The sequence below is a fragment of the Sminthopsis crassicaudata genome, chromosome 2, assembly GCF_048593235.1.
Source record: "Sminthopsis crassicaudata isolate SCR6 chromosome 2, ASM4859323v1, whole genome shotgun sequence".
Taxonomy (NCBI): Eukaryota; Metazoa; Chordata; class Mammalia; order Dasyuromorphia; family Dasyuridae; genus Sminthopsis; species Sminthopsis crassicaudata.
Genome location: NC_133618.1, coordinates 74726354 through 74870532, shown reverse-complemented (window position 1 = coordinate 74870532; position 144179 = coordinate 74726354). Strand labels below are relative to the sequence as shown.

The 144179-nt window shown below is 34.9% G+C and overlaps 3 protein-coding genes across 3 annotated transcripts; 2 read left to right on the top strand and 1 right to left on the bottom strand.

Moving 5' to 3' along the window:
* The first annotated feature begins 13146 nt into the window (after positions 1–13146).
* LOC141554571 (uncharacterized) lies at positions 13147–36870 on the top strand. The gene is made up of 2 exons (XM_074286585.1): positions 13147–14010; positions 33779–36870. Exons 1-2 carry the CDS (start codon positions 13920–13922, stop codon positions 34384–34386), a joined length of 699 nt encoding a protein of 232 aa, XP_074142686.1. The 5' UTR covers positions 13147–13919; the 3' UTR covers positions 34387–36870.
* Positions 36871–61363: 24493 nt separating this feature from the next.
* Positions 61364–88704, bottom strand: LOC141554567 (uncharacterized). Its single transcript, XM_074286578.1, has 7 exons — positions 88600–88704; positions 78688–78773; positions 77039–77541; positions 75737–75813; positions 64868–64994; positions 64243–64338; positions 61364–62731 (listed from the first exon to the last, which is right to left on the bottom strand). The coding sequence occupies exons 3-7, from the start codon at positions 77418–77420 to the stop codon at positions 61485–61487; spliced, it is 1929 nt and encodes a 642-aa protein (XP_074142679.1). The 5' UTR covers positions 77421–77541; positions 78688–78773; positions 88600–88704; the 3' UTR covers positions 61364–61484.
* On the top strand, positions 88690–127709 carry LOC141554572 (zinc finger protein 69 homolog). Its single transcript, XM_074286586.1, has 6 exons — positions 88690–88835; positions 97625–97714; positions 99509–99594; positions 113702–113828; positions 116946–117035; positions 126493–127709. Exons 2-6 carry the CDS (start codon positions 97681–97683, stop codon positions 126585–126587), a joined length of 432 nt encoding a protein of 143 aa, XP_074142687.1. The 5' UTR covers positions 88690–88835; positions 97625–97680; the 3' UTR covers positions 126588–127709.
* Positions 127710–144179: the final 16470 nt, after the last annotated feature.

Sequence of the window (144179 nt, the reverse complement as noted above, 5' to 3'; positions counted from 1 at the left end):
CATTCTGGGCAGTGCTGTGCCAATGTTTTCTATGTCATACAATCAATTCTAAAGTTCTTAAGAAATACCTTGAGAGTGTCCTTATATTGCTTTTATGACCATCTTGTGAGCCCTTGTCCTCTGTGAGTTCTCCATTATTTTTTTTTTCTTTTTACAAGCATACATTTGGCATTCTAACAATGTGGCCAGCCCAATGGAATTGTGCTCTGTGCAGTAAAATTGGAATGCTTGGCAGTTTAGTTCGAGAAAAGACCTGGTATCTTATCCTGTCAGGTGATCTTAGAATCTTCCTAAGACAATTCAAATGGAAGCAATTCAGTTTCCTGATGTGGTGTATGCTGTCCAGCTCTTGTAAGCTTACAATAACTGTAGACCTTCAGTTTGGTAGTCAGTCTAATACCTCTCCTACCTCACTACTGTCCAGGGATGTTCACATTGATAATGAGATTGAAACACACATTGCCAGAGCTAGCTCAGTGTTTGGGAGTCTCCAAAGGAAAGTGAATTTATCCACAGCATTCAAAACTTCACCATTTGCTGTAACCAATGGTTCTACATATTGATGGTGTGATGTTTTCTGGATGGAGGACCTCTATTTTCTTAGTTTTGTTAAGCTAAAAGTAGCACAAGCAGCAGAAAATTGACCCATACTTTGTTGCATTTTAGCTTTGGAGACTGCATTGAGTGCACAATTTATTTGCAAACAATAGCAAGAGTAACAAAAGTCTCTTACCTGTGGCTCCAAGGAGCTATAGTGTGCACAGCAGCTTGTAGCACAATAGACAACAGTCAGAAAGACCTGAATTCAAATATTACCTCAAGACAGTTCCTAGCTGTATTATCACCATGATGTTAACTCAAGCTTGGATACTATGTCCCTAAATCTATTCTCACCCTCTGATTGGATGGCTGGAAAGTGGAGTATTAAACTCCTTCCAAAGTCTTCCTTTTCTTTTCCAGTTTTATTATATTTTATTCCCTTCTTGTACCCAAGTATGTAGCCAAATAGGGCTTCTTGTTGTACATACATAACACAATTCTCTTGCTTTTTGTGTCTAAGAGAGCAAGAAGTACTGAAAAAATTACTTCCTGAGGCAAGCAGGGAAGGGTATTGATGGGGATCAATTTAACTTTATAGTCCCACCCTCTGGGGAGGTCATGGGTAGGCCCACTTTGCTTGCTGTGTCCAGCCAGAAATCCAAATTATGTCAGACCCCTGAGGTTAAATTTCCCCTATAAAATCTGTCCATGGTTCATGCCAACTTCGCTGAATTTCTTTCTGGGATTATAGCCCATCACAGTGTGGGTTTCTTTTCTCTCTCTCTCTCTCTCTTCCCCTATGCCACATGGTGTTTTTCCTCTCATCTCCTCCACCATGCCTAATGATGTCTTTCTCCTTGTAATAATTAACTCTTTTAGGGTGCTAGACTCCTCTATGGATTTAGCCTGTCACTTAAGGGGATATTCCCACCTTATGGAGTATACTTTTCTTTCTCCTGGTTAATTGTGAATTCCAGTAGGGAATTTGTCCTTTCCATTGTTAATTGTTAAAACCTCTTTTTTACTACTATATGCTCTTCCAATTCTATTTTATTTTTACCACTCCTGGTATCTATTGTATCTCTTCATTTTGTCTGTAACTTTTTCTCCTAAATAAACCTATTTTTGGCCAAAGAGACAAAGAGAATATCCAATGTGAATTCTTTACATATCTAAACCAATATCTGGTGCTTAACCTCAAATACTATATTTAGAAGTAGGTATTGCTACCATGAAAACATCATTTGGTGGTGACATTGCTTTCCTAAAACATATCACCTTCTTACAATGTACTCTCTTCTCACCTTCACCTCTTGTTCAGTTTAAAATTCAATTCAAATGCTTCCTTCTACATAACACTTTCCTAGTCTTCCAACTGTGCTGCCTCCCCATCCTCACAAAAATCCTTTTATTTAGTATATTCTCACTTATGTGCACATCTCAATCAAATGAGGTTAGGACAACACCTCAAATTATAGCATTGTGACAGGTTAAGCAGCTAGGTAGACTCTGCCAAAGCCCTTCCACTCACATCCCTGATCCACTGATTATAGTCAGGAAATAGGAATACTTCTTGCTCCCTGGTGCTACTTCAAAACTCTTCTCTAACCATCATCACTAAGCAACCTCTCCTTTGAGTTTGAGCCAGTATCATATTTATCACATAGTCCCAGTTATAGTAATTTATTTATTAATCTCAAGGACATTTTGTCTTTTTTCTCAGTGAATTTAGTATCTGGTCCACCCCAACTCTTCCTTCATTCATCAAAAAGACTTCAATATACATTTTAATGTTCATTCAAATACTCAAAGTTCCCAGTTCCTCAATTTGCTCATTTCCTATGCCCTAAACTACTATACCACAACGATACATAAGAATTAATATATGCTCCCTTTCGTTATCACCCCTATATGTTCACCTTCTATGTTAATGACTTTTAATTTCTTTCAATCCTCACTTTTTTAGAAAAAAATATCTCCCTATGCCTCATTCTTTGTCCTAATCATGATTTCTAATCCTTCCATCCCTCAGTAGTACAATCCATCGCTCAACCTTCTTTGTCTACACTTTCCTTCATTTCCAACCTTGATCTCTTGGTGAGTCAATTAAACTCTATAGGATCCTCTATTCTTCCCACCCCCACCCCCACCCCCCGTGCCAGTGCCAATCATAGCATATCCCACAATAATCCATGATTACTCCTTCGTTCCTAATCATGTGCTCCTGAATGGAAGTAGAGGAAATCATATAAACACTGCTGATTGGGCTTATTATAATTTTATGCTAACTCATCAAAATTGGCAGAAAGGCAATCCTACATTTTCTTCTTATTACTTTTATCATTCATCAAAGCAATTATTCCAAACCTTTTCTTCTCTCCCCATGCTTCCTTCCCTAACTCTCTTTGCTGAGGACTTCAATTCATACTTCATAAATAAATTAAGACCATTTGTTGAGAACTTTCTTTTCTCTCCTTCTCACATGCTTCTGACATCAAGCCATATTACTGTCTCCATTACTTCGACCTCTGATCATATGCTGGCTTTACTTCTGGCAAAGCTAAGCCCTCTACACAGATTTTGATCCTTCTTGTCTTCTGTAGTAGATTTCCCTAACCTTTCTCTAAGCTTCAATCCTTCAGACCACATATCCTGATCCTTTCTCTGCCACCTACAAACATATACATCTCCCTCATGCTTAAATAACAATAGCAATGACACTCACTAGATTTTACCAAGTCTATCAATTATCTTCCTCTCAGCTAGACTCCTTGATAAAGCATGAACTTCCTTTGTTCTTCTTCTCTTCTGAATCCAATACATCTAGCCTCTGATTTTATCATTTAAATACAATTATTTCCCCAAAGTCATAATTGATTTTTTGTCACATCCAGTGGCTTGTTCTTAATCTTGATCTTTCATCTCTCTGAAGCATGTGATATTGCTGGCCATCTCCTTCTGAATACTTACCTGTGTGACTAGTGCTCAGCCTCTTTTTTTGGATTGTCATCTAACTCATGGTCATTGATCATAGGTGTCTCTCAAGACAATGTCCTGGGCTCATTTTTATTTACCCTTTATACTACTTTGCTTGGTTATTTCAACAACTCCCATGACTGCAATTATCATGTCTATGCAGATAATTCTTAGGTCATTATATCATAGTAGCACTTATTATATATCATACTGACAGCTAGGAAGTTCATTGGATTGAGCACTAAGCCTGGAATTAGGAAAATGAGTTCAAATACAGCCTCAGAAAATGTGATTCTGGCCAAGTCACTTAATTCTGTTTGTCTCAGTTTCTTCATCTGTAAAATGAACTGGAGAAGCAAATGGCAAACCACTCTAGTATTTTTGGCAAGAAAATCCTAAATCATGTCACAAAGAATCAGACATGATTGAAATAACTCAAAACCCACAAATATGTCTACACTTAGTGCTTTGCAATTATCTCATCCCTAGTTGATATGGGAGCTGATCTAATCACTTCTTACATGAAAATGTATTTAGCATATCTTTCCTTCTTGTCATTCTTTTCTGTTTTTATCTAGTCCCAGAAAGAAAGGAGGAAGTAAAAAAAAAAAAAAGTATTTATTAAGTACTCACTATGTGCCAGGCACTTTGCTAAGGACTTCACAATATTCTGTATCTGAAAAATGCTTAAAAAAAGTAAGACACTTTGAGCCAGAATGGTTATAATCATGGAATCATGGGGTCAGATTTCTTTTGTACATCTCCAAAGGCCACTTTATTACCCTCATTTGCAGCTGATAACAGTTTTGCCATCATCAAAAGATTGGCTTGGCAGCTTCCAGTAGAGGATTGGACTGGGGAAAGATTTGAGGCAGGGACAACCAATCAGAAGACTTTTACCTTAGTTCAGGGCAAGAGGTGATGGGGGCCTAAACTACGCTATGAATGTGTAAGTGAATGTGTAAGTAAGTAAAGAAGTTGACATACAAGAGATATTGTGGAGATAAAATTGACAAAATTTGACATTGAATTGGATATATGAGTAATCAAGAATGAGGAATTTGAAATTGCAGGACTAGCTTGAAAAGTTTAGTATTTAGGGTACTCCTTATGGTCAACCAAGCCTAACCTTCTTTCCACTCCATAAACAATAAAACCAATGACAACCGTGCTGCTGCTGCTGTTAACATTTATGCAGTAATTATATGTGCCAGCTACTGTGCTAGGTATAGTAAATATTGTCAGTCATGTTGCTACCTGTTTGAGGATAACCTCCGATATACTGATAATTTCTAGAGAGTTGCTTTTGTGGAGAAGAATGAGTAAGAATCATTCAGAATTAGAAAACAAAAATGGATTATAATCTTCATTGGTATAGGGAATATCCACATTGGAAGATCAGGAATTCATGGAAATACCCAAATGTGAAATACTTTATTATTTAAATTCTGATTGCCCTACTATATGAGAAGCAGAGAATGATCATCCTAGGATGACCAATGGTAATTAGTCCTAAGAGGGAGGAAAGCAGAAATAGGAAGAATAAGAGCAATAATGATGCCCTCAGGTACCCAATTCTAGGCTGTCATTCTAGATCCCTTTTCTTATCCTATAAGGACAAAGTGCAAAGGAGTTAGAGGTAGCCAGATGATTATTCATGTTCCTCTTAATAAATCTTTAGAGAGTATTTTTCCTAATATCATCAAAGCATTTTCTAAGAGTTCTGATACATTTAAGATAGATGAGGGAATAAGGGCACAGAAAATAGTTCCTCTATCCAACCTAAGCAACCTGGGAGTCCACACATATAGGAACAGACACAGGGCCCTGGCATTCTGTTTCCCGACTTGGATCAGAGGTATATAACCTTGGTTGCCATATCCCATTTCAGACAAGGAAAACTCTTGGGACTCTGAGCAGCGCTGTTATGAATGGGAAATGGGAAAAGTGGCTTCAGAAATAATATTTGCGATCAACATATACTTATCAGGAAAAACACCCTAAATGAACTCTCTCTCTCTCTCTCTCTCTCTCTCTCTCTCTACATACACACTCCTTCCTATTACCTATTTAGGGTTTGATCTGATATTCTCAAGCATTCTTTAGTTATCTTCTATGTAGTTTCAAATATGACTTTTAATCTTCTCCCGATATGTCCTATCAATGATAGTTAATTCAATATTTTGAATTCTAGATATTGATATTCTAGACTTCCTCCTATAGAATGTAAGATCTTGGAAGTGGGGTATGTTGGGTGAAAAGGGGAGACAGGATGTGTATAATTTCATTCCCCAGGCTGTTAAATCAGTCTAGGGATGTTTTAATGATGTATCTATGAGGCATCAATTAGATTAAAGCTGTAGCCCACAACATTTCAGAGTGAGTCCTGAAGATTTAAATGTAATTGGGTTTTATTTAACAAAATAAAAATGCAACAAAGTTAACATTTCTAAGTTATCTACAATCCTAACTAATGGTCTTTGTGCTTTTTCAGTTCCCTCATTTGTAAAACATTAAGATCAAAATATAACCTCCCTTCCAATACCATATGATAAATTCTATATTCTTATGAGTTATTCTGAGAACACAACTCAGTCCTTGCTTGAAGGTACTATTTTATTAAACACTGAGAATAAAATCAGCATGTTGCCTTTTTTCTATTAGCAGAATATCATCAGCACTTAGAAGACAAATTCCCACCTTGAATAAATATATCTAATGAGTACCAACGAGTTTCCAGGAGTGTTTGCAGAGTTGAGTTCTAGATCCCACATTTAACATACTTTTTCAGACTTACATAAGCTCTGCATCCTTAATTATTTCTATTCCCTCAATCTACATTTCAAGGTTTTCTAAATGATTCAAATGTATTTGAGGTTGTCTGTAGTTGTCTTTATGTGGAAGGATTGCTGGAATAGAATCTTTTAAGGAAAGGAAGGTGAGTTTCCTGTTTATCCTCAGCAATGATTTTTAAAATCAGATTTTTATTTTAATACTACTGTGCAGAGTCATGATTGATATTCCATAGTTTTTTTTTCGATTGGATTTGTGATTTCACTGAAAACTCCCAAGAAATTCTTTCATTAACAGATGGTGCAGGTGTTGATACACCTGCTCTATAATTTATAGTCAGCTTCTGGAGGCACTAGGAAATTACTTCAGGGCCTTACAGCTTATGAGAGAAGTGGAATGTAAACCCAAGTTGACTCCAAGATCAGCCTATTTTACCTACCATAGCTGTGGTAGATAGGGTAGAATATAACATGGTATATTCACTCTCATCAATTTGGGAGTTCCCACCAATTATGCAGACCACCATCTAACCATGCTTACCCATCCTGTGAAAGACTCAACCTAGTCCTCCCAAAAGCTTACCATTGAGGTCCACTCAATATGCTAAGAGTCCTTTCATTTCTCTGGTTATAATACTTGGAGTCCATATCAAAAATACACTCCGGCCATTTACCTTTCATCATCTACTCTCATCATATGCCTACTACTTTCTCTTATATGATCCTTTGATGTCATCCTTATGAGTAGTCTTTCCATTGCTCTCTGCATCATGTTCAGATTTTCCAAAGGTAAAAATGTTCCAAATTTCACTGTATAGTAATACTGATAAAATATCTTGAAAAGATGGAAGAGAGGGAGAGAAAATATAGGCCCCTTTCATTGGAAGGTTGGTTTAGTAAAAAGTGCTTTGCAGTTTCCCTATATCAAGATATTAAATGACTTTATTCTTCTGAAGAGAGCTCATGGATAGAACTGCAAATAGTTAAAAATCAAGTATTAGTTATTTGGTAGTAAGGCATAAATAAAAGTTTATGTAAATGACTATAATTCACAGTTCTCTTCTGCAGTTTTTACATGTAGCTCATTTAAATTTTAAAATATTTTCCCATGAATATGTCTTTCCTTCTCTCTAGTTTTACCCAGGAAGCCATCTCTTATAAAAAAAGAAATTAAGCTAGAACACAATATATACAATGTTCCATGCCTATAGTCCCCATTTCTGCAAAGAATGGTAGTTTATCTGCATTAATTTCATAAAGAATTCTGTCCTTATCAATTTTGGCACCTTTCTAATAACCTTAAGAGTAAACTCTAGACAATCTCCTTTCAAAATATTGCAATGTTAACCAAAAGCTTGTGGTACCAAATTGTGCCCTTTCAATTTCTCTGAAATGTGATAATCTGCTGGAGGTATATATTTACTAAATAAGCATGTCAATACATAAAGGAAAATTTAACTGAATTACAAAAAACACAAAGTGATTGTAGTAAAGTTTAATGTTCTATTCATAGAACTGGACATACCTAACAGAATTTAAAAGGAGCAATTATCTGTATACTCCCAAGGAATGGATAAAAATCTCAATTCATCTGAATACTGTTAACACACATGTCCTTTTTTCAGTGTAGCCCATATTTGGCTCATGAAATTTACATTTAAAAGGTTCTATCTTCATTCTGTTCCAAAGTCAAGTTTACCATTAGATAGGCTGACTTTCAAACCAAGCTTCCTATATAATATGGATCTATGTTGGAATTAACTCAACATCTGTTTTTAAGTCTTCAAATCTAAGGACATCAGCATTCCTCTTATGGAGGTTTAGGAGTTGTGAGCCTTTTTTTAGCCTTACAATAAATGTTGACTATTAGAATAATTTTTGTATGTTTTTATTTTTCCAAATACATGCAAAAGTAGTTTTCAACATTCACCTTGCATAGCCTTGTTTTCCAAATTGTTTTCTCCCTCCCTCTTCCCCACTCTCCCACAGAAAGCAATATAATGCAAGTTAAACATTCAATTCTTCTAAACATTTCCATATTTGTCATGTAGCACAAGAAAAATCAAAGGGTGAAAACAATATATAGTATGCTTTGATCCACATTCAGTCTCCATAGTCTCTCTGGGGATGGATTTCTCTTTCCTTCACAAGTCTATTGGAATTGCCTTCAATCATGGTTGGAGAGCCAGTTCCATCACAGTTTATTATATAATGTTGCTGCATACAATGTTCTCTTGGTTCTACTTACTTCACTTAGTAACAGTTCATGTCTTTCCAGACCTTCCTAAAATCAGCCTGCTGATCATTTAGTATAATATTCCATTATATTCACATACCATAACTTATTCAGACATTCCCCAGCTGATGGGCATCCACTCAATTTCCTGTTCCTTGATACTAAGAAAGGGATTCTATGAACCCATATGGATCCTTTTCCCTTTTTTATAATCTCTTTGGGATACAAATCCAGTAGACACACTGCTGGATCAAAGGATATGCAGTTTGATAGGCCTTTGAACATATAAGAATGAGCCTTCCAAAAATTGATTTGTGCCATCCAAAGCAAAGGGCTCATTTATAGGCCTTGGGGTTTGAATTATGAGAATACTAGGAGAATGAGGACAACAATGTGATACCAAAAATTATGTTTGCTAAAGGCAATAAAAATCAAAGATTAAATTGGAAGGAAATTTCCAACAGTAGGAAGAAGCCATTTGAGTACCTTGCAAAACATCTTTTAGTATTTAAGTCCAGGAGATTTCAAAAAGTCTAATTAGGATAGTCCCTTTTATTTGCAACCTAGAGAATCTTCAAGGTATCTGAAGCCCTATTAATCCATTTGTCTTACTAGGTTCAAGCCTTGCTCACTACATGACTTGAGCAAATGTTAATTCCACTGAGAGGGGAGAGGATTCAACAATGGTCACTATTATAATAGGAAACCAGGAGGAAGACCCTTTGTTTACTTTATCATTCCATATAAAGTCTTTGGCAAATTCTCTACCTTTAACAAATAAAGTGAACAACATATAAGTATAAAGTCAACTGGGAAGTTATTTTCTTTTAAGCATGGAAATTAACAAACATGCTAAATACTTCCAGTAAAGAATTCTGCTTGGGAAGATACAGTTCAGAAGGTGCTTGTTATAATATTGGAACATGGTAAAGGAATGTTCTTAATGGATTTGATCATGAAATTATGGTAGAAAAAAATAACATGGCTCTAAATTAGGGCAGATTCTTCCGGTTAAGAGAGCTGATGTGAAAAATCCTGGAGAAGGCCCACAAACAGCCAAGCAACAATCTAAAAGAACATTATACGGAACTATGATCAAGAAAACCAAAAACACCAGTTAAGTTCATATAATCTGCAAACCTGTAAAAGAGTTTGGACAGAAACATTCGAAGAACTCTCGAGCTACAGCACTAGAGGAAGCAAAAGCCAGTATTAAACTCCTGTAATGGAATCTGAAGCCAGTGGCATCTAGTCCTGGCATTTAAATCAATAGCAAGGGGCAGACCCAATTCCCTAAGTCACTGCATAGTGAGAAAGGATCAGGCAGGGTACATAGGCCTCAGGGCAGTTCAAGAGGCTTGAAACTGACTCTTAGATTGAAAAATTAGAAGAAAATGTAAGGTATCTAATATTTAAAAAAAGAATTCACCTGGAAAAACAGGTCAAGAAGATATTTAATAATCAGCAGACTCCTTGAAATCATAACCACCCCCCTTGCCACTTTTATCCACCTGGATACCATATTTCAGGCATCTTCCATTTAGAAAAAGGACTTCAAATGCTTTTCTAATCCTTTGTTTATTGTCTGCTATAGTGGAAAGAGGAGTTAGTTGGGTTCAGATTCTGACTCAATTACTACCTCTGTGGACTTTGTGAAATCATTTAATTTCTCCAGAATTTAATTTTCCCTTCCATAACTTTGGGGAATTGGAATATATTTTCTACAGAACTCCTCCCACTTCTTCAATCTTTGATGCCACTATCTTATGATTTGTTAAACATCAAATCTGAGAAACATTAAGAAACTTACATGTTCAGAGTACCATAGTAGGTGCCCTGTTTTATTGTAGTTTTATCATCCAATTAGAGGGATATGATACAGTATATACACAGTTAGAATCCCATGTAGAATTGAAGGCTTAGATGATTAATTGAATGGGGGTTAGAGGGAAAAGTCAAAAGATAACAGTGATGTTTCAAGCCATGGTGACTGAGACTGGTGGTACCATGAATAGAAACAGAAAGTTGATAAAAGAAGTTGAGAAAATGAATTCATTTTTGGATGCATTGAGTTTGAGATTGAGCTAGAAGGATTTTTAGTATGCATTTAGACCAAAGGTGTCAAACATAAGGCTGGTGGCAACACTCTAAGGTGTAGTATGAATGAGATTAAAATGTAATTGGGAAATATTTAACAAAAATTTAAAATGCAGTAAAATATATGGCTTTTGAAGTTAATGTGTAGTCTGAAGAGTTAGATACAGTTTAGTGGAATTCTTATTTCTATTTGAGTTTGACACCATTGATCTAGACAAATCCCTTAATTTTACAGATGAAGAAACTGAAAGCCCAAAGGAGTTAAGTAAATTGTTCAACATCACAGAGGTAAAAACAGCTAAGATATTAGTAGGATATACCAATGATGAATCCAATAGACAAAGATATATGACTGGAATCCAGGAGTGAAGTCTGAATATATAGATTTGTGTCCTTTGTGAACAATTTATATCAAGATAATAAGTGAACCCAAGGAAGCAGATGGGATTATCAAGAGGTAAACTACAAGGAGAAGATAAAAGGACTTTGGACAGAGCCTTGAGGGATGAGGGAAATCTACACTTGAGAAATAGAGAAACGCGACCTCCCTCCCTCCAATTTCAACAGTTTTAACATTACAGACTAGTCAAGGAAAAAAAAAAATATTGGGTTAAAGACCATCATCAGATTTAGCAATTGGGAGGTCTTTGGTGAAATTTAAAAGTACTGTTCAATAACAGAATGGCAATTGGGATAACAGCTGCAAGGGGTTTAGAAGAGAATGGTTAGAGAGAAAATAGACACGGCAATGTAAGTGTGCTTTTTTGTAGTATAGAAATGAAAGGGAAATAACATATAAGACCAATATGGTAACAACAGTTTGAGGAAATAGCGGGTTCAAAGATATGCGTTTTAGGAAAGCAAATTTGTGAGCATATTTATATAGTGGTGATTATTAAAATACAGTAGATAAGAGAAAGATTAAGGATAAAAGAATGACTAACCGCAAATCTCTCAAAGAAAATATGAACAGATTCAATCAAAGATACAATTAAACAACTTAATATCTTGTTGAAATTGCTGAGACCTAACTAGTTTGGCTCCCAAACTGTTTTTTTCCTAGTGTGTTATATAATTTAAAGACTTATTTTCCTTAAGTTTTTTTGCTTTATGATTCCTTATGTGTCAAAAACATAAGACAAGGAAATCAAACTGCTATCTGAGTTTTTCCTTCATAGACTTTTCCAATGATCAGAACACTAGTGTCTCTTCTTTGGGAAATTCCTGAATTGTCTTTGAATTGTCTCTGAAGTTTGTCTTCAGATGGCCATATACATTTTCTTAGACCAATACCAGCAAAGGAAAGATAGGCTATCTTACAACATAACTTTGAAGATGCTACATAATATGTACACTCAGCATCACACCATCTGCTACAGATGGCATTTGATCTTTATGTGGCCATCTATTGTCCATTCCACTATAACATAGGCATGAACCCTAGGCCCTATGACTTGCTAGTGGCTGAAGCTTAGTTATGACTTAGTCATGACTAGCATCCATGTTTTCATACACACCATCCTCATGTTAAAAACTATCTTTTTGTGTGCATTCAGAAAACTCATCCTTTTTTGGTACATTATTCACCTATTGAAGCTGTCTTGCTTGGATATTTATGGCAACAAATTGATGATCTTTGTTATGGGTGGCCCAATTTTGGTGTTTCCTTTGCAGTGCAGTATGGTTTCCTAAATCCAAATTGTTTCAGCCAGCCATTCCCTCAGGCAATGGAGGGAAATGAAGGCCTTTTTCCACTGTTGGTTCTCATCTCTGATGTCTGTTTTCTATGGCACCACTTCCTGTGTTTATCTCGTCCTTTATCTTCCTTTTTCACAAAAGACTTTGTGATCTCTGTGGTATACACAATGGTCATGCCCAAGCTGAATCCTTTCCTTCGCAGCTTGAGGGAAATGAAAACAGTTCTGAAAATCTTATCAAAGGCAAAGTCACAGTAACCCAAGACCATCAAACCTATCTCTATTACAATATATACAATACATACGTATTAAGCCCTTAGTTTTTGTTAGATATTGTGCTAAATGATGGGGATACAAATAAGAGAACTCCTGCCTTCATGAAACTTATATTCTATTGGGGGAAGATACGCAAAAAAGGAAGCTGAAAATTAGGAGAAGAAAATACCTCTAAACCAACACAGGCTTATTGATTTTCTGAAAATTGTTTCATTAGTGGACAGATTCCAAATTGGATGAATGCCTTTGTGTGCCTCAGAGAATTTGTCTGTGGCCCTGTGATTGTCAGCCTATCCAAAAATATTTTCATACTAGTCACAAATTAAGAATCCCCAATTAAACAGCAAACTGGAAATCTTGAAAATCAAAGTTAAAGAAACAAAATAAAACACTGACCAACCATCAATAAAACAAAGCATTGGTTAATTCAATTTAGGAAAAAAAAAACCAAAAACACACAAATTACTAGTACTAAAAATGTACTAGCATCGAAAATGGAAAGTAGGACTACTTTTTGCTCAATTATATGCCATTAAACGTTTGTTACATTGTTGTTTGCAGATTACTATTAGATTGTGAGCTACCTGAGAGGCAGCAACTTTTTTTGCCCATCTTTGTATCCCCATCAACTTGCACAGCTCTTGGCTCATAGCAGATGTTATATAAAGCTTATTTGAAATACTAGCTGTTTCTGTCATCTATTCCTGTCCACGTGGTCCATGTAGGTATTGTTCTTTGCCAAATTGGCTTTTCAAGAACGGATTCCCTGGTAATTCGTTAATTCGTTGCTGAGCTCTTGGTGGGTCACTGGCTATAGGCTTCAGATTGACTTTACTTTAACCGCTTCTCCATTTCTTTTCATGTAGAAAAAGCTGGTGCTATGGCTGGAGCATTAGTTCTTTCAGGACCGGGCCAGAATTGTAATGTCCCCAGGCTATTTCAAATCACCTAATACTAATATTTTTATGCCCAACTTTCCTTAACTCAGGCTCTGAGTCTTAATCAATGCAATCTTGAATTCCCCAAAAGGAGCAAGCTGCAGTAGAAGGCAGAAAGTTTAAAAAAAAGGAGACTCGAGAGGCTCTTAGCATGGGAGATCAGGAGAAAATAGGAGGGAAGAAGTCATTCTCTGTTCGGTGGAGGCTCCAGGGCAGAGTGAATTGAGCCTAAGAAACAAGTAGAGTACCAAAGTAGGAAAATGAGTCCCTTGAAAATGGAAAGTAGGGAATACATGCATCCTGGGAGTTGTAGTCTCGGAGGATCTCCTCTGCACAGGCGCACTCCCTCGCCGGGTTTAGAGACCAGATGCGCATCGTTTTGCAGATCCCAAGGACGCTTTCAAATGATCCCAGCTCTGAGAGTGTCTGTCAGGCTGGCTTACAGACCCAGGCTGCAGGTACGTACTGCTCGGGAGTCCGACCCTGGTTCCCAGCGAGTCTCAGCGATCTGGCCAGGTTGACGATCAAGAACGGGCCAGAGTCCGGGCAGGGGATTCTGGATTCGTGGACAACGTGACTGTTAGCTTGGGCAGGGCAGTCGTTATCCGGCGAGAGGAACAGTTAGTTTGGGCAAGGGCGGCCGTTAGCCCGGGCAGGGAGATCTGGGCTCGAGGACTGGGCACCAGTTATCCCGAGCAGAACGAGCTGGGCTAGCGGGCACTTACCCAGGGCAGGGCACCAGTTATCCCAAGTGCATGAGGGTACTGAAAAATTATAGATGCTGCGTTCAAGCTGGAGCTAGATTTTCCAAGTGTTGTGGAATGGACTTTGGAGTCAGGAAATCTGGGCATTAGCTCACACACACTAGCCATATAGTCATGGACATTAGTCAATTTCTCTGAGCCTTAGTTGGCTCATTTATCAAATGAAAAATATGTCTCATCGTGTTTAAGGAAAGTACTTATAATTCATGCCATTTATATGTACTCATGCTTTTGTTTCGTTTTTTATTTCTCCATTCTGTGGCATCATCCTGGAGGTCTTTGTATTTATATAGAAGGCTGCTTTTACAATATGACTTTTCAATCTTTTCAACTACAATACTGATCTCTCCACTTGATGTCATCCACATAATAAAACACTTAGTAATTAGATTTCATGATCAGATCCCATGATCAGATCCAAGATCTGGAATTTTGAATTATTCTATCCTTTTCTGTAATGTTCAGGCTAGCTTTCTGGAGGTCCTCCCAATGGGCCTTGGTCTCAGCAGGATAATCATCAGGAGGTTGGACAGGAATAGAGTGCAAAGTCTTTATTTTCCTCCTCAGTCTGTTTCCACAGTCTGACCCAGTCTCAGAATGGCAATCTCCTCCAGCAGCTTGACTCTGTCATAGTCTGACTCAGTCTGACTCTGTCCCCAGTTCTCTCAGCCCTTAAATACCTTATTATAATTACAACAATTGTAGAACTATTACATGCTAAGTATTAAGTATATGTAAACTAGAGAACCATTATCTCATCAATTCCACTGAGTAAACACCTTGTAAGTATTCTTGTTTCAGGTATACTTCTCCAGAGTTCCAGGTCTCCACACTTTTCTACCTTAATAACTACTCTCTGACTTATGATAATTTACTATGATTTTCAACTCATTGCCCATTCAATCTCTTTGCCTAATCTCTCTTTCAATATGACTTCGAGACTCACCTGCCTCTGTATGCCAGGTCTCACCCATTATTAAAAACAAAACAAAAAACTTGCACAAAAACCAAAAACCCCTCATTTGACTTTGCCATCCTGAAGCTTTTTATTCTTTTCAAAAACAAAAATCTTAGAAAAAATAATGTATGTTATCTGTATTTTCTCTCCTCAGTTCTCAGCCCTTTGTGATCTTGCTTTCAACACCATCATTCTACTGAAATTGTTCTTTAAAGTTCCCACTGATCTCTTAATTGCTAAATCCAATGGCTTTTTCTCAGTATTTCTTTGACCTTACTGCAATTTTAGATGACTTTGACTAACCCCTTCTCATTATTATGGTCTCCTTCCTTGGGTTTTTGTTATACTACTTTTAGTTCTCCTGCCTGACTGCTTTGTTGGTGGATCATAATCTGCCTGACAAAGATGTTCCCTGTTGTGACTGCATTAGTTCCCTGGATATCTTAGAATCAGCCAGAGTCAGGATAAGCAAAAGTCTTGATTCTTGGTCTTCTGGGGTCCACAATCAGGGGATTAGATCTAGGAATCTATATACCTCCTTTCTCTCTCTCCACTGCCAAAGAATGATCCTGCTTGTCCTACTCCACCCTCTGATCTCTCTTCCCCTTCTTTGTCAACACCCACAGATGGAGCCAGAACAGAGTTGAGTAGGGTCATCCTCTCCCTATGTTAATAGGATGTGTGTGGGAAGAGTTCATAGTAGCTTGGTTTGTAAATGGCAAGGAAGTGACATCTAGACTAGATAAGGCAAAAATTCAGCCATCAGAGAAGCAGAGACAGAGTTTGTGATCCAGTGAAGAAGGAAGAAGAAAATGGTAAGATCAAGGCAGTATGCTTTGGAAATGACTGGGAAGTGATATGGAGGCTTATTTCTAGATAAAATAGGCCAAAAGCTCATCTCACAAAGCCAGAATCCAAGTTTATAGAGTCTAATAAACTAATGGCTTCCTATTTACTTTAGGCCCAAATATAAATTCCTGTTTGATTCTTGAAGCTCTGGACACTCTGGCATCAGTCTATCATTCCAACCTCATTCCCTGTCCTACCTTTTGCAATCTATCTAAATTGGCCTTCGTTCTGTTCCTTATATACAATTTTCTACCATCTCTATTCCTTTATAAATGGCCAACCCTCATGCCTAGAATACACTCACAAAGAATTCCTGTCTTCCCTAAAACAAAATTTAGATAGAATCTTTGCATGTAGTCATTCCTGTGCCCTTGTACCTTCTAACCCTGTTTCTGCTAACCCCTAAACTACATTGCATATAAGTACTTTGTATTTATTTTTAACTGCTCTCTTTATATTCTGTATGTACTAATATATATACTTATATTCTATATGTACAACTATAAGTACATATATTTATATTTTTAAATATATATTTTATATGCATTTATTTAAATGTTATAATTTTTAAAATTATATTTAAAATTTACATTTTAAAATGTAAGCTCCATGAGAATAAAGATTAGTTTATTTGTTTTGTCTCCTTAATCACTAGAAGGCATTTATTAATAAATATTTATGGCCTGGTTAAATCTAAAGAAGCTGCTGTCACAAATATATCTCATGTAGTTGATTATTTGGATTGTTTTCAATTTTTCATATTAAATAGTTCTATGTTTTAGGTTTTATTGTAATTTTAAATTCATTTAAAATTATTCTAAATAGTAATCATCAGTTTAAGAAAGCATCATGTAAAGTAGAATAAAAATTATGTTGTAAAGCTAATACATCTATATGTATGTATTTTATATGCATACATTTTTTATACTTTAATTAAATTAATGAAAATATCCTTTTGGTATTTTTACCATCCAAATTTTTTCTTCTCTATATTTTTCCATATTTTGTTGCTCCATAACTACTTAAATAATTGTAACTCATGGTATTTATTATTGCTGTCATAGTGCTATTTTTTATCCAACATAATTTCATATAACTTTTCAAGTTTATTTATGCTCTAGATATGTCTCTGTGTTCTTCACATTTATAATTTCCTCAGACAATTCCATTATGTCTGTATTGCCACAGCCTGTTTTAACCATTCTTTAGTTGTTGGACACATATACTTTTTCTAGTTCTTGACCATCAGAGAGAGTGTTGCTTTGTTACTTTTGTATATAGAGTGCTTTCCCCACTTCAATCTGCTTAGTCTAAAGTGTTTAAAATGAAAAAAAAAAATATATATATATATATACATACATACATATATATATGTAACTGTAATTATATCACCTATATTTCTCATTATAGTTTTTCATTAGCTCCCCCAAAACCATTTCTTATGAAAAAGAAGAAAAAATAACTGACCTATATATTTTTAAAATGATATTTTATGCTATATTTCATAGTACCACAAAAAAGGGAGTATTTACTTACATTTGTTCTTTGGAGCCAAGTTTAGTTATTATAATTTTGCAACATTCAATTTCAATTTTAATTCCTTTTTTATTTACATTGTTTTCACCATATAAATTATATAGTCATCATTTCATATGTAACATAGTAATAGTATTGCACAACTTGTTTAGCCATTTTCTAGTCCAAAGTTTCTTAAACTGTAGGTTGTGACACAATATGGGATCATATAACTGAATGAAATTATGATTTATTATGAGTAAATGCTTGATTTATATACTTATTTTATATATCAGTATACTAGGGGTCATATAAAGATTTCTTGGGCAAAAAGGGGTGGTAAATGGAAAAAGTTTAAGAAGTCCTGCTCTAGTCAATGAATATTTACTTTATTGTCAGTTCTTTGCTATTACATAATTGTTATAAATATTTGTATTTGTTTGAAATAGAGTTGTCTATAAAGATGTCAATATGGATATGCAGGTATGTGCATTATCTAAAGATATCAAGGTACAGACATCAGCTAAATTAGGTTTTTAAAAAGAAAAATGCAGCAGGTACAAACAAGATGGGAGAGGCCAAGGAAGAAGTTTAGTTAACTCTATTTCTCTTCCCTCCCGACTTCTTAAAAGAGATCTAGACAATGCAAAGGATCAAATGCTGATCAGGACTTTTTGGTGAGGTTTTTTTATTTTATTTTTTTTTTATTTTTAAATTACAGTAAGTCATTTTTCCAGCTCAGTAAGTTAGAGAGGTCTGTGGATTATGGTCTCTCCATGCATATATTTGCAAATGCTACTTTTAAGTCCACATGAAATTTTTGAATTTCACATGAACACTTGAGAATCAAAGTGATTAGTTTCTTCTCTAAAAGTAGATAAACATAGAACAAATTCCTAGTTTTCTTCATTTTCATGAATAATATTAGATAACACAATCACTATAATTCTATTTTTCTTGGATTTACACTTGGGTAAATGGCTTGACATGTACCTAATGCAATGCTAGTACATTCCAAGCATGACTATTACAGTTATTAAAATAATTTGTTTTCTCTTCTACTTAATGGATTTACTTTGAGTCAAGAGAAAGGAAGAAAGTTGTTACTTATTAAACTAGAATGGTTTATTTTTGCATAAGTGTTTTGACTTTCTTATCTCTTATTTTCTCTTAATCTGTGTGGTAAATTTGTTTCTAAGCATAATCTAAGATGTTTTTGGTTGAAAGGAAGGTTAAGGACTAAGTCTCATTGTTATTGTTTCTAAGCAAAATCTAAGATCTTTTTAGCTGAAGGGAAGGTTAAGGTCTAAGTCTCTTTGTTAAAGTCCTAAGTATGTATTATGTATCAGTATATTTTAAGTGTGTGTTTATGATAGCTACTGAATGACATAGAGTGAGATCCCTCAGGACAGTTGTGAAAATTGAGTAAGGTTTCATCTACTTCAGAGTTGGAGTAGGCCTGAAGGTCCTTGAGCATTGACTCAGGGGCATACTTAAATCCTGCTGGAACTTTGTCTTCCCAGTCAGCCAGAGTCAGGATCACTAAACGTCTTTATTCTTGATCTTTTACGGCTAAGGTCAGGGAATTAGGTCTAGCAATCTCACACACACCTTCCTCCCTCAAAGGCCAGGAGAGACTGACTCAGCCTCAGTGTCTCAATTCCTCTTCCTACTCCTACTCCTTCCACACATGCCACTTCCCCCTCTTTGTCCCACCAATCAAGTCAGCACAGAATAGCTGGGGAGGGTCACCCTTCAAACAAGTTAATAGGGAACCTTCCCATTGGCAGTTAGTCTCACATGCTCCATTATCCAAATGCATTTGTTCAGTTCTAGCCCTTTACAAAATCCCCTTCCTACTATCCTCCCATGACATCATTTTCTCCCTACTTTGATCAAATATGGGCAACCATGTACTTATGGGCCAAAGTTCAATTTCCTGTGTAGTTCCTGAGTTTAGAATGTAAGATCCTCAGCCAATGAGGATGATAGTCAGTGGAGTGTTTGCATTAGGGATTATTTAAAGTGTAAAACCTGTCCCAAAAGGTACCTCCTCCTTTTGATTGCTTGTCTGACTACTAGAGGGACACCTTCTTCTCGAAAGAATGTACAGTAAACTTTTAGTTTGCTCCTAGAGATCTCTCCAGCTTTTTGTTAAGTGGTGACCACTCACCATTCTGAGCCACACAGCTACTAGAGGGTTTTTTTTTTTAATGCTGTTTAAAAATAGGACAGTGACTTTCATTTTTTGTGATATGGCTAAAATGAAAATAGATCTTGCATGATTTCACATGTATAATGTCATTTTGTTTGCCTTCTCAATAGGTTGAAGGTTGTAGAGAGGAAGAGAATTTGGAATTCAATTTAAATTTAAAAGAAAATAATGTTAAAAATATTTTTTTTAAAAAAAGGAAAAAAAAAAAAAAAGATGGGACCATGCTGTTATTAGAGGATTGTGAGCCATTTGTGTATATGGTATCTCTTGAAAATTTATGCATTGGCTTTGAGTTCAGATTTATGTAACTAAGACTTGTCTTCCTCTTATTGACTATAATCTATCCACAATGCCTCTTAGAAGAACTTGTGAGACTGATGAAGAGAACTGCTGGCCTGTTAAGAATACAGATTTGAAACCAATATGAACCACCTCCAATTTTGATCTTCAAACAAAGTGATGGTCTCTCTCTTGAGGTCATCTCCACATGAAGGTGTTTTAAGTCTCCAAAACTGGTATCTCTTGGGTACAAGATATGATTGAAGAAAAATCAGATCTTGAAATTGCTTGCCAGAGTTTTAGGTGAGATGGATACCTGGAAGTGGCTGGGCCCGAGAAAGCCCTCATCCAACTCTGGAAACTTTGTTGTAAATGGTTAAGGCCCAAGATTCATACAAAGGAACAGATTCTGGAGTTGCTGGTACTAGAGCAATTTGTAATCTCCTACCTGGGGATCTAAGGATTTGGGAAAATTCCAACATCCTACTAATAGTAAAAAGGTAGTAAGCCTGGTAGAAGACTTGACTCAAACAATTGAGAAGAAAGGTGAGAATTATAGAAAGTTGATGGGACTAGAAAGTAACAGGGTAAAACTTAACACCTGAAGTAAGGGGTTCATGGAGTAAATAGGAAAAAAAATTCCTGGGAATTTAGAACTCTAATAATGGGACTCATAGATAACATCAACCATTTGTCTCTTTGAAGCTCCACTGTAGGTAGCATGTGCTACATAAATCAGAGTATTTTCAATTGAGACCATCTTTTTTTGTTTTGTTTTGGTTTTGGGTGTGTAATGTAGTGGGAACAAATACTGGGTTATAATGGGGAAAAGAGTGGATGATAATCACAAGTTTGGGTCTTGAGTCTTGGTTTTGACACTTATGAATTGTGTGATCTTGGGTAAGTGACTTCATTTTTTGACCTTATCTTCATTTGCTTCAGTATTAAACGGCTTCAGTTCTAAAGCTCTGATATTTCCTTCAGTTTATTTAAAGACAAATTAGGATTAGAACTCATATTTTAATTCCTCCATCTTTTTTTTCTCTGACAATGCATTGGTAGTTGTAAATATTGTTTTCTCGATGAAATTCAGAAAATGTCTTCTTCATATTATGTGTATTTCCAGAAAAGTTACTACAGAAGTCACCTATATCATATTAGCTGAACAGGGATCCTGTGTATAACAGTCATTTATTTGAATGACCTTTTACTTTATTCCAATGAGAGAATACTTTCTGGGATATAACCATTTTGATCTCTGATAGGTTTCTAATTGTTAGAAAATTTTCCCTTAGATCTAGCCTAAATCTGCTTTTATTTTATTTCTACCTCTTCTTGGGACAAAGTGAAATGTAGGGTAGCCCTCACTTTAATAATCCATTCTAGAGTTTAGCCAGAGAAAAGAAGTCAAACTCACTGAAATAGAAATGTTAGAAATTTTGGAAGGAAGTACATTAGGAGAAAGTAAAGTATAACGGGTAAAATAGATTTTGAAAAATTACTTCTCAAAGAAATTCAGAGAGGATAGATAGTATTTTAGGACTTAACATTTCATAGAATAAGTTGGCTCCAAAGAAAGTTTCAAGGATAAAATTATTATAATACTAACACAAGTTATTCTGATGAAAAAAGAGAGAGCTTTCTGTAGAGACTCTGGATGCAGAGGGAACTCATTAATGAATTTAGAGTATTGACATAAAGTATAAAATACAGGCTGAATTGATAAATATAAAATAGTTAAAAGAAAAGTGGTTTGACTGATACAGCATTTGGTCAGGCTTAGGCAAAGATTCTTGCAGAAAGACATTGACTTAGTTTCATCTTAAATGAGGGACTCAGTGAAGCAGAGGTAAGGAAGAAATACATTCCAGGTATGGAAGATGGTCAGTGCAAAGGCAGAGAGATGAGATAATGTCATGTGTAAGGAACAGACAGAAGGCCATTTGGTTAAATTAGGATATGATATGCAGGAAAGAGTAATAGCCAATGAGTCTGGAAATAAGTTGGGGTCACGTGTAGGAATTTAATAGATAAATTAAGAATTTTTTTTCCTTCTAGAGGCAGTTGTAAGCCACTGGAAATATTTGAGAAGTTGGTTACCTAGTTAGATTTGTACTTAAGGAAAATTATATTGGTAGGAGTATGTAAAATAGACTGGAATGGAGAAATATATGAGCTTTGTTAATAGTCTTTGAGCCAATTAGGAGACTATTGCAATATTCTAATGATGGTAAATATCTGAAGGTAGTAACTATGTGAAAGTGAGAGAAAGATTTGGATGAAAAAGATGTGAAAGTAGAAACAGCAAGATTTGCCAATTGATTAGATATATGAGATGAGGGAAAGTGAGGAGAATGCTAACATTACAAAGCTTGAGATAATGGAAGAACTGTGGCATTGTAGAAATAGGGAAATTTGGAAGAGGGGAATGTTTAGGGGGGAAGATATTGAGTTCAGTTTTAGATATGTTGTATGTAAGGTGTCTTTTAGGATATCCCCTTAGAAATATCTGACAGGCTCTTATTGATGGAAGATTGAAGATGAAGAGATTGGAATAGATGTATTGAATATATGAATTTGTTTAGTTATGATCATTAATAAGCCCATCAGATATGATGACATTATCAATAGAGAGAAGAGAGAGGAGAAACCAGAGCAGAATTTTAGGGAACACTCACAGTAAAGGGGGGCACTATGTAAATGATGAACCAGCAAAGGAGACCAACCATCACAGAGTAATTTCATGAAAATTCAGAAAGAAGAGAGTATAGAGGAAGTGAATGAGAGTGGTCAATAGTGTCACATGATCAGATCAGGAAGGTTTAGGACTGAGAAAAGATTATCAGTTTTATCAGAGATTATTGGTAGCTTAAAAGAGAAGTTTCAGTTGAGTGGTGAGGTAAAAAGTTGATGAAAAAGGGTTGAGGAGTAAGAGGATAGGAAGTAACAAATGGAGACAAATTTTTCAAGGAGTTTGACTAAGGAGACAAAAGATATAGGATGATAACTTGAAGAGATTGTAGGGACCTACAAACATTTTTTAAGGTTAAGGGAGACAGGCATATATAAAAGTAACAGAGAAAGGAATCAGCTAATAGGTAGAAATGGAAGAAAGAAGAGAGAAGAAATAGTTAAAGATGAAATCTGCTGGAGAAAATGGGAAAGATAGAATAAAATGCATGTGTAAGAGGGGTTGGTTTTTTAACAAAGAAAAGAGAAAGAAAAAAAAAGAAACTCATCAGCAAGTAGGAGAAAGGAGAGATAACCTTTGAGCATTCTGGAAGAGAATTTACATGATTTTATCTGGATGAGGTCTTTCCAGACTAACTTCATTTTCTTTTCCTTTAAAGGGGTTATTATTCTGGTAGACGATAATGTGATAGACATAGTATTCCTAAATTTCAGCAAAACATTTGACAGTCTTTCATGAATTCCTTTAGATAAGATAACAATTTGAGGAGTTGATGATAGTAGAGTTACATAGATCTGGAATTGCTTGAATGACAGGATTCACAAATTGTTATTGATAAATCAATACTAGTTTGGAAGGAAATCTCAAGTAATGTTCCCCGAGAATATGTCTTTGATCCTGTAATATTTAACATATTTGTGACTTTTATGAAGTCCAGATTTTAATCTGAGAAGAATGGTGACCACCCTCATCTGAAAACTGGGAAGGATAAGTAACTTATTTAATTACATTTTTAGCTTTTGAATATATATCTTTAGATGGTACATGAATCTAAAAAGAAGAAATTTAATAGCAATAAATGTAAAGTTCAATACTTGGGTTCAGAAAGCAACTTTAAATATTTGGAACCAGAGAGAAATAAATCCCTAGATATTAATTATCAGGATTCTAGTCTACTCCAAGAGGAGTACAAGAAGAAAAAATGGTTCCTGAATGCCTAATTTCTGGGTCCTAGGTGTGTTTAAATTTCTTCTTTCCTGAAATAATACTTTAAGTTCCAGGGTACAGACTAATTTCCTTCTGCCATTCTATAACTAAAAAATCTGGCTGGATACATAATATACTTCAAAGTTATTGAAAATTGTCCCACTTCTCTCCAGATAGCACACACTTATTCATTAAGTCATCCAAATCTGTTATATGCTGAGTATTGGAAGTGAATGCTAGAAAGGTATGAGAGAAAGTTTTTAGTCAAGGAAGTTTCATTGTTAGTAGGAAGACAAACATGGTGGAAATTCTATACCAGTATTTCTCTCAGGAGAGAGTAGAGGGGAAGGCAGAGACAATGCACCATTGGAAAGTAGTGAAACCAGTGCTGAAAGGAAGGAAAGGCAGGGAAGGGAGGGAATGGAAGGAAGTGGAAATGGAAAGGAAAGAGAAAGTTGAAAGAGAAAGGAGAGAAGAAAGATAGTTTTAATTGCCTACTATATAGCAAGATACTAGGCTAAGAATTTTATAAATACTATCTCATTTGTTATCTACAGCTCCTCTTCCTTCCTTCCTTCCTTCCTTCCTTCCTTCCTTCCTTCCTTCCTTCCTTCCTTCCTTCCTTCCTTCCTTCCTTCCTGGCTTCCTGACTGCCTGCTTGTCTGCCTTCCTTCCTGGCTTTCTTCCTGCCTTCCTTCCTGGCTTTCTTCCTGCCTTCCTACCTTCCTGCTTCCCTTCCTCTTCTCCTTCTTTCAGAGAAGTGAGTGGCATCTGCCTCCTTTGACCAAAGAGTACAGCTGCTAAGGACTTGATATGGATTAATGGCTTTGGTCTTAGACATTATTTGCTTACCTCTACTTTAATTCTCCATCCTGCTTTAGGTGTTATTTATTTAACAAATGGATGGGTTTTGTAGTTTTTTGCAGAACAAATCAACTCTATTAAAAAACATATTCATTAGCTTGCAATCTCTCTTGTGTAACAGAAAATATACTTTTCAATAAAGACTTAGGAATTTTTGAAAAAAATATAATCTAAATTAAAATCACTTATTTATTGTGAGCAACATTCTTTACATCCAGTCAAAATAATGATCAAGAAATCTAATGAGAAGAGTAGAATAAAAATGGAAAGAAGGCAAGGACTTACCTGAGTTCCCCCTAATATCCTCCAAACTTTAAATATGCCTCAGAACAAATTCTGTCATGGCAGAACCCACAAAAGGACAAGGAGAAACAATTTTTTAGCTCAAGAAAGGCAATTTAGAAAGTTGGCAGGAAAGGTCTGTTAGAAGAAAGGTCTAACACAGTCCAGCTCAGATTGTACCAGCAAAGGCTATACTTAAGCAAACCATCAGCAGATCTTGGATAGGAGAGAGGAGGGTAATTGAATCAACAATCCACAGATAGTAAGAGAGTCAAAACAACTGCTCAGAAGGAGATTACATGGGACCCTTTGCTGGAACTGTTTGTTACAGGACTGTGTTGCAATTGCCTATAAAAGAATTTGTGTTATAGCTCTAGGTAGCAGCCCCAGGGCCAGGAGGAATAGACCAGATCATAGGCAGGAAAGAAGTAGCAAGTTTTTCTTTAGATCATACAACATTGGAAGAACCAAAAACTTACAGATCTCTCAGAACTAGCTCTAAAAAAAATGCCCAAAACTAGGGTCAATGCCCCCCCCAATACCTGGAGCAGAGCCCAAATTTATTAAGAAGCTAAAAGTCAAGAAATAGGCTGAAAAGAATTCAGAAGACGAGGAAGGATAAGAAGGAGGGCTGTTAGAAGGAAAGATAATTTAGGAGTAGTACTTATTAGTCAGAAGGAAAACATTTGAGAATGGGCATGTTGAAAAGGATAGGATAAACATAGAAATATTGAGGAAATATAGTAATTATAAATGCAAAAAATGGATAGCAAATTTCTCAAAGGCCTTATTTCTCAAATAGATGGAGAACTGAATCAAATTTCTAAAAATAACCGTTTTCTAATTGATAAATGGTCAAAAGATAAACAGGTAGTTTTCAGATAAAATAATCAAAGCTATCTCTATAAAATATAAAAAACATTCTTATGTTGATTAAAGAGAAGCAAATGAAACCTCTGAAGTGCCACCCCACATATATCAGAGGTATATGACAAAAGAAAAATGGTAAAGTTGGATGGGATATGGGAAAATTTGCACACTGGAATTGTGAACCAATTGAGATATGTGGTAAAGCAATTTCGAACTATGCCCAAAGGATTAAAAAAAAGTCTTTGATTCAGCAAAGGGTCTGTATTCCAAAGAGATTTTAAAAAAGGAAAAGAACCTAGAGAAAGACAAAATAGCAGCTCTCTTACTGGTATTTAAAAAAATGGAAATTAGTAGATGCTTTATTTATTGGGGAATGGATGAACAAGTTGTGGTATGTGATTATGATAGAACACTTTTGAGATATAAGAAATGCCGTGGTACACTAAGAATTCTTTCAGAAAAATCTGGAAAGACTTACATGCACTGATGCAAATTGAAATAAACAGAACCAAGATAACAGTCCACACAATAACAGCAATATTGTTTGATGATTAATTGTGAATGACTTATTCAGCCATATAATCATTAAGAGCAATTTTGAAGGGCTTATGATGAAAAAATGCTATTCATTTCATAGAAAAAGGTAGTAGATTCTAAATGCAGTTAGAAGCAAAATTTATAAACAACTTTTTGTTTTATTTTCTTTTACAATGTAATTCACTCAGAAATAAGTTTTGCATGATAGCATATTTATAACCTATATGAAATTGGTTTCTCAATGAGGGAGAACAAAAGAGAGAGGAAGAGAAGGAGAAAATTTGGAACTGAGATTAAAGAATATTAAAATTATTTTTATTAATTTGGAAAAATATTAAATTTTAGGAAATAAATCCAGTGAGAAACGGCAATAAGTGATTTGTTTTTACTTTATGACGGTGCCTAAAAATTGGCCATCAAATTTAGCAAGAGAAAGAATGGTGAACCTTGCAAAATCATTGGCATTCAGGTAAATAAGCACATACTTAGCACTCTCAATCTCAAACATAGAAGAGGGTCCTAGTCTTTGTTCTTTACAGTGAAAGTAAGAAATCGTGCCAATGAAAGTATAGTTCCAACAGTCCTAAAGTTTGTCAGTGATTCATGGATCTAAAGAAAAGGAATTTTCTGTTTCCGAAGCATGAACTTTAGTGATGTGACCCTTGTTTGCTCTGGAGAAGAGCAAAGCTACCTATTTCAGTCCAAATAAATATAGCTACTAGATCACTTCTGTTTTGTTCAATGGTTCATGAACTAAGGGGATGTTCCCATGGCCCAGGCTCAGTTTATTTATTATCCACCTGATTTGGTTAAATTCTGACAGGCAGGGATGATTCTGAGAATTATTACAGACTTTATATGCATTGATACTTTGCACTACTAGACAATGAATATAAACAAGTTCCATAAGATATCAGGGCCAACAGAAATCTATAGGAAGAAATTGGGAAGGTAGCAAATAAGGAGTACTTTGGAGAGGGAGGATCCCATTCAATAAATTAGATAATCCCTGTGGTATATTGTTCTTCAATGATATTCCCTACTCCCTTTACATATTGGGAATATCTCCCAAATGCAGGATAAGCAAAGGCATACCCATTGTACTGACCTTAATGATGATGGACTTATGCTAAGAAATAGGGTAGAATATGGTCACATAAGGTCACACAGGAAAGGTCAAGTCATGTGTGTAATGGGGTGGGAATGGGGGCACAGGGAAATATCAGAAAATCAGCTAGTTTCCACAGTAAATTAAAATGTCTAAAGTTGGAGCAGCTAGATGGCACAGTAGATAGAGCACTGGCCCTGAAGTCAGGAAGACCTGAGTTCAAATTCAGCCTTACCACTTAACACTTAACTAGTTATATGACCTTAGGCTAGTACCTTAACCCCAGTTGCCTTGCCAAAAAACAAATCAACAAAAATCTAAAGTCAGAGTTATAAGATAGACCCAGGTCATAAAATAGATTATAAAAATGTCAAAGGATCATACCAGCCATATATGTCTATTATTAGGACATGGGTAAAAAGATAGACGGGATGAATGGTGATCTGTTAATAAATGGAACATCCAAACCAATGGAATCACGTGCATTTTGAGTATTTCAGTAACATTTGGCATCTATTTAATGCCTTGTATGTCACTTGATCCTTACGATAACCGTATATAACAGATTGTCTGGCATTATTCTAATTTTACAAATGTGGAGATTTGGGGTTGGAGAAGGCTGTGAGAGATTTTATAGTAGGAGAATTCAAGAACGCAGGAGATCATTTTCATGAGACAGTCTGCAAGGGTAATCTTGAGCAGCCAAGGAGAACTATCCAGGTATAAATTCCTGTTAGGTTCTTACTAAGTGCTAAGTCTGTACTTAACAATTCTCTAGTTCCGGCCTTTCCTGGTAGTTTGACTTGTGAATTCCTAAGGAAGAGTTTGGGTGCTTGGGAGGAGCAAGCTCATTGGTTGAAGTGGTTCTTCCCAGAAGCCCTTGCATTATCCCACACCCATTCTCTGGGAGGAGGTTTCTTTTCTGTATAATATTTTCCTCTATGAGCAGGTTTCTTGGGAGGTTTCTGGAGCCTCCAGCCAGCCTCTTCTTCCTGAATCCTGGCTCTGAATCTCCTCCAGCTCTTGTCCTTCCCCAGTCCAGACTGCTTGTCCAGGCCCAATGTTGCCTCTTTTATATCCTCCCAGAGAATGGGTGTGGGATAATGCAAGGGCTTCTGGGAAGAACCACTTCAACCAATGAGCTTGCTCCTCCCAAGCACCCAAGCTCTTCCTTAGGAATTTACAAGTCAAACTACCAAGAAAGGCCGGAACTAGAGAATTGTTAAGTACCGACTTAGCACTTAGTAAGAACCTAACAAATCCCCATGAAAATGACTGCTATACCAAGTAGAATCAGTTTGAAAGAGAGCAGTTTCCCCCAGACAGAGAGATGCAAAACTTTTCCAACAAAAATATACACACACTATGCCCCAAAGTCAGACATGTTAGGTGTTTAATATATCTTTGTTGGTACTAAGAAATTTGAAAACTCTCTGAATCACTTATATATTCCATTCAAATTTCCTAGCACTGCCACCTGTATCCCTTTCTTCAGAATCGTGTATTGGAAACGTATGAATATGAATGGGTTTGATATTTCAGGAATCAGTGACATTCAAGGATATAGCTGTGGACTTTACTCAAGAGGAATGGGGGAAACTGGATTCAACTCAGAGGGATCTATATCAAGTTGTGATGTTGGAAAACTACAGGAATTTGGTTTATTTGAGTAAGAGTAGCTTTGAAATATGACTCAGAATCTTCCCAGTACAGATTATTTTTTGTACTTCCTCTTTTCTTAAAATATCGGAAGTGATTAACTGGTATTTAGATTGACATCTAGGGCAAAAAAAAAGATTTCTAATCCCTTTGAGGCTAAGAAAAAACCTATGTTTTCTCCCTGTGCCCTGATGAAAAGCCTTTTAAAAAAAATTGAACTGAAAGGGGGCAGACTCATTATATTGTCACTCAAACTTTCTTTTTCCCATCATCTGCTCACCTAAGTCAAGGATTCTTTCTACCCCAAACAAGTAGCAGCATAAATATATGCCAGAGCAGTTTCTATTATCATAGGAAAAGGGGGAATAAATGCTCTTCCTGTTTTTCTTTGAAACATCATATCGAACATGCTTCAGGAGTGTTTGTATTTCCCTCTAGAATTTCCTTTTGAATTCTCTTTTATCTGGATTTTGTACCTAGAATTGAGAACTGAGATAGTTCTTTGTCCTTATCTCAAATTTTCCATTTATGCCTATGATCAGGGTTTCCAGTTTCCAATTCAGAGATCATGTCCCATATAAATCAAGGGATAGAATCATGGATATTAAAAAAAAGAAGTCTCAAAAGTTAGCTATCCAGGTGAGTGAAAATCAGATGGAAGTTATAGTAAACAAAAGGACAGATAATCTAGTTCCTAAAGAGTCTTAATGTGATCCTAACATTTTACATACTTCACAATTATCCTCTTGCATTCTTTCAAGCAGAGATATTTTCTTTCTTTCTAAATTTTAATACTGCTTCCTGTCATCTCTTTGGGAACATTGTTCCCATGATTCACACTCTCTTCCTTTCTAGATCCAGTGTCTTTTTTGATAGATTCCCTAAAGGAAGGAAATCATAGTCTTGACAAATAAAATCTTGCACTTGTTTTTCACTGTTATGTCCCTGTAGTAGGCTTTTAACGTGTTTTTTACATATCATTACCTTTTTTTTTCTGTTCAGTGATATGTAGTATACTTTAGTAACACAATTGGTTGGTTTTCTCCATCTTGACCTTCGCTCAATTCTTTCTATTATACTCAGTCTACTCTATTTCCTAGATTTTTTCACACAAATATATCTTTTTAACCATACAGTACCTACTTAATACAGCTGGGTGATGCTACATACAGTAAAGTAGACTTGGAATCAAAGTAGACTCATCTTCCTGAATTCAAATCTTATCTCAGACATTTACTAGTTATGTGACTCTGGACAAGTCCCTTAATCCTGTTTGACTCAGTTTCTCATCTTCATAATGATATGGAGAAATAAATGACAAACCATCACAATATCTCTCCCAAGAAACTCCTCCCAAAAGAACCACAGAGTCAGAGAGTATTGAAATAGCTGAACAACAGCAATAGACCTTATTTAGAACCACATTCTTTTTCACAGTGTTATGTCATATAAGCTCAAATTTGCCTCCTTCTAATAGGACTTCTGTTTTTTTTCATTTGTTGTCAAGAATCTAGGCAATTCAGAAATTAGATATGGATCCACACTTAACACCATATACCAAAATAAGATCAAAATGGGTCCATGATTTAAGCATAAAGAATGAGATCATAAATAGATTAGAGGAACAGAGGATAGTCTACCTCTCAGACCTGTGGAGGAGGAAGGAATTTATGACTAGAGAAGAACTAGAGATCATTATTGATCACAAAATAGAAGATTTTGATTACATCAAACTAAAAAAGTTTCTGTACAAACAATACTAATGCAAACAAGATTAGAAGGGAAGTAACAAATTGGGAAAATATTTTTACAGTTAAAGGTTCTGATAAAGGTCTCATTTCCAAAATGTATAGAGAATTGATCATAATTTATAAGAAATCAAACCATTCTCCAATTGATAAATGGTCAAAGGATATGAACAGACAATTCTCAGATAATGAAATTGAAACTATATCCACTCATATGAAAGAGTGTTCCAAATCACTACTGAACAGAGAAATGCAAATTAAGACAACTCTGAGATACCACTACATACCTGTCAGATTGGCTAAGATGACAGGAACAAATAATGATGAATGTTGGAGGGGATGTGGGAAAACTGGGACACTAATACATTGTTGGTGGAGTTGTGAAAGAATCCGGCCATTCTGGAGAGCAATCTGGAACTATGCCCAAAAAGTTATCAAACTGTGCATACCCTTTGATCCAGCAGTGCTACTACTGGGCTTATATCCCAAAGAAATACTAAAGAGGGGAAAGGGACCAGTGTGTGCCAAAATGTTTGTGGCAGCTCTTTTTTGTAGTGGCTAGAAACTGGAAGATGAATGGATGTCCATCAATTGGAGAATGGTTGGGTAAATTATGGTATATGAAGGTTATGGAATATTATTGCTCTGTAAGAAATGACCAGCAAGATGAATTCAGAAAGGCTTGGAGAGATCTGCATGAACTGATGCTGAGTGAAATGAGCAGAACCAGAAGATCACTATACACTTTAACAACAATACTGTATGAAGATGTATTCTGATGGAAGTGGATATCTTCAACATTAAGAAGATCCAACTCACTTCCAGCTGATCAATGATGGACAGAAACAACTACATCCAGAGAAGAAACACTGGGAATTGAATGTAAAATATTAGCACTACTGTCTATCTACCCAGGGTACTTTTACCTTTGGAATCCAATACTTAATGTGCAACAAGAAAATTGGATTTACACACATATATTATATCTAGGTTATACTGTAACACATGTAAAATGTATGAGATTGCCTGTCATTTAGGGGAGGGAGTAGAGGGAGAGAGGGGAAAATCTGAAAAAAATGAATACAAGGGATAATGTTATAAAAATTACTCATGCATATATACTGTCAAAAATGTATAATTATAAAATTTTTAAAAAAAGAATCTAGGCAATTGGGTAGAGACATAAGAGGCCATAGGTTTTGATTTTACTCTTCTTTCCATGAATTTTGCTTCCTGTGAACTTCTAGATATCTCAAATGCTTTTCTTTTTCCTTCATTATAACTACTTTATTTTTATATGATTTATATATATATATATATATATATATATATATATATATATATATATATATATATATATATATATACATATATATAGTTGTGGGGATTTCTTTCTGCTATGAGTTGGTCTAAATAGTTACTGAGTTTTCTTCCAATTCTCCAATTCTCTGAGTATACTTCTCCAAAAACTAAGGTGAATATCAGATTATATGTGATTTTATTCACTATCAGAAACTGTAAAAGGAAGGACTTATTGTACCCTAGGCTGCACAGAATTTTCCAACCCTGAAATAGTTTTTTTCCCTGTTAGTAAGAATATAATCATAAAAGGTGGAAGATGTAAGGAACGAACTATGGTGAATTTCCCTTTTATGTAATTCACAGAGAATGTTCTTAATGGCACTGGTTAATTCCATTCCTATATTGTCATTTGGAATAGGATCTTTTTTTTTTTTTTTTTAAGATACACTTCACTGTCCCTGAAAACCTGAAGAGTGGAGAGCTCTTCACTTTTACTTTTACGTGCTTATGGGTATTTACTCCTTACCCTAATCTGCATTCCTTTAGATCTTTAAAGAGTTAAACTTACCTTTATCACTTTTTACCTAGACAAATATACTCAATTTCCTTTTCTTTCTTTCATTACCCTTCCCCACAACACATTTAATAGTTTGTTTCCTTATCTTTTTTTCACTTATTTAGTTTGTCATTTCTTTTCTCTTTAATTTCTTTTTAAACCTTCCTCTTCATTCCCATTCCTTGTTCATTTTAAGTCTTCCTTCAAATTGACTCCTTTTTCTTACACTAATTTGTTTTTTCCTTCAGTTCCATTTTTTTCTCATTCATTTCCACAATCTACTTTTCTTTTCCCTATCTGTCTTTTCAATATCTATCTTTCACAAGTTTAGCCTTTACATTAACTTTCATATGCTCTCTCTCCTTATTCAGTTCAAGGATTTCTTTCTTCTTCTATGATTTCACTTGGTACCTTCTTCCATAGAAGGTAAAAGTTGAAAATAGAAAAAAATATAACATATGTGGTAATATAGTAGAAAGAACACTGGATGTGGAACAATAAAATCCAAGATCTATATGTGGTTTTACCACTGGCTAGAGTGATGCAAGTCAACTTGTCTCTCCAAAACTCGTTTTTTATTCATGCTTAAAGTTCCCTAGCTCTTAGTATTGTTGTAAGGATAAAATGAAATAAAAGGTGCTAAAGTTGAATAAACTATAATTCATCTAAATACAAAGGATTATTATTATTTTTACCCTTTCTAATTTGAAGGCATTTTCTTTTAATAGAAGAGATAGGACTCACTATGTAATGTGGATTTTTCCTCAACACAAAGAATACAAGATTTTTCAAATTTAATTTCTTTCTTTTTTTTTTTTTTAGAGACTTGGTCTGAAAGCAAAGAAACAATATCAAAACATGGCATCTCAAATGAAGAATTTTTCCTGGAAAGATTTATATTGGATGATCCTAAGAATTCCCAAAGACAAGACTGGGAATGTAATGTCAAGTCAGAGAAACAGCAGGGCAATCAGAAGAGCCATTCTGGGCAGATAGTTGTCCACACAAAAACTTCTGATATGGCAAGAAACCATGATTTTAATAAATTTCAAGAAAGCTTCAGTCTAGAGTCAATCTTTTCTACCCAAGAAATAGATATTATAGGAAAGAAGTTCCATAAATCTGACAAACATAAAGTGATCCTCAATGAGTATTCAGACATTCTGAAACAAATGCCTTCAAGGAAGGCACCTCAAAATAATGGCTCTGAAGAAGCCCTCTGTCAAACCTCAAATTTTATCCCATGTAATAACATGGAGACTGAGAAAAAACCTTATAATTATAATGAGTGTGGGAAGGCCTTCAGCCAAAACACATACTATATTCAATATCAGAGAAATCATACTAGTGAAAAACTCAATAAATGTATTGAATGTGATAAAGCCTTCAGTCGAACATCAGAAAATTCATCCTGTAGAGAAACACTATAAGTGTAATGAATGTGGCAAAGCCTTTACTCAGAGAACACACCTGGTTCAGCATCAGAGAATCCACACTGGGGAGAAACCTTATGAATGTAATGACTATCAAATCTTAACTCAGCATCAGAGAACCTATACTGGAAAAAAACCCTAAAAATGTAATGAATGTGGAAAAATTTTCAGTGAGAGCTCATCTCTTATTCGACATCAGATTATCCGTACTGGAGAAAAAAGCATATGAATGCAATAAATGTGGGAAAACCTTTATTCAACACCATAGGATCCATACTGGAGAGAAACCCTTTGAGTGTAATGAATGTGGGAAAGCATTTAATAGTAGTTTAAACTTTATTAAACATAAGAGAATTCATACAGGAGAGGAACGCTATAAATGCAGTGAATGCGGGAAAGCTTTTAGCCAGAGCACACATGTTATTCAACATCAAAGAATTCATGCTCAAAAGAAATCAAACTTTGAGTATAATGAATATGGAATAACTTTCAATAATAGTTCATCTTTCATTAAAAATCAGAGAGTTTATATTGGAGAGAAACAGTATAAATATAATGAATGTGGAAAAACCTTCAGTCAGCACACACATGCTATTCAGCATCAAAGAATCCACACTGGAGAAAAACCTTTTGAATGTAATGATTGTGGGAAATCCTTCAGTAATAGCTCATCCTTTATTAAACATCAAAGAATTCATACTGGAGACAAATGATATAAGTGTAATGAATGTGGAAAAGCTTTTACCCAAAGCACACATGCTATTCGACATCAAAGAATCCATACTAGAAATAAACCCTTTGAGTGCAATGAATGTGGCAAAGCCTTTAGTCAGAAGACCCATCTTGTTCAGCATCAGCGAATCCACACTGGGGAGAGACCCTTTGAATGTAATGCATGTAGAAAAACCTTTAGGCATCGCTCATCCCTTACTGAGCATCAGAGAATCCACACTGGAGAAAAACCCTATGAATGTAATACATGTATAAAAGCCTTCAGAACCAGATCATCACTTACTAAACATCAAAGAATTCATGCTGAGAGAAGTAATACGAATGAAATGCATGTGAGAAAGCCTTCAAAAAACTTGTCTTTTATGAACATGAAAGAAAATCAAAATTAAGTTCTATAATTATTGGCCAGTAATGTTGGCCATGTTGTTTACTTATGATATATTTTAAAAAGGTATTTAATGAGCCATGATTTCATCAGTGTGGATATTCCTTTCACTTCCTCAGCACTCTTTTTCATCTTAGTAAATTGTTTGTTTCTAGCCTATTTGTGTTTCAAGGTCTGATAGAGCAAGTTTCTATTTAAGAACTTTTTCCTATACAAATTATTGCATATTTTTGCCAATTTTTTCATATAAATTTCATTGTTACTTTGTCTAGTCTTATGAAACAATCCTTTTTGTATATAGATGTATTAAATTTGTAAATTAAATTTATTTGTAAATAACTAAATGGTAAAATATGAAGATTTTTAACTTGATATTTATTCAACCCACTCATGTGCAAAGGAGTTTATTCTTAATTATTTAATCCCTTTTATTATATCTTAAATTTTTTATATAATTATTTTTACAAAGGTTTATTATGAGTTTTAATAAATTAATAACCACATCTTTTATTTTTGTCATTATTACAGATGACATTTCTTTGTTGTTAGTTTATCTTTATTTGCACTGTGCCAGTTTTATCATATATTCTGCTACCATATGGGAGCTCTTTGTCTCAATTTTTTTAAGTCCTTAGATTTTCTGTTTATATAATATTCCATCTTCATTACCAATGCTTATTCATTTAATTTATTTTTATTATTGTTAATTTAAACATTTTTTGAAATAATATCAAATAGAAGTGGTATTGTAGATGTCATTTTTAATTGGCTATACTGGGAACACTACTAATTTTTTTGTTATATATATAATATTACCTTTTAGTTTCACTTGTGTTATTTTATTGCACTGAATGAATAAAACCCTTCCCTCTGCACCCTATTTTTTGTAAAATGGCTAGGTCCTGTATTTTGTCAGAAGCCTTTTTTGTGTCAACTGATATTGGTCAAAAACTTAGGGGCGTGGAATGCTTATGTGCAAACATTGACAAGGCATGAATATCTAAGAATGCAAATCGAAGAAGGGAAAGCACTCTTAAAGTTGTAATTGTCAAGCAATAGTCACCTATATAAAAAATTAAGAATTCTACTTTCAGTAGCATCAAAGAAAGTAGAAATTGAGAAGTATGTAACAGGGAAGAAAAGGTCAGTTATATCTCCTCATTGAATTAAAAAAGATGATGTCCCTTTGTAGACCAGAGTAATAAATGGAATTGATACACCTCCCTGATACTACCACCTAAACTTATAACTTTCATCATAGGGTTTTTGGGAAAAGCAAATGAGTACATTATGTAAAATATTCAACAAGTGGTAAAGTGTTATATAAACATGTTAAATTCTAAATAAAAATGATTATTTAAAAAGTTGAGATTTTAAAAAACTATGCTATTTGGAATCATTAATAATATGTTTTTGTTTTTATGTCATTTAAGCCCTCCCCTTAAGTTTCATCTTTTATGAAGGGTTCTGTTCTCATAAAGAATTTGAGAATCAGTTATGTAGACCATCTTGAATTCTGTTATCTTTCCATATAAAATCTTTGTGCCTCTTCACATTATGACTATGAGACAAGAAAATCCTTTAGTGGCTGAAGTGGCCTTTGATTCCATTCTCTTATATCCATTTTATAGTTCCAGACTAATCTATATTCTCTCATTTTCTACCCCTTTGATCTTCCATAGGACACTCTATCATCTATAAGGGATGATTTTTAGGGATGATGAGTCTTTTCTATTGGAATCCAATTCTTCCCCAGACTTTGGCAGTTTGATAACCAAATTAATTGCTTTCATTTCTGGTGTCATTTATGCCTATGCTTCTTTCTTCTCCACCTACTTATTCTCTTATTTAGTCCCTTTGCCTCTAACAGTCAATGTCTTCAGGTTTGTTAATAAGGAAAACAATTTACTTTATTTTCCCTCTTAGCTCCCTTAAACTATTCCTCTTAATAGCGCAGATGCTGAAAAAAATTGTAAACATTAGTTGCTTGCAATGTTACTCAGTACCTTGATGATGATGATAATGTATAATTTTCCTAGTCCAATTCTATAAGTGAAAATTTCTTTAAGATAACAGAAACATTACTAGACAGAGACCATGTTTGCAATTTTTTATGTATCCCTCATGGTACCAAAGTATTGGGTATGCAGATATTAAATAAACAAAAATGAGAACAGGGTCCTTACATAGACACTCAATCCGGGCACCACTTTTAGTGAATAAAAGAAAGATATCTTAAGATCAAAGGTTTTAAGGGACCTTTTGGAAGACTCTTGCCGCCTTTCCTCATTCTCATTTCTCAGTACATGTTGCAATTGTTTTATAGTTAGTAATAACTATCAAATAGTACTTATTACATGCTTGACACTATACTAAGCATTTTAACAACTCTGCAACCAGAATATCAGACAGAGGCAGAATTGTATATCTCTAATTTAATCCTTTGAATGTGCCTATCCGGATTTAGAAGGAGCAATTAGCATTTGGGGACAAAGGTATACCAGAGTAGCTGAGTATTGGAAATTAAGATGAAGCTTAGCATAATGACTATGCCCTTCCCTTTTATGCTATAAATGAGGATAAGGAAGCAAGAGAACTTGGATATCATTTAAAAGATGTGAGGAACATAGTGTGGAAAGGAATTCTGCTGCTGTACTGTGCCATTGGGCAGATCCAACAGGGGAACATTGCTCTGTACCCAGGTTACCTTTATCTCATCTATTCTGCTCTACCTTATAGCTTCAGAATTCGCGCATTTTGACTTGTCTGCTCTCAATACATTGTCCTTTGTCCCTTAACCTTTTATCTTCTTTATCAGGAAAGCTACTCATCCCTTTATCCACAGGAGATATTTTCAAAGTATTAGCTATGTGGAGAATATAGTAAAGGAAACAGCCACTATGTAGTTAAAAAAAAAAAAAAAAAAAAGTTCTATATTTTGTAATCTGGAAACCTGGATTCAAATTCTGACTAAGTCAGTTGTATGTGACCAAATCACTCAATCTCTATGAGTCTCAGCTTCATCTGTAAAAATTAAATTAATAGTATTTATAATATTTACCTCAGGCTTATTGTAAGGATATATATTTTATCAACTTTAAACTGATATACATACATATATGTATATATATATATAAACACATGTATATATATATGCACACATATATATGAGCTATGATGAGATGCTTGAGGATATGACCTGTGTTTTCATATAGCTTACAGTCTAGTTGTGAGATAACCCATACACATACTTCAGAATTAGCTGATTCTTGATCACTAACATAGCTAGTATTCCTGCTGATGCAGATTTGCAACTTTATTAGGCCTTATTAGGCCAATCTGTAGAGGAACTTGTCATTTCCACATTTTAAGATACAGTCCAAAAATCTAAATTCCAAATGTTTTTATTACTTTTTTAAAGTTAATTTTATAATTATAACTTTTAGACAGTAAATACACATGGGTAATTTTTTACATTATCCCTTGCACTCAACTTCTGTTCTGAATTTTCCCCTCCTTTCTGCAGCCCATCCCCTAGATGGCAGGCAGTCCCATACATGTTAAATATGTTATAGTGTATCCTTGATAAAATATATGTGTGCAGAAATGAATTTCTTGTTGCACCAGAAGAATTGGATTCAGAAGGTAAAAATAACCTGGGAAGAAAAAACAAACAGTTTACACTCATTTCCCAGTGTTCCTTCTCTTGGTGTAGCTGATTCTGTCCATCAATTGGAAGTGAATTAGATCTTCTCTTTGTTGAAGATATCCACTTCCATCAGAATACATCCACATAGAGTATTGTTGTTGAATTATATAATGATCTCTTGGTTCTGCTCATTTCACTAAGCATCAGTTCATGTATGTCTCTCCAAGCCTCACTGTATTCATCCTGCTAGTCATTTCTTACAGAACAATAATGTTCCATAACATTCATATACCATAATTTACCCAACCATTCTCCAATTGATGGGCATCCATTCATTTTACAGTTTCTAGCCCTTACAAAAAGGGCTGCCACAAACATTTTGGCACATACAGATCCCTTTCCCTTCTTTTGTATTTCTTTGGGATATAAGCCCAGTATTAGCACTGCTGGATCAAAGGGTATGCACAGTTTGATAACTTTTTGGGCATAATTCCAGATTGCTCTCCAGAATGGTTGGATTCTTTCACAGCTCCACCAACAATGTATCAGTGTCCCAGTTTTCCCACATCCCCTCCAACATTCATCATTATTTGTTCCTGTCATCTTAGCCAATCTGACAAGAATGTAGTGGTATCTCAGAGTCATCTTAATTTGCATTTCTCTGACCAATAGTGATTTGGAACACTTTCATATGAGTGGAAATAGTTTTAATTTCATCATCTGAAAATTGTCTGTTCATATCCTTTGACCATTTATCAATTGGAGAATGGCTTGATTTCTTATAAATTAGTGTCAGTTCTCTATATATTTTGGAAATAAAGCCTTTTTCAGAACCTTTAACTATAAAAATATTTTCCCTGTTTGTTCCTTCCCTTCTAATCTTATTTGCATTAGTTTTGTTTGTACAAAAGCTTTTTAATTTGATGCAATCAAAAATTTCTATTTTGTGATCAATAATGATCTCTAGTTCTCTTTTGGTCACAAATTCCTTCCTCCTCCACAAGTCTGAGAGGTAAACTATCCTATGTTCCTCTAATTTATTTTTTTTTTCATTCTTTATGCCTAAATCATGGACCCATTTTGATTATATCTTGGTATGTGGTGTTAAGTGTAGGTCCATGCCTGATTTCTCCCATACTAATTTTCAGTTTTTCTAGCAGTTTTTGTCAAATAATTTTTATCCAAAAAGTTGGGATCTTTGGGTTTGTCAAACACTAAATTGCTATAGTTGTTCATTATTTTGTCTTGTAAACCTAACCTATTCCACTGATCAACTAGTCTTTTTCTTAGCCAGTACCAAATGGTTTTGGTGATTGCTGCTTTATAATATAGTTTTAGATTAGGTACAGCTAGGTCATTTTCATTTGATTTTTTTTTTCATTAATTCCCTTGAAATTCTTGACCTTTTTTTCTTCCATATGAGGTTTGTTGTTATTTTGTCTAAGTCATTAAAATAGTTTCTTGGGAGCCTGATTGGTATAGCACTAAATAAATAGATTAGTTTGGGGAGTATTGTCATCTTTATTATATTCGCTCAGCCTATCCAAGAGCACTTAATGTCTTTCCAATTATTTTAATCTGACTTTATTTTTGTGGTAAGTGTTTTGTAATTTGGCTCATATAATTCCTGACTTTTCTTTGGTAGATGGACTCCCAAATATTTTATACTCTCAACATTTCTTTGGAATGGAATTTCTCTTTGTATCTCTTGCTGTTCATTTTGTTGGTGATGTATAAAAATGCTGAGGATTTATGTGGATTTATTTTGTATCCAGCAACTTTGCTAAAGTTGTGAATTATTTCTAATAATTTTTTATTAGAATCTCTGGGGTTCTCTAAGTATACCATCATATCAACTGCAAAGAATGATCTTTTGGTTTCCTCATTACATACTCTAATTCCTTTAATCTCTTTCTCTACTCTTATTGCCAAGGCTAGCATTTCTAATACAATATTAAATAATAATGGTGATAGTGGGCAACCTTGTTTCACTCCTGATCTTAGTGGGAAAAGTTCCAGTTTATCCCCATTACATATGATGCTTATTGACAGTTTTAAATATATGTTCCTGACTATTTTAAGGAATAGTCCATTTATTCCTATATTCTCAAGTGTTTTTAGTAGGAATAAGTGTTGGATTTTATCAAATGCTTTTTTTTTGCATCTATTGAGATGATCATATAGTTTTTGTTAATTTGATTATTAATATGGTCAATTATATTAATAGTTTTCCTAATATTAAACCAGCCCTGAATTCCTGGTATAAATCCTACTTGATCATGGTGTATTATTCTGGGAATGATTTTCTGTAGTCTTTTTGCTAAAATCTAATTTAAGATTTTAGCTTCAATATTCATTAAGGAGATTGGTCTATAGTTTTCTTTCTCAGTTTTCAACCTACCTGGTTTAGGTATCAGTACCATGATTGTGTCATAAAAGGAATTTGGTAGGACTCCTTCATTCCCTATTTTTTCAAATAGCTTATATAACATTGTGGATAAATGTTCTTTAAATGTTTGGTAGAATTCACATGTAAATCTATCTGTCCTGGGGATTTTTTTCTTAGGGAGTTGATTAATCAGCTTGTTTTATTTCTTTTTCTGAAATGGAAATATTTAAGCAATTTTACTTCCTCCTCTGTTAATCTGGGAAGCCTATATTTTTGGAGGTAGTCATACATTTCACTTAGGTTATCAAATTTATTGGTATAAATTTGAGCAAAGTAACTCATTTTTGCTCTAATTTCATCTTCACTGGTGGAAAGTTCCCCCTTTTCATTTTTAAGACTAACAATTTGATTTTCCTCTTTCCTTTTTCTGATCAGATTTAACAAAGGTTTATCTATTTTATTGTTTTTTTCATAAAACCAACTCTTAGTTTCATTTATTAATTCAATATTTTTTTTTTACTTTCAATATTATTAATTTCTCCTTTTAATTCTAGAATTTCAAGTTTAGTACTTGATTGAGGGTTTTTAATTTGTTTTTTTTCTAGCTTTTTAAGTTGCAAGCCCAATTCATTGTTCTTCTCTTTCTCTATTTTATTCAAGTAAGCCTCTAAAAATATAAAATTTCCCCTTATTACTGCTTTAGCTGCGTCTCACAAATTTTGGTATGATGTCTCATCATTGTAATTATCTTGAGTGAAATTATTGAGTCTATAATTTGCTGTTTCACCCAGTCATTCTTTAAGATGAGGTTATTTAGTTTCCAATTACTTTTTTGTCTATTTCCCCCTAACTTTTTTGTTGAATGTAGTTTTTATTGTATTGTGATCTGAAAAGAAAGTATTTACTATTTCTGCCTTCCTGCATTTAATTTTGAGATCTTTATGTCCTAATATATGGTCATTTTTGTATAGGTTTCATGAACTGCAATTCTGAGAGTGCAAGGTTGAGGTCTCCCACAATTATAGTTTTGCTGTCTATTTCTTCTTGCAACTCTCTTAACTTCTTTAGGAAGTTAGATGCTATACCACTTGGTGCATATATATTTAGTATTGATATGGATTTATTGTCTATGATACCCTTTAGCAGGATATAGTTTCCTCTCTTATCTCTTTTAATTAGATCAGTTTTTGATTTTGCTTCATCTGAGCTAAGGATGGCTACCCCTGCTTTTTTGACTTCACCTAAAGCATAATCGATTCTGTTCCAGCCTATTACCTTTACTCTGTATGTATCTGCCTTCTTTAAGTGTGCTTAATGTAAACAACATATTGTAGGGTTCTGATTTTTGATCCAGTCTGCTATCCACCTCTGTTTAATGGGAGAGTTCAGCCCATTCACATTTACAGTTAAAATTACTAATTCTGTATTTCCTGCCATCATATTTATCCCCTGATTATGCTTTTTTCCCTTGTCCCCCCAAATCCCTTCCCTAGCATTAAACTTATGGGCCCCACTTGCATTATGCATCCTTCCTTCTTTAATATCCTCCCTCCTCCTTTTAAATGCCTTCCCCATTTTTTGCACCCTTCCCTTATTACTTTTTTTCCTTTTCCCTTTTTCTTCCCCACTTTTTAATGAGGTGAGAGAGAATTCTCTGGAAAACAAATATGTCAGTTATTTTCTCTTTGAGCCAACACTGATGAGAGTAAGATTCACACAATGTTTCTCCCCCTCTCTAAATTCCCTCATATATGATAGGTTTTCTTTGCCTCTTTCTTTATAGGATGTAGTTTCCCTCTTTTTATCTCCCCTTTTCCCTTTTTCTAATACTATCCTCTTTCCATTTCTACTTCCCTTTTTTATATCAGTAAAATCAAATTATACATGTGGACTTCATGTATATCCACAAAAGAAATACAGTTCTCAAGAGTTCCTTTTACCTTTTTCTGCTTCTCAAGTCCTATGGTTAGAGATCAAATTTTTTTTTTTTGTTTAGATCTGGTTTTTTCCTTAGATACAAATGTAATTCATCTCTTTCATTAAATGTCTATCTTCTTCCATGGGAGAAAATGCTCAGCTTTTCTGGGTAGTTTATTTTTTGTTGCATTCCAAGTTCTTTTGCCTTTTGGAATATGAGATTCCGGGCCCTTCAATCCTTTAATGTGGATGCAGCCAGATCTTGAGTGACCCTTATTGTAGCACCTCAGTATTTGAATTGTTTTTTCCTGGCTGCTTTTAATATTTTTCCTTAGTCTGATAGTTCTGAAATTTGGCCACAGTATTCCATGGCAGTTTTTTTTTTTTGGGGGGGGGGGGCGTTTCAAAAGGTGTTCGATGAATTCTTTCAATGCCTATTTTCCTTTCTGGTTCTGTTACCTCTGGGCAGTTCTCTTTGATGATTTCCTGTAAAATAGTATTTAGGCTCTTTTTTTCATCATAATTTTCTGGAAGTCCAATAATCCTCAGATTACCTCTCCTAGATCTATTTTCCAGGTCTGTTGTTTTTCCAAGTAGATATGAAATATTTCTATTTTTTTTTTTTGTTTTTTTGTTTTGCTTGACTGATTCTTGATGTCTCATGGAATCATTCCTTTCTATTTGTTCAGTTCTGATTTTTAATGAGTATTTTCTTCATTTACTTTTTTTTTTTTTACTTCTTTTTGTAGATGTCCAATTTTTTAAAATGAGTTGTTTGGCTCTATGGGATTTTTTTTCCCCATTTCACTAATTTTTTTTTCTTAATGAGTTATTTTCTTTTTCTAATACACAAATCCTACTTTATATTTTCCAATTCACAAATTCTATTTCTCTGCACTTCCTGGGAGCTTTTTACCTTTTCCAATTCACATTTCAGGAAGTTGTTACTCTCTTGCATAGTTTCTCTTTCCTTTCCCCATTTTTCTTCTCTCAAGATTTTTAATAGTCTCTTCTAGGAGAGCCTTTTGTGATGGGGACCAAAAATTGCTGGACATTTTCTGCTATTAGTCTCCTTGGGGTTGAAAACCTGCTCTCTTTCTGTATAGAAGTTATCAATTATTCTTTTAATTTTTTTACTCATTTTTTAAAGCCTGTAGGGTCTGTCTTCAGGGCCAGGAGGTTACCAGCTTCCTCTGTAGAACAGGGATAGGTATATGGATAGCCTGGCAACCAGCTACAAAGAGTGACCACTTGTGTGAGTGCTCAGGGAAATAGTTCCCCAATGGAAGTGATTCTGACCTGCAAGGCTGAGCAGCCAAAGTACCCTGCTAAGAACCCCACTGTGCAGATTAACAACTGCCCTGAATCAAGAGGCTTGAGCAGTGAAAGTGTTATTACCCCAATCCAAAGCCTCCTGTGGGGCTGTGGGTATTAGCACCTGACCAGTGTATAGCCCTGCACTGACACCGGTGTATAGCACTGACAGGAAGTGTCTCTGCCCAGAAGCACAGTTGTGCTACAGAAGTTCTGTTGCCCCAGGCTGAGCCCCCTAATGTGCAGATTAGAGGCTGCCCAGGCTACAACCCCCCCCCCCCCCCGCCTTTGTAGATTTGCAGCTGCCCTGGCTGTGCTTCAGTGTATAGTTGCACAGTTACTTCCGGTTTGGGGAGGGGGTACAATCAGATCCTATTTGTTTCTGGCATTTTTAAGAGTACCATGTACCTCTGACTCTAATCTCTCTTCTGGTCCACTGCTTTACAATCAAGGCAAAGCAGTCAGTCTATAGCAGAGTTGTTCCACTACTCTTCTAGCCGCAGAGGCTACCCCCATCCCTGGTCCACTCAGGACACCAGTCTTTCCTGCCTCTGTCTGCTGCTGGTCTGTTCCCACCCCCCAGGACAAACATACTCTGGCAGTCCTCCAGATCGTCTTTGGGTGATAAGTTGTTGTATCTTTGATCTTTGTGAATTTCACCAATCAAGTGCTATTTTTGAGGCTGAATTCAAAGATTGGTAGTGAGGGCATGAGAGGAGCTTACAGAGTCTCTTGTGCCTTCTCTGCCATCTTGGCTACTCTAAATTCCAAATTTCTTAAAACAGTTCTTCATTCGAAATCTGCTTATCTCTTCTGGATCCCTTGCCTTTGGTAGGCAGTAGAAATGAAAAAAAAAACTAACAATATCTTTAAGCTGACTAGCTTTAATGAGTTTTCCCTTAAAAAATGTGCAGAATAAAACTGTCTACTTTCACCATTACTGTATCTTTTTAGAAATGCTAACTATAGCAACAAAGAAAAATAACATTGTCTTTTAAAAAAAGAGATTTAATATTCATATTTATAAAATATTTATACTATTCATATCATGGCTTAACAAATGAAAAAACTCAACAGATACATTTATTGACATAAACATTATTCTTTATATTTGCTGGTGCTTAGGGGGCACTTCTGACTCTAATGTCTAATGTCCTAAATTTCAATTCCCTTTAATTAATTGAAGTTACTTGATGTTTGGGGGTCTTCTTTATTTCAGGTTTTATAACTGGTGACAGCAATAGCATTTGAAGGCTCTTATTTAACTGGTCTAGCCTAGAACCTTTTGTGTCCAGTTCATATTTGATTTGGTTGTCCAATTAGGGAACATGATCTTTCAAATTTTTGAGCTCCCATCTCTTTTGGTTGTTTCTGATTCTTTGACTGAGGGTTTGTTAAAAGATTTGTGGGCAATTTTGGGTTCATTCTGATAAGTCCCCCTAAAATGACTTTTAAATTTGTAATTATGAACAAAGAACTTGCAATTATTAAGCTTATGAGATCACTCTGTTAGGTCCCTTTACAATGGCTGTTGAGTATATGTTTTGTCTGAATTTTGTCCATGATATTTTAAATTTTAAATGTGTTATACTATGTGTATGCGAGTGCATGTGTGATAAAGATTGGCCTCTGGAGACTACTAAGGACCACACAGACTGACTCCATGTTTATGTAAAAGGCTGGTAAATGAAATGCCTCACTAGTCAGAAAATATTAGGGCCACTGTCTCACAGTCTCACAAAGCTACTATTATGAACACAGAGCTAAGGAAGAAAATAAAAAAACAAAACATTGCTGCCAAATCTGTTTCTTTGGGTTTTGCAATTTGTTTTTAGTTCTTTAAATCTTCAGACCAAGTTTATTTTTTTTTATATTCCTAAAATATGAAGAAACTTTGAGAAATGTAGAAGCAGAAAAAGATAAGTAATTCCATCATAGATTTAGTTAGAAAATAAGTTTATGACTAAAATGGAAGTTCTCTATTGCAAATGTTAATTCTTTCCTGGTTTATGGGAAAGAGAAAAGTTTATGTAATTTAAAGTTTTATTTAAAAATCTAACTGGATACTTGAAACTTTTATAAATTAAAACAAATACAATAATTTTCAATTAGTGTATGTTTTGAAATTAGTTTCTTGTACTCCTATTGATTTTTATAATGGATTTTTGAGAACTGTTTTAGTTATTGCCCACAAAAAGCTTATTTAAGAAAGCAACTTTAACTATATATAAATATATGTGCATGTATATTTATTTAGAAAAAAATCTTTGTTTTACTTCTGGGAATAATATATTAGATCTTAACTGATATTTGAAGAAAACAAATTTTTGTAAAATAATTGTTGAAAGTTTCTTAAAGGATTTTTGATGTTTTCATCTTTTAGGAAATGGCAGATTTGGCACAAAATAAAATTAAGTTTAAGATAAGGAAAAAAAGATAAGTGTGTTGATAAAAAAGTTCAAAGAAAGCTTTGGATTTATTTAAATGGGAAGATAATGTGAAATTGCATGTGCCTATTATATTGGGTAAAAAGTAATAAATACTATACCTTGATTTAGAGGTATATAGGAAAAAAGTTATAGAAAGCTAGGAGGGAAATTGAAAAGAATGGGAAAGTTTCACTTAATTTTATTTAAATTTATTTAGCTGTATTAAAATAGTATCTTAACTTAGTAGCAAAGACCATAAGCTTATAGAACCCAATGCTTTTCTGGAAATTTGAAGTGCAACAATTACAAAAATTTTAAAAATGCCTTATGTTGTAAGGCTGGCCCATACTGGCTTTAGTAAATCTTATATTAAGAAAAGAGGCTGGGGCAGCTAGGTGGTGCAGTGGATAGAGCACCAGCCTTGAATTCAGGAGGACCAGAGTTCAAATCTGGTCTCAGACACTTAACACTTCCTAGCTGTGTGACTCTGGGCAAGTCTCTTAACCTCAGCCTCAGAAAAAAAAAAAAAAAAAAAAAAAAAAAAAAAGGTGGTCTCAAGCAATTTGACCTACCTCTTTATTTCCTCCACCCATGGATTTGCTCTCCTGCTGCAAGGTTTTCTTTCCCATATTTGGTAAAACTGCAGACTATGGTTGCTGAGAAAATTAGATCATTCCTTTACAGTTTATAGTTTAGTAGTAGTTTATAGGATGATTTATGATAATGAAAATTATGAAATTATATTAGAAATATCTGTACTGAAATTACATATTGAACTAACATAGTATTAAAACACTCCAGTCTTGAATATTTTGGTTTTAAAGAAGTTAGTAAGCTATCATATTCATATCTATGTGAATTTACAGAATTGTATCTATGTGAACTTACAGAATATGATTATTAACCTCTAATAGCTACCTTTTTGCATCAGGATTAATTTTAAGCTATATTTGAGGAGAAATACTAGTAGAAAAGAATGTCAAATGAAATTTTTTGTGATTTTTGAAGGTATGATGAATTTTTATCTGCTAGTTAATTTAGTGTAACAACTTTAGTGTTGATAGCAATTGTGTCCAATTTTACTGTGATTAGCTAAACATTGCTATTTGAGGTGAAACCTTTTGGGACTAAATTTTCTTTTTGAGCTTTATTTTGAGGTACATTGTGTCTTTGAGCCAATATTCATTGCTTCAAGAAAAATGTCAGCAGATCAGTATGAGTGAGGTCTGAGATCTAAGGCCTCCCTTTTCATTCATATTTAGGTAGACATTTTGTTTCTTCTCTTTGATACAATTTCATAAATATGCAAACTTTTTGGATTATAAACATTTTGTACTTGCATAAGGTTCCATATGCATGTTTATTTCTCTTATAATAAAATTAAATTTTCACGTAAGTTTGAGGTTGTGATTGCCTGTTGACATTGACAATGAAAAGAAACTCAGGGCACCCAGGAGTGCCATGTATAGGGCTTTGTTATCAGCTTGGGTCTCTTAAGGATAGTCAAGCAGGTCCAAACCATTTGAAAAAAACAAACAAACTGGTTACCACTTCCTAGACTTTGGCTATTTTATAAAACAACTTAACTCTTTTTTGTTCCTGCTTCTTGAATGCATTCCTTCCTGGTGCTCAGGAGGACTATTGGCATTTCTGTATTATGTGGTATCCAGAATTGAAATATCCTTACTTCAATTAAAGACTCTTGTTATTGTTACTTTGGTAGCCCTCTTTATTTCAAGTTGACAACAGCATACAGCTTGGAAGATATATCTCATACAATTGGAAAACACACAGAAGAAATATAGAACTATATTTTTAAAAAGATAATTGGCATGGGGAAAATGACCTATTATTATTTTTTAAATTGTAGCATCATATTTAAAATAATAAAAGCCTTTGGAAATAACCTAAAATACAACAGTTAGATAAACTCTTAGTTTATGACTGTAACCAATTATTACTTCACAGTAATATATTTCTCTATATATGTTATATATGTGTATATATATATATATATATATATATATATATATATATATATATATGCACACACTCTTATATGGGAAGAATATGAAGAAATAAAGGATAAGTTCTAAAAGTGATACAGATTAAGTCAAAAGGAAAAGGCACCCTAACTATGACTATTCATAGAACACAACAACAGTAAAAATGTCTATAAAACTATATACAGAAGCCCAAGAAAAGTTTAGAAAAGAACATGGAAACAATCAGGATGATTTTGTTACTATCTTGCTAAATCTGAATATTCAAACAAAATTTAAATTAAACTATATGTCTTCATGTGCACTTTTTTATTCTTATTTGCTTAATTGAATTTTAGGTTGCTTGGTGATATTAAAATTCATAATATTTAAAAAATTGAATTCATCTATACTAGAACAGTGACTAGATATTAATAACCTTAGAGCCTGTAATACCATTATTGGCCAAGAGAATATGAGACAGTGAGAAAGGTCCCAGATAGTCTAAAATTATCATAGTATCTTTTTTGTGGTACAAAAAATAGACATGAAAAGAATGTGTGTATTCATAAATTAAGGAATAACTGAACATATTATGATTATGAATGTAAAAGAATATCATTGTCCTATAAAGAATATAAGAATTTGCAGGAATTTGGAATTACTTATTTAAGCTGAAGTAAATGTGAAGCAAAATAAACAGTAGCAACAGAGGGATGACCACAAACATGGAAAAGAACATGCCTAAATATCTCAGAATCTAGATCAAGTCAATGGTCAATTTGACTCTTATGCACTTATGGAAAAAAAAATGTTCATAGAAGAGAGATGATGAAAAGGAAGAGGAATAAGTTATGAGACACAGTGATGATTTTAGGTTTTTGCTTAACTTGTTATTAATAAATGAGAGTTTTACTGGGAAAGCATTGGGAAGTAATATATTTTTAAAGCATCAATAAAATATTAAATATTTAAAAAATTCAACTTAAGCAACATTTAGTAAGGACCTACTATGTGGAAGGCACTGTACTACTAGAATTTGTTGTTTTAAAAAACCCATACATAAGCTTACCTTCTTATTAACAGTATATAAACCATTAAAAAAAAAACCATATACAAAAAGGACTTTACTGTAATTCTGGGTTTTTGTGTTATTATGATCCTAAGAATTAAAGCTGTGTATATAATTGCAACCCAGGAAATTAGTCCTGCTTAGACTTTTAGGATGAAGTATAATGGCCGTAGTTAGTTAGGATTAATGTCAGCTTTATACTTAAAAACACAGAGGTAGATGGAACCTTTTTGTATATGTACCAATATAGGAAAAGCAAATCCCAAACACCTTTGAATATAATCATGACAACATAAAGATAAACCCAGGGTTAGATAAGGAGAGCTCCTCTGACATCAAGGGGTTTATAAAGTCATTCTTGCTGTTTCTCTCTTGTGTGTCACTTCTTCCCTCTGATGACAACCAGCCTGTATCAAAGTATAAAAAAGAAACCAACATCATAACTTAAATCAGATATCATATCATCAGGGCAATTACATTTGAAAAGTAGGGAAAGACATGCATTTAAACATTTTTGATATAAAGGACTATGATATTATTATGGAGAATCTAGAAGTACTATGAGGAATATGAAGAGGGAGTAAGGAACTTCAATTGTATGTAGACAAAAGAGGGCTTAGTAGAGGAGTTGTCATCTGAGCAGGCCTTTGAAGAGAAAAACTTACATAGCATGAAATAGGAGTTGGAGGAAGACCATTTTAGTATGAAGATAAAAACATAGATGTGTAGACAGGAAAGGTATCATAAAAGTAGAGACAGTAAGAAATCCAATTCAATTGAAATGTAGAAAATGTGAAAAATAAAACTGTCAAGGGAGATTGGAATCATTTTTTAAAAAATTTCCAGTTGGGAAGGACAAAAGTTCTGGGGAACAAAGATGTATGTATTCAAGAGTGGAAAAAAACATTATTTAAATAGGCATAGGATTACAAATGGATAGGAAGGAAAAGGAGTCCAGAACAAAGTCAATAAGGAGAATAAAAAAGAGCTGAGGCATGTTGAAGCTAAGTAATGGGTATGGTAAAAATAAGAAATAAAAAGAAAATAGATTGTGATCAAATTAGAGGCATTTGAGTTTGGAATCCTGAAGATAAGGGTAGTTTGTTTTATAGTAAGGGATAAAATAGAAGTGGATGGAGGTCATGAGTGTTTGACACTCAAAAGTACTGTGAAAGCAGGTTTTAAGAGTAATGGTTGATTTTGAAAATAGTCTCTAAGGATAATGGCACAGGCATAACAATGAATAAAATCATGAATATAGGTAGGACCTATCCTAAAGGATGGTAGATAACAAGAATATAGACTGAGCCTGGTATGGTCATATAACAGGACCTTCAAAAGAGTGACTTAGTGATATTAGAACTAGAGTTATTAAATTTCAGTGAGAATACACACCTACCAGATTGGCTAAGATGAAGGAAAAAATAATGACAAATGTTGGAGGGAATGTAGGAAAAGTGGGACACTGATACATTGTTGGTGGAACTGTGAATGGATTCAACCATTCTGGAGAACAATTTGAAACCTATGCTCAAAAAGTTATCAAACTGTGCATGCATACCCTTTGATGCAGCAGTATTACTACTGGGCTTTTATTCTAAAGATATCTTAAAGGAGGGAAAGAAACCCACATGTGCAAAAATGTTTGTGGCAGCCCTCTTTGTTGTGGCAAGGAACTGAAAACTGGATGCCCATCCATTGGAAAATGGCTGAATAAAATATGGTATATGAATGTTATGGAAAATATTATTGTTCTATAAGAAACGACCAACAGGATGATTTCTGAAAGGCCTGGGGAGACTTACATGAACTAATGCTAAGTGAAATAAGCAGAATCAGAAGATCATCATACACGGCAACAACAAGGCTATACCATAATTAATTCTGATGGACGAGACTCTCCAACAATGAGATGATTCAGATCAGTTCTACTTTTCAGTGATGAAAAGAACCATTTACACTCAGAGAGATGACTGTGGGAATTAAGTGTGGTTCACAACATAGAATTTTCACTATTTTTGTTGTTTATTTGCATTTTACTTGTCATTTTTTTTCTTGTGTGACACGATAATTTGTATAAATATGCATACATATATTGGACTTAACATATATTTCTACCATGTTTAACATATATTGGACTACTTGCCATCTAGGGGAGGGCATGGAGGTGGGAGGGAATTGGAACATAAGATTTTGCAAGGATTGAAGAATTGTCTATACATATGTTTTGAAAAATAAAAAACTTTAATAATAAAAATAATAATAAAAAGGATTAAGTGAGCTTATCACCAAAAAAAAAATTTCAGTGGGAAATAAGTTCAGTGAGAATTTCACTTCTAGGACCTATGAGACAGGGTAAGTGGAAAAAGCAGTCAGTAGTAGAAAGGGTAGCTAAAGATTTAGAGTTTCCAGGGGCTAACCTAGTTTACTTTGTGAAAGGAGGCAGGTATATTAAGAGACTGAAGATGAAGGGTAATTAACAATGGAATGGTGATTCTAGGAACATACAGTGGAAGAGTATTGTAGAGATGACAAGTATATTTTGAGTTGGAATGTAATGCTGGGATGAAAAGGATTAGATGTATGTAGGGAAGATTATGGTCCCAGATTTCAATATACCAAGATATGAGTGAGCTAAAAATTTTATTGCAAACCCTAGGGGCTTCCTGGTATCAGGAAAGTGACCCTGGACTCTTGAAGTATATGCTTGTCATGTTCCATAAGATAAGTTTCTGTGAGTAATGGTACTGCAATATACCGTATGTCCTCTGAGGACTAGCTTAACTAAAATCAGAGTTTCATCATGGCAATAGTTAACAGGTAATTAATTCTTTTGACCTACATAGTTCTTGAAAACCATCAATGAAGTCAGGGAGGGTTAACAATCTGCACTAGCAAAAGACATACTCATATAGAGGAAATCTTGCTTTTATGGAGGAATTCATGGTTAGAATATAGAAGTAACATGAAATAAGACAGAAGTGGCAGAGTAGTATTTTGTATTAAGATGATACACAATTGAGTGGGAATCCTCAAGATGAAATGATATTTTTATGTGAGTATATGTGTGAGTTCAAGCACCTAGTCAACTATGTCTAGAAATCTACTGAAGATCTCTTGTTTCTCCGCCTTAATGTCTGTTTCGGTCTCTGTCTCTCATTCTTATTTATCTATCTCTCTGTCTCTGTCTTTATCCCTCACTCTTCAGAGCACATGAGAAACTTTTTTTGATGAAAAAGAGATGAAGAAAATATCTTTTAGGACCTAATTCTGACCCCCATGGATAATTGAGAAATAATAGCAATTTTGAGGTAAAATGACCATGCCATTTTAGAATTTGTAGTAGGTACTTCATAATTTTTTTGTTGAAAAGAAATGAAGCACCTTCTACAAACTCTAAAATTAAAAAGATGAAATGACTGTGGAAACAAAAGTTTCAGCTTCTGAGAATTTTGATTAAGCAATGCATGCCAATTGCTCAACAAAATGGGACAAACACGCCCTCACCTTGGTCTGAATTCTGAATACAAGGGGAGATAGATGTTTATGCATTAAAAACAATTGGGGAGAAGCTAGATGGCACAGTGGATAGAGCACTCGTCCAGAAGTCATGAGAACCTAAGTTCAAATTTGACTTCAGACATTTAACACTTCCTAGCTGAGTGACCCTGGGCTACTTAAACCAAATTGCCTCAGCAAAAAACCTAAAACTCATAACAAACCACCCTCCCAAAAAATCAAGTAAAACCAATTAATTAAAAGGAAACAATTGACTATAATACAAAATTAGGTAATCTGATTTCTAACTGGAGGAATTATTAGTAACTTTCTAAATTGGGAGGGAGAGAGCACACAGGGGCAATTCTCTGAAATCAGAAAAAGACACTTTGCTTGTGTCTGTAAACAATCAAAGGAACATGGAAACAATAACTAATTGATCAATATGTGACCAAACTTCAAAAAAGACATAAGAGTTACTTGAAATACACAATTGTGAGAAACTTTTTGTACCAATGTTTAGATATGAGTAGGTTTTTAGTTAAGGGTCTCTAAACATCAGGCAGAGGTGGTTTAACTTCCCAGCCATGCAGGGTGATGTTCAAAGAATACAATAAGGTTTTCTCTCAATTCCTAAAAGACCAAAGTTGAATTAAATCCATAATTGAACAGAAAAGGTACTGAGCTAGTTCCAGCACTAAATCATAAGATAGAGTCAGCGTGGTTCATTCAACTCCTTCCATTACTTGCTAATCTAATCTTTTCAATTCTCTCAGTAAGAGATATCTAAAGAGACAAGATATTGCCACAGAAGTTGCTTCTGGAGTTCAAATTTTAAAAGAACATTCTCAAAACACTGATGGAGCAGTAACCAAAGGCAATTATAAATACTTATAAGACCACCAAAAAGATTAAAGCCTGCAATGCACTAAGACCTGTAAAAATACAGTAATTAGTTTCTTTGTTGTTCTTTTGAGGAATTACTTCCAAAGCAACAGATATAACAAGGGGTAGGCCTATTGTTAATAAAAAATATGGGGGAATATTAATGGGTTAGAAAAAAGGAATACTAGTTTGTTTTCCTTCTTTTCTGAGTTGAACTATTAGACTGAAATGGATAAAAGGTTAACTGAAACTGAAGAGAATAGAGAGCACTTAACTTCTCTATATGAATTCAAGCCAACTGACTTAAATAGGTAACATCTCAGAAAGAACTTGCTCATATGATTTCTGAACTGAATGATGATTTTGAGGAAGCATGGAAAATACCCAGTACCATCTCTATCCATTTTATTCAGGATTCTTCCTTGATTTTTTTAAGGGGTAAAAACAGGACTGGTTTATAAACTATAGACAACTAATTTTGATGCTAGCCTCCTACAAAATTCTAGAATGGATTTTTTTCTAGGCAATTTGATGATGACCACTAGGAATTCATGGTTTTACTAAGAACAAGACTAATATAATTTCTGTCAATGAAAATGTGTACCAGTCCATTCCAATTAGTTTAAGACTTGGAGGTTTTTACCAAAGAATCAGACAGTAACATATAAAATAATACCTTTTATTATGATAAAAATTTCAATTCATACAAGGGAACATTCAAAAACTAACACAAAGTATTCAGAGGCAGGATGGTAAGTGTTGAGAGCAGAAGAAAAGGATTTAAAGTAAATGATAATATATTTCAGTTATCAGAGATGGAAGAATAAACCAGGTCTCAATAGCTGGAGGGAGATGGCTAGGTCTTGGATGTGATGTAGCCTCAGGCCACATTTGGAGAAGAAATGGATCAAAGATGGTTTTATGAAAACTGTTCTTGGATTTGGCAAATCTAAGTTATATCAAATTCTCATCATCCTTCTTTATTTATGGGTATTTTTTTCCCCTTCCTACTATAATGGTTATGTTTTTTGTAGATATGGGAAATTATTTTTGTGTCAGGCATCAGAGGTGAACATTAGCCCTGGGCCAATAAATATCATCACACCCCACTCCAATCTCTGACTTCATAAGTAGAGAATAGGTCCCAAAAGGTTAAAAAAAAAAAAAAACAACTAATGAGGATGATGAGAGAAGTGTAACTTGCAAGAACATTAGGGTCAAGGAAATGGATAGGAAAATCAGGAAGTTTTTAATGATTTGCACATTTACTTATCAGAAAATTTATGGCTGTTACAGTTATGACTATAAAGTTATAAGATAGTTATAAAAGTGATTTTGTGGATGGTATCTGAATTTCAGAAAAATATTTAACAAGTGTGGACAAGATTGTGGGCAGTGTCATAATATAGTTCATGAGTCTGGAACATTTTGAATTAATAGAATGTTTATTCATAAATGAATGTTAATCTGGAAAGAGGTGTCTTGAGAGCTGTCACAGGACTTTGTCCTAGAACCTGAGATCAATATTTTAACAAAGATCAAGACCAAAAAGTGGTGTACTTTTCAAATTTGCAGTTGACAGGAAGCTAAGAGATATATGAATGTTATCTAACAGAAATATGATACAAATATCTCAATGCTGACATAGGTCATATTTAACAATATGAAATCCATTATGAATAAATGTGAAGTCCTACATTTAGTTTCAAAAACAGAAAACAAACAACCTTTTCCCTCTCCAACTTTACAATTATAAGATATGAAACACAGTTTGACAGTAATTAATGTAAAACAAAACAAAACAAAACAAAACAAAAAAAAACCCCTAAACCTGAATTCTAAAAGACAAAGTTAATACAAAGACATGTGGCTGTGAAAAAAATGTAATTTTAGAGCACATTAACAAAAATAGGAGTAGCCAGAATGGAGCTTTGTTGTAGTCTGCATTAGTCATAGCATATCAAGGTGGTGTGCTGTTTTAAGTTATATATTTTAAAAAGTATAACAAAAAAGATGTAGTAAATCTAGAGAAGGGTGACCAGGATACTGAGGCAACTAAGCATAACGATAATTGTTTGAAGGCACCAAGAATGTTTAATCTAGAAGGGAGAATATTTATTAAGTGCCTAGTATGTGCCAAGGAATTTCCTATTCTCTTTACAAATATCTCATTTGATCCTCACAACAACCCTAGGAGGTAGGTGCTATTATAAACCCCATTTTCGAATTGAGGAAATAGAGGCAAATTTTCTTGGCTAGTGCTACAGAGCTAGGAAGTGTCTAAGTCTGGATTTGAACCCAGATTTTTATAACTCCAGGCTCAGTACTATATCTATCAGTACCTAGCTGCCTAAGATTTAGAGGATTCAAAATGATTACTTGCAAAATTTTGAAGCACTATCATATGGAAAAGATTAGAATTGCTCTTCATGGAAGAAAAGAGGGTTAAGATAGGAGAAAACTAGGGTCAATGGGTAGAAGTTATAGAGTGATAATTTCAACTTCTAACAGTTCTAAAGCTATCTGAATGCTCTGCCTCACATCCTGGGGCTGTGCATTTACCAGTAGGGTAATTTTTTGGAGATATACTAAGAGAGTTATGCATCAGATATAGAGCTGAAATAGATAACTTTAAAAAATTCTTCCAACTGAGATTCTATATTATTAGGAAGTGACCTGGTTGGATTAACCCACATAAAAGAATGCTATTTTTGATTAGGGGAAAAAGATAAAAATTTCAGCTACGAAGTACTCTAGGGGAATACTAAGTGTCAAAGATACCTATACTTTGGGACTTTAGGAAGAAGACGTAAGAATACCCAAGCATACATGTGGCTTAAATTTGCTAGACCTTTTTAATTCATTATCATTGCCTTGAGAAGAGGATGTGGAAAAAACGACCACATTGCCATCCTTATTAAAAAATTAGCTATATATGATCCAATTCCAAGATCTACTGTCAGACCTATATTTGAGGCAAAGTTCTGGGAAAATACAAAAAGACAATTTAAGATGCTGAAGAGTTCCAGAACTAGATTGTTTCCATCAAATGGAAGATGGAACATGAATAATTTCTATGTTTATGTCCATACCACTGAAAAATCTTGCCCTGGACTTTTTGGGTCTCAGTGAACCAAGTTGAATTCCTTTGAATTCATTCTTAGAGGAGTTCTTATTAATCCAAGTTTTAAATCCAAGAATCTTTGCTTTTGCCCTCAGAGTTTTGAGCCTTAGCTTTATTTTAAAGGTTCCCAATTGCTGAATTCTGGACCAAACTGCTGAATTTCTTAGATTTCTATGGTCCCTAGATTCAGAAGTAATTCTCAATTACTAATTTCTTCTTGTCTCTTTTTCTATTCCAAACATAACCAATGAATGGCTGGTTCTGGCATATATTAATTTTCCCTTGTTGTCACACACCTCAGATCATGTTATTCTTTTTGGGCTTATCTATTAGGGGAAAAAAAAAAAGCTATAATACACTAGAATAATGGCTGAACCTGAGATTTCCTTAGTGTAAGGAACTTTGGTGAAACAAAAATCCTCTACCAATGGAGGTTGACATTTTTTTCTGTAACCTATGGGGTTACAAAGTTGCCTCAAGATATCGAAAGGTTAAGTAACTTGTTGGAGTCATATAGACAATATATATCAGAGTTAGGACTTGATCGATCTAAAATATTCCTGTCTTCAAACCTGTTCTCTCTCCAGTGCAGCATACTACCTTTTCATGTAAATAAAATTATAATTGTTAAGAAAACTGCCTAGGTTTCAGAATAAATGGTCTAATTAAAAGTGCATTGAGTATAGTTTAACTGATTAAGCTTCTCTTTTGACCTGGAGCTCCCCTTCCACATCTCTAAATAAGCACTAGATATCTTGTCCCAGAATACCTCATGTTAATTAGTGATTGGCCTACTATATGTTCTGGCTCTGGCCTTGCTCCTCTCAACTACCCCAAATTCACTCAATTCATCCTTAATGTAGGCATTCTTCAAGACTCTGACTTATTTCCTCTTTCCTTCTTTCTCTATCCATTCTCATTTATTAACTGTCAACTCCTATGGATTTATTGTCTTTATGCAAGGAAGACTTAGAAAAATTTTTATCTAAATTTAGTCTTTGCTGATCTCTGATCATCAACTTTCTGTTGGATATTTCAAATTGGTCATCATCTCATAGACTTCCTTAAAAATAGTCCTTTATTATAGGCATTTTAATTTATAAATAGAAGGCTCAAGGCATAAAATAAAAGTCTAGACAATGAGCACAGGGGTACAAGGACAATACAACTAGGAGCTGCCAGAATCCCAGTTGGGCTGCTCTTTGGGTCACAGCAGAGGGAAGGAGAGGAACTACATTCTTTAGGAATCAAGGATACTATAACCAAATGGTGCCATCATGAGATATGTATAGTTCCCATGATTCTACTTTCCCTATCATGCAAGTGTCATTTTATGTTTAAGTAGAGATATTTATTAATAGGGAAAAAGTATAACTTCAGAAATGTCAAGAAGAAAGTTCAGGCAATTAAAAGTGCATATAAATGAACACTACGCAGTACTGAAAAAATTCTCAATCTATTCTAACCTAAAAATTCATAGCTGAGTTCTTAGTCCCCATGATTCCACTAGGTCATCCTTTTCCCTATCTCATATAAAATGAAAATGCTTCTTAATGATATATCTTAACCATATCTAGAACCTCAGCCCTTACTGACCTGGTTCCTCAAATATTAACTCCTTCTTTTGGCAATTAATATAGTGGAGTTTTCTTTAGTTCTTAAGTATTTCATTTTTTATTAAACTTCTCTGATCACTGAAATTCTAAAAAAGTATTCAATTTTTAAGGCTTTCCTAAGTCCCTGATATGGCTTAGTGCTTTGAATTCACAGATCTGTTCCAATTACTTACTTATTCTACTTCCTTAACCACTATTACTATTTCCAAGTGCTTTGGTCTAAAAATGATTGCTCTTTCTCCCCTCTCCCCTTCTGCCCCCTTTATTTCTTGTCTTCATACATTCTAGACTTTAGTAACAAAGGAAAAAGCAACGTGAAATTCAAAATATACAAAGGTATGGCAATTAGAAGTGCAAATGAAAACTACCCAGTCTTGACAAACTGTTACCTAAATTTTCCAATCTAATCCTTAACTCCACAAGTTCAAATCTGGCATTATACATGTACTAGTTATGTGACCCTGTGCAAGTCACTTTACTCTGTTTGCCTCAGTTTCCTCATCTGTAAAATGAGCTGGAGAAGGAAATGGCAAACCATTCCAGTATGTTTGCTAAGAAAAGCCCAAATGGGGTCACAAAGAGTTGGACACAACTGAAATGACTAAACAACAATCCTTAATTAAAATTAACCAAGAGTACTTTGACTTGCTCTGAGTCTTCTTAAGCTGAATGCTTACAACTTTATGTCCTAAGAAAAAAAATGATACCTTTTCTTTCAGAAACACACAAGTTGATTTTAAGATTCATCCATCTGGGCTATTTTGATTGAGTTTATTATTTCACTCTTCCAATTTCAATTTCAATCAACCAGGAATCTTTTAAAATAATATTAATGATATTGTGGATTTATTTCCCTCATTATTTCCTAATACTTCTAAAGAAGCTAATGTTTAGCTTCTTTAGAATTATAGAATTGTACACAGATTATATATATGTATGTGTATATATGTATATACACGTACATACACATAGGTATACACATACATATGTGTGTATATAATAAATATAAAATATATTATATAAAACAATTTGGAAGGACCCTTAGAGATTATTATATTTAATTTCCTAATTTTACAAACAAAGAAACTGAGGCCCAGAGATACTTTGTGACTTACCCAAAATCACACATGCAGTAATTAGCAGAACCAAAACTTGAATTCTGGTCTTCTGATTTCAAGTCTGATATTCTTTCCACTATACCACTGCCATGCCATTAGTTATCTGTTAAAATAACTTAGGGCCAAGGAATCAGTTCCTTTTGGAAAGTTTTAGAGCTAGAAAGATTTGTCTTGCTAGTAGAGTTTTCTGATCCCTTCAAATATACTTAAAAACATAGAAAATAGAAAATATAATGTTCTTATTGTTAAAAAAAAATCATAATTAAGTCTATAAAAACAAATGGCCCCAAATTTTATGGAAGGTAACTCCTTTTAAAAAATAAGTCAATAGAAGATATGATATCCCCTTTTTGTTATCCTTTGCATGTAGAAATGTTCATGTTCATGTTCCTTGATGTTAAGTTCATAATGAAAGCAGAAAAAGCCATTAAAAAAATAAGCTAACTTGTCAAGTAGGCTGGTTCTCCCACTTTTCTTCAAGGATTCCAGAATCCAATATTCCCTCACACTAAAAAACACAATGTATCTACTGTGTCATTAGCATTTTCTACTTTCAATTCATTAGGATTACTTGAATGTAAGGTTTTTCAGACAAGCTAATCTAATTTGGGAAACCATGTTTTAACTATTCATTAAGTAATCATGTTCTTCATTCATTTATGAAAAAGACAAGAGAACATGATTGTTCTCTTGGAACAATCAAAGGAAAAAAAAAAAAGTTAAGGACAATTTTCCATGACTTCAAAAATCTTAGAAAAATCCCCAAATTGCACAAACACTCTCTTTCACCTCTTATTCTTCACAAAGTATATTTCCAAAATAGATGAGAAAACTTTAAAAAAGATTCAAATGCTGAACTGAGCCTTAACTGTCAAGTATTAAGTGCCGAATCTGACTAGAGCTTTACCTACATTATTATATTTCCATGGTTCTCTGATAGATGAAGAAAAACTGAACTACACTTGAAAGATTTTCCATGTTAATTTCATTTATGGGGTTTCTCCCCAGAATGAACTTTCTGATGCTTAATAAGAGATGAACTGACACTGAAGGCTTTCCCACATTCATTACACTGATAGGGTTTCTCTCCAGTATGAATCCTCTGATGTTGAGTGAGGTGACCCTTCTGTCTAAAGGCTTTTCCACATTCATTGCATGCATAGGGCTTCTCTCCAGTATGGATTCTCTGATGTTGAGTAAGATATGTGTTCCACCTGAAGGCCTTCCCACATTCACTACACTCATAGGGTTTCTCTCCAGTATGAATTCTCTGATGCTGAGTAAGGTCTGCACTCCAACTGAAGGATTTTCCACATTCACCACATGTGTAAGGTTTTTCTCCAGTGTGAATTCTATGATGTTTAGTAAGATGTCCCATCTGGCTGAAGGATTTTCCACATTCATTACATTCATAGGGTTTCTCTCCAGTATGAATTCTCTGATGCTCAGTAAGTGATGAGCTGTGGTTAAAAGCTTTCCCACATACATTACATGAATAGGGTTTTGTTCCCGTATGAATTCTTTGATGTTCAAAAAATGATGAGCTATAGTTAAAAGCTTTCCCACATTCATTACATTTATAGGGTTTTTCTCCAGTGTGAATTCTTTGATGGGCAGGAAGAGATGAGCTGTGCCTAAATGTTTTCCCACATTCAGTACATTCATAGGTTTTTATTCCAGTATGAATTTTTTGATGTTGAACAAGATGTCTCTTCCAGTGGAAGAGTTTTCCACATCTGTCACATTTATATGGTAGGTCTCCAGAGGTTCTTTTATGATATTCATTAAGGTTTGAGTGGGGAATAAACATTTTCTTGCATTCATTAAATTTACAAAGTTTTTTCCCAGATGTAGGGACTTGATTACATTTAGTTGGTTTGAGCACAGAATATTCTTTGTAGTTTCTTAAGTGTGTATCACATTTATGGAGATTTTTTCCTGAAGAAATTCTCTCTTGGGGAGCAGGGATTTGTCCCATACTTAAGTTTTTCCCAATTTTTTTACATTCATGACTGTTCACCTTTTTAAAAGTTTTTTTGTGGCTAACTGTTATTTGCTGGCAATGTTTCTTTGGGTTGTCTTGTTGCTTCTTTAATTTGATTTCACATTTTTTAGGTGTTTCTGAATTACTGACGTGGGAATTATCCATTGTGACTTGTTCTTGAGTGTGCTCTTTTAAAGTACTGTCTTGGTTTGGATTTAACCCCAGGATTTCTGAAGTAGTCTCCCTATCTGAAAGAGAAAAAAAAATGTAAATGTCCACTTTTCCTAATTTCAGTTTTCTGTGATAGGAGCAAGTCTTTGAGTCTCTGGACTTTAGTTTCTTTCTCAACATGGGGATACTTATACTCGTACTATTTATCTTAGAGATTGTATTGATAAAAGTGCTCTATAAATTATAGAGTTCTTGTAATGAAAATATAGTAATATTAATAATGTATTCAAAAAACAAAATCCTTCTTATTAGACTCATATGAGTTTTTTATGCTTCTAGACAATAAGAAGAGTTCTTAGATAAACCTACCTTGGAAAATATATGAGATGAACCTCATCAGAGATTACTAGCCAAGGCTAAATATTTGTACTAATCTAAGACTACCTTTTCAGACGTCTCATAGAAATTTATACTTAGGTCAGTTGGGTCCCACAGTAGAATCTGGGAACATAGTCAAATAACACTTTACTCAGTCTTCACTTTGGAAAGGGGACACAGAATTTGCACAGGAAAAATAGGGATCAGTGAATCTAAACTCCAAAGGGATTATCAGGACCATTCCACAGTCATGGTGCAAGTGCAAAGTGCCACAGGAATCCAGTTTTAGTGCTACCACACTGAAAAGCTACAGGGAACTGAAAAATAGGCAGGTAGGTGGTGCATATATAAAGTATTAGGCCAGGATTCAAGAAAACTTGAATTTGGCAGCATTTAACACTAGCTATGTGACCCTTGGCAAGTCATTAACCTCTCAACCATAAAATGGGAATTATAATAGCAACTACCTCCTAGGGTTTTTGTGAGGATCAAATGAGAGCATATTTTTAAAGTGCTGAGCATAGTGCCTGTACAGAGTGCTATTAAATACCACCATCATCAATTAAATTTATTTATCTAATTATCACTAAATAAATTCAAATTATTTATTTGCTAATAAATAAAATAATAATAATAGCAATAATAAATACAAATGGTATAACCAGCAAGGATGGAACCTATTTGTTGATCTTGCTGGACAGCATGTCTTTCTACATTATAACATTTCTTAGTGTTGCTATAAGAGTCATCATCTTTATCTGCATCTTCCTTTGTGTTTTTCAGATAATGGAGAAATTAGACGATGGGCAAGCATAGATAGCAAGGTCAAACACAAACTGTGCATACTTTCAAAAAAAAAAGAATATAAGGCAGAGCCATGCATATCTGAAAGCAGAAAAAAAAAGGAAGAGATAAAGATTTCAGAAGGAAGAGAAATGAAAGATAGGAATAGAAATGGATAAAATTCAAAATATAGGTGTAAGGACTACCTTTGAAAATAGGGGGGATAATTTTCTGTAACTAAAGAGAAGTATGAAAGATATTATCAGAAAGGTAATTTGTTAAAAAATATATTGGAGGCCTATAAGATGTAATTCACATTATCAATTTTTTTCTCCAGCAAATGACAGACTTTGAGAATTCCCCAATCCACTTTTCAATGGTATATTCTCCTAATTAATGAGGCAAACTATTGCTTCCAGTGACTCACCTGGAGATTTACATCTTGACACTTCTTTGTTCATCGTTACAGGTGCTTGCAACTGTTCCAACTGAGTGATGACATCTGGTCTGGAAACTGACAACCCTACTCATGAGGAAAGAAATGGGAAAATGCAAGAGAGGAAGAGTTATCATAAAATTCAATCTTACCCTCTTCCTCATTTGGGAAGAAAGGAAATGTTTGGATGTTAGGTTCTTACTAAGTGCTAAGGGCACATTACATTTGGAAGGTCCAGATGATGAGATAAAGGACTTTTGCAGGACACTTTATATTGATATTCTCAGGAAAAGACTGATTGATATACTTCATGTCTTCAAACATCTGTGGAAGGACCTTGGGGAGTCTCTGATCTAAAGGGGGACAGCCCAGCCTAAGGAATATGTGAAGGTACTGATTTCCAATTCTACAAAGATTTTTCTGAGCACAGGGAGCCAAAGCATCCCATCTCTTGATTTAAAAGAGATTAGAAAAAAATCATATTTTGAATGACAAACCAAAACTCAGCTAAGTATTTCAGACATCTTATAGCACTTAGCAAGTGTTGGAAGCAAAGATATCTTAAAGAGGAGGTTCTGAGTTATTTTATGGGTGGAGAAGGATAAAAGATTCTTACCCAGGAAGACCAGGTTCTTATAGTTCTCCAGCATGACATCCCTATACAGCTCTTTCTGATCAAATTGTAGTTCGTCCCATTCCTCCAAAGTGAAATCCACAGCTACATCCTTGAAAGCCATTGATTTCTGGAATGCAAAATACATTTCTCTTCAATCTATAACTATCTACCCACATAGACACAGGAAAAATTGGAATCATAGGAGATGAGAAACTTTTAAACAAAATGGTTCAGACAATGTTCAAGATTCTAATATAATACAGGATTTGTTTTACTGTAAAACATTTGCCGATTCCCTATTGTGTATCTAGCACTGTGCTAGATTTTGAAAGAAGTACAAGATAGTAGACATAGTTCCTATATATGTTTATATGCAAAACAGAGAACAATACAAAATAATATATAAACAAGCATTAAGTAAGGTCATGAGGATTGAAAAAGGAATGATCAGAGAGGGCTCAGGTACTTAAGGAAGATTTACCTTTTTTTTCCACTGTTTACAAACAATTTTTTAAAGCAATCAATTTAAATAAAAAATAGGGAAAAAATGTCCATGTGCACAGCAGAACATAAGAGTATTCTAAATATAAAGTAATAGATTTCCATGTCAAGAAAACCTACATAATAAATACCATACCATACCTTGTATTCAGAGCTGTGCATCTTTTTTTTTTTTTCTTTCTTAATGTTTTCTTTGGTTCTTTGTTTTATACTTTTTACTTTATTCTTTTTCCCCCCTTTTTTCCTTCCCTCCCCCAAGAAGGCTACAATTGACTATACATATATGTATGTATGCAATCATATATATATATGTATATACACACACACATATGCACATATATACATGTACATACACATAGATATCTATAACCATATCTTCACATCTATCTATCTATATAAGATTGTACTAAGCTTGTCTGTACTGTTTCTCTGAAGGTGGAAAACATTTTCCTTCTAAGTCTAACTCTTTCTATATATTTCTGACTATCAAGTCATCATTTCCTATACCATAGCAATATTCCAATTTTAGACTGGTCTAATTATTTTAAATAGTCTAAAATAATATTGATTGATATGGCTGACATCCAGTGTAGTTTCCCCCTATTTTTTCTTTTGATTGAATCTGTTTTAGTTTTGACTTTGAGATCATGATTAGTACCCTTGCTTTTTTTACATAATAAACTTGACTACTGATCTTTATTTTATGTTTGTGTGCATGTGTGTGTATATCTTATTTCCTATCCCTACTGATTCCTTTAATTCTACCTATCTTGTCCTTCTATTACTACATTACCCTCTCCAAGAATCCCTCTCTTAACCACTCTCACTGCTCTTTCCCTTGTCCTCTTTTTTATGTCTGAGTCAGAACTTTCCTAGCCTTCCAAATAGTTTTTTCCTTTTCTATACCATTCACATTAACCTACATAATACCTTTTTATACCCCCATTCTATCTCTTTATCCTTTTATTTCTTTATAAAAATTTAGTTAATCTCTTCTCAATGTATATATTGTTCTCTCTAACCCAGACTGGATATGGGTAGGGTTTCCTTTAAAAATCCCTCCCTTTTCTTCTTCTTCTTCTTCTTCTTCTTCTTCTTCTTCTTCTTCTTCTTCTTCTTCTTCTTCTTCTCTCTCTCTCTCTCTCTCTCTCTCTCTCTCTCTCTCTCTCTCTCTCTCTCTCTCTCTCTCTCTCTCTCTCTCTCTCTCCATATGTTTTTGTTCCCTCTTTAACTCATCCTGATGAGAGTAGGGTTCCAAAATTACTAGGTCTTCTCTCTCATCTAATTTCTCTGTTTCAGATTTTTTGTCTTTTGCCTCATTTGTATAATTATTCTTACCTTTTTTTACAAGGTTTTGCTTCACTTCCTACTCAACTATACCCCAGTCTTTCTTTTGAACTAACCAATTACTAAGGAAAATCTTCAATATGCAATTTACATTTCTATATATAAAGAATAAGTAGTTTGTCCTTATTTAGGAGAATCATGTAATTAGTCTTTGATATTTACCTTATATTTCTCTTGGATCTTGTATGTCAAATTTTCTATTAAGTTCATATCTTTTGGCCAAAAAATCTTGAAAGTCTGGCAATTCATCAAATATCCATTATTTCTTTTTTCCATTCAGTATTACGATTAACTTTGTTGGGTATGATTTTTTGGCCACAACACGAGTTCTTTTGCTCTTTGATACAAAGTATTCCAAGACCTGTGGAATGTTAATGTAGTCACTGCTAGGTCTTCTTTGATTGTCACTGTAGTCCCACATTATTTGAATTGTTTTTTTATCTTGTTGCACATAATATTTTTCCTTGACCTGAGGATTTCAGAATTGGGTTATGGTATTCCTGTTCCTGTAGATTTTTCTTTGTGAATTTCTCTGAGGTGATGATCAGTTGATTTTTTGTTTTTTCTATTTCTACTTTCTCCTCTTGTTCTAACTTCAGGATAATTGTCTCATTTCTTGCATTATGGTATCAAAGTTCTGTTTTTGATCATAGCTTCCAGAAAGTCCAATAATTCTTATATTTTCTCTCTTCATCTGTTCTCCAGATAAGTTGTTTTTCTTTTGAGATATCATATTCTATTTTATTTTTTTTCATTTTTTATGTTTTCTTATTTCTTAATCTTTTATAATTTTGCTGGCTTCTCATTGGTCAATTCTAGCTTTCAAGGAGTTATTTTCTTCCTTAATATTCTGAATCTCCTTTTCTAGTTGGCTGATTTTTTTTAAAATAAACTTGTTTTTCCTGGATTATTTTTATTTTACTTAGTTTTTCCTCAATCTCTCTCATTTGATTTTTAAAATCTTTTTATGAATTCTTCTATGAGTCTTTTGGGATATGTGACCATTTAATGTTACTCTGTGGGATCACAAAGGCTTTTTTTTTTTTTTTTTTTTTTTTTTTTTTGCTTTAGCATCTTCCTCTGAAGATGAAGCCTTGTCTTCTCTATTTCTATAATAACTTTCTATGGTTGGGCTCTTTCTCTTTTGACTGATCATTTTTAAAAATAGGAACTTGTTAGTATAATCACCTTTAGTCCTGGGGTGGGAGGCAATGATGTCTCTGATCTTAGTTCCTCTTTCACTTCCGCACTCTAGCCTGGAACTGAAACTAAAAGCTCTACTCTGCTATAAGTGAACACAGCTTGCAGAGTCCCTTCTCCACTCTTCTGCACTCACCTAACCTGTACTTGTTTCTTCTTGCTCACATGGGCCTGTTGTGCCTTATCAGTAATAGTTGTCTCAATCTTCCCCTGCTCAGATACCCAGATATATTTCTGGGAGATAAAAATGACTGTGACTGGAGCTGAGGCTGACTAGCTAACTTCAGGGCTTGCCACTTGTTTCAGTGGGCCTAACCTAGGACTGTTTACACTTTACACTGGTCAAACTTTCAGATCTGGTATCTTTCTTTGCATCTTTTTTGGTTGCTTCAAGAAGACCACCGTTCTGCCCTAACTCTTGTTTGTTTTTACTGCTCTGAGGTACTAATTTGTCTTGTTTGTGGGGGAAATCTAGAGAGCTTGGAATTTCCTGACTTTGCCATTTTCCCACAATCTTCCCTAAGGGAAGATTTCAAAGAGGCTCATCAACTTAATCAAGCTACTCAATATAAGTGGGAGGTGGTTTTATGGGAAAAAAAAATAAGATAAATAAACCATTGTTTAAATTGATTTTTTTTTTTACAAGAAGAAAATTAAATTACCAGTTTCAAAAAGGAAAAGGGTGGATTAGCCACCAAGGAAAAGGAAATTAAAGAAATTATTAGGCATCATTTTCACCCAATTATATGCCAGTAACATTAACAATCTAAGTGGAATGGATAAGTTTACAAAAATACAAATTGCCCAAATTAATAGATGAGGGTAACTAAATAAGCCTATTTTAGAAAAATAAATAGAACAAGTCATAAATGCACTCCCAGAGAAACAATCTCTAAGACCATATTGATTTAGAAATAAATTCTAAAACACTTAAGGAATATTTAATTCTAATATTATATAAATTAATTGAAAAAATAAAGAGTTCCATCAAATTTCTTTTATGACACAAATATTTTTAAATATTTAAACCAGAGAGTGTAAAAAATAGAGAAAGAAAAGAATGTCAATTTTTCTTATGAATACTGGTGCAAAGAATTTAAATAAATAAAATGATAGCAAAACGATAATAACAATATATCACAAAGATCATACACTATGATCAGGTGGGATTTAAATCAGGAATGCAGGACTGGTTCAATATTAGGAAAACCATAATCATAGTTGACCATATTGATGATGAAATCAGAAGAAATCATATAACTTAGTAGATGCAGGAAATTTTTTTGACAAAATATAAAACACATTTCTACTAAAAAGATTAGAAGACATAGGAATAAATGGAACCTTTCTTAAAATGATAAGAATTGTCTATTTAAAGCTGAGAGCAGGCATTATCTATAATGGGAATGTTAGAAGCCTTCCCAATAAGATCAGTGATGAGGCAATGATTTCCATAATTATCATCACTATAAATCCAATACTGTAATAGAAATTCTAAACTATATCAATAAGATAAGAAAAAGAAATTGAAGGAATAAGAACAGACAAAATAACTGTCTTTGCAGATGATATGATGGTATACTTAGGGAACCCTAGAGAATCAACTTGGAAATTACTTGAAACAATTAACAACTTCAGAATATTGCAGAATATAAAATAAACCCATAAAAAACACAAGTATTTTTATATGTTACCAACAAAACTCATGAAAAATAGATAGAAAGAGAAGTTTCATTTAAATAGCTACAGACATTACAAAATACTTAGAGGAGTCTGCCAAGAAAAACCCAGGGACTATATATACAACAACTTAGAACAGTAGAACATTTTTCTTAAAAAATAAAATAAAATATAGACAGAACTAGACAATTGGAGAAGTATTTATTGCTTGTGGGTAAGATGAATCAATATGCTAAAAATTCTATCAAAATTAGTTTAATTATTCAGTGTCATACCAAAATAATTATATTTGTAGAGCTAGAAAAAATAATACCAAATTCGCCTAGAAGAACAAAAAGTAAAGAATATCAAGGAAATCAATGAAAAAAAATTGAAGGAAAGTGACTTAGCAGTGACAGGTTTTAAACTACATTACAAAGCAGTAATCATTGATGTAATCTGGTATTGTGAAAGAAATCGAGAAGTAGATGAATGGAATAGATTAATTATACAATATACAGTAATAAGTGACCATAATAATCTTGTGTTTGCTTTTGCAACAAGAACTCGTCATTTGACAAAAACTGCTAGGGAAAATTAGAAAGTAATTGAGCAGACCATATGCCAAGATAAGATCAAAATATTTTCATGATTTAGACATAAAGTGAGATGTCATAAGCAAATTAGAGGAGCATGGAAAAATGTACTTGTCAGATTTATGAATAAAGGAAGAGTTTATGACTAAATAAGAGACAAAGGATCATAGAAAAAAAGGTATAATTCTGATTATATGAATTTAAAAAAGGTTTTGTAAACAAAGTCAATGCAGCCAAAATGCAGAAGGAAATCAGCAAAATGGGGGAAAATATAGCAAGTTCTTCTCGTAAAAACCTCACTTATCAAATATGCAGGGAAATGAGCAAAATTATAAAAAATAAGAATCATTCTCTAATAGTCAAAGGATATGAACAGTTAGTTTCCAAAAAAAAAAAAAAAAAAAGAAATCAAAACTCACATAAAAATGCTCTAAACCACTATTGAAGAGAAAGATGTAAACTAAATCAATTTTGAGGTTCTATCTTATACTTATCAAAATTGACTAACACCACAGAAAAGGAATATGATAAATGCTGGATGGCATATGGGAAAATTGGGATACTAATGAATTGCTGCTGAAGTTGTGAACTGGTTCAACCATTCAGGCAAACAATTTGGAACTACGCCCACAAAGGGCAGTAAAATTATGCACATTCTTTGACCTAGCAAAACAATTACAAATCTGTATCCTAAAAAGATCAAAGGAAAAGTAAAAGGACATATATGTACAAAACTTATTTATAGTAGCTCTTTTTGTGGTGACATAGAATTAGAAATTGAGGAAAATCATCAATTGGGAAATAGCTGAACAAGTTATGGTAATTGATGCTGATGGTTTCAGAAAAACTTGGAAAGACCTATATGAACTGCTGCAAAGTAAAGTAAGCAGAACCAGGAAAGCATTGTACCATAGTAACAGCAAAATTATAATGATGATCCACTGTGAAAGACTTAGCTACTCTCAGCAAGAAAAGATAAAAAAAAAATAACAAAGGCCCCACAATTAAAAAAAAAAATAAATAAGTTATCTATCTCCAGAGAGACAGAATAGAGGACCTCTTGAGTGCAGATTGAACATATTTTTTTTGCATTCTTTATATTTCTTGTTTTTTATTGTTGTTTTAATGCAAAATGGCTAATAAAGAAATGTGTTTTGCAAGACTTCACATGAATAAATGATATTATATTGCTTGTCTTCCCAGTGATAGGAGGGAGGTTTGAAAGGCAGATAGAGAATTTGGAAATCAACATGAAAAAAAAAGGGAAAAATAAAATAAATGAAATGATTGTATCCTATAGCTACTACTGAAAAGAAAACAAAAAATAAAATCTTAGGAAGTAAGGTAATAAAAGTAAAATATACTAGAAGAAAAAATCACTTAGTTGGCTAAAGAGCCAACTAAATAAAAGTCACATTACAAGACAAAATTTGGAGAAAAACAATTTTTTTAAATCTGCAAAGATTTATTATAACAGACTATTTCACACTAAAGGCCATAAGACCATATAGATTCTCTTTACAATCTAATGTTTCTAAAAGAAGTAAAAATGGCAGTGTACAAAGTGAAGACAAGAAAAGAAGATAGGATAGATCAAAAGTACACAGAGGATAGTCTGTGGTAAAGACAACAATTTTGAGAACACTGAGCTATTAATTGTTCAGGAGAAACGAATAAGAAAACAAATGAAGGAGAAAAAGACACATCTTATTTTAAAAAGTGAAGAGAAAATTAGTATCAACTCATAGGCTTATTTTCTCCTTTTAATAAAAATTTTATAATTCATAGAATCATTTACCTAGGCTACCCTTAGATGATTGTATGAAAAGGTAAGGGGCAAGTTTTCTCAAGAAACATTTCACAGTAAACTACATCTTTATTGTACACAATCTTTCTGACAGATTAGGAAATAGATCTCATTGTGTTTATTGTCCAGTCTGTGTGGTAGGATTATCTGACACGATGTAGGCTGGACTATTTCTTTTCTTTAAAGAATACTGAAATTGTCCTCAAGACTTCATTGGTTCAAGGGACTGAACAAAACTGGTTGTCTTCTGAAAAATTTGCAACATATCGAGTTAAGTCCTAAACTGTGGAACTGAACATAATATTCCAGATATGTTCTCATTTAGGCAGGGAGACTATCATCTCCTTATTCCAAGAAGTTCTACTTCTCTTAATTCAGTCTAAGATCAAATCAGATTTTTTTAAGCTGCAAAACCATACTGTTGATACTTGTTAAACATCATTGTTCAATTATTTTCCAATTACTTGTCTATGGTCATATAACTAGTTAAGAGTGTGAGGCTACATTTGAATAATTCCAGGCCCCAAGCCCTATCTCTCTATAAGATATATGTTGATGGATGAGTTCTATTGTCCATCCAGTTACATATCATAGTATAGTAGGCATCCTTCATTTTTTTTTCCTATGTGTACACCTTAGCCAAACTCTTTTGAATAATTATGAATCTTATTTATTGATCTATGGCCTGAAATAGCACAATGTCATCCACAAATAGGCATATAAGGAGAACTTCCCTTCTATTGGGGTATTACTCTTCAATATGAACTCTGTGTTGGATAGGACATAATTGAGCTTTTATCTCCTTGTTCTGTTTCCCAAGATAAAAATGATCACAAGGTCTAGGTTACTTCTGTTATATCTCTCATAGACTATAAGGTAGTTACATAAGGTATACATGTGTGGTAGCACTTTTTTGGAAGATATTATTTGAGGCAGCATTTTATTCTATTGAATCAAATGCTATTTTATACTTTAACCACAAATACAATGGAATCTTAATTTCTGTCCATTTTTTCATTATATGATGGCAAATACGTGATCCATTGTGGTAGATAACTTTGAAGGACCTAAATGTCCTACAAATACTATCAATAATGACTTCAGTGTTTATGAAGATCATTCTTAAATCATTTTTTAAAGATGGGAAAGTAAGCATATGGTTCAGTTATCTTTTTTTTTTTTAATTATAATTGAGAGTTTTTGAACACTTTTGGTACCTTCTCTCTTTCAGATGCTCCCAAAATTGATTTCTCAATAACCTAAAAATTTTGTCACCTCCAGAATGAACTAACTTGGTGCATACTGCTCTAGTTCAGCTTCTTTCCTCTACTTTTGCTCTCTTCAATTTCACTTTTTTTCTTCTTCTAGAAACATGGCTAGGAATGTGATGATAGAACTCAAATGTGGCAATTTCATTATCTTGGATGGTAAAACTTTTTTTTATAAAAATTGGCTCTGCGATTTTATTCATGGCGATATCTTCAGTGAGAAAGTTCCTTCTACTAATATAGAACTGCAACTTTTCTGTAAAGTATTATTTTATAGAATTGCTTTGGGGAGAAAGGGATTAAATGACAGCCTCAAAGACATATAGTCAATGTAGGTCAGAAGCAAGCCCTCAACTTGGGTCACTCCAAGCTTCCTCTCACTTTTATTGTTTTTGCAGCCTTCCAGTTTCTCTCAACGTGATTCTGCTTAATTGTGTCTTTCACTATTACTCTCTTCAGTTTCCAGTTAGTTTAGAAGGAAATATGACTTATAATATTCCAAGAGCCTGCAAGACTTAACGAATTAGTTTGTAGTCTAAATTGACTCTATTATCAACTGTTATATGTCTCTGCTGAGCAAATCAATAAAATGTTTGGTGAATAAGGAAGTTTTAGGCTTCTTTGGTTTTCCTGCAATACCAATAGATTTTCATCATTGAAACTGGTGTATGAAATTCTTATAATAAGGTCAATATCCTTTCTGTATATGATTCCCATCTTTTTTGTTTAACTAGATCATACTGAAGTTTAATTGTATGCCATATCTTTTTTCTCATTTTTCTTTTTTATATTAATTTTTATCTTTGCTCAAAATAGACAACTGATTTCAAAATGATTCCCAAATCCATGGGTCATTTCTTGTTAAAAATAATTAATTTCATTTTGGTGATATTTTCTAGGGCTTATAATGGCCAATCTCAATTCTTTTTTTCAGAAGAAGCTTTATTATGTATAGATATAATGTTTCTATATACTCTATAAACTATTGGCCTCTTTTAGTCCTTATTCCAGAACCATATTTTCCAAGATGTTTTTCAACAGTTTCATTTTGGCTCATATTTGTCTTGAAGTCATCAAATATAAAAGCATATATGTCGATTTACCTTACAGTGTATTATCAAAATCTTCAAAGAATTAATTAATCACTTCATTCTTTGGAACAATATTCATGCATAAAGCAACTTATTTTCATGGTGATTTTTTTCAAATACTTTTCATGTTCACTATATTATTAGATGACCAAATGATTCAAGAAGTGATGGTCCTTATTGTGTTTGGTTGTAATATAACACTAACTCTGCCAAGTCCTTTGATTGTTTCTCTAAGGAGAATCTGTGAACCATCCTCCTACTTAGTCATAACTTTCTGTTTTCTATTTTTATTTACAGTGATAATGTCAAGATTAATATGTCAGTTTCTCTAGTATGTCTAATCATTGGTTACTAGACAATCAAGTTAATAAGTGCCTTAAATACTGCATGGTTCTTATCACTTTTTACATTGTCATTGTAAATGCCAGGAGGAACGCCATACAGTCCTTAAAGCCCTTCTGTGTTCTTCTTTGTCCCTGGGTTGCCATGGCTAAAGCCTTCATTACTATGTAATGAAATAAATTGATACTGAGATTCTATATTTAGCTAGGAGAGTCATCAGAAAACTGTCTGATGCAGTGATCAAGAAAGCTTTCTGGTTCTTGTTCTAGTAGAACCAGAGTTTGTGTTCTGATGGCATAAACCTTAAAAATTCAGGGTCGTCTTCATATAATGATTGGATAAGTAAGACTTTGGGAATCATTTAATGTTGTTCAAAAAACCCCCTTCATTTACTTTATTACTAGCTTTACTCATTCTGTCATTTAGAGTTTCTGAGGCTATGATTTTTGGTTTTCAGGATTCTCTTTTATAATCATCCTCTCCTATTTGTCCTTGCTTCCATCTTTTCTACATTTTTTAACAAACCTAAGTTTGTAATGTTTATTCACATTGGTATCTTTAGAAAGATGACTATTTTCTTTCTCATTAGATTTTTTTCTGTTTATGTTTGGTGTTTTCAGACTTTTTTTTTAGGATGACTTGTCCTGTAGGATTTTGGCCATGTAGCATGTACCTCAGACTATTCCTGAAATGTCTCTCTTGCACCATCACAAATTTTATCATGATCAGTTGTCTCTAAGTTCTCATCATTCCTACTTCAATAACTAATTCTTTACCTTATTGGTAAGAATGAAGCCCAGAAGGTTCCTTTGTTGTATATTCTCCTTTTTGAACTATAAGACTATCATCAAGGAAAATAAAGAATTTTGCCAATTTCTCTTTCTCATTCTTGAATAAATGAATGCTGGGTAGATGAGTGAGGAACCCTGAAGGAAAGTACTAGACAAGTAGAAATCATTTTCTATGGAATCTTTTGTTGACCAAACTTCCTTGGTTGTGGAACAATGAAGGAAAAATATCCACTTAAACTCTAAGAAAAAGAGGAAACTCCCACTCACCTGGGAATTGACTGTCATGAATTCAGGGCCTATTCTTTCCTCTTCTTGGGGAAGGACAGAGTCCTGAGGTGGCAGAACTAGGAAAGGAAAATGAAGAAATGAGAGACTCTAGTCCTGTGTGTCAAATTTCACACTAGAAGTATCCATACACCATTAGACTTTCTTTCAGGACAAAAAGATAACAAAAGCCCCAAGATTGACTTGATTTTGCTAAGATCAGAACAAAGGACCCTGGACAGAAATAACTACAGCTCCAAATTCATCTTTGAGATTATGGAAGACTCTAGAGGATAAAGTTCTGGTTTATGCATAAGGAAACATTGATTGTACAAGTTCCTATGTGATATAAAGAATGTAACTCAAACTCTCTCCAACATAATAGTTTCCTTAATTACTGAAGGAATATATTCCAAGTTCCTATCTTACTTTGCAGAATATGACAGATCAATTAGTCATCTTCTTTGCAGAATGCAGCTCTAAAGAAACAAAACATTGACTTCAATATCAGAGTTAAGTGATTTGATGCAATTTACTGAACCCAGACAATACTGTAGATTTATAAAATATCTAAAATTTTTGCCAAGGACCATTCTGCTCTGTGCAGTTTCAATATGATAGATCAGGTGGAAAGGGCAAGGCAGGCACCAAGCACTGGGAGGAAAATAAAATGAAGCAGGTATAAAAGGAGAACAGTATAGGAAGAGAAGAATAAAGAGCTGAGTTTTTATGTTTTAAGAAATAAGTTGTAAAAGTTTTTTGAACTGAATAAGTTTGCCATACACAGATGGGTAGTTGAGTAACACTAATCTAATGAAAAAGACAAAGATGAAAGTCAAGAGGATTTATATGGTCCTTTTAATGTGGACACAAGCAAGACATAAAAAAGATTTGTACAATCGAATGATCATTTTGTTTTGTTTTTATTTATAAGCTGAATGGCATTAACCTTTGGAGGGCAAACACTCTCTGTGGAAGGTTTTCATTATAGTAGGTTATGGATCTCTGTCCCCCATTACTAAAACCCAAATAGGAATATCAAGTGGAAAATGTTTTCCTCTGTGGTTTCATATACATTGTTGCTCTAGAGGACCAAGAAGATATCTGAATTGCATTTGAAGGTTCAAATATTCTTATTGATCTGTGCATGTAGAATCTCTTGTGTCTTTTAATCTACCCTTCAGGTATTTTCCTTTCGACTATTTTTTTTCCAAGTACTTGCCACCCTAACCCATCCACCTTCATGTGAATACTTGCCATTGTTACATCCTTGAGTCCTTTCCCAGTCCTTTATAAAAGTCTTACCTTCCTCCTTAAGTATTTGGGTCAAATCCTCTATCAGGTTCACCACCTCTTCCCCAGTCTGTGGATGATGTGAATTTACCCAAGTCCTGATTTCTCCAGGCAAGATTGCCCAAAACTGTTCTAATACCAGCATCTCCAGGATCTGCTCCTTGGTGTGAACATCTGGTCTCAGCCACTGATGGCAGAGCTTTCGAAGTTGGCTTAAGGCCTTATGGGGCCCATCTGCTGCTGCATATTGAAAGTGCCTGAAGTTACGATGAGAGACTGAAGCATCAAATGTATTTCCTTTTAGATGGGTTTCATTTTCCTCAGAAAAAGTCATTCTCAGAACCTCATCTTGTTCTTGTAAATGTGGACCACAGGTACTCCTAGAAGCGGCCATCTCCTTGTTCAGGGACAATGTCTCCTCATCTGGGATTTCTCTTTTAGGGTTCAAATCTGCCTCCTTAGGAAGCCAAATCCATTCAAATTCAAGCAGAATATCTACAGTCTACTGAATAGTGCTGTGGGGAGAGAGAGATCAGAATTAACGGGAAGATTCCATAGGTTTCAATGACACAAATAGTACTTAAGGCCTTACAGATTGTCAAGAAATTTTAAAGACTTTTAAGATTTTAAAGGTGAGAAAATACAGTTCAGGAAGTACTATGAAGGTGTGCTCTAAAGTTATATATATGGTGCTTTCAGATTTGGTTTAATCCTTACATATAAACAGTAGATAAAAAGGCTCCTCAAGTGGATCCCTATTATTTTCTTTTTAGAAATAGAAAGTACAACAGCTTTGACAGTGAATTAAAGCCAGAAAAGGCATGGGATAGGAGGGAAGGTGTGGTGTGAACATAGCAGGGAAGACAGAGGAACTTCAAACTATAGACTAAAATTCTTGTGAACTGATTGCCTTGTGAATTCTAAAGATCTCTAAAAATGTAAGGTAATAAGCAAAAAAAACTAATGATCAACTATGAAATTAATACACACTTGAATAAAAGCTTTTAGAAGTCAAGGATAAAGGTGAACCACAGTTTCTGAGGATCTAGCAGATATTGATTCCTTTTCCCCCTTATCTTAAAGATGAAAGTCAGTGAAATATAGCTATCAGTGATCATCCAACCAAAGCAAAAGTTGGCTGTTTCTGGGTCTGCTGGAATGTTTACTCAATTTCTAATTCAAAAGATATAAGTTTGCACTGTGGAAATCTGTTTTGCTGTACTATGCATATTTGTTACAAGAAATTTTTCCTCTTCTAAGAGGAGAAGAGATAGGGAAGTTGACAACAAAACTGTCCACAAAGAAAGAAAAGATGGTTACTTTAGTATTTTAATGCACACAAAAGAAAAGAAGGCCAGAAGAAAACACATAAGCAGCATAACTTTTAAAGTTACATATGGAATTATCATTTATAGATAAAAAGAAAAACAAGCTGCATATATTTATATATGCATAAATATATATATATATATATTTATAGTTTCATGAACAATCTTTTTTTTTTTTAATTTGGTATATAAACATCCATTTTATTTGGTGTCTGCTAAGTTTGAAATTAAAATAAAGAAATACAAAACTTCCTTCTCCTCTCCTGACACTGTTCTTTAAGAGTTTCAGCTTCCTTCCTCTTTCCTCCCCATCCTCCCCTTAACTTTACTCACCTTAGGCTGGACTGCAACCAATGAAAAAATATTAAGGCCAACAAACTCTGACCTCTCTGCACCTCCAGAAATCCAACACGTAGTACCTGTGGTAAACACAGAGGAAGTTGAAGAGAAAAAATATGAATAAATATTGTCCCACTCATCTGGGACATTCCCAGTACAATCTTTATTTCATAAACAAAATAGAAAAAATAGGGATTCTAAGCATAGAGGTTGTAACCACACCAATTCCCATCTTCCAATGTTCTCAATTCAATAGGTTGGCTTCAGAGAATTTTTGTTTTCCATTGGTAAAATACCTAGTGACTCTGCAGAAATTATTCCCCTCCAGCTAGCTGTTGGGCCTAGCATGAGCTTTGGAATTTAGCCCTAGAGATTACAGGTAATAAATGTGACATGTTACAGTTCACTCAGTCCAGGTAGGTCTTTATGGACCCTGAGATTTCCATCTTTATACATTATGAACCTAAGGTACCTATGTTCTCATTTCTTCTGGGCCACAAGAATTCTAGGCTCAAAGACATTAAGCAGAAAATCATTTCAAGGGTTCAGGTGCGAGGCAAAGAGAGCCTACTTTAGAATAGTAGATTTGTAAGTGGAAAGAAGGACACACACACACACACACACACACACACACACACACACACACACACACAAAATATACTGCAAGGACCAGGAGATCATTATATACTTCAACAACAATACTATATGATGATCAATTCTGATGGACGTGGCCCTCTTCAACAATGAAATGAACCAAATCAGTTCCAATAGAGCAGTAATGAACTGAACCAGCTACACCCAGGGAAAGAACTCTGGGAGATGACTATGAACTACTACATAGAATTCCCAATACCCCTATGCTTGTCCTCCTGCATTTTGGATTTCCTTCACAGGTTAATTGTACACTATTTCAAAGTCTGATTCTTTTTGAACAGCAAAATAACTGTTTGGACATCTATACTAACATTGTATTTAACTTATACTTTAACATATTTAATATGTATTGGTCAACCTGCCATCAGGGAAAAGGATGGGGGGAAGGAGGAGAAAAATTGGAACAAAAGGTTTGGCAATTGTCAATGCTGTAAAATTACTCATGCATATAACTTGTAAATAAAAAGCTATTAAAAATATACTGCAAAAACTGAAACAAGAAGATTTGGCAATGGATGGGACACATTGGCTAAGTATAAATGATGGGATGATGCTATACTGATTTTGAAATTTGATAATCTGCTTATGATAAAATATGTAGAAATCTGATATTTTTACTGGGAAAACAAACCATCCCAGGAATAAGAAAAGGAGAACATCCAAAATGCAGATTTGGAGACATGTGAAAACCATCCTTATCTAATGAGACCAGGTTCCTACAATTCCTCAGCATTATTTCCTTTTATAGTCCTTTCTAAGATACTCCAGTTGGGGGGGTGGAGCCAAATGATGGAGAGGACACACACTTCTTTCTGAGCTCTCCTGCTACCCTCAAACTATTTACGAAATTCAACCTCTGAATCTGTGCTGGACTTCAGAACCCACAAATATTGGGAGTGTAACACATTACCAACAGAAGATAATCTCGAAGATTGCCACAAAAAAGTTTGTTTTGGTCAAGTGTAGGCACAGGAGGAGGACAGGCCAACACAGGCACAGCAGGCAGAGCACAGAGGACAGCACAATCTGAGCAGACTAGGGGCGGGGTGTAGTCTCTTCAGGCAGAGGGAGGATTCTACTGCATTGTTGGCTTCTCTGCTCTGCTTACAAGCCAGTAGGTCAGCAGAGAAGTTATACAACTTCCAGTACAAAGATAAAAGGTAAAGAGTGAATCCCAAAGTGATGGAGTTTCATAGGACCTGGCTACACCCACTCAGTATCGGGAGTGACTCAGTGTGATTCCAGCTCAGCTGCTGCAGCTTTACTACCATTCCTGATGCCTGTTGAGGAAGCTTGGAAAGCCCTCATTACCGAAAAGCAAACCCCAAATTTTTTTTTTTTTTTTAATGAGTAAAAAGGCAAAGCAAACTCTAACTATAGACAGCTTCTATAGTGAAAAAGAACAGATTTCAAACCCTGAGGAGACTAAAAGCAGAATGTATGAATCTCAAAGGGGAATATAACTTGGTCCCCACCACATAAGGTTCTCCTGGAAAAAATTTAAAAGGATCTTAAAAGAGAGCCAGAAGAATGGGGAAAGGAAAACTCTGCAAGAGTGTTTGGAAAAGGAATATAACTTATTAAAAAAATCAGAACTGAACAAATGGAAATGAATAACTCAAGGAGACATCAGGAATCAGTCAAGCAAAATCAAAAAAAAATGAAAAAAAGAAAAAAGAAAAAATGTTTAAAAATACTTTCTTAGGAAAACAACAGACCTGGAAAATAGATCTAGGAAGGATAATCTAAGAATTATTGGACTCCCATGATGAAAAAAAGAGCCTAGACACTGTTTTTCAGGAAATCATCAAAGAGAACTGCCCAGATGTCATAGAATCAGCAGAATTTATCAAACACCTGAAAGAGACCACAAAATTAAAACTCCAAGGAATATTGTGGCTAAATTCCAGAACTATCAGACCAAGGAAAAAATATTACAAGCAGCCAGAAAAAAACAACTAAAATATTGAGGAATAAATTAGAGTACATATATAATTTGATTTTACTATTATACTATAAAAAGGAACTAGAGGTGGAAAGAATATTGTACCAGAAAAAAGGGAAAAGTGGAGGTAAAAAGAGGGAAACTACATCTCACAAAGAGTCAAAGGAAATCTATTATATCTGAGGGAAAGAAGGGAGGGAGATGAACATTGTGTGAGTCTAACTCTCATCAGATTTGGCTCAAAGAAAAAAATATTAGACATATTTGATTTACAGAGAAACTTCTCCTACCACAATGAAAAGTGTGAGGGGAAGAACGAAAAGGGAAGGGGTAGGCTAAATAGAAGGGAATACAGAAATAGTAGGGGAAGGGTTTAAGAAAGGGGGAGAGACTCTAAGGGGAAGGGAGGGATTCTAAAGAGGGAGGGCTGTATGAGACAAGTGGTGCCCATAAGTTTAATACTGTGGAGGGGGTAAGGGGGAAAGGAAAGAGAATATGGGGATAATAAGATGGCACAAAATACAGAATTAGTAGTTTTAACCATAAATATAAATAGAGTGAACTCTCCCACAAAGTGGGAGGTGGATAGCAGATTGAATTAAAAGCCAGAATCGTACAATATATTGTTTACATGAAACACATTTAAGGTAGGATGATACAGATTCTGCAGCAGAATCTACTATGCTTCAGATGAAGTTAAAAAAAAAAAAAACAAAAAAAAAAACAGGAGTAGCTATCCTCATCTCAGATCAAGAAAAAGCAAAGATTGATCTAATTAAAAAATATAAGGAAGGAAACTATATCTTGCTAAAGGGTAGCATAGATAATGAAGCAATATAAATAAATAAAAATATAAAATAAAACTGCAAGAAGAAACAGACAGCAAAACTATAATAGTGAAAGATCTCAACCTTATACTCTCAGAACTAGATAAATCAAACCACAAAATAAATAAGAAAGACGTTAAAGAGGTAAATAGAATACTAGAAAAGTTAGGTATGATAGATCTTTGGAGAAAACTGAATGGAGACAGAAAGAAGTACACTTTCTTTTTGGCAGTTCATGGAACATGGAACTTTTACAAAAACTGACCATATAGTAGGACATAAAGATCTCAAAATTAAATGCAGGAAGGCAGAAATAGTAAATGTATCCTTTTCAGATCATGATGCAATAAAAACTACATTTAATAAAAAGCCAGGGGAAAATAGACCACAAAGTAATTGGAAACTAAATAATCTCATCCTAAAGAATGATAGGTGAAACAACAAATCATAGACTCAATTAATAATTTCACCTAAAAGAATGACAATAATGAGATGACATACCAAAATTTGTGGGATGCAGCCAAAGTGGTAATAAGGGGAAATTTTATATCTCTAGAGACTTAATTGCATAAAATAGAGAAAGAGAAGATCAATAAATTAGGCTTGCAATTAAAAAAGCTAGAAAAAGAGCAAATTAAAACCTCCCAATCAAACACTAAACTTGAAATTCTAAAAATAAAAGGAGAGATTAATAAAATTGAAAGTAAAAACATATATAGGCTGCCCAGATTAATGGAGGAGGAAGTAAAATGCTTAAACAGTCCCATTATATATATATATATATATATATATATATATTTTTTTTTTTTTTTTTTGCTGAGGAGATTGAGGTTAAGTGACTTACCCAGGGTCATATAGCTAGGAAGTGTTAAGTGTCTGAGACCACTTTTGAACTCAGGTCCTCCTGACTGCTGAGCAGAACCACCAAGTGGTGAGACCATCACATATGATCTCTGCTGCAACTATTTAACTTTGCTGTTGTAGCACAAAAACAGCCATAGATAATAAATAAATGAATGTGTATGTTATAATACACCTTAAGCCAGTCTTAGCTTGTGGGCTGTACAAAAACGAGGGGTGGGCTGGTTTTGGCCTATGGTCCATAATATGCCTACTTGTGTTCTAATGTGATAGGCACCTATTTGTCTTCCAATATATAAAGTAGAACTGGATATAAGGTGTCATAGTGAGAAAACATGAAGAAGCAAATTCATTACATTTGTAATTTCTTACAATGCAGTAATAATCTATTTCTGCAATATATTCAGCCATACCCCAATTAATGGATAACCAATTCATTTCCATTATTTTTCTTTGATATTAACATTGCTGCTATGAATATTTGGGCATTTAAAAAAAAAAAAAGCCTCCTTGGTGTATCTGCCTGGAAATGAGGTCATTGGGAGCAAAGGAAATTAATAGGTTGATAAAATTTCTTGCACAATTCCAAGGCATTTTCCATAACAGATGAATAAATTCACAATTCTAAGAAAAACTTACTACCTGTAGTCCCTTCAATGTTGCTTTAATTGCCCAGATTATTTCCCCTCACTTTTATCTTCCTTTTAGGCTTATTATTAATTTTAATCTTTTCTCTGCCAAGTCAAATAGACTGAGTTCCTATCTCCATTTCCACCTAAAGCCTTTCCATCATGACAGAATGTGATAAAGCTTGTGTTCTACTTACAGAGTATTTGAGAATCCAAGAGTATTACTTCTATACTACAATGAAACATCAGAGTAGAATAAATCCACCTATTAAGGAATAGCATTTTTGTCTGGCCATTATACCAGTTCCAAATCCACTTATTGGTACTACCTTCCAGGCCTTATTTCTCCACTTTTCCACAAAGAATATACAAAACTTAAATTATTTTCTTAATTCTAGATATAGTTCATCTTTCTTTCACCATTATCTAGTTATCTTGTGGGGAAAAAGAAATAACTCTTATTCTGAATATGACTCTTTCTTAAAGAAGCTATGTTATTATCAATTCTTCCAGGCATAAAAGGTGGTACTCCTGGCTCCACAATCATTCCCTGATTTAGGTGATTTAGGGATACTAACATGGGAATGGGATTCTAGTAGAAGCTCAACCAGGAAAAGCCAAACAGGTTTGATGTCAAAGGTCAAGAGGCATTGTTACAAATGTTACAAAAATTTTAAGATAGAAGGTTGTAGACATAGATGATTTCAGAAAAGGAAGGATGTCAGGAATAGACAATAGTGTCTAGAGCAAAGATAATGAAATGCTAGAAAGACTAAGCCTGAAGAATTTCAGATGACCACATCTCCAATTGAGGAAAATTTAAATCATTTGTTTCTTACTGGCAACTTTCATGGGTAAATTTGTAGCTAACTGCCATAGCAAGCTATTCATTTGCTATGTACCTGTCATATGCAGTATATAGGCTATTCAGGAGGACAAGTTCCTCTGATATGAAGGCTTGCCATTCCCTTTTCAGGATTGTACATCCACCTTTGATCTCTAACTGATTCACCCAGTTTTTACTTGTAGCTACATATAACTATAGAATGCACAGTAGTCATACCTCAGTAAACAGTGTCGATGGATAGGCTAACCTAGGTGGAAGGTAACTGACAGACCTCAAAACTATTGGTGAATTAGGGGGATGTCTATTCTAAGCATGAGAAGATTTTCCCTGGTGGAATGGGCAGACGTGAACAAATTCCAATGATAACAAAGGTAACTGAAGTAAGCACTATGGAGTGCTCAGAGCTTGGTCAAGCATTAAAGACACCAAGGTCATCCATTGCATCCCAGAACATTGCTAGGAGTCTGGAGTTTTATCTTGCCACTGGATGACTCAGGATGAGAAAATAAGTCTGAGGACTTTGTGTAACTCTACATCATTTAAACCCAATTCACAAACAAGAAGTCACCGATGAAGTCACTGGTCCTCTTTGAGAAAGAAGTATGAACAACAGGTCAAAGAACTAAGGGATCTGTGAGGGAGGTTTAATTTGTTTATGAAAAAATTAAATTAAATTATCCATGGTATATTTGGAGGGCAGCTAAGTGACACTGTGGATAGGGTGCTGGGCCTTGAGTAAACAACATTCAATCTTCATGAGTTCAAATATGATCTCAGATGCTTAATATCTGTGTGATCTTGCACAGTCACTTAACCCTGTTTACCTCAGTTCCTCATCTGTAAAATTATCTGAAGAAGGAAACTGCAAACCACTTCATTATCTTTGCCAAGAAAATCCCAAATGAAGTCATAAAGAGCTGGAATAACTGAATAACTATAATATATTTAGAAGATTTAAAAAAAATCATATTGTGATATGATATGCTTAGTTGTATTCCACTATTAAATAGTACAATCTTATTATTCAGAGTTGCTTTGCCTTTGTGAGACTCAAAAAAAATTCAAACACTATTCAGAGTCCATATAATAATATATAGTTATTCATTTTTTCTCTTTTATTTCAAAACTCCAGGTAATTTTTAATACTTGGCTAGCTTCTTCATTCACTATGCTTAAATCTATCTTTATACTCTTTCGCCTATTTGTCCCCACCTTTCCAACCCTAGTGTTACCATCCTCACAGACTTTTCATTCCAACTTGCCTGGACACTTGCAAGTCTCCTAAGTGACCTTTCCCTCTCTATTCTTAGGTCCCTTTTGCTCCCTACTAATTATCACGGCAAAAAAAATGACCTTATCTACTTCTGTCCCTGTTTACATTAAACTCCAGAAAAACTGGACTACTGCCAACCCCTATATATACCCTGCATTCTTACCTTTGGATCTTTACTCAAATTACTTACTATACCTGTAATGCTCACTGAATTCTTACATAACCTTCAAAGCTCAACTAAGCTGCCACTTGGCTCAGGAAGCCTTCCCCATTCCCTCCAGTTGAAAATCCATTTTATACACCTTATTTAAACTTTAAAAACAAACATGTATCACATTTAGTGGTATATATCTCAAACTATTCCTAGACTATAAATTCAATGAAAGCATGGACTTTTTAAAAGAGAAAATTACTTGGATACAAGTTTTTTGCTACTGCAACACTAAACTCTCCTTTGTAACAAAGAAAATATTTGTGCAACAACAATTGATAGTGATTGAGTGTTATATTGATATAATATATGCATCATTCTTTCTTAGGCAATCATTTTTTTTAAAGCATAAAGCTCACCTAGGTCTGCAACTTGTCTTTTTAGAGTTTCATGAACTCTTTAAACCTTTAATGCTATTCTCACATTCTATTATTTTCTTGTTTTGTTAAAACTTTCTCTGGAGTCCTTTTCTTATCTTTACAATGAGATGAAGGTCCCTCCAGGATAGGACCTAGAACTTTTTTTTTTCTTCTTAATTTCCCAAATAGCCCCTATAACAGTACTAAGAAAAGAGCAGACCATAGATGACCTACTGCCTAAATGACTGTTTTAGGGAAAAGAAAAAGAAATGTAGTCACAGCCTTATGAAAGTCATTTATACGAATGTGTTCATCCTTCCAGAGGAGAGCAGTAGGGACAAAAGCATTACATGAAATCAGAAAGAAAGAAGTCTACACCAAGAACCATGGGATGTGATTTCATTAAATAGAGAGGAGACCCCAACTTACTTGGCATCTGGCTGTCAAAGGCCTATTGGCCATTCTTTCCTCTGTTCTTTGCTTTGGGGGAAAAGTTGAGTCCTGAGAATATGAAGCTGAGAAAAAGACAAAAAAAGCAGAGCAGCAGCCAATGGAGGGTGGGTACAGGTGCGAGAAATCCCTTCTTGTTGTTTCAGAACAGGGCTTTTTGAACTTTTCCCACTTGTGACTCCTTTTTGTCTGAGAAATTTTTATATGACCCTGAGTATACAGATATATAAAATAGCTACGCAAATCAAATACTACTGATAATAAATCATAAATTTGCCACTCCCACATTATTACTTGGCTCCTTTTGGGGTTGTGAAGCTGAGTTCTGTGCAGCAACTTAAAAGCCAGAAAGCTAGTGCTCAAGATACAACAATGATCAGTAGGAGAATGGGATTCTGTGGTCCCAACAATCTAAAGAGAGCTCCTGGTTTGCTCCCAGATACATAAATGACAAAGGTGCCTGTGAACAACGTTTTTCAATAATATAAGGCAAAGAAGCAACGTGAGTGGTCAAAGGAAACTCTAAACTCCCTTTGGAGGTACCTGGTGGAGTTTGAAGGAGCACATCATCAGAGGATCTAGGGATCACTCCTGAGCCTGTCAGGATGGGACTTTCTCTAAGTCTTATCTCAGAGGATCCTCAAAAGTTGTTCCATTACCAAAATCTGTCTTTTCCTGACTAATCTTTGCTGATAAACAGGAGTTTGAGGTCTCAGGGCAGAGACCAGGCCAGGTGCGCTTCTCAGGCGGGACACTTGCTTCCTAAGACCTCTCTCTACCTCAGTCTCCTAGCGACGATCCCGCAATCTGACAGATACAAGTCCCTCCCTTTCTCTAGGAGTGACTCCTTTGCCTCACCTGTAAAATAAAGGGGTTACACACTCGATAATCTGTCATTCCACGACTCCTCGGGGAACAGGTGGGCACGGAGCTCTTTATCAAGCGCACACTTCCCATTTTCCCACCACCCACTACGTATTGGGAATCAGGAAACACAGCGAGCCCTTCTTTTCCCCGGAGCGCTCCGCTCCCACGGAGGCTGTGGTCGGAACAGTGCGGACATTATCGGAGCTGGTCATTCACGTGTCAAAGAGAAGGGCCGTGCAATGAAAGTCAATAAAGGACCGTCTCCTGAAGGTTAGACCCACACCGGGGTGATGCACACTGTCATCTAACCACGTCCCGCGCCTCCCCAGACAAACATGCACCGACACAGTAACGTACAAGTAACGATCCTCGTACCCGGCCTCATGTTAGGTACACACGTGTGGGCGCGGGGCGACCGAAGTGACACTTACACACACATGACCACAAATAGCCCCACGAAAGGCCGTGAGAGGTGACGCCCCCCTCCCTCTCCCAGCACGGACCCGAGAGCTCACACACAGAGGAGAGCCGCGGTGACACACAGCGGGCCGCCGGCCACTGTCCGGGAGAACGGCACCGCGGGGGTGGTCACTCACAGCGGCAACGCACACCGAAGCAGCATGGGGCAGCGGTTGGGTTCCGATCGGAGTTCTGACGTTTACCGCCCGGGAAAGCCCCTCGCGTCTCTTCCCGGCTCCGCAGTTTCCTCCCGGTTAGGGAGAGGCTTGGACGAGAGGACCGCTGGGAGCCCGTCCGAGGGTCTCGGATCCTGCAAAGGCTCCCGCTGGACGGGCCGTCCGGTCCTCGGATCAGGCGCAGCCCGAGCGGCTCCAGTCGGAGCGCGCGTGGACGGGAGGTCCGGCCAGTCCCGGGCATGTGCTGCCGCAGCCTCGCAGAACGCTCTCCCAGCGGCCAGCCAGTCCCGCCCCGCGCGCGGGAGCAGAGGCAGGAACGGGGGGAAAGGGAGGCTGAGCGGGACTCACCTTGAACTCAGAGCTGACCTGACGGACAATGCACCAAACCCGCAGGAAACGAAACTGCGCAGAAGCCTGAGCAGCGCCGAGCCGCTGACAACTACCGTTCCCAGAATGCCCCTGGGCGCGCCTCTCCCGCCTCCCGGCATCCCGCGCGCCTGGAGAGCCGCATTTTTCCGCACTTACTTCAGAGCCGGAGCTTCGGCCGCGGGCGACGGGGTTCTCCTCCGTGTGTGGCCTTCTGAGTACGGATCCGCTTTTAAATTTTGGGGGGAGTGGGGTGCGGGCCGGAGGAGAGGCCGCCTGTGTCAGAGGACGTGTCGCGGACGTCGTGGTCTCTCCTGCAGCTGGAGAGAGTGGAAGAGGAGGGGGGAGGGAGAGAGAGAAGAAGAGGAGGGGAAGGAGAGAGAGGGAGAGGAGAAGAGGGAGAAACAAGATTGGAGCATCTTCGCTGTTGGGTGCCATAAAGTGCTTTTTTATTTGTTGTTGTTTACGTCCCGGCCCCGTCAGTTTCAGGAAGAAGTGTGTGTGCAGACCGGATGTAGGGATGGAGGTGCGGCCTGCGGAAGGCCTGGGAAAGCTGGATGAGGCGTTATTCTCCCTGATGCACTTCCCCACAAGTAGGATCTGAGGGGAACCATTTCTCAGGGCATTAACTTTGCTTTCTGCATTACTAAATCCACTTGTCACAAGAAAGACTATTGAGGCAGCAAACTTAGGGATAAAATAGCAAGTCACCACACACAGCTGACGTTTCCACATAGAGAGTGGCAGGGACGGCATCACTCTCCAATGAGGCGTCCCTTAGGATTCTGGATGACTCATGTTTCCTTACATTGGAATTGTTTCACGTTCCCAAGCAGCTGATGCTTGTGGAGAAGACGGTCTAGATAAATTCTGCGGCTGGACAGGATTTGGGGAATATAGGAGCACAGCATCCAGATAAATGACAAGTGTAAATAAAGGAGATATGGCGAGGCAGCCTTGGGTGGGGAAAAAGAGCCAGCGGTCTTAGTGGACTGCACTTTCAGTATGAACCAGAAGTATCAGTCAGTAAGCATTTGTTAAGAAGTCTTCTATGTGTCAGCTGCTTGACTAATCTTGAGGATACAAAGTTGTTAAGGAGATCACAATATAAAGGGAAAGACCTATGCAGATACCTATATTCAGGAAATATAGGAGGAAGCTCAACTAAGGGAAGACACTACTATTAAGAATCAGGAGAGATGAGATCTTAACTGGGGCTGGAAAGAGACTAGGGAAACTAGTCGGTAGAAATGAAGAACATTCCAGGCATGGGGAACAGCCAGAGAAAAAGGTCCAGAGTCAAAAGATGGAATGTCTTGTTCAAATAACTGGAAGGAGTCTTTTTGGAAACAACAACGTGATCTGAAGCTATGTTAACATGGTCCAACAGCAAGTAGTTCACCAGACCCACTTGTTCTCTGCTCTGGTGAGACCAGATCTGTCATTTCATATTTCTGGGAACTACATTTTAGTAGAGATATTGATCAACCAGAGAATGTCTGCAGGAGGGAAGGTCCTCATGAAGAATTAATGAAGAAACTGGGAGCACTTCTACTGGAAAAGACAAGACAATTTGGATATGAGGGCTATCTTTGTGCACTGTTACAGGGAAGAGGAATTAAACTTATTTTCCTTTATTTTGTTATGCCATTCTTCTACTCAAGAAACTTCATTGCCTCCTTGTTATTTATAGGATAAAATGGAAACCTCCTAGTATGGCATTTAAAACTCTGTACAATTTTGCTCCAGCCTCCTCTTCTAGATCTATCTTCTAGTCAAATCAATTACAAAATTAGGAATGCAGGCCAAACCACTCATTTTGCAGAAGAGGAAATTTTAGATGCAGGGAAATTAGGTGCCTTGCCTAAGATCACACAGGTAGGTAGTGGCAGAGGTGAGATTTAAACCCAGGCTCTTTGCACTTTTCCCTGTACCATACTGCTTTATGGACTGTTCAGTTATGTTTGACTTTTCATTACTCCATTTGGGTTTTCTTGGCAAAGATATTGGAGTGATTTACCATTTCTTTCTGCATTTTTTTTTTAAGAGATGAGGAAATTGAAGCGAACAGGTTGAAATGACTTTCCCAGCGTCACACAGCTTATTAGCGGAGGCCAGATTTGGACTCAGATCTTTATTCCAGAGCTAGCTCACTTCATCACCTAGTAGCCCTTACCTAGAATTGTTTGCTTTTCCTTCTCAAATTTGGCATTCCATCTCGTTTCTTTTCCTTCTCTTCCTAGAATGTAGGAATCATAATCTAGACCTCTTAGAACTCTTAGGTTCCTTCTAAGGCCACTACCTGCTGAAAGAAGCCTTTCTTGAACTAGCTAATTAATGCTTTCTCTCTCCTTAAATTTCATTATATAGATTTATCTTTGTCAGTTTTGTATCCCCCTTTTCAAGTAGAATGTAATCCTCTTAAGTTCAAGTACTGTTTTTTTGTTTAGATAGTTCCAATACCTATCATAGAAATACATCTTGAACCTAATTGTTTGTACTAAGTACAAAAAGGTGGAAGTTCCAAAGAGATAAATTTAAACTTCATTAAAGAAAAATTTCTGATTGGAGCGCTAGAAAAAGGAAATTGATTGCTTTAGGAAGGAGTGAATTCTCCCCCACCCAGCAAGACTGGATGATTTTGTGGGGATATTGTAGAGGGTCTTTCTTTTCAAGTATGAATTGGAGTGAATGGTACCTGAGGTCCAAAAAAGAGATTCTTTGAATCTGTGACTACTACAACCTGATCGAATACTTTAAAAACATTACATTTATAATTGTTGAAAGACTATAGAGTTATTGTAGAAAGCAGAAAGTTTAAATGGCTATAGAGGCCATTCTGAATCTGAAAGGCCATCCCTACATTTCCAGGTCATATAGCCTGTGTAGTTCCATTATCACTGCCTACCAGCTAGCGTGTCAAATTTTGTATCAAAGGTGGGGGAGTGATAATATTGTGGATAAACTCTGTAGGGCACCTTCTCTCAAGTGGACCATCAATTTAGCTAAGTAACTACGATGGTCATTTGCCTGTTGCTAAAGTTGGAGTGCCTGTGCAAATGAGTGTTTATTACTTCTTATGTTCAAGCTGCCTTCCAGCAATGTAAAATAAATTATACCCTAGTATAAACATAAATTTTCAGTTAACTCTACAGTAACTAACACATTCCAACATCAAGGATACTTCTAAAGTGATAATTGCCGGCCACATCTGTTTCATGAATCCTGTTGCTAAGTAATTTTAATTAATTTTTTTGGAACAGAGCATGTATTTATTTACATTCATTGTCCATAGTTCTCTTTCTGAATGAGGATGGTGTTTTCCATCCAAAGTCTATTGGGATTGCCTTGGATCACTGAATCACTGAGAAGAAACAACTCTGTTGATCATTCTACAGTCTTGATGTTATCACTGAATCACTGAGAAGATCCAAGTCTGTTGATCATTCACAGTCTTGGTATTACTGTGTACCTTGCATTCCTGTTACTGCTTGTTAGAATTAGCTTTGTTCACAGTGGGAAGGAAGGGTTGATTTAGAATCATTGGCATGAAAAAAACAATGTTAGCTAATGAAGAATGAGTCCAAGAAGAAAATCTGTGACTGGAGAAGGATGGTAAATGATTAGACTTTGGATTTAAACTCATGGCCACTGTTTCCCATGGAGGTCCACTTAATAGCAAGTAGAAGTGGGCAAAGATAAGGCCTGGGGGAGTATGTTCAAAAGGTAGGAGGGGGACTGGATTTGGGATGGCTTCTGGAATACTGAAGAATGTCCTGGGCTGGAAAGGAGGACTTTCTGGGAATTCCGAGAGAATACAGAGGTGAGGAAGGATGGATAGGTCTTGAGCCAACAGGATCCATTGGAAAAGCACTGGAGGGAAGATAATATAGAACTGCCTGAAGAGATATTAATTGAACATAGTTGTGCTATGCTAACATAACAAAAATATCTAATTAATTTATAGGTTCAGTGCCATATCAATAAAAATACGAAAGTTGCATTATAGTCCTAGATAAAATAATAAAAATCATTACAATGATCAAGAATCTCAGAGAAAATAATGAAAAAAATTGAGAAGGAAGGGGATGTGGCAGCAGTGTATTTTGAACTCCACTAATAAGAAATGTCAAAACAATTTGATACTGGTTAGAAGAAGAGGTATATGAGAGGTAATTTAAAGGTAGAAACAGAAAGACAACAGCAGACTAGATATGATAGGTGAATTTGAATGAGTAATTGATAAGACCCTTGGGTTGCAAGTCTGATTGACTGGAAAAATTGCATCTTTAACAGGAAGTTGGAAGTTGGAAAGATGAAGGTGGGGAAAGATTTATTATTTTTATAAATATTTATATATTAATTAATATTAATTATTATAATTAATATATTTATATATAATATGTTAATATATTAATATAATTTTTATATATTATATATATTTATATATATATTATTTATATATTTTGGAAATGTTCCAAAAGTTATTTGAGGATAAAAGTAGTGTTCAGGAGAGAAATCATGATTAGATAAATCTAGTTGAAATGGCTGAGATCCCATGCCAGACGGAATGAAGGAAAAAGAGAAGGCAGTCCAGGATAGAGCCTTTCAGGACACCACAGGTAGTAAGCATGGCATTGGCTGAAGAAAACTACTTCTTCCTGTGTGACAGAGAAGAAAAGAACTGTGTGAATTTGTGTGTGTGTGTGTGTATGTGATGAAAAAACAAAAGAATAAGAATGAATCTATAATGTTATAAAATCTAGAATGTTACTTAGATCTGCCTGAGGTCAGTCTCATTGTGTGGTAGGCTTCCTTAAATGTAAAGACTGGGCAGTATACACAGGCAAAAGTGAAGCCTAAACTACATTTCCCAGAATGCTGAGCGTTCTTGCTTTTTAGAAACCCTCCAGGATTCACAGCCTCAGGGGCTTTTTGCTCTGGGAAATGGACTCTGGACTTAGAGTATTTTGACCAGAAGGTTTCTGGGAAGAGTAGTTCATTAGCTCTGCAGGTGTCAGGAACCTAAGTTTGACTACGTGGCAGTTGCTGGTGCCTTTGTTCTCTGGAGGCTCCAGACTGGTGAGTCAACTCAGGCTCCTCCTCCTCAGAAGGACGCAATCACTGAGGGAGGGAGAGGGAGAAGTCCCTGTCCAGGGATTAGAAAGGGGAAAGGGGAGGGATTGAAAACGGAGGTACTGGAGGTAGGTGTGATCCTATCTTTGTTCTGAGGTTTGAATGTGAAAAGAGGAAAGGACCCTATATCCCTAGGTCTGAATGTCTATCCATGTGTTTGTGTGTGAAGAGAGGGCAGAGAACCACATGTGTGCACGTGTATGTAGTAGGTGAAAGATTGAAGGAGAGAACTATATGTCAGAGGAAGAGAAAGGAACCTCTGTGATTTTGTATGTGTATGTATAAGTGTGTATGTGTGTGAGAGAATCTTCCTGCCTGTGTGTGTAAAAAGAGGAGGAGGTATCTGTGAGATCTCAGAGACAGAGCATTTATTGAGTGCTTACTATGTGCTATATACAAGGTACTGTGCTAAGTGTTAGGCAAACAAAGAAATGTAGAAAAATGATTCCTGCTCTCAAAGAGCTTGCAGGCTAATGAAAGAGATAACATGTAAACAATGTTGTACATATAAGATATTTGGGATACTTTGGCAATAAACTCTGTGACTGATAAGGAGGGTAGAGAAGTTCCATGTATGTATCTGGGGGTGGAGAGGGGAGGAGCTGTATGTGTATGTTCCAGAGAGCGACTCTGTATTACTGGTCTCTAAGAGAAAACCTCAAAAGATGTTTGCGTTTGAAAAGGAGAGAAGGAGGTGTCATGTAGCCTTATGTGAGTAAAGATGACTAGAAACTCTGTGTGTGTGTGTGTGTGTGTGTGTGTGTGTGTGTGTATGTATGTATGTGCACATGTGGGTGAGGGTAGGACATATCTGTATGAGAGAAGAATGGCTCCTGTGTCTTGAAAAGAGTAAGAACACTGTTTCAGATAAGACTCCTATATATGTATGTGCATGTGTCCATATCCCTGTCATTATCTGTGAAAAGAGGAGTGAGGAGGTTTATAGATTTGTGTGTGTGTCATGCATGTGTTGTCATGCATGTGTGCATGTGCATGGTCTACATGTGAGTAGGAGGAGGAGTAGAGGAAAGGAACTATGTGGATCAATCATCTAACATTTATTAAACACCTAGTGTGTACCAGGCATTGTGCTAAGAGCTGGGGATACAAAGAAAGACAAAAACCAGTCCCTGCTCTCAAGGAGCTCACGAACTAAAGGAAACAATGTGCAAACAATCATGTATAAATATAAACTACATTCAGGAGCAATTATAGGTCATCAATAGAGGGAAGGAACTGTTATCAAGGAATCATAGAAAAGGCAGAGAGAGAAGAAAGGAGACATGCTAACCTAGGTGTGTGAAGAGAGAGAAGCTTTAAGTAGGTTTGCATGTGTGTGAAAGGGAAGGAGCACTATGTATGAGTGTGACAGGAGAGAAGAATACTGTGGGTGCATGCGCATATATGAGAGAACAAGAGCTATTGTTCTTCTTTGTGTGTGAAAAGAGGAAAGGAGCCTGGAGTCTGTGGATGAAAAGAAGAGGGGACCTATATTTGTGTTTGTGAAAGGAGTGGAGCCCTTTATCCCTATGTTTGTGTGAGAGAAACCCAGTATCTCTATGTGTTACAAAGGAGAAAGGATGTGTGTGTGTGTAAAGGAAAAGATCCCTGAATTCATGGATATGGATATGCTTGTGTGTATGTGTGTTAGAGAGAGAGAGAGAGATGCAGAGAGACAGAAACAGAGTCAGAGAGACACACACTCAGAGACAGAGACAGAGAAAAGGAGGAAGGGAAGGAGGAAGGGAGAGAAAGGGAAAAGGAAGGAGGGAAAGGGAGAGAGGAAGGGAAAGAAGGAAGGAGAGGGAGGGAGGGAAAAGGAGGGAGGAAAGGAGGGAAGGAGGGGAAAGGGAGGAAGAGGGAGAGAGAGAGAGAGGGAGGAGAGAGAATTGCTATATGTATGAATGCTTGAAAAAGAGCCCTGGGTGTGTGTGTTTGTGAAGAGAAGAGAGGAGCTTTGTGTCAGTCTATCTGTGTGAGTAAAAGGTGGAGCACTGCATGTATGTTATATGTAGAGGACATTCAAGTCTGGAAGAGAAAGAGACACATAAAGAACTTGGAAGGATAGGAGAGGTGTACCATATATGTGTAGATATATAAATCTGTATGTATGGGAAGAAAGAAACTCTGTGTAAAAAGAGGAGCTCAGTGTACACATATTTGTTTAAAAAGAGGAAAGGAGCCTATGTCTCCATGTGTGAGAGAAATCTTATGTTTGCAACAGAAGAGGAGAGAGGAACACTGTGTGGTGTACATATATGTGTGGGGGGGGTAAGGTTGGAGGGAAGGAGAGAAGCATTGTTTGTGTGTAGGAGAGGAGTTCTGGGTATCTTGATTTGTGGTATGTTTATGTGTGTGCATACATGCACAGGCAGTCCAGCATGTGTGCATGTGCATGGTCTGCATATGAGTGGTCCTGTGTGGGTCAGAGGACAGGAGCTGTGTGTCAGTCACCTAGCATTTAGTAGGCTATTAAGTGCTGGGGATACAAAGATAGAGAAAAACCAGTTCTTGCTCTCAAGAAGCTCACAAACTAAGGGAGAACGATGCACAAATAATCATGTACAAACAAACAGGAGCAATTATTGATCATTAAGAGAGGAAAGGAACTGCCATCAAGGAATCATAGGAAAGGCAGAGAGAGGAGACAAGCAAACTTGAGTGTTTTAGGAGAGAGCAACTGTATCCATGTGTCTATATGTGAAAAAGGGTGTGTGTGTCTGGTAGGAGATGAGCTGTGTATAGGGTGGGGGAATAAAAGGGACAGAGAGTTGGGGCTCTGTATTCATATCTCTCTTTGGGGAAAAAAAAAAAAAAAAAAAAAAAAAACAAAACAGTACATCCCTGCTTCTTTGTGTGTGAACACAGGAAAAGAAGAAGAATCCTGTGGTTATGTATGTCTATATAGAGAAGATCTGTGTGTGTGTGTGTGTGTGTGTGTGTGTGTGTGTGTGTGTGTGTGACAGACAGAAACAGAGAGAGAGAGAGAGAAAGAAGCAGATAAAGAGAGGAGATAAACCCTAGATCTGGGTACATGAGAAATAAAGAAGGCAGAGGAGCTCTGTGTGTGTTGGTGTTTGTAACAGAAGAGAGGAGCCCTATATCACTGTGACTATGGATCTCATGTGCCCCTGTGTACATGCTTCAAGTGTGAGAAGTAGAGAGTAGTTGGTGTTCTGTGTTTGTGTGTGTGAAAAGAGAATAGCTCAGTTTCCTTGTGTCTATTTGTCTATCTGCATTAGTTGGTGCCCTATTTCTATGCATCTTTAGTTCTGTCTCTGGATAAAAAAGAAGAGGAGCCTCATATATCTGTGTGTAGATGCTTTACTATGTGCATACCAGTTATTAAAGGGCTCCAGGTGTATGTTCGTGTGTGTAACTTTTTGACTGTCCTGTGACTTAGTTTTACCTTGAAAACCTGTTGGGGGAAAACATTCATATTCTTTGTGAAATCTTTGATTTCCCTAATGCCTAGCACACTGCAATGAGTTAATTGTGGAGGGAATGGAAATTATTGTTTTAGATTTATTTATTTTGTGTCTCTAGCTGTGTCTGGAAAGGCCTGAAGTCAGTGAGACTGAGACTGTTAGCTTCCTCCTATGACTCAGTCTTTGGCTTTTCTACAATAGCAATAGTCCAAGTAGAGATTTAAGGAATCCAACTTGAGACACCAGGGAATATATTCTCTATAGGGGAGTGAGATATAAACCCCAGAGTGAAGAAGGCCCCATATAAAAGGAACTTAATTTTCCTTCTATAGAGTCCTTTTCCAAAAGAACGTGAGGATCTCTCTTAGGTGATATTAGGACTTTCTTTAGAACCTTTGTATAGTTGGAGAATGCTGGAACATTTCCTGACCATCTTGTCCTAGGAAACAGTACTTGGAAAAAACCCAAGCATCCAGTGAACAACGAAGAAAGAGTGGCTATGGAAGATCTAGTGAACATGTTTGAGAAGAAAGGTGAGGTCATACATTGTGAGAGGGGAGAAATATTTGCTTTGACAGACAAAGGCAAAATAGCACTTGAGGGAGGGTATGGGGTTGAATAGATCAGGAAGAACATGATCAAATCCATAGCTGAGCCTAGTTTCCATCTTCTACTTGGTTCTTTCTCCCCACTTTCCATTTTTACCTTTGTTCCTCATTCTCTCTCTCTCCATCTTCCTCATATCTATTTTTTTTTCATTCTTAATCTGTTCTAATCTCTTGGCCCCTAACATATGCCTTTATCTAGGGTACATTGATTCCTGAATATATGCTGTTCAAAATGTAAGGGGAAAAACCCACATAATAACAACAAAAACCACTGTCCTCTTTATTCAGCCAAGACAGGTTGTAGCTTTTCCAAAAGGGACTTTCATTAAAAGGAAACAGAAGAGGAAAGAAAAAATATATTGTGTACAAAAATATTAAAATGATGAATTTCCTGAGTGGAGTTTTGCAGAGGAGAATGACTTTCCCAGATTGTGAGTATGCCTAGCCATAGCTCTTTTCTATCTCTTAAATACCATTTGAATCTTTGAGGTCTACCGTTGCAATCTCTCCTTCATGTATCCTAATTTTCCTAGTGAAGGACTGGCTTAAGAATTTGGGTCCTAGGTTGATAAGAATAATGCATTGTTAATTGGGTAATGGTTGCAGTGGGGCAGGAGAAAAGTTTTTCAATAGGGATACATTAAAAAAAAAATCAGAGTTTGAGAATATGTAGCAGGCTTATAATACCATTGCACAGTCTTTTCTGAAACTATATGGAACTTTTTTTCTGCTAAATAGCTCTGGTTCTAGCAGAAATTGTATAGAGTTGGAAAGAGGAAGGTCTCCTTGTCTTTAGGGTATAAGTGAGTATATTTATAGTCTTAGATGTCTCTTCTCCCTGCTCCCCTTCTCCTCCAGTCTATTTAGCCTTTAGCCTCACTTTTTAGCTTTTCTGTAGGGGAAAAGAAAAAGTCCTTGGAAGTCAATATTAGAATCATAGAGCTAGATTTTTTTTAAACTGAGGTAACAACTAAAAACTATTGGTGGTAAGATTTGAACTCATGTACCCCAGAGTCATTCTTTTTCTTTTAATTATTCCTGTGAGAAACAATAGTCCAATCACCAACTATTTTATAAACTTTTCTTTCATTTGGTTTCTGTACACTGGTTGTTTTTATAGTGTGTTTATGAATAAAGATTTTTACTTGACAAAAAGCTTTGGGTTTTATTTTCATATTTTATCTCCACAAGAGTGATAGAAACCAGTAAATCCATATGGTAGTGCTTATTTTACAAACATGCAAATTATTATTGGAGAAATAAAGAGAATTGCTTTAATACTTGTAGCTAGTTAGTGACAAAATCCAATTTGTTATTTCTTTTGTGTGATATTACCTCATTAACAACAAAATTAAAGCATGCTTTCTCTGAAGAAACTGTAAAATTGAAGTTGGGAGGGAAATGGTAATATTTTTCTTAAATGAGAAAGCAGAGAAGGTATATAACACATTCATTATCAGTACACTTGGGAACAAAGTTTTGAATTCATGTTTATGGTCTGATTCTCAAAATGCATTGAATTCTGTCCTCTGGAACTTCTTAGACCACAAGGTTAGAATCAAGAAGAAAAGCCAGGAAAGACATAAGGATCCTACTGGACCCCCTTTGACCTGTGTATGCTTGGGGAAGTGGTCATATCCCAATAAAGTGTTTCAGGTTCTAGCCTTGTAGGTCTGAGAGTTGTGGATGTTCTCTCATGGTTTTTTTTTTCTTTCCCAGCTCTGCCTGAGAAGTATGATCTTCTCCCTAACCAGAGCACAGAGGTGGAAGAAATGACCTCTGGGCTCCTGGCATCCACATCCCAGGTGAGCTGGGGTTTCTTCTCTCTCCTTAAAAACCTCATCATCTTTCAGAAAATTTAATGATTTCTTTTTTTTTTTTTTTTTATTCTGAAGATTCTTGTCCAACAAACTTGAATGTGAGCTCAAATTGTTCTTATTGAGAAGGCTAATTGCTGAAGGTTCCAAACTAGTATTCTCAACTTGCCTAGCGTCTTAGTAATTTTTGTCTCTAACATTCTCTGGCTTAATCAACCAGACCTGTATGTGCTCACTATTGTGGTAAGGCCTGTGATGAGAACAAAAGTAGAAGACTCATATTGTGAAACCTCAATAGAATGAAAGCCCCTTGGAAGCAGAGATTGTGTTTTTTGTCTTTGTATAATCAGTACCTGGAATAGTACACTTAACAGGTACTTAATTTAAATGCATAAGAGGAGATATAGTCCTTGGCCTCAGAGGGATTCTAAGAAGGTAAGAGAATACTGTTTTAAAATTTTTGTTATGTTTTGATGCAATGGACACTTCCCAGCAGAAACTTAAATACACCTTTATATTGTTAACTTTAACTTTTTCCTGCTTAATAAAATCAATCATTATAATGGTTATTTCTTGTGTACTTAGTCTCTCCTATGTGTGTGCATTTTAAAATATTTGAAGGTAAAAATTATGTATATGAAGTACATTCCATGAAATGAAGCTTATTGTTTTTGTTTTTGTTTGTTTTTAATAAAATTAATGGCAGACACTTCTCAATAAACATGTATACGACACCCTCTTTATGAAATTAATTTAATAAAACTTCATAAAAAAGTTTATTGATTGTTCAGCAAAGCAAGCTGGATCCTTTAACTTTAACAGCATGTTTAGAACATTGACAATAGTATTAAACAGAATTTTATTTCCTTTCCATGTTAACTTTATCAACATTGCTATAGATATTATATTCTTTTGGTTCTGCTTTCTTTTTTTTCTGCATCACTTCATACAAGCATTCCCATGTTTTTCTAAATTATTTCATATCATAAATTCTTCATATTCATTTCCTTTTGAATATGTAATATTCAGTTATATTTATGTGTCAGAATTTTTCAGCTGTTCCTCATTATTTTGGTATATGTGATTATAGCCTTAATACATAATGCTACCATGAACATTTCTACATCTATGCACTTTTTGGTAATTTTGGTTTCATATAATTCCAAATTATTTTTCAGAGTATTTGAATTTATAACTTTACCAGCAATGAAAGAGCATGCAGCCTTTTCCACCCCCCAAAAAACACAATAAGTGTTCCCATATCTTTGCATATTTATTAGCTTGATAGATTCAGGGTTGTTTTATTTAGCTACATGCATAACTTTAGATTTTTATACCAATCAGTCATCCACCAGGCTTTTTCCTGTAACAAAGAAAAAAAAGGTGATTATAATCAACAAATATAATTACTAGATATGAAACATCTTTTATCCATAGGCCTTCTCTGCTTCTATATTAAAAAGAAAATATATTTCATCAACTATATTCTTGGAGTAATTAAGATTATTTTAATTTATATTTCTTTGTTTTTGAACATTTTTTTTTCAGGTGGCTATTGGTAATTTGCATTTTTCTCTTTTGAAAATAGTGTTCTGACAGATTCTGTCTATCGAAGAGTGTCCTTTACTCTTATAAATTTTTGTTAACTTCCTATAGATTTTTGGATATCAATTTTTTTACTAGACACACTTAATATAAAGTATTATATCTTTTCTTCTAATTCTAATTATTTTTAATTGTTTTCTTCAAATACTTTTTAAAATTGTGTATAAGTATCATCTAGGTTGTTTTTATGAACTTTTGTTTCTTGGATCTGGTTATGATTTTTCTGTTATCTATAATTTTGGAAGATAAAACATTCTGTTCTCTCTCTCTTACACACACATATTACATTTACATATTTTATTTATTTGGATTTATTGTGTCTATGTCTTAAGCAACTGACAACTTATTTGTCTCTATGGTGATTTATAGTTCTCATACTTATTTTCCCCTTAAAAAGTCCCTTTCTCAGTAATTTGTGTTTTGGGTGTATTGGACACTAGATTGAAATGCACATTTGTTACTACATCATTTTTAATAAACATATTGTTGAATAATTAAATATTTAGGTCTAGTTAGGGAAGCATGTGAAAAGAAAAACAGATTGATAGGGAGAATAGATGAGGTGACTAGCCAAGAGTATAACTGATGAAACTTATCTTCCACTAAAATCAGACCCTTTAAAGTCATGGCAAAGAAAAATAAAAGGCTGCATATATTTCAAGAAACAAAAAAGAAAGTTTCCCAGATCTCATAGAATCAGAAGGCAGGGTAAAAGTACAAAATCTATTGGTCACCTCCTGAAAACAAAAGCAAAAACAGAAACTACCAAGAATATCAAAGGCCAAACCCACTGTTTCCAGATGAAAGGAAAAAAAAAATACTGTAGATAAGCAGGAAGAGAATTTAAATATTGAGAAGTCACAGTCAAGATTGCACAAAATTTACAACTCTCATTAAAGGGTGGAGAACTTGAAATACAGTAATCCAAAGGGCAAAAGAAATAAGTTTATAATCAAGAAGAACTTATCCAGCAAAACTGAGTATAAACCTTTAGGGGACCTTTAATGAAATAGAACTTCCAAGAATTTTTGATGAAAACTAAAATTGAAAACAAACTTTGAAATAAACACATGAATCTAGAGAAATCTAAAATGGTAAATATGAGTGAACAATTAGAAAGAGCTAAATAAGGATAAAGTTTTTATATTTAAGTAGTGAGATAAGATATGAGCCCCTTCCTAATCAGTCTATGTGGATCATAGAGGGAGTTAAATAAGACAGAGGGCCCATGAGTTTTTATTTATGTTTTGATGTTTTTATTTATGTTTTGTTTAAAAGGGAAAAGGAGGCAGGGAAAAGCAAAGGATGATGGGAAATTATTTCACAAAATAATGGGGTACAATTAGAAGATACCACAAATACAGAAGAATTTGTCAATGTGGATCAGCATACAGACACATACTGAGTTAGATGAAAAAATATATTTCACTCAATAGGGAAATGGGAAGGAATGGCGAGTATTGAAAAGGAGGAATGAGAGGGAGGATAAAATCAGGGAGGGATTAATCATAAGCAAAAATCTAACCACAAAATTAAAATAAGGGATTTATTTTAAGTTAAAAAGACAAAATAAGCAACTATGATCCCAGAGAAGTCAACCACAAAAAATAGTCTTAGTTTTTAAGAGATAAACTAGGAAGCTGCTTTATGGTGAAAGGTATTATAAACAAAGGACTAAATTAAACAAAGTATATGTATTAAATGGCATCACATATAAATATTTAAAGTACAAATTAAACTTAAGTTGCCAAAAGAAGTAATATTCCTCTTTTAAATGTAGACAAATAAAAAAAAATTAAATAAACAAGACTGAAATTAAGGACCTAAATGGAATCTTAGAGAAGTTAGATATGCTAGACCTCTGGTCTGAATGGGAATAGTAAGGAGAATGGGGATAGAGGCAGAAAAACAATAATGTAGTAGAATTTGTTCATTGAAGCCATTGTAGAGAAGACTAGCAGAGACATGAAAAGGAGCAATGCTTGGGAAGCAAGGATTTAGAATTGAACTGGATAGGCAAGTTGAGTGCCTGGATTCAAAAGGCAGTTATTAATTGTTCCATGTCAATTTTAAAGGAGATCTTCAGTGTAGCAGTCCAGATAGCAGTGCTTGACCCACTACTGTTTAACATTTGATTCAGTATCTAAGAGCATAGAAGACATTTTTGGGTAATTGGCTCATATGGAGCTAGGAAGAATGGCTAACACATTGAATGACAATGAAAAATTCTTGGTGGCCTCTGAAAATTGGGCTGGATCTAATAAGATTGACCTATAAATATAAACAAGATGAAATTTGAATTTAATATAATAAGATGAAACAATAGAGATAAATGTAAAGTCAAGGTTCAAGGAATTAACATCACAAATGAAAAACAATAGCAATTTGACAAAAGACAGCAATTTGAAAAAGTTCTAGTGTTTTTGTGGGCTGGTACTTCAATGTGAGTAAGCAATGTGATATGATATCTGTAATGTTCTGGCTAGCTTTCTGGAGGGCCTTGGGACCAGCCTTGGTCTCAGCAGAATAATCACGGGGAGAATAGTCAGAAATAAAGTCCAAAGTCTTTATTATCTCCTTCAATCTGTCTCCTTCACTTGAGGCCAGGCTAGCTTTCTGGGGGACCTTCAGATGGGCCTTGGTCTTAGTGGAGAAGTGAAGGAGGAAAGGCCAGACACCACGAGGATCTCTATCTTCAAGTTTCTTCGAATCCTCCTCTAGGTCTGACTCTGACCTCTTAAATACTCTATTACAATTAAATCCATTCATCATATTGAGTACATCATTATCATATCACTAAGGAACCATTATTTGTTGTAAGATTAAGTCAATCATACTGAACTAGAGAATGATTAATCATCATGCTAAATTATAAATCTTCATGATAACCATTGTTTTATCAATTCTACTGAGTTAACTTGTAAGAATTCTTTCCTCAGGTATATTTCTCCAAAATTCTGGCCCATTACAGATATCCAATAAGCAAACAAACAAACAAATATAATGTGATCTTGAGTTACTTTGAAAAATAGGAAATTACATTTCATACATACATATGTATGTATGTATGTATGTATATATATGTATGTATGTATGTGTATATATATACATATATATGTATGTATGTATGTGTATATATATATATATATATATATATATATATACATATATATATATATATATATATATATATATGTATTACTGTGCTCTGGTTACTCTGGTTATACTGTATATTTTAGAAGGGATATTATTAAACCAGAGAGCATCTAGAGGATAACATGGATGTTGTGTTAAGTCTATGCTATGCAAGGATCAGTGGAAGTAATTAGAAATTAGAAATTAAAGATTTAGGGAGTACATGAAAGTTGTTTTCAACAATATGAAGAGGATTTAGACTTGTCATTTTGCACCAAAAGGCAGAGCAATGACAAAAAATTTCAAAGAGAATAATTTAGGTTTGACTACAGAAAGACTTTTTTTAACAATATGGGATGGGTTATCTCAGGAAATAGTGGGCTTGTCCTCACTGAAGGTCTTCAAGCAAAGACTTAATGTGCACTTGTTGGTGTATTAGGCGGCTTATTTATTTATTTTTTTTTCCTGAGGCTGGAGTTAAGTGACTTGCCCAGGGTCACACAGCTAGGAAGTGTCTGAGACCACATTTGAACTCTGGTCCTCCTGAATTCAAGGCTGGTGCTCTATCCACTGCGCCACCTAGCTGTGCCTAGGCGGCTTATTTTTAATGTATATTGGAGAAACTGTTTTTTGAAGCTCCATTCACCACTCATCTCTGAAATTTTATAATTCTGATGAATTTTTGAGCAATTATAAAATATTATTTACTAAGTCATAAAGGAGTTGCAGAGGAGAAACATGTATCCCTGCAGTAGAATATAATCTCTTTTTTTTCTTAATAGTATTCTATTTTGTTCAATTACATGCAAAGATAGTTTTCATCATTCATTTTTTGTAAGGTTTTGAGTTCCAAATTGTTCTCCCTTTCTCATGTCCCTTCCCCTTTCCCAAGATATTAAGTAATATAATATAGGTTATAAATATACAGTCATATTAAACGTTTCCATATTAGTCATGTTTTGAAAAAAATAAGAACAAAAGGAAACACCATGAGAAAGTAAAAACAACAAAAAAAGTGAAAATAATATGCTTCAGTCTTCATTCAGTTCCATAGTTCTTTCTCTGGATTTGGATAGGAGTTTTCACCCCAAGTCTATTGCATTGTCTTAAATCACTATTGCTGAGAAGAGCTAAATCTATCATAGCTGATGACACAATGTTGCTGTTATGGTATACAGTGTTCTTCTGGTTCTACTAATTGGACTCAGCATTAGTTCATCAAGTTTTTCTGAAATCAGTCTGCTCATTACTTCTTATAGAAAAATAGTATTCCATTACATTCACATACCACAACTTATTTATCCATTCCCCAGTGAGTAGGCATTCCTTCCATTTCCAATTCCTTGCCCTCATAAAAAGAGCTGAGTAGAATATAATCTTGAAGGCAGAAATGTTTTCACTATTTTATTGCAATACAATACAATAGTGGGCTCAGTACCCAAAATACAGCAAGTGCTTAATAAATACTTGTTGGCAAGTGATTGCTCTCTTCATCACTGTAGGGAGAATCTGTATCAGGGATATTATAGGTCATTAATATTAAAGAAAAGAATAGGTAGGAAGAAAATAGTGTAAATTAATATAATAATCATTCATTTGTATAATGCTTTCAAGCTTGCAAAGCAGTTTCCTCATTAACTTTTCCATTTTAAGATGGGTGAAACAATTTCTGAGTTGTGAAGTGACTTATTTAATCATCATACAGCAAATAAATGCCTGAGATAAGATTCAAACCTAGGTTTCCGGACTCCATATTCAGAGCTACATCTATTGTGCCATAGTATTTCTTCACAAAATAGTTTTTTGATGCTTCTTCATGGCATTAAAGTAATCCCAGGTTCTTTTTAATTTTTGCCAATGAAGCAATATTTCAGGAAGATTTTATTATGTAGGAAAATCTTCAAGTATTGTCCCAGTGAAAGGGAGTTTTTGGGAATTTGGGAATTACTACATGATACAAACAATAAAGAAGATTAATAAGAAATTTTAAAATAATAAAAAACTTTAAAGTAGGCCAGTATGATCTTCAGCAGTATTTCAGTATAAAGGTAAGTATGATAAAGAATGATGAAAAAGAACAATTTATACAAGTGTGTCAATTTTGTAAAGAAAAATAGGTTTAAAAGACATAAGAAGTCTGATCAGATCAATAATCAGCCATGTCTTCATATGATGAAACATATTAACCACCTCTTGATAGAGAGGTGGTAGGGTACAGAAGCATGCATTTGGACATGACCACCATGATATGGGTTCATTTTGTTTATTTGTTATAAGGGCTTTTCTTCTACCTTTCATTTTAAAATTGAGATATGAGGAGGGTAATTAAGCAATATTGGTATCAAAATGGGGAGACTATATTATTTCAAAAAACATAAAGGACAGTAGGAAGTTTGGAAGGAAGCACAGATAAGCAAGATACTTTTTATGGTAATACAGAGTATAGTATAGTTTAAAAAAAGCTATCAGTAAGATGTGGAGATTCATGGTTTCACATAGAATTGTCTTTTGTGGTAGTCTGAATGGAAAAATAATTTTTGGAATGCTTAAGTTCAGAATAGATTTCTTTTCCCATAAAAACAACAAAAAACTTATGGAGATTGAAAGTGCAATGTTATGAACTATATCTTTTCATAAAATAGCTAAAGTCAGTGATTGAGAAGAATCATGGAAAAAGGTAAAGAAAAGGACCCCAGAGGACTTCAGTAACTACTGACTTATTTCCTACTTTCTCTTCTTTATAACATTTTATAATAATCATCTTTGCATAAATTAAATATGAGAAGGGTAGGCCTGAAATAATATATTATATATCATATTACAGTTTCACATTACCAGTTACTAAAATGTATACAAAGAATTCAAGATTCTACTTTTTATTCTTTATTGATAATAAAACAGTGTTTACTCATAATGAAGTGCAACCTTAAAGACTATTATTCAGACAGTTGGCTCTCTTGCATAGATTAAGGCCATGATTTGTGACAGATGCAACAATAGGATGACAATGCTTAATGGCTATCTGGTTTTTAATATCAAATTAATGTAGTTGAGACATGCTTATCAAAGATATTTATCAGTATCATTCAGGAGGATTGATGAAGAGTACAAGTGAATGAATGGTTCCATGAAGAAGGTGGGATTCTTCAGGAACTCCTATTTGTGGGGACCTTCTGATAATTTACTTCAAATTCTGGAATATTGAGAGAAGAATTTAAAAAAAATTACATATCTTTTTTACATTCTGCTTTTTTTTTCCTCAAAATATCCCTTCTTTTCCCTTACCCATATAATATTTCCTTTGTTACAAAAAATTATAACAGAAGAGGGAAAAATAGAAACTACCACAATGAATGTATTTTGGCAGTGTATATTCTTTAGCTCTTAATGAAGGGAGGGTAATATATTGTCTTTTCTCTTCTCTAGAGCTATTACAGTTATATAGAATTGATTTTTTGCAATTACATTGTTATAGTTATTATTTCAATCAATTTATAGCTTCTACTTATTTTAAAATTGTTATTTTATATAACTTAATAAATGATTATTGATTGATTGATATGCACTGCTTTCCACATGTCACTATTTGTTTAGTTATTTTCCACATACTTTGTTTCCAATTCTTTGCTACCACATAAGAATGTTATGTATATTTTGGTATACATTTTGTTTTTGTTTTTAATTTTTTACATCTTTTACATGCTTTGGATCTCTTAAGATAAAGACATTTATGCTGCTTCTTTAGCATAATTCCAAGTTGCTTTTTGGAAGAAGTTGGACTAGTTCATAGTTCTACCAACAATGTATTAATGTATCTGTCTTTCCACAGTCCTTTGAAGCTATTTCTGTCTTTAGCCATCTTTGCTAATTTACCTAGGGTGAAGTGAAACTCAGAGTTGTTTTGATTTGCGAATTTATTGAGGTAAATAAACCAGTTATTTGAAGAGGTCAAGCATGAAAAAAAGGGGGAAAATTAGAAGGTTGTGTTAGAAGGGCTTGCAGAGTAAAACCATGCCTTTTTTTTTGTCAGGGTGGGTGGGTGAGAAGTGCTATTTTTATTCTGAAGAAAGGTAAGTAGCATTATTCATTAAAATTTTTCAGTTCTGAAAGTATGGACAAAACTTTAAACAGTGAAATTTAATGAGGGAAAATACACAAAATGATACTTATCCAAATCTCAATTGTACAAATATATAATGGATTTGAAAGGGGAGAGTATTAAATAACAAGTTCATTTTCCTAAGGACTTTTGAGTTTTGTCATTCACCCTTATGCTGCTTGCTAAAGACCACTGGGCCTTTATGTCTACTTTCTACCCAAAGTTGTGCTGTCTCCTATAATTAGGATGCAAGTATGCAATGTATTTTAGCACCACAAGTTAGATTTCCTGCTTTCTCAAGATCAGGTCCTTTTCTTTTCTTTTTCTTCCTGTTTTTATCAGTCTTCCTGACCTTGTTTGCATCCTATCATTTTTTAAAAATTGTCTAGCTTTATTTAAAAACAAAACAATAAAACCTTTCACTATCTTTGTCAGTCAAAGATCTTTATTTGAACTGTATTCTCTATTTTATTTCACTTCTAACTAGGTTAGGTTATTTATACAAAGGTATTCTTATTGAGAAGTCATTTATTTAAAATGTAGAACTTAAAGTAGAATGTAGAAATATATAATATGGACTTTTGTCCTAATAAATCCTACATAACTCACTCAGGAATTTTGTAGTTTTGTTAATTAAACACTGAGAAAAGTGTTTTGTAAATCATTAAACACTGTGCAGATATGAGTATTACTCTTTTCATGAAAACAATTATATTATTGTTATTTTAGCTATTTTTTTGGTACTTTTAATCTCAGCCCAATTTTTATCACTTTTATGCCATATGGTTGCATAATTTTTATGATTAGTATCCAAATAGTGAAAGGTAAAAGGAAACAAATCCCAGCTCATTTATTTTTATTTTTATTTTTAATTATAGCTTTTAATATACAAAACATATGCATGCATAATTTTTCAACACTGACCCTTGCAAAAACTTCTGTTTCAACTTTTCCCCTCCTTCCCTTCACCCTCTCCTCTGGATGGCAGGTCATCTAATACATGTTAAATATGTTAAAGTATATGTTAATACAATATATGTATACATATTTATATAGTTATCTTGTTGCACAGGAAAGATTGGATTTTGAAAGAAGATAAAAATAACCTGAGAAGAAAAAAAAATGCAAGCAAATAATAACAGAAAGAGTGGAAATGTTATGTTGTGGTCCATACTCATTTCCCAGTGTTCTTTCTCTGGGTGTAGCTGGTTCTGTTCAATACAGATCAATTGGAATTGATTTGGATCTTCTCATTGTTGAAGAGAGCCAAGTCCATAAGAATTGATCATGATATAATATTGTTGTTGAAGTGTATAATGATCTTCTGGTTCTGCTCATTTTATTTAGCATCAGCTCATGTATGGCTCTCCAAACCTCTCTGTATTCATCCTGCTGGTCATTTCTTATAGAACAGTAGTATTCCATAACATTCATATATGATAATTTATTCAGCCATTCTCCAATTGATGGGCATCCCTTCAATTTCTAGTCACTATAAAAAGGGCTGCCACAAACATTTTTGCACATATGGGTCCCCTTCCCTTCTTTAAGATCTCTTTGGGATATAAGCCCAGTAGTAAAACTTCTGGATCAAAGGGTATGCACAGTTTGATAACTTTTTGGGCATAGTTCCAAATTGCTCTCCAGAATGGTTGGATCCATTCGCAACTTCATCAACAATGTATCAGTGTCCCAGTTTTCCCACAGCCTCTCCGACATTCATCATTATCTTTTCCTATCATTTTAGCCAATCTGACAGATGTGTAGTGGTATCTCAGAGTTGTCTTAATTTGCATTTCTCTGATCAACAATGATTTGGAGCATCTTTTCATATGACTAGAAATAGTTTCAATTTCATTATCTGAGAATTGTCTGTTCATAACCTTTGACCATTTATCAATTGGAGAATGGCTTAATTTTTTATAAATTAGAGTCAATTCTCTATATATTTTGGAGATGAGGTCTTTATCAGAACCAATAACTGTATAAATGTTTTCCCAGTTTACTGCTTCCCTTCTAATCCTGTCCGCATTAGTTTTATTTGTACAAAAGCCTTTTAACTTAACATAATTGAAATTTTCTATTTTGTGATCAATAATGACCTCTAGTTCTTCTTTGTTCACAAATTCCTTTCTCTTCCACAGGTCTGAGAGGTAAAAAATCCTATGTTCTTCTAATTTTTTTATAATCTCATTCTTTATGCCTAGGTCATGAACCCATTTTGATCTTATCTTGATGTATGATGTTAAGTATGGATCAATGCCTAGTTTCTGCCGTACTAATTTCCAATTTCCCCAGCAATTTTTGTCAAATAATGATTCTTATCCCAAAGGTTGGGGTCTTTATCCCAGTTCATTAAAAAAAAAATTTCCAAATCTTTTTTAAGAAATAAATAACTATAGCTAACAATTAAAACTTTTTTTTCCCAATAAAATGACTTCATTTGACTAGACTCAGAAGTATTAAAACACTAGCTAAAATAATCTGTAGTCTGTAATAATTTAGGAGGCATCCTTACTCTCAAGTTCTATAATTCTTCTGGCTTGTGTTCTCACTATACCCAACCATCTTCTGATCTCTTTCATCTATGAAATATTCCTAATTATTGATGTTCAGGGAGGACTAGAAACTCTGGTATTAAGGTTTGCTAAGCTGTAATATCCAGGATCAGTATAGACAGCACAAGAATGGTCAAGAATAGAGTCCAAATTCTTTATTCTGGCCCAGTCTTGATCTTAGTACAGGAGGCATGAGAGCCACCATTAGGCTGGTCAAAGATAGAATGTCTATCTTCCAGTCCTTCTTAGCTCTTATATACTTTATTGTAATTACATCATTACAGCAAACTGATTATGTATGAACTTAGAGAACCATTATATGACCGTACCAAATACTAAGTTTATATGTAAGTATAGAACAATCATCTCATCAAATCCGCTGAGTTAATACCTTGTTTCAAGTATACTTCTCTAGAATTCTGGCCCTCTACTAAGGGCCTTCTTCAGGGTTGCTCATCCACCTTTGGTCTGCTCCTGTTATCCAATTCCCATTTGTGGCTTAAGAAGTGGTAGGATGTGCAGTAGTCCCATACTAGGAAAACCATCTTACTAGAGCCAACCTAAGTTGAGGGTTATCAAACAAGAATTAAACACATTGATGAATTGGGGGGATGTCTACCTCAAGCATGTGAAGATTTCTTCTTAAAATAATGGGTGAATGAGAAGAATTTATTCTAATGACCATGAAGATAACTGAAGCAGGTACTATGGAGTGCTTAGAATTTGGTCATCCACTAAATCTTAAGCTACAACCAGTCATTTTGACTTTTGTCTTGCTGCTGAACTTCAGTGATTCTGGAAGAGAGGGTGAGGCTGAACACTGTGTAGGTCTGTCTCACTTAAATCTAATTGCCAAACAACTCAGGGTATTACCCTGTGATAATCATTGGTTTTATTCATAAACAAAGGATAAACAGCTCCATTCTTCGTGCTTACCATATAATTTAGGACTTAATATTGTCTTGTTTTCTAAATTTGTCATGACTGTGTTTTCTAACTGGACAAAATTATATGCTTTGTAAGGATATAGACCATGTCTTATAATTCTTTGATATGTCCAACTTGATATGTAACACACAGACTAGAACAGTATTTTTTAATTGTCAGTTCTGGTTATATTTAACAATCCAAAAATCTTTTTACTACTAATAGTTCCTACTTCCTACTGAAAGATGTTTTATTAGGGTCTTCTGCTTTTACATCATGGGCATTTCTGGAAGTCCTGCATCTATCTCTTCCTTTATCCTCCATCAAACGTCCCTTGTAAAAAGGGAAAATAATTATACAAAACTAGCATATTTGAAGATGTGAACAATTTATTTTTATAGTAATATTCTTCCTCAGACCTGTATGAAGTGTGTGTGTGTGGGGGGAGGGTAGAGATATGTTTTATTATTTATTCCCCAGAACTATTACTATTGTTTCAGTTATTCATAGTTTGTTTTCCTTTTAATGAACTTTTCCTTTACATTATTGAAATCATTGCATATATTGTTCTTTTGGGTTGCTTATTTTGCTTTGCATTAATTCATACATATTTTCCTATGGTTCTCTGAATTTTTCATATTCATCATCTCTTCCTGTATAGTAATATTAGGTTATATTCATATGTTACATTTTATTTTCAACCATTTCCCAGTGTATACATATTGCTTCCAGGTTTTTCTACTACAAAACACTTTAAAATAAATATTTATCTTAGTCTAAATGTAATTATTTTAAAATATAAAGGCCAAAAAAAGTATTCACTTAATACTATTTATTGACTCACTTCATGCCTCCTTCCTAGCTTTGGCTCCCTTCCAAAATTCCTAATCCCTAAACTGCTGGAAGTCACTGTGCTATGGCTTCAGAGGGCAGAACAATATTTGATAGATGGTTTTTATATTATATTGTTTCCCAATATAGACTAAGTTGTCCAAAATACTGCCAGATATGGAATGCAATAAAGGTTTTATTTGGCTTGAAATATTAAGCATTATAAATAGTATCAATTCCTATAATCTTGCCAATTTACTCTTCCACATTCAAGATTCTGATTTGTCTTCCAAAATGAAAAATTAGTAGTGGTCCTGGAGAACACATAATGAAACATGCTTCCCCCTCCTCACTGCATAAAATTTGAGGGAGAAGGATCATTAGGGAAACATTTTATTTGCATTTTCAGATTTAGTGTTTTTGCTTAATTGAATTTATTACAAGCAGAATTTTAATAGGGGAGGGGTGGTGTGTGTTTAGAGGTGATGGATTTTAGAGGAGCTCCTTAGGACTTCTTTTCTTCCTCCCTCTCTTCCTCCCTCCCTCCTTCCTCCCTCCCTTCCTCCCTTCCTCCCTTCCTTCCTTCCTTCCTTCCTTCCTTCCTTCCTTCCTTCCTTCCTTCCTTCCTTCCTTCCTTCCTTCCTTCTTTCCTTCCTTCCTTCCTTCCTTCTTTCCTTCCTTCCTTCCTTCCTACCTTCCTCCCTCCCTCCCTTCTTCCCTCCCTCCTTCCTTCCCCTCCTTCCCTCCTTCCTTCCTTCCTTCCTTCCTTCCTTCCTTCCTTCCTTCCTTCCTTCCTTCCTTCCTTCCTTCCTTCCTTCCTTCCTTCCTTCCTTCCTTCCTTCCTTCCTTCCTTCCTTCCTTCCTTCCTTCCTTTCCATTGTAAGAGGTAATTTTGTAAAAATAAGTACCCAAAATTAAAAAAAAATGCTTTGTGCTTCAGGAATCACTGGCATTCAAGGATGCATCTGTGAACTTCACACAGCATAAATGGGGGCATTTGGGTTCTGCTGAGAAAGGTCTGTATAGAGATGTGATTCTGGAGAACTACAGGAACCTGGCTTCATTGGGTAAGGATATTTCCCTTAATTTTTAAAGCATTTTGATTCCTTTTGTTATGCCCTGAATAAAATTTTAGCCATCCCTCCCCCCTTCCTTGCCATTAGGACTGGGAGAAATGAGTCAGTAAAAAAGCTCTGACCACTTTACATACCATTATGTCATAAATTCCAGGAGTATTATCTCAATCCTTGCTGTGATAATTTCCCCTCCTTTTGAGTATTGCCCCTCACCTTGCTGTCTTCTGCCCTTGACCTTCTTATTTTTAACCCCTATCCTGTCAGGATTAAATTATGATCCTTTCCTGGAATTATGGCTTGTCTGCTCACCCAGTGTGTCCTTGTTCCCCCCTTATCTGCCTTTGTTTCTCCTATAAGATTGTATACTCAGGTTATGTACTCTGTTTGCAAACTCTAGTTAGCTAAAACCTTATATAAGTTCCCTGCTTCAGTTCATATGAGATAACTTAAAACTGTTCTATGTGAGAATTACTCAAAGGACCTGGGAATACCTATGTTGGAACACAAAGGTTTGGGAGTGGGAGAAAGGGTGCAAAATGAGAATTGTCTTTAGCAAACTATAGTTCTTTGAGTTTTACTTTGATTCTTAGGAAAATTCTAGAATAGATCATTAAATAAATGATTATTGGAAATAAAGAAAAGGAAGCAATAAGCATAAGGAAACAAATGAAGCATGACTTCATTGAAAATAGGCCATGCCATATGGCCATGATTTCCTTTTTTAACAAGTTTATTAAACTGGGAGATCAGTAAAATGTAAGTATACTTTACCTAGATTTTAGCAAATAATTTGATAAATTGTGACATTTTTTTCTTCTGGAAAGGGGAAAAATATAGATTAGATAGTACAATTAAATAGATTCATGTTGTATAAATTCAAAGAGTATTTGTTAATTATTGGGTCAGTATTTGGAGACCTCCAGTGGAGTGTTCAGGGATATTTATTTGTTTTGTTACTGTTAAATTTTTTTATTATGACTTAGATATAGATACAGATATTATAAACATTGATTTGCAGAAGATTGTGAAGCTGAAATAGGTAATACAGTGGATGAAATATTCAAGAGCCAAAATATTTTGATCTGCATTGGGTTGAACCTAATATGTAGAAGTAAAGATAAAATGCTACTTGGGATTAAAATCAATTTTACAAATATAGCATGGGGGGCATGTATAGACAACAGTTTATTTGAAAGAAGATATACAAGCTTAATATAAGTTATCAATATATTGTGATTGTGAACAAAGGTAAATCAATCTTTAATAATATTAAAAAAGACACAACCTACAGGAATTAGGGAGGGAAGTAAAAATCCCTGTATTATATATTAATCAGACCAAATTACAGTACTGTATTAGTCCTGGTCATTAGAATTAAAGAAAGACATCAAAAGTCTGGAGAACATCCATAAGAAAGCAACCAGGATGTACACCAAAAGTCCTTAAATCAATGTTATATTAGAATTGGATGAAGGAACTGTCAGTATTTAGCCTAGGAAAGAGAAAGCCCAGGGAAGATATGCTAGCTATGATCAAGCATTTGAAGAGATGTTATATGAAAGAGAGATTAGACTTTGTCTGTTAAGGCAATTGCATTGTGTCAGGGACAGCGTGACGGAGATATACATTATATATATATATATATACACACACACATATATATACGCATATATATATATATATATATATATATATATATATATATATATATATATATACACACACACATATATATATACGTATATATATATATATGTATATATATATATATGTTTTTAAAAAGCTTCCATTCTACATCCATTATGCATCCAAAGATGCATAATATGTTATTTGTGGAAGGAGTGAGCTAGTTGCTAGAGACTGAGCTGGGATTTGGTAGAAGAGGAATCAGCAAAGTCTCAATCTCAATCCTTCCTTCTGTATTTGAGGATGGGACTGTGGGATGGAATGGAGATTTTGGACTCAGATAGGGGTGGATGTCTCCCTAAGTCAATAAGGCCCAAGTTTTAATCCTGCTCCAGAAACAACTAGCTGTGTGTCCTTAGGCAAATAACTTTATTATTATTAACAAACATTTTTTAATGACTTATCATGTGCCAGTCACTATGTTATTCTATAGGGATACAAGAAAGGCAGAACTATGGTACCTGCTGTAATTGGAGCTTACATTTTAATTGGAGAGACAATATGCAAATGACTAGTGATATATAAGATATATACAATGTAAATGGAGGGGTTACATGGGAAAATCTCTTGCAGAAGGTAAAATTCGAAGTTAGTCTTGTAGGAAGTCATTATCTGCTGTAGTTTTCTCATCTATATAATGTAGATATGATAACAGAGCCTTCACAAATTTGATTATGAAGATGAACTGTGACAATTTATAAAGTTTGTAAACCTTAACTAGCTATAAAATGCTATGTAAAATTAAATTTTCTAACAATTAGAGTAATTTGAAAGTGAGTTACCCAAAAGGCTAATGGGAATCCCACTTCTACTTTGAAAGTCTTTAGAATTTGGATTAATTCTTGTCAGGTAGGCTATACTGAAGATTTCTTTTGGGTATGAATTGGACTAGATAGTCACTAAGGTCTATTCCAATTCTAAATGTGTTACAATAGTATGCACAATTCTGGTACTGCAATAATCACAACAACTGGCATACATAAGCATTTTAAGGTTTTCAAAGTGCTCTACAATATGTTATCTCATTTGATCTTTACAATCAACCTTAAAGTTGAGTGTTTCTTTTATCCTCATTTTACAAAAGAAGAAACAAAGGCACTGATATGCCCAGGATCTTGACTCTCAGTTCAACACTCTCCTATCACACACCTCTGACACTAGTATGAAATAGACAATTGAAAGAATTAGAGAAACCTGTCAGGGGAAATATGGGTTTCACAAAATATGAAAAAATGGATGATATCATAGAGGAAATATTATATAACATAAGGATGCTTGTTCAAAAGAGTACAGCGGAGATGTGGGTTTGTAGAGTGCTCCCATGGTTAGAGGTTCTTAAAAGCAATAAGATGGAATGATTTCTGATATGATTCTTTGTTTTCCAGAACCACACTCAAATTCTTCCTTTTTACCTATAAACAGGACATCCAGTTTCCAAACCTGATGTGATTTCTCAGTTGGAGCGTGGGAAAGACCCCTGGAGCAAGAAAAAAATTCCAAAAGGCCACCGAGGTGAGTGTGAGAATCCAGCATTTGGAAATCTCTGTAGCCCTCATGAAGAATGGAATTTTGGAATAGTGATTGGGTAAGTCTTCTTAATGCTCCCATAATTGTGGATAGAATTGAGGCCATTTGCCTTGAACTGCCTTACATACCTGAAATTCACCTAAACATTTCATAGATTCTTGGAGTTAGAAATGACCTTTGAGGTTATCTGGTTTTATCTCATACGTAGTGCAGTAGTCCCCACTACACCATATCTGAGAAAGAGCCCTTGACTTCTGATAGAGCATACTATATTTTTGATCAGTTGTAGTAATTTTTAAATTCTTCCTTATTTTGAATCTAATTTCCTGCATTTATATACACTAGATATTTTACTTTACTATAGCTACAGGATAGTTCCACTCAGATATCCCACCATTAAGTACTTTTTTCCCTGTGTTTTGTTTTTTTGGTGTATTTTGTGAGACTTTGTAATATACCCCTCTTCTAAAATATGAAGGAGGTAATCAGATGTAGTGGGAGTCACACAGTCAAAAGGAATGATCCTATCTCTTGTTTATAGCATTCCTCTCTCTTAAGATCAGTATGTTCTCCTCCGGGAGTTAAGTTTCTCTTCCTTATCTCCCCACCTTAATTTCAGACTATAGGCAGAGGTATCAAATACTTTCTCTCCTAGGAATCACCTATTTCTCAAAAAAGGTGTGCTCTTGGGATGTCTACTAAAGACCCAATAAAAGATTTCAGTCCCTCTCCCTCTCACTCCCCCCTGGATGAGCTACAGCATTATCTTTTCCAATTCAGGTCTAAATTAGCTTTCTTGTCCCAGTCCCTACTGAAATTCTCCTCTGTACTTTCTCTATTCTTTCAAGTCTCCTAAATCTTGTTAAGAGGCTGCAGAAATTGCTGTCTCTTTTCTGGTCACATGAAAGTTGGGAGGATGGACATCTCCAGCTCTTGCTTTCCCTCTTTTCACTGGAGCAACTTCCCACTGTTGGAGGTGGCTAGGTGGGTCAGTAGACAGAATTCTTGGTCTGGAGTCAGGAAGACTGAATTCAAATCTGGTCTCAGACTCTGAACAAAGTATTTAACCTCTGTTTTTCTTAATCCACTGGAAATGGAAATGGCAAACTTCTCCAATATCTTTGCCAAGAAAACCTCGTGAACAATATAATCCAGTCATTCATGACTAAATAACAACTTCCCATTGGGTTTTTGTTCCCACAGCAGGTATTAATATATTTATAGAAAAGCATGAAATTTATTCCACAGAATATTCATCTTCATCTTCTCACTGTCTCATCAGTAACCTACAATACCTGCTGTATCTAGGATAAAACATTTCCTTCTAATTCCTCAATTGCCCTCTTTTCATTTAGTTTCCACTCCGTTTAAATGTCATGTTTGGTCCTCTATGTGCAGTAGTCTAGTATAGTAGAAAGATCCCAGGATTTAGCACCAAAAGATCTGAGTTTAAGTCTTTGCTTTGCCACTTAGAAATTGTGTGACCTTGCAAACCTCTGTTTCTTTTTCTGTAGAATAGGATAGAAATTTTTACCACCTACCTTATATGGTGATTTTGAAGGAAAAACTTTGTAAATCTATATGTATACATCAACAAGGGAAAAATGTTACCAAATCAGGGATAGATAGTCGCAATGAGTTTATGGTGGCCAGTGACAGTAGAGAGCTGAGTAATCAAAAACAACAAATTTAGTTGAAAGCTTTCTCCCATCTTTTTATTCTGATTTTAAATATCAAGATGATATAAATAATGGACCCAATAATGGACCCACAAAGAAACAGGCTTTAGTAGAGAACAGGTTTCTTTACTCATAAGGAATAGAGATGTCAAATATCAGGCAACTATAGTGGTTGAATTGAGAGTCAAGCTTTCCCACCCCCTTTTCGTTGTGGATATAGTGCTTCTTCCTTTTCAATGACATGTGTGAGGTAAAAATGTTTTAGTCCAAGTCTGCCCATGTCATGCACATCAGAAACATCACAGTGGAAAATAACTCCACAAAAGTATTATGGGATGGGAGAGAGTCCTTCTGAACCAGTTTTTAGTTAAAATACTCTACATCACTGGTTCTCAGAGTATGATCCGAGGATCACTAAGAATCCTTAAGATCTCTTTGGGAGGGCACAAGATCAAAACTATTCTCATAATAATATTAATATGTTTTGTTATAATACAGAAAATATTAATAGATATAACCAACATAAACAAAACCTTTTTGGTGGATCCTCAATGATTTTTAAAAGTATAAAAAATTCCTGAAACCAAAAAAAAAAAAAAAAATTGAGAATTATTGATTAAAGAAGTCACTAATTTATCACTAGTGATTCTTTTTGTGGTACCTGAAGATAAAACTGCATTTCCCAAGTGTTAGTGAGAAGTGTGGTAGTTTGTGCTAGAACTCTCAACGTGAACTTTTTTTAAGGTAAAAATTTCATTTAATATTCAATTGAACAATTTGAACTAAACAACTTACCTGAATAAAATTGAACAAATGAAGTTTATACTATAAATACATAGTGTGAATTTCCTTGTAGTAGCAAAAACTAGGTGTTAAAGTTAAAACTGTTTATTTTCTGCCTTATTTAAAAAAGAATTTATGGTTCCTTGAACTGCTATCTTTTTAATGGTAACTGCTTCACATTCTACATTTGTGTTTTCCAAGACAGGTTATGCCTTTAAAATTCCTGAACCATCTCTTACTATCATTGAATTTTTCATCCTTTGCTCTATCTTTGTGTTGTCTTTTCATAATGTCAAAATGTCTCCAAGCTATAGTTTGAATGATGATTAAACTCAAAGATCACAGCCTTGATTTTTGTCCTGAATTTAAAAAATATATAAATTTTCATCTCACAATCCTGCATGTTATCTCTTAATAAACAGTAAATTATAATTCTCTTCCTTCCTTCTTTGACCTGACCAATTGTTTGTAATGACTGAATATTCCATAATTCAAAAAAGTCACCCATTTATTTATTTCAATGCTTTTGCTCAAAACAAAAGTAAAACTTCTCTGTTAGGATTTTCTCATTTATAGTTTATCAGCCACCTGAGAAATTAATCATTTTATATTGCTGTCTTTCCCTCAATCATTCTTATGCATTTTGTGTTTTGTTCAAAAGACACTAATACTAAGTTATGTCATGGTCTACAGTCTTCTCCCCATTCTCGTTGTCTTCTTTTGAATATGCTATAGTTTGTCAGTGTTCTTCCTAATATGTGGTTCCCAGAAATCTACTTAACATTCCTGATGTGGTATGACCAGGTAGAGTACTGTGAAACCCTCTCACTTTTTTGGATATGCTCTCTCTCTTAATGAAGACTAAAATAGTAATAGGATTATTATTTTTTGGGTGGGAGGGAGGAATCAGATATGGTAGGGGTAGATATTTATGTCACTTCTGGCTCTATACAACTTATAATCTACTGACATCCTCCAGCTATGTTTTCTCTATATTATTTATCTTTGTATATTAGAGGCTTAAAGAATTAACTGGAATCCCAAATCACCTTCAGGTTTTTGAGGGAATGTTTCTACCTCTAAATTACAGATCCCAGAGTGCCAGTCAGTTTTCAAACCCCTATTACATTTATCTAGTGCTCTTTCCATTGCCTCATCATAGTCCATCTTTAAAGGGAGTTTATTGAATCCAGCAAAACAGCAGTGGTAGAATCAGTGTAGCAGAGTGGAGAGAGTACTGAGCTTATAGTGAGGAGGGCATCAGTTTTCATCCTGCCTCTGACAGTAGCATTTGATATATTAGATTTAAGTGAGAAAATCCATACCTTCTTTGAGTATTAGCCAAATCCCTGAGATTTATTTACAAAATCTTAGGCATTTATGAACTAATAGCAGTGAACAAAAGGTCCTATATAAAGATGATTCCAGCCTATATTTCTTCATTTTATCCATAGGGATACTGAGAGACACTTTTGTTGAAATCCAGGTAATCTATATCTACCTTTAATACAAATAGGTTTTTAATACTGTCAAAAAATGAAATAAAGGTATTGGGATACCTCCTCCCCAATAATAGAATTTGAAAGAAAACTAGAATTTTCTCAAACCACAATCAAATGGATAGTAATCATAATGAAAAATTAGAGGAAAAAAGAAATTATCCAACATTTAGGTTAACAACATTTATTGATCATTGCTGCCACAAATACAGTGAAAACTTATTTTATAATCTTTGAACATAAATAGCAGATGAAGCATTAAACAGAGTGACATACTACCAAGATATTCATCAGAGTTGGATAATTTGTACAGCAGCCCAAGTCTAAATGGAAGAAGTATTCTCTGTACTGAAATTCCCCAGATGTTCATGTTAGCAGATGCCATTGTAATAGTTATATCACTACTACATGGTCTTTTCGTTGAAATTTACATCCTTTCAAAAGATTGGCGGAGTATCCACACCCCCAATATAGAATGCATATCATTCAAATTATAGCATAGAAATTACAACTTGGACAGGTATTGGATTAGTCTTTTGGTACATATACCTTGGATGGGTACTGCAGATGAATAGTAAACTAGGGCTAGAATTGGAAGATCCGATTCGGTTGTTTTGGGGAACTTACACAGTTTTTAGTAAAATTTCTTGCAACAAAAGCCTACCTTTTCTTTTCTTTTTTTTTTTTTTTTTATTTGGAATTTTTTTTCACAGTATATATGCATGAGTAATTTTTTAAAATAATATTATCCCTTGTATTCATTTTTTCAAATTATCCCCCCCTCCCTCCACTCCCTCCCCCCGATGACAGGCAATCCCATACATTTTACATGTGTTACAGTAAAACCTAGATACAATATATGTGTGTAAATACCATTTTCTTGTTGCACATTAAGTATTAGATTCCGAAGGTATAAGTAACCTGGGTAGATAGAGAGTAGTGCTAACAATTTACATTCACTTCCCAGTGTTCCTTCTCTGGGTGTAGTTATTTCTATCCATCATTGATCAACTGGAAGTGAGTTGGATCTTCTTTATGTTGAAGATATCCACTTCCATCATAATATATCTTCATATAGCATTGAAGTGTACAGCAATCTTCTGGTTCTGCTCATTTCACTCAGCATCAGTTGATGTAAGTCTCTCCAAGCCTCTCTGTATTCCTCCTGCTGGTCATTTCTTACAGAGCAATAATATTCCATAACCTTCATATACCATAATTTACCCAACCATTCTCCAATTGATGGGCATCCATTCATCTTCCAGTTTCTAGCTACAACAAAAAGAGCTGCCATAAACATTTTGGCACATACAAGTCCCTTTCCCTTGTTTAGTATTTCTTTGGGATATAAGCCCAGTAGTAGTACAAAAGCCTACCTTTTCAAAGACAGTATTGTTCCAGTAATTTCATATGGCTGATTTGAAAGACAACAAGACCTGGATAGAAATTCCACTTTTGATACTTATTATCTATATAGCATTGGGTAAGTCATTGGGTAATTCCCTAAGGCTTATTTACTGTAGCCTGAGTAGGTAGAGGGAGAATTCTAGATAGATACAAATAGGATAGATACAAAAGGAGTATAATGTACTGTACCATATTGCTAACAAGGATTGTAAGAGCCATCCTCAAGAAAATATGTGATGAGAATAAAAGCAATGAATAATAGCTATATAAATTAAGTATTATCTGGTTGCCAACACAATGTTAAAAAGACATGCTTAATGATTAAATGTTTAATTTAAATAAACATAAAGTTATTTTAATGTTTAAATTAATTTAAATAAATATAATGTTCAATGTTTAAAAGATTGTTGTAGGAGTGACATCCTCTTCATGAAGGTTGGACTGGTTTTACTTTAAAGGGGGAAAAGAGGCTGCTATCCTATTGTATTCATTGGCCCACAGAACTAAGGTATGAATCAATGATATGGTTTCCAGGTCATTTGATACATTAAAAAGTCTATGAAGAGTAGGTGCTTCTCAGGTTTATCTGAATTCTAATTGACCTGTGAGTCAATATTATATCTTTCTGACCAGCATATACCAGAATGTCAGAGTTAGAAAATGGAGATGGGTAATGTCTTTATGAATCAATTATGGTATCTTTTCAAATCTTTTCTTTTAAGTCAACTTCTTGTTGAATTACATAGGGTCCTGAGCCTGAATTACTATACTGATATGAATTAGGCATGTATCACTATAAAACTATAGAGTGTATCAGGCATATCCTGGACTAAAGTTTTGTGAAAGAACTCAAAATAGAAATGAACAGAAAGCTGTGTATTTTGTAACAATGGATAGAGGCTCATAATAAAAAAATCAAGGATTCTTTGAAACATGTATTTACATTTATATATTTATTTAGTATACATTTATAAAGGAAAAGTATATATTCCTTATTTTTCACTGCACTCTCCAAAGTTTTATTTTCTAAATACAATTTACTCTGAAGCCAGTGAATTTATGATCTTATCCATTTGCATATTCATTCTATATGTCAAGTATATAACTCACATCTCATTCTCTGTGATTCTGGTCTTTATCATTTCATGAATGTTCCATATAAGGCCCATGATTCATGCTAGAGTTTTTCCTCTAGAAATTTTTACATTGTTTTTAGATACCAGTACTGCATTTAAAATGCTCTATTATCTCTTATTCCTGCTATATGACTAACCCACCTCCTTTTTCCTGTCTTATATTTGTTAGATGATTTGCTGATTGCCTTAAACAATTTGTGGCACATATTTCATTTCTGTTGATATGACCACATATATGATTTAGATGTTCTCCTTTCTTCTCCTTCCCTCCTGTCTGCCCCAGAATTCATTGCTACAGTCAATTTACTGGTGATAATCCTCTTTCTAGTTATGTAGATTCTGACAGCATATTACTAGCAGTTACCTTTGTGTATATGATGGTAGTTTGCCCAGCATACTTCATTGCCCTTTGGGTCGCCCAAAATTTTGATTCTTCAAAGAGTGTTCTAATTTTTATAAACATAAACACCACTGGAAGAACATTGATTTTTACATTTTTGTGTTAAGGAGTGGTTTCAGATTATTGAAAATTGCAACAAACATCCCCAGGTATTACTTTCTTTTTTCTATCTATTTGACTGTAGACCAGAGTCAGTATTCACATGCAGTATTTATTCTAAGATTTACTCTTTGAAAGATCACAGATCTCATTGAAGAGCTCTTGTAGTGCTCTTGATCAGGAGGATATTATCTTCCAATGTGTATCTGGAGGATCTTACCATTTTTTGTAATATATTAATCTTTTCTGGTTCCTTTTCTCTTAAAGAAGTAATTCACAATATATAAACATGACTTTCTAAGTAATTTATATTTTTGCCTTTTTATTTATTAAACTCTATATTTTCTGATATCTTATTTGCTTCCTTCCCCTATGCCCATCTTCTCATGTATTAGTTATTAAGCACTCAAAATATGTTATGATTTATTTATGTTTGGAAGATCTTTTTATGTTCTTCATAGAATTTATTTACCTCCAGGAAGAGGGGGATGTTCTTTAGCTCATATTTGTCCAGCATGTTAGTTTACAAATAATTCTATAAATGTTCCTTCAGTTTATTTTCTCTATAGCCATGTGAAATAGGTAATGTAAGTATTATATTTCGCAAATAAGAATATTAGAGATGGAGGAGTTATTAAATGATGATTCTTGGCACCAGCAAACTTATGAAATTTATCCAAGTCCTCACTGTATTAGGTTTTTCAAGGCCTAGGGTGTAGACAAATTGGCTGTATTGAATCTCCCCAGGATTCAGGCTTTCTCACTTTTCCTTGTCAGGCAATTAGGTGGCATTCCTGATGTCATGAAGATCCAAGTTCAAGTCCTGTCTCAGATATTCACTAGTAGTATGTCCCTAGGCAAGACACTTAACCTCTTTGTACCTCAGTTCTTCATCTGTAAAATGAAAAGGTTATTCAATGATCTCCAAAAAAAGTTTCTTCCTGTTCTAAATTTATGATCCTTCCTTGCTTCTATTCACAGTAACTATGGACAATTTTGTAGGTGAACATTTTTGATTTTGACTATATGACTTCACTTTTAACTAGATTTTACTCATCTAATCTCAAAGATCACCTATATAGCCTAGAACTTGGGATTTGGACTACTCTGCTTTCTTTGAGTCTATATTTTAAATTTCTCTTTCTGGGTTTGAGTTATAAAGGGATAGGAGTACGTGTGCATGATGGATGCTGGTCTAGACCCCCTTCTCTTTAAGTCCAAACTTGCCACTTTTGGGTATAGGTAGAGATGCTATAAATTCATTTTCTCATTGCTAAAGCCTTACACTGAAATATATATATTTCATTGCCAACTGAAATAAGCAATTCTTCCTCCCTACTTCAGAGTGGGAATGTGTTAGTAACAACAAGGAATCCAGGAGAGTTGAGTTGGGGGGATGATAAAATAGCTGTTGTCAACAGCGTTGATAAGCCCCCAATTTCTCATGTTGAGATTGTACAAGGCCCATGCCTAAAAGCTTATACAAGTAGGACTTGCTGGATAGTGGTCCTATTAATTACACTGCTGCTTAAAGGGCTAGTTATCTTTGAAGGAAGTAAAGTGAGAGGGGATTGTTATGTAATAATTATTGTGTTATGCAAGTCTCTTGGGGAGACTAATATGTTGAGCAGATCTGTGAACTGTGTGAAGTCTTACACACAGAGTATCCTGATGGGTTTTGCAATGGTGCTTTGTGTTACAGTAAACAACATCTGTACCTTGGCAATACTTTAGCTTTTCTCTCTTTTCTCACATATGGATGAATTCTTGCATCCTCTGAAACTGATTTTCTCAAATTTAAGATGGAGAATTTCTGACAAAATGCTAATTCCTCTCTCTCCCCACTATTACAGATATTGGCTCTGTTGATAGCCCAGGTTTCCACATTTCCAGGCTTAAGATATAGTAGGCATGTTTTTGGGGGGAGAGGAAGAAGCAGTGATTTGTCTGGGCCTCCATTTAGATTCCATCTCTTGAAAGACATGAAATGAAACACTCTGCCTACCTGCAAAATCAAAATCCTTCCCCCAGTTTCTTCTCTCCTATCCATATAATCACTTTGACTTTATTGTGGTCTACCAAGATCAATACTAATGGATATAGATTAAGGGGAGCCTAGATGAAAGTAAATTTTCTTAAACAAAAAATCTGAGCAGATGCATTCAAACCCATTCCAGTGAAAAGCTGATTTGGGATTGGCTTTATAAAAAGAGTCTTGAAACTTGGTGAAATTTGTTTGTTTCATGCAAACCACTGAATATTTAGCGTGCTGTTTCTTCCAGATTGGACATAATAATTAAAAAAAAGATCTTAAGCAATTGCTATTGGTGGAACTCAGGAGATTCCGCCTTTCTGCCTCTTTTCCCCTCACAACCCATTTCCCAGTTCTTTACTATCTTTTTCAGTCCTGTTGTTAACCCCAAACTTTCTTATCCACAGGTACTTCCCTGGCTAAGCACCAGCTTGTTTTGCCAAGAGTTTTCTGCCTGATAGTATGCTGCTTCTCACGAGTTGCCAAGCCTCAACTAATTTGAACATTCTGTTCATCTCCAGTTCTACCGATCTTTCTGACTGGAGAATCTCTTTTAAAAGTGTCAGGACCATACTACTTTTGGTAAATTTGGCTAATGCCTCTGGTTAGGTTTTTCATCCTGCCATTCATTATCGCCATAGATTCACAATAGATTATATAGGATCTACTTCCCTTATCTAAACTGATGTGTATGTGGGGGAATGGGAAAGAAGGCTTTTGGTGAAAATTCCAGCTCACACTTCCTGTAGTAGCCAATATTGGCTTATAAACTTCTCTTTAGGCCTTATTTCTGGGCAATTCTTTATTCAACTCTCTCACAGTGGTACAGACCTCTAACTTCCCCTTTTGGAATGGGGGAAAAGCCCTTCAGGGTAATTATAATGCAAATTTTACTCAGTGCCTACAGCAACATCTGAGAAGATGTCATTGGTAAAGAGCAATCCCAACAAACCAAAATGCACTCCCTATCTCCCCAGATCAATTTGTGGTTGTGGCACTAGACTTCTATTTGGTTTCCCATCTCAAGTTTTTCCCTACTCTAATCCATCCTTCAGACAATCATCAAAGTGATTTTGCTAAAGTAGATCTGACAATATTCCTCTCTCCACCACATTCCTCTTCCCCCATTCAAGAAACCCCAATGGCTCCCTGTTCATTCTGGGATCAAATAAAAATTTCATTAGTTGCCATTTAAAGATGTTCAGAACTTATCCCCAAGCTACTTTTCTAAGCTTTTATATGTATGTTTCTGTCCTTCCTGCATTGTACAATCTAACCAAATTGGCCTTCTTGCTCTTCTTCATCCTTATAAAAAAATCCCAAATATCCAAATATGAAGGATATTACAAGGAATTAAACATGCATTAACAAGAACCATGAAAAAAGAGCATTTATAGAAGAAACTTTCTGCTGAGTTGAATTCATAGACAATTCACTTCTGCTTAATGTTTTTTCATTGTGTATGATGATTGTTTTCATGTGGAAAACATGACTCCTAAAGGAGCTATTACTTACAATATTATAAGCTATTGTTGATTGTAATTTGTATTTGTGTATATGTTTTGTAATGTGTGTACAGTGAGCATGTATGTAATTTACAAATAAATTCATATATGTGCATAAATAGAGGTGTGTTCTCAACTTTTTTTTTCTTTTTACTGATAGGTTATATAATCAAGATGTCTGGAAACTACCCTCAACCCCCAAGATCCCATTATCTTTTTTTTTTTTTTTTTTTGGTGCTGCATTACATTGCTAATATACCAAAGTCAATTATATCTCAATATTCCACCCTGCTATGATTGTGGCCTGAACCCCACAAAAATACCTGTCACCTCCAAATCTGGATGTCTTGGTTGTAAAACTTAATCTCTTTTTCACCTCTATTTTCATCACTAAACTCCCCAGATCATAAAGCTCTTTTCCTAGGGTCTCTGTTTATAAGGCACACAAAAATAATATAATCAATTAATCAACAGTCATTTGATTAAAAAATTTTCCTACTTTGTAATTTTTAGGTCATCAAAAAAGTCTCTCACATCTTCCATTGCCAGAGGGTGACTTTGCTTAGCACGTTAAAGTTCACAAGCAGTAGGACATGAAGCATCTATCTATTCAGGACAAGGACAATTGAAAGGCCTTTCACCACATCCAAGGGCCAAGCAGGAAAGTGTAAAATGAGGTGAGACACTGTACTCACACAGAGTCAATCCAATAGAACAATATGACAGAAGAAATATAGCATGAAAAAGCATGATGATTTGCTTCATTCAAAGAAGCAGCCCCAGAAAGCATCATTTCATGATAACATGTATTGTTTATACTTCCAGGTTAGCTGAAGGCACCCTAACTGTTGGCTTGGACAATAGCTCTTCTAAAATGTCAAGTGATATATAAGTTTGAGTTACTGTGAGCGTAGGGGCCACACAGAGACACTGTTTATGATGACAACTGTTCTCTTGTTAGTAGCAATAAAATGTGTTAAAGTTATCTTCACGAATTGGTCTCAACTCCCTAAACCATAAGTATTTCCCTCACAATAGACTCATGGTATATATATTATTATACTTTTTCTACAAATATGGAAATTGAGGTTATATGGGAGAATAAATATGAATAGAAATGAAAATAAGTTATCAACAGTTAACACAGCATTTGGAGCATGGATAAATTATTCTGAGGGTATATCATACCACACATTTCACTATCCTTAACAGTATTATTTTTCAATTTTATCACCACCCACATTATTTTACCCCTTATGGTTCATAATTTAAATCTGATAGTCCCTAGACCTTGATCATCTACTAAAACTGATCACTAGCAACAGGCAGACATAAGATAATTATAATTGGACCTAAACCTAAATGTCTGTTTTCAAATTGAGCATAACTTCTGTGCCTGATTGAGAGTCCCTTTGCTTCTTCATGCAATGACACTTATTCCTGTATATTTCTTTTATCAAGGCTTAGTGGACAATGTTCTATCTCTGCTGTGACAGACCAACTGTGGACAATATTTTAAAACTGTGCACAATTTAGCAATTCAATGACTAAGCATAACTTCAGAGGACCAATGATGAAGTATGCTAACCATTTCCTGAGGAAGGCATGGTGGATTCAAGGATTCAAGGATTCAAGGATTTTTGGATATGACAAATGTGTGAATTTTTTTTTTTTTACCTGACTATAGTAAATTGTTAGAGATGAGGTTTTCTCTTTTTTCATTAAGGAAGAGATTTGGAAAAAGAGCAATACTATTGCTGAGGAAAAAAAAATGAGTTCTGAAACATTTAAAAATGCAGAGGAGAAAACAAAAAGAAATATAGAAGGAAGCAAAATAGTCAGGATAGCTTTGAAAGTAACATGTTCAAATTTATTATATGTGTATATATATGTATATATATATATATATATATATATATATATATATATATATATATATATATATATATATATATAAAATAGTAAGCTATACTAATGGCACCTCACTTTTACACACAATCCTTTTTCATGGTATTATTCATGGGGAAGGTGGTTTGTTTGTCAAATTGAGAATTAAAAAAAATTGAGAAAAACTTCTAAACTTTAATCACATTCATACGAGACTTTTGGTGGCCATAATTATAATATATGATTAAAATTTCACCTTTTACAAGAAGCCTTTCTCAATGCCCCATAATGCTAATGCTTTTCCTCTAAGATGATCTCCATTTTATATACACATACATTCCTATAGGTATCTCTGTGTAAAATGGTGATCATCTCTATATCTCTATCTATCTTTTATCTACCTATCTATCTAGAGAGATCTACACACACAGACACACAACATATATATGTAGATAAAAACAGATACAGATATAGATGGATATGGATATATCTATAGATATATAGATATAGATATAAATATAGATATATAATTTTGTGCTCTATTTGGTCAATTCAATTCAATAAGCATAAGCAACAAGTAAGTGCAAGGTACTAACTATGCTTGGCTTTGGGGATAGAAAGATAAAAATGAAAAATAATCCCTGCCCTCAAGAAGATTACATTCTATCTAGAAAATACTACATCTCTAAGTAAATGCATGATAATTTGAGGAGAGAGAACCAAAAAGGCTTCTAAAAGGATTTAGGATTTTAGCTGATCTCTGAAAGAAATGAATTCTAAGAATCAGAGACATGCAGGGAATCAGGGAATGCATTCTAGGCATGGTATTGGCCTCTGCCAATGCATGGGGAAGGGATTTGAATGACAAGTTCAGGAGAATGTGTGAAGGGACATGATGTGAAATGTGTATAGGATAGGAGGCTGGATTATATGTGGAAGGCTTTAAATGCTAAGCTGTGGGATTTGTATTTTGGTCTAGAGGCAATAGTGAGCCACTGAAGCTTCTTTCCCTGTGCTTTTGGTAGCCTTTTTTTTTTTTTTTTTTTTTTTTTTTTTTTTTTTTTTTTTTTTTTTTAGCAGATGTATATGTGATAGATTGGAGAGGTAAGAGATTAGAAACTATTGCCTGAATGAGGGTGGTGAATATAATAGGAGAGAACAGAGGACAGATTCCACTGATGTTGGAGATAAAATGGATGAGACTTAGCAATTTATTTGTTATGAGGTTAGGATGAATGAGGAATCCTAGGTGCCTTCAAGGTTGGGAAGCTGGTTGGCATCCACACTAGGAACAGGAAGTTAAGAACAGAGATAGGATTTAGAAAAAAAAGATGATGAATTCTCTTTTGGAAATGTTGATTTTTGAGGTACTTATGAACATTAAAGTTAGAAATATCCAAGAGGACATATCTGAGAATCATTTGTATAGGGTTAATAAATAACTCCATTAAAGTTGATGAGTTCTCAAGAAAGGCCAAGACAAAGTCTTGGGATATATCCACAATTAGCTATCATAATGATCCAGTAAAGAAAATTGAGGAGTAGCCACACAGCTGGGAACATCAATATGGAGCAGTGCTATAAAAACCTAGACAGGTGAGAGAATTTATAAGGAGAGGGAAGTCATCAACATTAAAGGCAGAAAATGATTAAGATTAAGAAAAATCTACAAGATTAGCAACTAAGATATTACTGATAATTTTAGAGAAATCAATTTTAGTTGAATAATGAGACAGATTAGAAGACATTTCAATAAGCTGAAACCTGAGAGAAGTGGAGAAAAGATAAGACATATATATCTATATCTATATCTATATCTATATATAGATATAGATATATAGATATATAGATAGATAGATAGATAGATAGATATATTATAGATATAGATAGACTATGTAGCACTCCACTAAACCTGAGGGAAAGAGCCCAACTCCCAGCCAGAATCAGTTCTCTCTCTCTTTAAAGGTCACACCAAGGATGGTAAACTCTGAATTGCCTAGCATGGAAGGAGTCTCAGACACTTTGAAATGCAGCCTTCAGGGAATCATCATCAAAAGAGAGGGAGTCAGAAAGTGAGCAATGAGGGAAAGTAAAGGGTGGGGAGGAAGAATGAAATTGCTAAAAATCTCCAGAGGAATAAAAGCCAAAGAATTTGAGCACAAGTATATAAACCAACAGGGAATACATTTATAGCAAAAAAAGTATATGGTCTCAGCTCTAATGAATTAGTTCAGGTTTCTTTAAATAAATATTGCAGAACAAAAGAAAATATGAATCAACCCCCTGATGAGGCAGAAAATACTATAGATTTTGAGAACATGGAACTACCACACACTGTTCCTAAGTGGTTTAAAATAAAAATAAAAATTGTGAAAACATAATCTATATTTGAATACAAATGTGGATTCAGACACTCATTGTACAATTCTAGCTAGTCACTTAATCTCTGTTTACCTCAGATTCCTATAAAAGGTAGATAATAATATCCCTTAACTTCCCAGGGTTTTTGTGAAGCCCAAGTAAATTGTAAAGCCCATTGTAAAGCTCTTAGTATAGTACTGGCAAATAGAAAATACTATATAAATGTTCATTACAATTATTAACTTCAAATATTATAAATCTCTCAGAAGAACATGTCAAAAATGAATAACACAATGTAAGAAATAATACAGGAAAAATGTCTAGAACTTCTGAACACAGAAAACAAGGTGCCAACTGAAAGAATAAAAATTAAAAAAAAATCCTGAGCTACAAATTCCAAGACATACAGTGATTTTCTTTCTCTTTCTTTCTCTCTTTCTTTCTCTCTCTTTCTCTCTCTCTCTCTCTCTTTCTCTCTCTCTCTCTCTCTCTCTCTCTCTCTCTCTCTCTCTCTCTCTCTCTCTCTCTCTCTCTCTCTTTCTCTCTCTGTCTCTGCCTCTCTCTCTCTTTCTCTCTTTCTTTCTTTCATAATTTTTATTTACCAGATATATGCATGGGTAATTTTACAACATTGACAATTGCCAAACCTTCTGTTCCAACTTTTCCCCTCCTTCCCTTCATCCCCTCCCCCAGATGGCAGGTTGACCAATACATATTAAATATGTTAAAGTATAAATTAAATGCAACATATGTATACATGTCTAAACAGTTGTTTTGCTGTACAAAAGGAATCAGACTTTGAAATAGTGTACAATTAGCCTGTGAAGGAAATCCAAAATGCAGGCAGACAAAAATAGAGGAATTAGGAATTCTATATAGTAGTTCATAGTCATCTCCCAGAGTTCTTTTGCTGGGTGTAGCTGGTACAGTTCATTACTGCTCTATTGGAATTGATTTGGTTCATCTCATTGTTGAAAATGGCCACATCCATCAGAATTGATCATCATATAGTATTGTTGTTGAAGTATACAATGATGTCCTGGTCCTACTCATTTCACTCAGCATCAATTCATGTAAGTTTCTCCAAGCCTTTCTGAAATCATTCTGTTGGTCAACACTGATTATATTTCACAATTCCACTGAGACTATTCATAAAGTGACCAGAAAATATATCTTGAAATATAAAGGAAAGGGATTTTTTTTAATAATACAAATCAAAAACACAAGACAGAATGGCATAATGTGTTCTGAAGAACAACAAAGCTCAAGATGTAGTGCAAGTGGGCTTATTCTACAAATCTGAGCTTATCCACAATTGAAAAAAAAAAAAAAAAGATGAATGCTAAAAAATAGACATTTGAAACATTTTAAGAAAGAAAACCAGACATAAAATATTGGATTTTGAAACACTTCAGAAAACAGAAATACAAGAAGTGTAAACAAACACAGCAGCAGCAGCAACAACAACAACAACAGCAAAAACCCAACACAAAGTTGTTAGGTTCTTACTAAGTGCTAATGAAATAATGAGATATTAGGTTCTTACTAAGCACATTACGTCCCTGTTCGAGTGCCAAATTGCAATGATCCAGTCTAGCTCCTCTGAAGGGCTCAGAATAAGTCCTTACATGCGAAGGTCTGGGCTAGTTCCTCTGAAGGGCTCAGAATAAGTCCTTGTCAGGATAAGCAAAAGTCCTTGCCCCACATTGGGCGCCAATTTGTAATGTGCTGTTGTCTCCAGAAGCTGCTGATTGCTCTCTGGGAGGAGATCTGCTGTGTTAACTCAAATCTCTCAAACAGATTCTTCTTTCAGTAGAGAGCTGTTGTCTCCAGACAGTTGCCGTTAACTTTGGTCCAGGGTAGTGACTTCCCTCTTTTATCCTCCCAGAGAATGGGCGTGGGATAATGCAAGGGCTTCTGGGAAAAAATTACTTCAACCAATGAACTTGCTCCTCCTAAGCATGCAAGCTCTTCCCCAGAAATTCACAAGTAAAACTCCTGGTCATGGCTGGAACTAGAGAATTGTCAAGTACCGACTTAACACTTAGTAAGAACCTAATATCTCATTATCTCATTAGCACTTAGTAAGAACCTAACACAAAGTAACATACAGGAAGATAAGAGTGAAAAGAAAAGTCAAATAGAGGTAAGTCAAATAGAGGTGATGGTGGAGAATCATTTTTTTTTTTTTTTTTTTTTGTAGAACTAAATTACAAAATAGGAGAATGCACAAAAAGAGGAAAGGGAAAGAAGAAAGAAGACAATATTGTATCTTAATTAGGTCAAAGACTTTACAATGAAGGTAATGGGGATTGAGGTCCCTTTAAGATTCCTCTCTGACTGCCCAACACCCATGACTGACCTTGATTCACAAATCCTGGTCAAAAGCACCCTTTTGAATATCCGGGCCCAGCCCCCACTATCTGCTCAGCTTTCCCCCAGCCCCCACCTGATTTGAGCTAACTGAAAAGCCCTCCCAAAACTTGGGGTATCACCCATCTCCTTTTAGGTATAAAAGAGCTAAGCTGGAGCTCTCTCTTTGCAGGAGCCCTCCCCCCCCAACACATGGTATCCTTCTGGCCATGTAAGGGTTCCTGCCTGCCCAGGGGCCACCTCTGGCCCTGGTGTCTTTCTAACTGAGCTTTACTTCCAAATTTCTACAATAAACCTTTTATTTATCAATCTAGGTTTTCAGGCCTGTAAATTCATTTACAGGGGACACTGTGCCTCATAGGATTATCTTACTATCTATGTGCAAACAAACGGGGTTCCCCCTTTCCTTTCCCTCATCATTTGGTGGAGTGTATGGGGACCCCGGAAATTGTTACCCCGAAAACTAACCTTAACCTTTTCTCTCAGAACCAATCTTTGTCCTTAGCAGTTTGAGCAGCTTCTGGGAAGAATATCGGTGTTCCTACCCTGGTCTCACTTTATCTCTAAAACAGCCAGTCCCAGACCAGGTTTGGGCTGCAAGCAAAAGCCTCTGGTGGAGACATTTTTTTTTTGCTTTTCAGGCAAAAAAAAAAGTCCTCCTTTTGTCTAACTCTCAATCTCTAAAGGCTTCTTCTAGAGACAAAAGACCTTCTTTCCCAAGGCATTTCTAATCCCTTTATCTCACCAGAAAAACCTGTCCTCAGGCTGCAATTCTGACACACAGGAGAAAGTGTCTCTTCTTCACTCCTTCCCCCTCCACGTGGCCATCCCTCTCGGAATCCAGGCCAGCAGTCTCCTTGATCTCTTCTGGGGGAGATATCTGTATTTGAGCCCTCTTGCACTCCACCATAGTGGTCAGGCTGTAGTCATGAGGAGACGGTCAATGGATGGGGTGAACTTGGAGAAGTGTCTCTACCCAAATGTGTGAGCCTTCACTTTCCCCACCAGAGAGCACTGGGTAAGATGACATCTCTCCCTTCCCCCATCCTCTCTCTTTTCCAGCCTCTCCCATGTGGCTTGGCAACCTGCCATTTAAATGCTCCCATCCTGTCCCCTTCTTGGGGTACAGTGGGGAGATTTGGGGACTCTTTTCAAAATCTCTAGAAATGCCCTTCCCATAGCTTTTACCTGGCTCTTAAAGAAACCAAGATTCCAGTCCTCTCAGAGAACTAGCTTGTCCCATACATTTTATTTTATTTTTTTTTTATTTATTTTTTTTTTTTGAGAATTCTTTTTTTTTTTATTTTATATATATATATATATATATATTTTATAATATTATCCCTTGTATTCATTTTTCCAATTTACCCCCCCTCCCTCTATTCCCTCCCCCCGACGACAGGCAATACCATACATTTTACATGTGTTACAATATAGTCTAGGTACAATACATGTGTGCGAATATCACTTTCTTGTTGCACAATAAACATTAGAATCCGAAGGTACATGCAACCTGGGCAGACAGATATTAGTGCTAACAATTTTCATTCCCCTCCCAGTGTTTCTTCTCTGGGTGCAGCTACCTCTGTCCATCATTGATCAACTGGAAGTGAGTTGGATCTTCTTTATGTTGAAGATTTCCACTTCCATCAGAATACATCCTCATACAGCATTGTTGTTGAAGTGTACAGTGATCTTCTGGTTCTGCTCATTTCACTCAGCATCAGTTGATTTAAGTCTCTCCAGGCCTCTCTATATTCCTCCTGCTGGTCATTTCTTACCGAGCAATAATATTCCATAACCTTCATATACCACAATTTACCCAACCATTCTCCAAGTGATGGACATCCATTCATCCTCCAGTTTCTAGCTCACAACAAAAAGAGCTGCCACAAACATTTTGGCACATATATGTCTCTTTCCGCTCTTTAGTATTTCTTTGGGATATAATCCCAGCAGTAGCGCTGCTGGGTCAAAGGGTATGTACAGTTTGATAACTTTTTGGGCATAATTCCAGATTGCTCTCCAGAATGGCTGGATTCTTTCACAACTCCACCAGCAATGTATTAGTGTCCCAGTTTTCCCACATCCCCTCCAACATTCATCATTATTTGTTTCCTGTCATCTTAGCCAATCTCAGGTGTGTAGTGGTATCTCAGAGTGGTCTTAATTTGCATTTCTCTGATCAGTAGTGATTTGGAACACTCTTTCATGTGAGTGGATATAGTTTCAATTTCTTCCTCTGAGAATTGTCTGTTCATATCCTTTGACCATTTATCAATTGGAGAATGGTTCGGTTTCTTATAAATTTGGGTCAGTTCTCTATATATTTTGGAAATGAGACCTTTGTCAGAACCTTTGTTTTTAAAAATATTTTCCCAATTTGTTACTTCCCTTCTAATCTTGTTTGCATTAGTATTATTTGTACAGAAACTTTTTAGTTTGATGTAATCAAAATCTTCTATTTTGTGATCAATAATGATCTCTAGTTCTCCTCTGGTCATAAATTCCTTCCTCCTCCACAAGTCTGAGAGGTAGATTATCCTCTGTTCCTCTAATCTATTTATTATCTCCCTCTTTATGCCTAAATCATGGACCCATTTTGATCTTATCTTGGTATATGGTGTTAAGTGTGGATCCATATCTAATTTCTGCCATACTAATTTCCAGTTTTCCCAACAGTTTTTTTCCGAATAATGAATTTTTATCCCTAATGTTGGAATCTTTGGGTTTGTCAAAGATTAGATTGCTATAGATGTATCCTTTTTTGTCCTTTGTATCTAATCTGTTCCACTGATCTACCGGTCTATTTCGTAGCCAATACCAAATGGTTTTGGTTTGTCCCATACATTTTAAAATGGGACTCGGTTTCTCTTATATAGTCATCCTGCATTAGAACAGAGCCTCTCCTCTCAGCTTTTAACTGTAGCAACCTTTCACTAAGCCTCAGGGCATCCCTACCTGCTCTCTAAAAACTAGACAGAGAATTTAAACTGCTCAAGCCTTTCTCTGTCTCAGTAGCTCCTAATGCACTCTCCTATTTTTCTTGATTGGCATTCTATGCCCCATATGCCAACAATTAAAAGATGCCCTGTCTAGTTCTAGTCCTGGCCAGCCTAGAACTTCAGAAAGGAGATCTTTGTAATTTGGGCTGGGGAACAAAATTCCGAATCCAGGCAAATTAATTGTTAAGAGAGTGAAAATAGTTTCTTTTGATTTCTCCTTTTTTCCCCCCATCCTGACTGCAGGCAGGCAGGGGTGAATTAAAGAGAGAGATTGAAAATATTAAAAAAAAAAAAAAAAAACTCTCCTTAACTACTTTTTAATTTGGCACCTCTCTAGAATCTTTCTCTGTTCTGATGTTCTCTTTTCTTTTACTGCCTCAGTTTCCTTAAAGCTGATCTCTTTCTTGCCTCAACTACTGGCATTTCAGTCCAGGAAGCCCTGGGATATAGAATAATAATAGATTCTCCTTCAAGCTGCCTTTTAGAGAATGGCTAAATTAACACCTGAATTCTATGTAGAATTCTAATATCTCTCTCTCTCTCTCTCTCTCTCTCTCTCTCTCTCTCTCTCTCTCTCTCTCTCTCTCTCTCTCTCTCTCTCTCTCTCTCTCTCTCACTCTACTCGCCCAACCCCCGACTTTCTTTTCAGGAGTCACCTATCTCCAATTAGGGTCCAACTTTTCTAAAAGCTCCAAATGCCCCACATCCTACAGGGATGGGTGGGGTAGGATCTCTTGTCTTCGACTCCACTGCTATTCTCTGCGTTAAGTACCTGTAGCCTCAGGTAAATACTAGTTGCCTTCCCCTCCCCCCTTGCCTCTTCTAACAGAGTAGGGAGGGGCCATGTGGGATTTTTCCATACCCACCTTCTGTAGAGAAGGTTCTGAGATAGATTCAAATTAATCTATCTATTTTTTTTAAAGACTTGTTAAAATTGGGGGACTTGCTAAAACTGATTATTGCTCGGTATGAGAAAAACTTTAACTATTGCTGTATAAACCTGTTTATCTATTGCTGCATAAAACTGTAACTATTGCTGTTTCAGGAAATTTACTAGTCTGTTATGCATGATCTGATAATTTTTGTAAACAGGGAAGGAAACTGAGATTTCAGCTGGTCAGGAAATTGGGGAAAAACTGATGACTTATTTCATTAAGTTTAGGCTGAATTGGAAACTATTTTATTAGACTAGCACCAGCTCTGAATTCAGGAGGACCCAAGTTCAAATCTGGTCTCAGACACTTAACTAGTTGTGTGACCCTGGGCAAGTCACTTAACTCCAGCCTCAGGGGGAAAAAAAAAATTACTAGACTATGATTTGCTGAGTTATGTTTTAACTTTGAAATCCCTTATTCAGTCTTTGGCATTATTCTTTAGAAACAACCAAAAATCAGACACCTGTCCAAGGACTGGCAGCCTCTCTGATCTGTTTCTCCCCTCCTGTTGTTATTCCTTAATTATTATTATTGTTCCTTAATTATTATTTCAGCATTTTGACATCAGGACTCTAATGGGTTGGGGTGGCCTGTCTTGGTCTAACTGTATAATTTGTTCTGTTCTATCAAGAGAGGACAGATGGAACTACTCCAGGTCCCATTTTTCCTCTTGGGTGTCCTCGTAGGGCAGCAGGACTTCCTTGAGCAATGCTACTCAGCCGAGGGTGAGTTAAATGCACAAATAACCACAGATCTAAAGACTGTCAATCTCTGGCTGAGATGCCCCCCAACTGCAGAGATTCGAACAGGGAGGCTTGTGTGTCTCTCTGAATAAGGAGTGCTGTTCGATGCTAATAATTCTGGGGTTATTGGGGAGAAACTGGTCTTTGCTATAAGTCCTTGCATTTTCTCTCTCTCTGTCTCTCTCTCTCTGTCTCTCTCTCTCTGTCTCTCTCTCCTCTCTCTCTCCTCTCTCTCTCCTCTCTCTCTCTCTCTCTCTCTCTCTCTCTCTCTCTCTCTCTCTCTCTCTCTCTCTCTCTCCTCTCTCTCTCTCTCTCTCTCTCTCTCTCTCTCTCTCTCTCTCTCTCTCTCTCTCTCTCTCTCTCTCTCTCCTCTCTCTCTCTCTCTCTCTCTCTCTCTCTCTCTCTCTCTCTCTCTCTCTCTCTCTCTCTCTCTCTCTCTCTCTCATGCCTAAAGGGAATGAAGGCTATAGAGTTGGGGTCCGGTTACAGCCTCTCAATAAACTCCACTGAACAGATTAACTAATCTATCTCCACCCACCTTGACTGGGCTTCCCGGCTATTATGACACACCCAGCAAAGCTAGTCCCTTTGAAGCAAACAAGGTTGGGAAAGAGCAATAATCAAACTTAGCCTGGGTTTCTGTAAAAGTTCAACTGCTAACTTCTTGAATTATCTTATGTGGAATTAGACATTCTGTATATGATTGTATTTGCATTGGGTATTTTAAAAACAAACTGATTTGTATGAATAACGTTCACTTATGAAACATCTATTTGGATATGAACTTATTGGGATAAATTCCGCCCATCTCCTTTTAGGTATAAAAAGAGCTAAGCTGGAGCTCTCTCTTTGCAGGAGCCATTCCCCCCAACATATGGTATACTTCCAACCATGTAAGGGTTCCTGCCCACCCAGTGGCCACCTCTGGCCCTGGCATCTTTCTAACTGAACTTTACTTCCAAATTTCTACAATGAATCTAGGTTTTCATGCCTGTAAATTCATTTACAGGTGACACTGTGCCTCATGGGATTATCTTATTATCTATGCGCTGACAAATGGGGTTCCCCCTTTCCTTTCCCTCATCAAAGGGGAAGTAATTCTTACAGAGGTTTGGAAGTAAAAGAGTCTATAGGAGAACAGTCAATGGAGGGATTGAAAAAAAGGAAAAGAAAAGGATCAACACAATTACTAGGGAAAAAAAAATATTTGTAGCAAGTTTCTCTGTCAGATAGTTCATTGTCAAGAAGAGCCATGTAACCTAAGAATATTAGTAGACAATTTTTAAGAGAATAAACCAAGACTATAGAGTCATAGGGGAAAATGAAAATTACAGATGCTGAGAGGCTGTGGAAAAATATGTTCATTGATGAAATGTTGTTGGGTCTGTGAATGGGTACAATCATTCTGGAAAACGTTTTGAAATTATTCACAGAAAGTTACTAAAGAATGCTTATTTTATGATCCAGCTATATTACTGCTGGGGCTGCACCTAAAAGAAATCATAGAAAGAAGAAAAGGTCCTATATCCCCAAAATATTTATTGTGATTCTTTTCCTGGTGGCACATATATGAAAATTTGGGAATGTTCATCAGTTGGGTAATGGCTAAGCAAATTGTGTAAATGAATATGATAAAATATTATTGTGATATAAGAAAGGAAGAAATATATATTTTCAAAGAGACATAGGAAACTTGTATGAACTGATGCAAAATGAACAGATCAGAACATTTTGTACCTCATTTGTACTGTAATATTAATAGTATAAAAGTGAACAATATTGAATATTTTTATAAATTGTTGAAGAATGAAATAAGAAGAAGCAGACTAAATTATTCAATAACAACTGGTGAAGTCTTGAGCAGTGGGTGAGATGGGCAGAGAGAAACTGAAGAATTTGTAAAACTGATCCCTAGGGAAGACAGAGAGAAGGCTCTGACAGAGATCAGTTTAGCTCCATGATCCCATCCTCTGTGGAGGTCATCCAGTCAGAAATCCAAGTTATGTCAAATCCCTGAGGTCTACTCTCTGTAAGGGGCTTAGGTAGCTTTACCTTGCCATGTCCTGTCAGAAATCCCAGTTATATCCCTGAGATTAAATTTTCTTCACAAAATTTACTTATGGTCCATGTCATGGCCACTGGTTTCCTTTGGGTCAGTTCCACCATAGCATTCTGTTTCATGATGTTTTTCCTCTTACCCCTCTCACATCTCAAAATATTGGTATCTTTCCTAACTCTGCTGTGCTCCTGACCACACTTTTCCTTTTCCTTCTTATAGCTAATTCTTTTTGTGGTATTAAGTTCCTTTCAGGATTTAGTGAAGGATCATGCACTAACCTCATTGGGTGTTTCCTTTCTCCACTAGAGAATTTGTCCTTCCCATTATTAATTATTAAAATTTCTTTCTATGCTCTTCTAACTGTTTCATATATACCATTCCTGGTATTTATTGTATCCCCTATTATTTCTATAACCCCCTCCTAAAGAAACCTGTTTTTTTTTTTTTTCCAAAGAGAATACCATTGTGAATTCTTCACCTGACCAGACCCCAACATTTAGTGTACATATTAGTCACATCAACAGCATTGTAAAGACAAACAACTATGAGAGCTATAAGAACTAAGATCACCATAATGACTACAAATAATCTATAGGAAGCAATGATGAAGCATACTGTCTACCTTCTTAAAGAGAGCCATTTGATTTAGGTATATGAGACATTTTTTTTTTTTTTTTTTTTTTTGAGAATGGACTATACAGGAATTTATTTTGCTTGGTTATGCATATTTGTTACATGAAATTTGTTTTATCCTTTTAATTAAATGAAGAATAAATAGATTTTTGTTAATTAAAAAATAAAACTTTAATTTAAAAAGATGACAAAATTAAGGTTCATTCAACAAAATTTATGTAGAGTAAGAACTTTTAATACATTCTGTCTCCATTGTCAGAACTTTAATCACCCATCCTGCTCCCACTGTCATATACAAAGGCGGGCTGAATACCTTAGATTGTCTTGTTAGCATATGTAAAAAGCATACTTTTACTTCTACTTCCTATTGTCTCACTGGGTCCCTGGTCATGTGATTTTGTTTTTTGTAAGTTTTGAGTTTTAATTTTTTTTTTTTTTTTTTTTTAATTCTCAATTAGGCGCCTGGCTTATCATCTGTAACTCCATAAGCTCTGCCCTTACTTTCCTCCCCTTCTCTCCAACTATAAAAAGCCATGTCACCTGGAAGACTCTTGCTTAATCATATATAACTTAGCTATACTTAATCATATTTTATTTAGTTCATGAGCTGTTTCATAGCATTCTTTGTAACTGTGATAAATGTCTCCTGTGAATTTGTCACATGGCAAACTACTCTCCTACAATCTGGTATCTGTATACTTTATTTACCTGATATTTCTTCACAATCAACACAGTAATACTACTTTGTAGTAGAACTTTCCTTTTATTTTATTAGATGCTTGGAACTTTACTTGTAGTTACTCTTTAGTATTATTCTGCTTAATGGTTTTAGGCAGTATGCTTTATAAAATTGTTCTGCTGAATCAAAATTTTTCAGAAAAAAAGATAAACTTAAAACAAACACAAAATCCAAATTGTTGCATATTTCAAAGCTCAGTTTATATTTTATTCTCTAAAGGAAATCTTCCTTTATCACTTAAATTGAGTGTTCTACTCTTTCCTTAAATCTTATATTTTTCATTAGTTATTTTTGTTCAGCATCTTCCGTTCTAGACAACAAACTATGAGTGCCAAGATTGTATTAATTTGTATTTCTTGTAACTACTGCATTAGGCTTTATATAAAGTAAGTGCTTACTTAATAAACATCTGTTTAATTGAACTCATTAGTAATTTATTACTTATATCATTCTTTTATGCACAAAACATTCCCCAAAGCATAGTTGCAGGAAAAAGCAAGGTAATGTTAAGGAAATATTAAAAAGACTAACTAAAATAGAGGATGTTTGTTGGACAGTAAAACTTAACAAGTTACTTAAAATTAGCCAAATTACAAATAAGAAAGTAACAAGATTAAAAATTATTCATACATTAAATTCCTGTTCTGATGCTTCACTATTAATGACAGACATATTTGCCATTGAAGATCTGATCTTTATTTTTAAAATAGCTGTCCTATCCTCATCAGTAAAAGTTTTTGAGCAGAAGCTCATTTTACCAATGATATTACAGGCTGGCTAATATATATTATATCTATCTATCTATCTATCTATCTATCAAACTTTAGTACCTAATATCCTATTTTAGTATGTGGGGAGTGGTAATGATATTTTAAATTATTAAATAGGAAAGTAGAACCTCATAGATGATTTCATCTAATACATTAAAATATCTCATGCTGCCCATTTGAAGGATATTGAGGAATCAAGTTCAAGCTGGTAAAAGAGGCACATGAAAAATACTGAAGCAAAGAAAACCTTAAAAAATAGAACTGGTCAAATAGAAAAAGAGGTACAAAAATACTCTCATGAAAGTAATTTCTTAAAAATTATAATTGGGTAAGAAGCTAATTATTCTATTAGACATTAAGAGTTAATCAGTTAAAAAAATTAAAAAAATAAATAAAAAAGAATTTAAAAAATTTTAAATGTGGGAAAAAAAACAACTAACCTGGAAAATAGAACAAGGAAAAATAAGTGAAGAATTTTTGGAGTAATTGAAAGCCATGATGAAAAAAAGAACAAAATATTTTCAAGAAATTCTTAGGGAAGACTACTCTGTTATTCTAGAACGACAGGGTAAAATAAAAATTGAAAGATATACCAAAATGGAAATTCCCAACAACATATAGTTAAATTCCTGAGCTCCCTGGTCAAAGAGAAAATGTTTCAAATAGCAAGAAAGAAACCGTTTAAATACCTTGAAGTAATAATTAGGATCTATACAAGATTTAGCATCTTAAAGAAACAAAGGGCTTGGAATATGATAATCCAAAAGGTAAAAAAAAAAAAAAAAATGGAATTTCAACTTTAGAGGCCTGGAACTCTGAAAAGGTGTATTTGAATCTAAGACAGCAAGAGCATTTAATGTTAATTACATATGCAAGATGTGATAATGGTTCTATAAACATATGGTGATGTGATGAATCTCCTCAGGATTGGCACTTGCTGAATGTGTTGTGATGAGGTAATCAGAAGCAAGGATTGGAGAACTGAGGGAAAAGGTCAGAGCCTCTTTGCCATAGCACGCTGAGGAGAGAGGACTTCAGGCTCCAGACTCCAGAGTCAAGGATTCACCTTTGGGAAGTTGCATGG

Coding starts and splice junctions, on each gene's coding strand:
- LOC141554571 (XM_074286585.1), top strand. CDS start 13,920: ATGCGCATCGTTTTGCAGATCCCAAGGACGCTTTCAAATGATCCCAGC. Junction 14,011..33,778: donor CTTACAGACCCAGGCTGCAG/GTACGTACTGCT, acceptor TTTTTTTTTTAG/AGACTTGGTCTGAAAGCAAA.
- LOC141554567 (XM_074286578.1), bottom strand. CDS start 77,420: ATGGCCGCTTCTAGGAGTACCTGTGGTCCACATTTACAAGAACAAGAT. Junction 64,339..64,867: donor TAAGAACCTGGTCTTCCTGG/GTAAGAATCTTT, acceptor CCTCATGAGTAG/GGTTGTCAGTTTCCAGACCA. Junction 62,732..64,242: donor GTCAAGATGTAAATCTCCAG/GTGAGTCACTGG, acceptor TTTCTCTTTCAG/ATAGGGAGACTACTTCAGAA.
- LOC141554572 (XM_074286586.1), top strand. CDS start 97,681: ATGGAAGATCTAGTGAACATGTTTGAGAAGAAAG. Junction 99,595..113,701: donor TCCTGGCATCCACATCCCAG/GTGAGCTGGGGT, acceptor TTTGTGCTTCAG/GAATCACTGGCATTCAAGGA. Junction 117,036..126,492: donor AATTCCAAAAGGCCACCGAG/GTGAGTGTGAGA, acceptor TCTTATCCACAG/GTACTTCCCTGGCTAAGCAC.